The 121,681-nt window shown below is 45.0% G+C and overlaps 4 protein-coding genes across 10 annotated transcripts; all 4 read left to right on the top strand.

Annotated features, from left to right (window-relative positions):
- Window positions 1-2,756: 2,756 nt before the first annotated feature.
- Window positions 2,757-6,734, top strand: Krt36 (keratin 36). The gene is made up of 7 exons (XM_051177022.1): window positions 2,757-3,582; window positions 4,204-4,286; window positions 4,532-4,688; window positions 5,190-5,351; window positions 5,454-5,579; window positions 5,754-5,974; window positions 6,329-6,734. The coding sequence occupies exons 1-7, from the start codon at window positions 3,124-3,126 to the stop codon at window positions 6,522-6,524; spliced, it is 1,404 nt and encodes a 467-aa protein (XP_051032979.1). The 5' UTR covers window positions 2,757-3,123; the 3' UTR covers window positions 6,525-6,734.
- Window positions 6,735-12,226: 5,492 nt separating this feature from the next.
- Krt35 (keratin 35) lies at window positions 12,227-16,280 on the top strand. Its single transcript, XM_051176693.1, has 7 exons — window positions 12,227-12,727; window positions 13,620-13,702; window positions 13,897-14,053; window positions 14,460-14,621; window positions 14,897-15,022; window positions 15,511-15,731; window positions 16,025-16,280. The coding sequence occupies exons 1-7, from the start codon at window positions 12,251-12,253 to the stop codon at window positions 16,170-16,172; spliced, it is 1,374 nt and encodes a 457-aa protein (XP_051032650.1). The 5' UTR covers window positions 12,227-12,250; the 3' UTR covers window positions 16,173-16,280.
- Window positions 16,281-22,149: 5,869 nt separating this feature from the next.
- Krt32 (keratin 32) lies at window positions 22,150-29,146 on the top strand. Its single transcript, XM_051176682.1, is given in 8 exon segments — window positions 22,150-22,275; window positions 22,277-22,709; window positions 23,605-23,687; window positions 23,856-24,012; window positions 25,222-25,383; window positions 25,463-25,588; window positions 26,322-26,542; window positions 28,962-29,146. Coding segments are annotated over 8 exon segments (1,404 nt in total). The 5' UTR covers window positions 22,150-22,183; the 3' UTR covers window positions 29,092-29,146.
- Window positions 29,147-58,139: 28,993 nt separating this feature from the next.
- On the top strand, window positions 58,140-105,010 carry LOC127216194 (keratin, type I cuticular Ha1). 7 transcript variants are annotated; one of them, XM_051176818.1, is made up of 7 exons: window positions 58,140-58,541; window positions 101,551-101,633; window positions 102,134-102,290; window positions 103,721-103,882; window positions 103,974-104,099; window positions 104,230-104,450; window positions 104,639-105,010. In XM_051176818.1, exons 1-7 carry the CDS (start codon window positions 58,194-58,196, stop codon window positions 104,754-104,756), a joined length of 1,215 nt encoding a protein of 404 aa, XP_051032775.1. In that variant the 5' UTR covers window positions 58,140-58,193; the 3' UTR covers window positions 104,757-105,010. The 7 variants fall into 7 exon arrangements, with proteins under 7 accessions (XP_051032775.1, XP_051032745.1, XP_051032784.1 ...); XM_051176788.1 differs by lacking the exons at window positions 101,551-101,633; window positions 102,134-102,290; window positions 103,721-103,882; ... (1 more) ...; window positions 104,230-104,450; window positions 104,639-105,010 and adding exons at window positions 58,740-58,822; window positions 59,148-59,304; window positions 59,959-60,120; ... (1 more) ...; window positions 60,468-60,688; window positions 61,284-61,734 and having other exon boundaries at window positions 58,141-58,541; XM_051176827.1 differs by lacking the exon at window positions 58,140-58,541 and adding an exon at window positions 65,746-66,155.
- The last annotated feature ends 16,671 nt before the right edge of the window (window positions 105,011-121,681 follow it).

Genomic DNA, 121,681 nt, shown 5'->3' with positions numbered 1-121,681 from the left:
CCTCAAAGAGAGCAGACTCCGCCATGATTTTCCTAGAAGATAGGATTGGGGGGTTTAGGGGAAATCTCATCACCCAGCCTCTGTGCTGATAGTTCAGAGGCTGTCAGATGGGGGTGAGATGATCACCCTCCCCTTCCCAGGGGACACAGGAAATGTCTCTAGGCAATTTTGGTCATTATAACTAGGCCAAGAAGTGGCGCCTGCTCTGTGGATGCAAAACTTCATCTCTTTCACTCTCTAACACTAGAGCAAGCTTCATGCAATGTAGGTTCCCAATGAATATTTATTGAGTGAGTGGATGAATAAATGAATGAATGAGCAGGCCCAGTGAGCCTGGGAAAGCCTGGTGTACCATTGTGGCCTCCCACCTGGACCCCTGTGTAAAGGGAGCAGGGAGTTAGGGTGAGTCCCCTTCCACCCAGAAACCCAGGGCAGCTGGCATGACAGGAGGGGGTGATGGACAGGGAGACAGAGAAGAGAATGACATCAGGTGTTAGAGGTGAGAAACTACAGTGCACAGGGTAGCCCTGAACAACTCAGGATGGCTCAGCCCTCAGTGTCTACACTGCTGGGGCTTCTTAACAGGGTATTTTAGATCTTTCAGGAGAGTGTGGAGATAAGCAGCCGCAAGGAAGTCGTCGATGGGACAGCTAGAGCTGTGGGTACAGAGGCTGATATACCCCGGCTCTCTAGACCAGCAAGAGCTGCACGGAGCTGCTCCCAGGCAGCTGTGGAGGTGTCTACCCACCCGGGTGTGTTCACCACAGCCAATCACCCTCCTTGAGTAATCTCAGAGAGAAGCTTATAAAGTGTTTTTAAAAGGTTGAGAACCACAGCTTCAGAAGCACATAAATGCCTCCATAAACGCCAACTTTGCAAAATGACTCTATGGAGGTAGGGCAAGCAGGGTCATCTCCTACGCTTGGGAAAGCTCAGGGTTTGAGGTAGAAGAACCAAGTCTATCTTTGGTCTGTGATTTCCAGGGTCTCCTCTCTTGACTTGCTTAGGCATCTGGTAGTTATTTGGTTTTGTTCTTTTTATTCCTTCTCTGCCTTTGGTCATCGCTGGGATGTGGTCAGTGACCAGGAAGGTCTAAATGGTTCAGGTTCAGGGAAGATGAAGACTACAAGGGAAATCGTCTTCCAGCCATGCTCATGACTGCAAATAGGCAGATTACATGATGACTAGCTCAGGAACTGTCTGAAGGATTGATTATTGGGTATCCCCCCCCATTGTCACCATACTGCTGGGGGGTGGCACAGAGACCTCAGCAACTCCAGCAGAATGCTTATACCCATGAGTCTTGCTGTCTTTGCCACAAATCATCTTTTTTTTTTTTTTTTTTTTTTGACTAACCATCACTTCTGAAGTATTTAGGGGCTTGCAAAGCACATTTGCAGCTGCCTTTGGATTCTCCTTGAATCTGTGTGAAGTAGGTAGAACAGCACAGTGATTTCTACTGTTCCCATCAGGCCACTAAGGATCCTAGAGAGGTGACATGCTCAGTGCCACAGGGTGAAAGATTGACAGAGCCAGTATTTCAACATCGGTCTCTTGTCTCTAAGTTCTAGGTACCCTGAATTGGGGTGTAAGAGCCCTGGTTTCAGAGCTAAGTATTACCACTGGCTCTGATTACTGTGAGTGAGTATTCAAACAATGATTGAGGTTTGCTGGGCATGATACATGACTGTTATGAGGAACAACTGGAAGAGTTAAAATAATGAACACCACAGGCACACTACCACATCTAGTTCTCTTTTAATTTTATTAAATGAAAATCTATAAGCTATATTTTTAAAAGAATTTTGTGTGTATGTGTGTACACAGGTGCATGCAAACTTGGTACTTGTGTGCAGATTAAAGGGAAACTTGTAGTCGGTTCTTTTCTTCTACCATGTGGGTCTGGGAATTGAACTTAGGTCATCAGGCTCGGTTGTGAGTGCCTTTATTCACTAAGCCATCTCACTGACCTATATGCACTCTCTTTTTAAAAATATTTTAGCTTTACAATTATTATCATTATTGTGTGTATGTGCGCATGATATATGTGTGAGAGTGCAGACATGTGCATACTATAGTGTGTGTATGAGAGAGAGAAAGAGAGAGGAGAGGAGAGAGGGGGGAGGGAGAGGACATCCTTTAGAAATCAGGCCTTTCCTTCTACCTTGGGATCCAGTGATCAAAGCCAGGTTGTTAGGCACGTTCTTCACAAGCCCACTGAGCCATCTTGCTGGCCCTTATTTTGTTTTTAAAATTAGCTTACAAGGAATCAGGTTCCTTATAGAATGTGTCTATATAAATAGAGATCTATTAGTTTTGCTTGCCCTTGCTCCTCACTTCCTTCCCCCAACTCTGTGCCCCCTTAACCTGTCTACCCCAGTCTCCCCTTCCTAGATCCACAGCACATGTTCTATGACCTCCCCCTTAAAGTCTTTTTTTATGGGTCCCTTTCTAGATGTCTGGCCTCTACACACACTCCTACATGAATACAGAGATGTAAAAATTGGAGGGTTCATATATGACAGAGAACATGTAGGGCTTGTCTTTCTCAACATGAGTTTCCTCACTCAATAGAATACCTTCCAGTTCCATGCATTTTCCTGCAAATTCTAAATTTTTATTTTTCCTTATGGCCAAATAATATTCCATTATGTATCCTTTACTCCCTTTTTATCGCTCTGGTGGCCCAGGGAATAGATGAACAGCTGGGGGAGTGTGGATGATAGATGGACAGATTGGGTTCATGGGGGAAGACAAGTAGGGAGGACAGAAACCAAATGTCACATGCAAGGCCACTCCCAGTTTATGGGATCTGGGGCAAGGACTCTTTGAAGAGGTAATAAAATTCAGCCTGCTAGGAAATGACGATGGCTGAGGAGTCCTGACTTAGCAAACCCAACCGAACAATGTTTCCCCCCTTTTTACAAGGAAAGACATTCTGATGGATAGCAAAAATGACATTCTAATGAGATACACTTTCTGGGATTGGAAAGGGCTTTCCCAAGAGCTAAAGACCTGGAACACGCCAACACCCCATGGAGAGTGTATATAAGCACTGTAGAGAGGCCTGGAGAGTCCACAACCTGAGCTCCTGCCTACGCTGCAACCTCCTTCACTAGCATCATGGCCACTCAGATCTGCGCCCCGACCTTCTCCACTGGGTCTGCCAAGGGCCTCTGTGGCACCTCAGGCAGCTTTTCTCGGATGTCTTCCATCCACTCCATGGGCTCCTACAGGGCCCCTAGCTTGGTTGGCACTGTGGGGTCCATGCCCTCCTTCAGGACAGGCTTCTCTGGCCTTGGGGGCTGCTTTCCCGGCTCCTATCTGTCCTCTGGGTGCCACTCCTCTGGCTTTGCAGGGAGTGGGGGATGGTTCTGTGAGGGCACCTTCAACGGCAATGAGAAGGCGACCATGCAGGTCCTGAATGACCGACTGGCTAACTACCTGGAGAAGGTGCGGCAGCTGGAGCAGGACAACGCACAGCTGGAGTGCCGCATCCGAGAGTGGTATGAGTGTCAGGTCCCATACATCTGTCCGGACTACCAGTCCTACTTTAAGACCGCCGAGGACTTGCAGCAGAAGGTAATGAACCAGGTCCTCTTCCAGTTGGCCAGGCAATTCCTGGAAGCCTCCTATTCCAAGACTCAGCCACTCTCTGAAGCTTAGGGAACCCTCTGGAAGGAGAGAGCTCCACTCTCTGGGGCTTTGTTCCCTGGAGAACCAGACTTCTCTGCTAGTCTGTATACCAGCTGCTCTTCTTCCCTCATTATCTTAGCTTCATGAGGGATGGATCATGATGTTAGCCCCCACTTGGTGTAGTATTATACCGGATGCCTTCCTTATCCTTCATCCTGGAGATAGGGGTATTGCTATGCCCATATAACAGATAAGGAGGTTGAATTTTGAGAGGCTCAGCAACTTGCCCAAGGTCATACAGTTTGATTGTGGGATCCAGAATCAGAACCCAGTTCTTATATACCAGAACCTCACCCTGATATATCTGTAGCACCACCACTGAGGCTACAGGAGCCAGGACCAATGGGCCAGGGATGTGGTGTCCCTCCTGGGGCCTGCTCTGCCTCCATGTCTGAATATTTGAAGACGATGTCTGTATTTACTGGCATCTATGAGCTGGATTCCCCATGCCACTGTCCTCACATTGATGGGCCTTCCCCAGTTCAGGGAAAACCTCTTGTTTTTCAGATCCTGCTGACCAAATCCGAGAACGCCAGACTTGTCTTACAAATTGACAATGCCAAGCTGGCTGCTGATGACTTCCGCACCAAGTGAGTGGCCCAACCAGGGGAGCTTTGCTCTGTCAGACTCTGTCCCCAGCTTTTGGGAACTCGTGAGGTGGGAGTAAGGCCAGATAAAGCTGTAAATGGAAAGACATGGCAGAGGCCCTGGGCCCCTCCTGGGACAAGGGAAAGGATGGACTACCGTGTTTCTGACTCCAAGTTAGCCATGGCAGTTTAGCCCAGGGCTTCCCTTGCTGCAGATTCCCTTAGCAGTCAGTGTTCTGTGTGTGCAGGTATGAGACGGAGCTGTCCCTGAGGCAGCTGGTAGAGGCAGACATTAACGGCCTGCGCCGGATCCTGGATGAGCTGACCCTGTGTAAGGCTGATCTGGAGGCTCAGGTGGAGTCCCTGAAGGAGGAGCTGCTGTGTCTCAAGAGGAACCACGAAGAGGTGAGGCTGATGCCACCTGATCCGCAAGTTCCCCATCCAGCTGAGGAGTCCCTGCTGGCCCCTGGGGCTTATTGTATGGCAGGAAGTCCATGAAGCACTTTATGTCTTATTTAATCCTTACTGTAACCCCAAGAGGTAGATCCCACTATAAGCTCCATTTTACAGCTGAGAAGATGGTCGTAAAGATGTGATGTCATTTGCCTACAGTCACACAGAGACGGCATCCTCACCCATGGCACTACAACTCCATTTGGATTATGGTGTCTGATAATAATTCCATTTGCTTGGGGTGTCATCCCCCAAATCCTCAGGAGGGACTAGGTATAGATAGACCAATGAGGAGACCTGTGTTCAAAGAGACCAGCTCTCCTAACTCACAGTACCCAAGGAAGGAAGGAGAATTTGAACTCAGGTCACTGAACCTACCAAGCCAGCAACTTTTTTTTTTTTTTTTTTTTTTTTTTTTTAACAGCCTTATGCCATCTTGCTTTGTCACTGCAGGAAGTCAATGCACTCCGTTCCCAGCTTGGAGACCGTCTGAATGTGGAGGTGGATGCTGCTCCTCCAGTGGATCTCAACAAGATACTGGATGGCATGAGATGCCAGTACGAGACCCTGGTGGAGAATAACCGCAGAGACGTGGAGGCTTGGTTCAACACTCAGGTGGGGCTGGTGATCCAGGACGGTGGGCTGTGGGGTCGAGTTGCTGTGTGAAGGGGAGACACGAGGTCTCATTCTGTTCTTCATTCATTCTCTCCTTCGTAGACCGAGGAGCTGAACCAGCAGGTGCTGTCCAGCTCAGAGCAGCTGCAGTGCTGCCAGACAGAGATCATCGAGCTGAGACGCACAGTCAACGCCCTGGAGATCGAGCTGCAGGCCCAGCACAGCATGGTGGGTAGTCTCTGCCCAGCTGACTGGCCACAGTTCATTAAAGGCTCACTGACTTACCAATGTGCTGGCCATCATGCCATCACAGGGCCTAATCACCACTGTGCGTGGATGCTAGGACAGTGGGTATTTAGGGTGGAATTCCTTCTCCTCAATAGCTGCTCTTCCCCACTTTAGCGGAATTCTCTGGAATCTACCCTGGCTGAGACAGAGGCCCGTTATGGCTCCCAGCTGGGTCAGATGCAGTGTCTGATCACCAATGTGGAGTCCCAGCTGGCTGAGATTCGCTGTGACCTGGAGCGGCAGAACCATGAATATCAAGTGTTACTGGATGTCAAGGCCCGGCTTGAGTCAGAGATTGCCACCTACCGTCGTTTGCTGGAGGGCGAGGACTGCAAGTGAGTGACCCTGGGACTCCTAGAGCTGGGCCTAAGAGAAGGGATTGACACACTTTCAGAGATAAGTAGTTGTTATAAAGATGAGCTAAAGCCATTGAAGATTCCTTCTGGTCCAGGACTTTGAAAATGCACAAGGGGACAAGCTAAGCCTAGGCACAAGCCCACCTTTGACCATCTTTTTGGTGGATGTTCCTAGTCTTCCATCCCGCAGCCCCATTCCCCCTTCCTTGGCGTCTCAGAGTCATTGAAATGTTCTGATGTCATTCATTGTCGTTACCACTGTCTGGCATGATCCCCTAAATCTGTCTAATGCTCTAATGCCAAGTGCATAACAGGGAGATTTCGTTTCTTCAGGCTTCCTGCCCACCCTTGTTCCACGGAGTGTAAGCCTGCCGTAAGAGTTCCTTATATCCCCTCTACACCCTGCACCCCTGCTGGACCCTGCACTCCGGCTCCCCAAGTCAGCACCCAGATTCGTACTATCACCGAGGAGATCAGAGATGGAAGAATCGTCTCCTCCAGGGAGCATGTGGTGCCCCGTGCACTGTGACCAGCTACCAGTGAGGCCTAGGCCACAGGAGGACACCTTGTGGCTCTTGGCGGCTAAATGATCTTGCATTTCTCTAAGGCCCTCCTTGCTTAGCAGGTTTTTCTACTAAAATTCATCTATTGTTTCTGGTCTTAACTGTGCTTTTTACGCCATGCAAAACCAGGTTCCCCTGGAAGCATACCCAATAAAATGTTTTCTTGGCATAGCAAACCTGATCCCTGTTGACTCTTGATTCTCCCACGGTTAGTGTCCAGGGGTGTTTGGGCATGGGATGCATTAACGTCAATGAGTGATCAAAAAATATTTAATATTGGAGATGTTTTACGTTCTGGTCAACAGTTACTGACTCTCCCCCTGAACACCTCAATCTTGGTGGGTGCTGGTCAGTGTTCCCAGATTGGCCTTGCTTGCAGGCACCTACCCTAAGATAGCTGAGAAAATAAATGCAAAGGCTCCAGTCTTCTTTAGCATCCCTGGTGGGATTAGTGGTCATCTTTCATTCCTTCCTACATTCTAACCATTGGCTAGCCCCTGTCTCCCTGCTTCCCTACATGGATCAGCTCAACAGAGATGATTCCCAGGGCCAACCAGGGAGCACCAGTTGGACGGTGAAGACAGAGTCCGGCAAATCCATGTTCCTAACGTGGGAATACAGGAACAATAGAGGACCCTAGAGGGACAGATAGGGGCACATTTACATTCTGTATCACAAAGACACATTTGCACTCCATATTGTAAAGGGGTCTGTAGTGTACAGACATTAGGAGCTTAGCATGTATGCAGTAATAATAATAATTCCCACCTGCAGCTCAGATGTCCCAGGAGGAGCACAAGGTTGATGATGGCAGATGCGCACTAGATTTAGAATTTCAGGACGTCCCAGAGCACAGACATCCACAGAATGAAAGAGTACCAAGATGACAGAGGCACAGCCATCGCAAGTCTCAGGAATGCGTCTGATGGCCTGACTAGAGAGGCGAGCTTGAACTCCAGGGGGACTGACAGCTTTTACTCTCTCACCCAGCCCCATGTCTGGCTAAGTTGATAGTGGGAGATGAGACAAAAGGCAGGATTTCTCTTCTCTTCTTTCTCTTCTCTTCTCCTCTCCTCTCCTCTTCTCTCCTCTCCTCTTCTCTCCTCTTCTTTCTCTTCTCTTCTCTCCTCTTCTCTCTTCTTTCTTTCTTTCTTTCTTTCTTTCTTTCTTTCTTTCTTTCTTTCTTTCTTTCTGTCTTTCTTGAGTGATGTAAACCCATCACTTTTTCAGGCCACCATCTCTCCTAATAAAATACAATGTAGATTAGATTCCCATCTCTGTTCATTGGCCTTTGTCATAACAGGCCGCATGAACTCCCATATCCTGGTCACAGGAAGTATAGGGTGTCAGGGACAGTGCCGTGCAGGGGACTGCTGTGTGAAGTGGAGCTCGGGGTGTGTGGATTCTCCCAGCCGAGCTCTTCTAACAGGTGCTTGGAGCTCAATTGAGCTAGGTTTTGGACCCCCTACTGGTCACAGAAGCTGGGTCTATGAGAAGCCCCATGCTGGCCTCTCTGCCTTTTGACTCATTCATTGGTTCAGAACACAGACCCAGAGCTAGCAGTGACATACACCAGACCACACAGCACTGAGGGGCTGAGTCCTGGCCATCACCCAGCTCTTCTGCCTTTGTCTCTGGACTCTTACTTGAGGCCAGGACAGTGCTGCTAATGCTACCATATATTTGGTGACTCAGCCAAACAGGAAGAATCCAGAGGTTCAGCAGAAGCACTCCAGGTAGGTCCTAGGAGAAAACATCCACAGGCAGAGTGGAAGTGTCTTGGCTGGGGCTGCTCTGTTCCTTCCTTAGTGTGTGCCCAGGCATGCACAGGGACTCCTTTAATCGAGGCTACCAATGGACAAACTGGAACACTGTACAACAATCGGAAGTCCTAGGACTCCTCAGTTCTTTTGACTCCTATCCTATTACTCTCTCCATGACATCAGGAGAGAGATGAGATGATACAGGGTACTTTCTTTCAAGGTGGTCAATTTATTGTCTACTTTCTAGGTATACTATCTGGTGTCACTCACAGACACTCATGCTTCAGGGAATGAATTAGAAGGTAATGCATGAGGACCTCCCTACCCCATTCAGCGAATCCTGTGCTCATGCCTACCGGGGCTCAGCCAGAGAGGGGCAGGGACATGGAATTAGCTGCATCCACTGGATAACAGGCATGGCTCCCATGAAGCAATCATCCAGTTGCAGACCTCCTTATCTCCCTCCCAGGATCAGCTCAGGGGTAGCAAGAGCCAGGGCGGGGCAGGATCTTGAGTTGTGATTGTTGAATGTCGGGGGTGATTAGGGAAGGGTTCCAGGAAGATTTGAATTTGGTGGAAACCTTCAAGGATGGGCAGAAGAAGGAGGCAAGAAGGTAGAAGGTATTTTAGGGCATGGCTGAGTATGTCCATACCATGCTTTGTGTACAGCAGAGAGCAGAATGGAACAGAGGACAGAGATCTTGAGCAAGAAATTATCAGGGTGCTCCTAAACAATGTTAGTTCCTGCTGATGCGGAGTTCTAGGCAATTATTTTATTCTAGTTTTTTAAATTCTAAGGGGGAAGAAAAGACACGAAACAGCACAACTTATAGGCTATTCCACAGCACTGAGAACATTACTTATCTGTTTTTTTTTTTTAATCCTATTATCTAAAAACATCTTATCAGGATTTTTCAGCCATACCTTTGAGTTTCCTCACTGGGACTGTCTTTTGTTCTTTGCTAGGGGACCTGGCTTGTTGGGGCAGGTCCTGTCTTGGAATTTCTGCTTCCTTATCCCTGAGAGTGGGACTAGCAGAAGGATGCCTCTCCCTTGTCATTCATTCATTCATTCATTCATTCATTCATTTTCACTCATCCATCCATTCCTTCTCCCCTTTTCTCCTTCTATGCTCTCTTCTCCCCCAAACCCATTATTATCTTTTAATCCAACACAATCCACTCATTCACCCAGTCACTCACATACACCCTCACACACTCGTGCACTCCCTCGTGCACTCGGAGACATCTAGAAGTGCAGCACAATTTTTAACATTGCAGGGGCATTTCAAAAGAAGTCTGATGTTTGTCCCCAGGTCAGTCCCTGGGGAAGATGGTGCTGAAACACAAGACAGAGGATAGCAGTTCGTAGAGGACAAAGGATTCTTTCCCAGTCACCTCTATGGCTTCTAAGTATTGGGCAGGCACAGCAGGACTGGAGAGGGGTGTGAGCTCTAAGGAGAAGGAATGGCTGGGACTGAGCCCCCAGAGGCAGTGGGACAGGTCTGAGGACTGGAGTCACTGGAGGGGCAGGGTTATGGTCTCCTGGCAGAGCCTGTGTGGACCTTGCATCACCCCACCATTGGGATTTCTGTGGGATTTGGCACCCATCTATTTATGCAGGGTGTAGATGGTGGTGGTGGGGTTTAACTTCAGGGACCCGCACATTTTGAACAAGAGCCATTTTTGCCAACTCTGCTATTCCTTGGCTGGCTACTGATAATGCCAGTCTCACATCTCATGAAGCTGTTATTATGAGGGTTGAGTGAGAGGATGTGTAGAAGGACTGAGCACAGGTCTTGGCACATACTGAGTGCTCAGTGGGCGATGGAAGTCCCAACTGCTATTGTCATTAATAGGGTGGTTTGGAGGTGTATTCAAAACTGCTACCAGCACTTGGTCCCTATCCAGGCAGCTCAGGTGGAAAGCCCCACCTAGGAAGTCATGTGACCCCTGAGGTTGAGTAGATATACAGAGTTGCCAGGCCTTCTTGCTGGGCCACATGGCTTCAGAGTTGACCCAATGAGAGCATATCTCCAGAAGACTATGGCTTAGGAGGGGGATGGGTGGGAAACACAAACACTCCAGGAGGCTCAACCAGGTTCTCAGCTCAGCTCCATCTTTGCACTGAGCCATAGCTTTCCAGGGAGGAGAGGCTGAGGCAGCCAATGGGACCCTAGGATTATGCTGGGTGTGTGCCAATCACACCGGGTTCCAGGGTGTGGGAAGGGTGTAGTGACTCATGGGAGTTTTATATCTGAGGGTTCCAAACCTATGCACCTGGCTCATGGGGTAGTGGACTCTGTGCTTGGAGTCTGTCCCAACTCCCTAATGACAGCTACTCGGCATTATCAAGTTCTAGTTCAACAAGACTGCACTTGAGAAGGGGTTGGCTGCTGCCACTAGGAGCCCTGGCCACAAGCAGATACTGTCTGAGCTTCTTCAAGTTCAGTTAATGCTTAAGGTGAACCGGGTACAGGCATTACTATTTGTTCTCACTACAAAAGAAGAAACAGGGAGACGCTGAGAGGTGGAGTCAGGTGATTCATGGTGGGGCTGTTTGAGCCCATAAGTTCCGATGTCATTGCCAAGTCAGGTTGCTTGTTTTGGGACCCCAGAGTGTGAGTCATGTCCTTGTAGACTCTCCTCCAACTCCTTTCTGTTTCCCATAGACTCTATCATATCAAGCAGCCTGGGACATAATCCCAGGTTTTGCCAGCCATAAGCTGGAAGTGCTAAGCAAGTTCCTATTACATCTGAGCTTCCATGTCTTCTGCTACAGGGTGGGGACCATGAGCTCAGGTCTGTAGAGAGCACATGGAGGAAGGTGCTCGACCCCATACCTGGCCACTGCTGGTCTCACCTCATGGTTGCTGACTAATAGGAAGATAGTAGGTGTTCTTAGATGAGTAAGCAGAACCCCTTAGAGTCCTATAGGCTCTCACCTGCAGCATTCCACACCCAATGCCATCGCTCCTTACCTTGTTTTCAGGGCTCACTTGTGTATGCACTGATTGGCCAGGTGTCTTATCAAGCTTTCTAGGCCTCGGGTCAGTCAGCTAGTTTCCAGAGCAGGGATGAGCCTGGGAGGCTCAGGTTTCTTGTACCTGCTGAGGAGATATATGAATCAAAAACTCACCTACCCTTCCATCAGTTCAGACATATTGAAGGAAAGCCTCCATTTCTAATTGGGCTTGGAAAGACATGTCCTCCTAAACATGGTTCTACATGTCACCAGGCTCAGGAACTGACTTCGAGTCATTTTGGCTGGAGTTGAGGCTATGTAACGAGAACAGAGCTACTGGCAATGAAGTAGAGGAGTGTCTGCCAAGGGTCTGTTGGGTTGAGGGCTACTAACTGTCACATTTTGTCCAGGACAAAAAGTTCCCCACGTCATATTAAAACCATAACAGTCCAGAGGAACCTGCAACAGTTGGTCACTATAGACACGTCTTCCAGGCCTATTCAAGAGCCTTTTATGTTCACCCAAACTTTAAGACCTCTGCCTTCTAGACACTTGTAGACTTGCTTTCCCTTCCCCCAGACAGACCATCAAAAGAGGCAAAGCTGAAGAAGGCAAGATGGTGGCTGGACTCCCACGCCTGCTTAACAAGGAGGCTGAGGTCTGGGTTCTGATGACAGGCCCCTTTGAAGAGCTGATGTAGACTGGGTCTTCCCAGGGTGTAGGGCTGTGGGGGTGAGTCTCCACATACCCACTTGTCCAACGGGGCTTCTGTTTTACGAGGCCAGGGTATGTTCACGGGGAGGCTAATGAGAGGTTTTGATAGAAAGTGGAATTAACTTTAATGAGGAGAAAGCACTTTGTAAGGGCCAACCAACGCCCACTGGGGCAGAGGTATAAAGTCAGGCTAGGGCGATGCTTCTCTATGTTGGGGTGTCTACTCTCAAGTATCTGCTTACCAGGCTGCTATGGCCATGGCTTCCAAATGCCTCAAGGCCAGCTTCTCCTCGGGATCCCTCAAGAGCCCAGGTAAAGCCGGAGGGGGCTGCGCTCGAACGTCCACGATGTATTCCAGTAGCTCTTGCAAGCTGCCAAGTCTTTCCCGGGGAGCCCGAAGTTTCTCCGTGTGTTCCGCTGGCCTGGGTAGAAATAATTACAGGATTTCCAGCTGCCTCCCTGCTCTCTGCCTCCCCATGGGAGGCTTTACCACCAGCTACAGCACCAGTGGAGGTTGGTTTGGGGAGGGTATCCTCACTGGCAATGAGAAGGAGACCATGCAGGTCCTGAACGACCGCCTGGCCAGCTACCTGGAGAAGGTGCGCCAGCTGGAGCAGGAGAATGCCAGCCTGGAGAGCCGCATCCGAGAGTGGTGTGAGCAGCAGGTGCCCTATATGTGTCCTGATTACCAGTCTTACTTCCGGACCATGGAGGAGCTCCAGAAGAAGGTGAGTGGTTTGGAGTGGCTTCAGGTCCAGAAGCTAGAACATGTGTGATAGCCTGGATCCCATGGGGGACTTTTGGAGGGAACAAAGCTTGTTCATAGCTGTAGCCTCTTCTCTTCTCCCCCCATGATCTTAGCCCAATCTATCAGATGAGAACACTCAAAGCCAGACTGGTTAAACTTGAATATGGGCTGTATTAACTAACTGGCTGTGTAACATTTGATACTACTGCTCATCTCTCTGAATTTTAATTGTTTTCCCCCTCCACCCCACCCAAGACAGGGGTTCTCTGTGTAGCTTTGGAGCTTGTCCTGGAACTTGCTCTGTAGACCAGGCTGTCCTTGAACTCTGCCTGCCTCTGCCTCATGCCACTACCACCCGGCTTAATGTCCTCGTTTTAAAAAGACAAATCACTTGGATTTGGTGTATTTAGTGAAGCTTTGTTTTCGCATCTGTAAAGCAGAGAAGGCGCCTTTTCTATAAGTACTCATTCCTGAAGGGCTCAGCTGTATTCCCAGAGAGCACTTGTGACCAGAGAACTAGAGCATAGCAGCGACATGCCTTGGGCCCACAGCAAGCCTTGTTGGTGGCGGGGGAAGGGGGGAGGCAGAAGGTAGGAGGAGGCTTCATATCCTCATGCTGCGTACTTCCTGCAGCATGCCTTTGCCTTTGCTACACATCATAGGCACACCACATGTGAAGGGATCTTGAGGGTCTACTGTCTGACACCAGCGCTCATCTCTCACAGAGTCCCATGCTGTTGAGATCCAAGGATGGGAATGTACCTCCTTCTATGGGCAACTCTACCTCCTTCCATGGGCAGCTCTTGCCAGACTCAGGGGGAAGCCCTCACCAACAGAACACCCTTTCTTACATGCCCTTCTTCCTGTCCCAGACTCTTTGCAGCAAGGCAGAGAATGCCAGGCTGGTGGTACAGATTGACAATGCCAAGCTGGCTGCCGATGACTTCAGGACCAAGTGAGTTGTCCTGCCAGTCCCTGGGCTGGGGCTGGTACAGTTGGATACTGGATGGTTGGTCTCAGGGTTTCAGCTGCACCCAGTCACCGAGGCATGAGGGCAGAGTTATATTACAGTACTGGGCCAGTCTGGATGGGGCTTGATTTCGATATAAACAGGGTCACAGGTTTGGGTGCCCTGCTATGTGTCTTCAGGTATGAGACAGAGGTTTCCCTGCGGCAGTTGGTGGAGGCTGACATCAATGGCCTGCGCAGGATCCTGGATGACCTGACTCTGTGCAAGGCTGACCTGGAGGCTCAGGTGGAGTCCCTGAAGGAGGAGCTGCTGTGCCTCAAGAAGAACCATGAGGAGGTGAGCATGGGGGAGGAGGTGAGCATGGAGGAGGAGGCGATCATGGGGCACCAGGTGATCATGGGGGACCAGGCGAGCATAGGGACCATGTGAGGTTAGGGAAGAGGTCAGCTTGTGGAGCAGATGTGAATGGGGGAGGAGGTATCCATGTAGGACCAGGTGAAGATGGGGAAGAGGTGAGCATGGAGGATCAAATGACACTAGGGAGAGGTGAGCAGAAGAGGGTGAGAATGGGAGGAATGGGGAGAGGTAAGTATGAGGGATAGGTGAACATGGCGGGGCAGGAGCAAGGGAGAGATGAGCAAGGGGAAGGAGGCGAATGTAAGGAGAGGAGGTGAGCATGGGAAGAAAGAGGTGAGTATGGCTGAGGCAGCCCCCTAGAAACAGACCCTCATCGGTGTCACAGGAAGTGAACTCACTGCGCTGCCAGCTTGGCGATCGGCTCAATGTAGAGGTGGACGCTGCTCCACCTGTTGATCTCAACCGTGTTCTGGATGAGATGAGGTGCCAGTATGAGACCTTGGTGGAGAATAACCGGAGGGATGCAGAAGACTGGTATGACACCCAGGTAGGTACCTGGGAGCAGTCAGTGCAGCAGAGGTGAAGCCTTCTAGACGTGCCCCTGGAGCTCTGAACGAGAAGCCAGGGATGGAGGGCTGTACCTCTGTTTCCATTCCATCTTATAACGATGCGGTCTCCGCAGCAAGCATGACATGAACGGGTTGGAGTGGGTAATCTGGAAGAACTTCCTTGACTTATACTCTTGGTTCCAAGTGATCTCTGTGGCCTTTGGAATGAGGCTTCCGGGTTCCTGATCAGATGCCGTGTGTGTATATGTTTCAGACGGAGGAACTGAATCAGCAGGTGGTGTCCAGCTCAGAGCAGCTGCAATCCTGCCAGGCAGAGATCATGGAGCTGAGACGCACAGTCAACTCCCTAGAGATCGAGCTGCAGGCCCAGCAGAGCATGGTGAGCACTGGGGTGGGGTAGAACAGCTGCCAACCTGAGCTTGGAGGCACACGACCCTGAGGTTCCACATGTTGGCCATACAAACTGATTCCAAGAGTCCAAATTCTTAACTCAGGGCTTCCCCGTGTAGAGAAGAGCATATGAAGGCCAGACACACATCACAACTGGCCTTGTAGTGAAAGACCAGAGGGTCTGTAGTACTTGACATGCCCAGGGAGCGATTCCTCTATTTACATAAGATCTACCTCCTCTGTAATTATCAGCTGTCCAGAGGTACCGCTAAGAAGGAGATGCTGTCTGGATCAAGGGGTTATAGGAGCAGGACTAGCTCACTTTCAGTGGTGTTTGACTGTGGTTTCTCCTAGCTCTGTGTCTCTCTTAAGCTTCCATTCTTGTGTTCTGAAGTCCCACTGAGACCCAGGTAGACCTTCCTCACTAGTTCTCTGGCCTCTAACCTCATCCTCTTCCCACAACCCTTGCCCTCCCAGAGAGATGCTTTGGATTCCACCCTGGCTGAGACAGAAGCCCGCTATGGCTCGCAGCTGGCACAGATGCAGTGCATGATCGGCAACGTGGAGTCCCAGCTTGGTGAGATCCGGGCTGACCTGGAGCGTCAGAACCAGGAGTACCAGGTGCTGCTGGATGTCCGGGCTCGGCTGGAGTGTGAGATCAACACGTACAGGGGGCTGCTGGAGAGCGAGGACAGCAAGTGAGTATGGCTGCACGCTCTCACCTATCCAAAGTTCAGAGGAGACCACACGGTGCCCAGGAAGAGCATATCCTGATTCAGGAACCTTGGGGCTTAGGGCTGGTCTTGGGACAAACTCTTTTGTATGCTCTAGCTGGTTCGGTTTTCCTCTCTGAGTTCCTGTGTCCCCTTGGGTAAAACAAGGAGACAGGATTTAAAAGGTACCATTCTGCTTGTATAGTCTAGGATCTGTTCAGTGTTATGGAAAACAGCAACTGGAGTATGACAGTAACCTGAATCTCTTTGTCTCCCAGGCTTCCCTGCAACCCGTGTGCCCCTGACTACTCACCCTCCAAGTCATGCCTCCCCTGCCTTCCTGCGGTCTCCTGCAGCACTGGAGCAGCTCGTGCAAACTGCAGCCCCCGCCCTGTCTGTGTTCCCTGCCCAGGGGGCAGGTTCTGAGAGGGACAGTTCCAGAGGGCCAAGGCCATTGCCTTCAGGGTTCTGACATGGTGTCTAGTTAACCCTAACTCTCACAGCCCTAATCTCTCCTTTCATGCTGGGCCCAGGTCCAGGCCCTGAGAGAGCTCCCTGAAAATATATGCTTAAAGTTTCTTAGACCCTGTCAACTAAGGCTGGTTGCCCTACAAGCCATGACTCCCCATCATTTCAATGGGCTCCAGGGTCTCTGTTCTGGGCCTATTCCTTGGTCAGTCTTTCTTTCTGAGAGTGTTTTCATAGGTTCTGAAATTTAATACAGTGTATCTGAGGGTGGGACAATAAAGCCATTTGCTCTGACTCCCAGTGACCAGCTCACATCATTTCTTTGTTGGCTTGTACCCATGTGGGGTTCAGGTTGACTGTTGGGCAGATGCATGGGGGATGTTTGACCAGGCGTGATCCTGGAAATAACAGGGTCCCCACGATCCTCACTCATTAGGGGTGGTGGTTAGAGGACTGCCATGTTTTTATTTTATTATTATTTTTTTTTTTTTGCCTGTGCATGTTTGGGGCAGTCTTATGTGTTCTTCCTCAGGCTTCATCCACTTTTTCCCACTTTGAGACAGGGTCTCTCTTTTCCCTGAAACTTGCCAAATAGGCTGGACTGGCTGACCAGGGAGCTCCAGGGATGTACTTGTCTCTGCTTCCCAAGCATAGGCATTACAAGCATGTGCCACCAAGCCTGGCTCTTTGTTTTCTTAAATGTTTGAGCTGAGGTTGTATTTGCAAGACAAGCATTTTGCTAGCCAAAGGCCTTGCTGTAGACGGCTTGGCTTGGTTTCCCTGATGAAGACCTTTCTGCAAGGTCCCGGGTGGTGATAACTGTTACCTACTTTCCTTCTGGTATAAATAGCAACCCTTGGGGTCATAGAATAGGCCTGGTAAAGGTTAAGTGTGAGAGAGAGCTTTGGGGTCACTTTATTAGCCCGTGTATGCTCCTCACAAAGCAATGGCACGTGCCCTACACCCAGGTTTTTAGGGTTCATTCATATTAACTCCCTTCTCCCCTTGCAGCCCTTTCCTGAAACTTCCAGTTTAGTAAATCTCATAATTCCTAAGTTCACAATTCCATTACACACTGGTAACAGAGGTTGAGCTTGAGCTGGAACTTCTACTTGTAACTAAGAGACTTTTGACCTAGGAGGCCTCTCTCTGCATGCTCTTGTCATCTAGTGAGGGGTGAGGCTCAGATGCAGAAACTCCCAGCATTCCCTACCCCACCCCACCACCTGTCATTTGTGTTCAGAATGTCTTTCCTCAAAAGATCAAGCAAAGCACCAAGTTCTTCCAATCCCAATGGGAAAGGGACAAAGGCGATGGTACACTTTCTAAGACACATAAGCAGGCAGATTGTCTCCAGAGGGACTTGTGCTCCTCAAAGATGACAAAGGTACCTGCTAAGGAACCCAACTGATGTTAAGAGGATGATCATGGTTCCAAGGTGAAGCACAGGATGGTGGGAGGACCTGGGCTGAGATATGTCCCTTCAGGGCATCAGAACAGCTCCCTCTGATCTGGGGCAGAATCTTCCCCTTTAAGCTCCCTGACAGGAGGGCCCAAGCCTTTGGTATCTGCCAGCCTATACTCCTGTCTTCTTGGAACACAATTATTGAATTTGCTGAGGCTCAGGCATCTGCTTCATTCCCTTTATTCAATAAACCCGCATGAGCATCAGTATGTGACAGGTAGGATGCTACCACAGATAGGAGATGGTCTACATGGAAGGGATGTCTTGGTATAGGACAGGGAAGATACCCACTTCTACTTACAAAAATTTTTATCTGTCTGTCTATCTATTCATCCATCCACCTACCCATCTATCTATCTATCTATCTATCTATCTATCTATCATCTATTTGTTTGCCTGTCCATGCATCCATCCAGCCATTCATCCATCCATCCGTCCGTCCGTCTATCTATATGTCTATCATCTATCTGTCTGTCTGTCTGTCTGTCTGTCTGTCTGTCCTATCTGTCTGCCTATCTATATATTTATCATCATCTACTTTAGTGATGGGAGAAGGCTATGCCATTTATGTAAGGAATGCAGAACCAGAAGATGGAGTCAGAGGGGCCTGTGACTCCAGGTCCACTGTGGTATACCAGCCTCACCACTGTGGGAGAGTACTGAAGGGCCATAGTCCCTTTCAGAGTCTCAGTTTTCTCTGAGGAAAGCAGAGCAGGTGACACTTACTATGCTGTAATTTCCCTTTAATAAGCATACAGCTGGCATCTGCAAACTGGCCAACACTGACTTGTTCTTCTAGTTGGATGCTCTGAGGGGGGGGGCATCTACTTTTCTATGCTGGAATTTCATTTTTGAGGCAGCATTTCCAGGCAGCCAAATATATATATATATATGAAGTTATGGGGCTGAAGAGATGGCTCAGCGGTAAAGAATGTTTATTGTTCTTACAGAGGACTGGAGTTTCATTTTATTTCCAAGCATCCATGTCAGGCATCTCAGAATCCTGGAACTCCAGTTCCAGGAGATCCAATGCCCTCTGGCCTCTATGGGCATCTCATCCACAAGCATACTCTCCCATTACACCTATTTTTTTTTTTAAATCTAAATGAACCAAAGACAAACCAAGAAGTTAAATATGTTAGTATCAGTTTTAACACTGACAGCCATGGCCAACAATTTGCTCTTTTAAGTTACATGTGTGTGTTAATATCAGTTTCACCTCTGAGAGTGTGGTCAGCAGGACAATTTGCCTTGAGTACAGGCTCTAGTGAAGTCTGTTTTGTATAAGTCACACTCTTCTCACGGGTGTCCTTAGCATCAAAAGCCCCTTCCAAACCATCCTAACTCTCCCCCAGATGATGCCCTTGCTTTTAAATTACAATCCTGTCTCCACAGAGCCAGATGTTTTCACCTTTGTCTGTACACTGGATTGACCCAGAAAACTTAGTAAATATAAACCACAATGCAACCAAATAAAAAACAGAAAATAACTCTTGGCTGCTTTGGTACCCAGAAATCCTGATTTAGTTGACCCGAGATTTGTCCTCATACTGGGATGTCTGAGAGCTGTTAGGCTGATGGTGATGTAGAGCCTGGGCTGCATATCTGTGCATTTGTTGGCAGACTTTTTGGTACTATAACTCGGGAGCCCAGGGCAGCTTTATCTGCTTTCTAACTACAGATGCAATGTTACCAGCTGCTTCAAGTCCCACTGTATGGCTTCCCTGTCATGATAGGCTATCCCCTCAAAGTGTGAACCAAAATCAACTCTTTCCTAAGTTGCTTTCATCGTGGTATTTCATCACAGCAGAAAGAAGAGCAACAAGAATAGGGACTGTTGTAGAATATTATTTTAAGATGTGTCATGTTTGTTTATATTGTGGAACATTTGTTTAATGATGCAAAGGTATGATACATTCTCTTACATTGCATTTGTTTAAGCCCATGAAGCTGTGTCACTTTGCCTGTCTAAAACACCTGATGTGTTTAATAAAGAGCTGAATGGACAATAGCAAGGCAGGAGAAAGAATGGGTAGGGTTGTCAGGTAGAGAAAATAAATAGAAGGAGAAATCTTGGAAAACAGGAGTTGGAGGAGCAGAGAAGGACAGGAGGACACTGGGGGGTCAGCCACCCAGCTACACAACCAGCACTGCAGTAAGAAAGAAAGAAATACAGAAATAGAGAAAGTGAAAACCCAGAGGCAAAAGGTAGATGGGATAATGTAAGCTAAGAAAAGCTGGCTAGAAACAAGCCAAACTAAGCTCTGGCAATTCATAAGAAAGAATAAGACTCTGTGCCTTTATGTGGGAGCTGGGTGGTGCCCCCCCCCCAAAAAAGTAAAGAGTGTAAAAAAGCAACCAAAAGAAGGGACAAAGTAAGTAAACTAATGTTGAGTACCAGGGGCTGTGCCTGGCACACAAATATCTCCAGTATCTGTGGGTTCTGATGTTGCGGGGCTGCTGAGCTGTCTCATCTCAGGTGGCTGGTGCTGCTCTCTTCCCTCCTTCCATCTGACATCACCAGCTCCTCTAACCTGTCCACTGAGGCAAAGCTACAGGAATTATGGTTGTTCCAGGGGATCAAACTGGAGGATCTTTTTTCTTGGGGGGAGGGGAGGGTCACGAGAGTGGTGCTGGGACCCCTGCTCTCTCTCACATGTGCCAGGCATGCACTGTACCACTGAGCTGTATCCCCATCTCCTGAGAGATCATTTAAATCAGTTTTCATGAGGAAACTGAGATTCAGGGAGACAAGGTGACTTTTAAAGGTCACGACATACATCAGAAGGCAGGATTTCTACTGTGTGGCATTTCCTGTCCTCTAGCCAACACTTTTGCAGGAAGTAATTAGAAAGGTAGGAAAGCGCTTACTTACACCCCAACATTGTACTGAGAATGTGATGGTCAGTCTCCAGTGACAATGTGACGAGTCAGAATCACCTAGGAGACACACCTCCAAGGGTGTTTCTATAGTTCAAGACCCATCTTGAACATGTACAGCATCTGAGGGTCTAGGGTTCTGAACGGAACAAGAAGACAGCCAGCTGAGTATCAGCATTCATTTCTCCCTGTTTTTTTTTTTTTGACTGGATACAATGTGACCAGCTGTCTCAAGCTTCAGCTTCCATATTTTGCTTGCCATGATGAAATGTGATCCCTTGGACTGAGCCTTTCTTCTTTGAGTTGTGTTTTTCAAGTATGTTGTTACAGCAGCAAGAAAAGTAACTAATACAGGAGTAAATACAAAGGAGGTGATAGAAAACGTGTGGTGTGCCAGCCCACGGAGTCCACAGCTGGGACTGAAAAGCATGAGCTCACCATGTTCTTTTAAGGCAGTGGTTCTCTCAACATGTGGGTTGTGACCCCCTTGGAGAGTCAAACGATCACATATCAGTCATCCTGAACATCGGATATTTACATTATGATTCATAACAGTAGCAAAATTACAGTTATGAAGCAGCAATGAAAAATGATTTTATGGTTGGGGTCAACACAGCAGGAGGAACTGTAGTAAAGGGCCACAGTATTAGGAAGGTTGAGAGCCACTGCTTTAAGAGAATGCTCAAGGCTTGTAACTAGGGACAACGTCTCCCTGTTTCTTGGCTTAGCACAGAGCATCCTTCTTCAAAGACCTGATTTACAGGGCTTCCGCTACTGGGGTCCCAAATTGAGCCTTCCTTGTGCACCACTATAGAGAGTAAAAGGAGAGCCAATTCTAGCTTATTCAAAGTCACTTTTAATAGATGATGGCTGAACATTGCATGGTGGCAGTGATCTTCAAGTGGCAGGCCCAGAGAGAGTCAAGACAGAGTGTCTGCCCACTGGAGGTGTTCACGACATTGAACTGCTTTTCCAAGGAGAAGGGCCTCACCTTTCTGTTTCTCATCTGCATTTAACTGAGAAGCCGTCTTAGCTGCTTAGGTGTTTCTGTCTCCATTTCTTCCTCTCCTCCATGACATGCCTTTTCCATAGGAAGAGCTGCACTCTGAAGCCTCTGCTCTCTTTCCTGTCTCTCCAGATTTACACCTCTGTATTGAGGCTGCTTCTGTCACCCACACATTCCCTTGTGAAGAGGCCAGGTCTCTTCCCACGTGGAATGCTTTCATTAAAGGGGCATCTACTTTTCTGCAGCCTTGCAGCCTTCCCTAGGGCAGTTGCAGGTGGGGGCCCAGTGGGCAAGGTCCATGGCAACCCAGGACAAGCTGTGGCAGTACCCGCTGCCACACCCTGGTAATGAGGGCCCAGGTATTAGGACTGGTCCTTTGAAGATGTGTCTTGATGCTCTCCCCCTCTCCCCCCCCCCCAGGTGACCAATGACAAGAACCTAGAGTCCTACTTTAGCCAAATGACAAGTTTGGCCTCTTTTTATGAGGAAAGGAACTCCTTATTGGAAACCAAATTACAAATTAATTATCAGCTTCCTCTGGGACTGAGTGTAAACATCAACACTCCCACTCCTCTGAAGAACCCCTTCACTCCAAGAGTATAAAAAGGCCTGGGCAGGATGGAGGCTGTAGATACCCAGAAAGCTGCTAGGGGGAAGGACCTCCCTAGCATGACATCCAGCTGCTGTGTCACCTTAACAGCCTCTCTCAAGCTCTTCACAACTTTCCTCTGTCTATTCCAGTAACATGGGCAGCAGGCCGGAGCTGTGCTTGGGGTATGTCTGCCAGCCCCTACAGTGCATGCCCTCCATTTGCATGCCTAGCCCCTACCGGCCAGCCAGCTGCCTCTCCAAGACCTACCTGTCCAGCTCCTGCCAACCCAGCAACCGCCGGCCAACCAGTTGCATCTCCAGCTCCATGGGTACCTATGGCCTATTCTGTGAGGGCGCCTTCAATGGTAATGAGAAGGAGACCATGCAGGTCCTGAACGACCGCCTGGCTAATTACCTGGAGAAGGTGCGGCAGCTGGAAAGGGAGAATGCAGAGCTGGAGGGCAAGATCCAAGATGTCTACCAGGTGCAAGTGCTGACCATGTGTCCCGACTACCAATCCTATTTCCAGACCATTGAAGAGCTCCAGCAGAAGGTGAGGGTGGGTTGTGAACAGACTAGCTGGGAGAGGCATCCAGAAAAGCCAGTACTCTCATTAATGTATCCAGCTATGCTAAGGGAGAAGAGACCTCCCCGGGGCATAAGAATATCTCCTAACTTGGACACTTAGAGTCCTTAGTGCAAGAAGAGCACTGTTAACAGGCCTGCCATTGACATACTGCATAGGTTTGGGAGGCCCTTTTCCTTTTCCAGATAATGGTTTCCTCATCTGTAGAATGGGAAGGGTAATGGTCCATATCTAAATGGGGTACTTAAGAGAATTCAGTAGACAACGGAGGTCAAGTGTTTGGCACAGCCTCTGTATCTGTTGAGTTTTCAGTAAATGTCAAGGACTTGTCTGTCAGACAGAATTGGATTCTTTCCTTACAAATTGCTCATGTCATTTGTAATGAGGCATTTGGTGGATCTCAACTAGCTTAAGACAGTCCTCCACAGACAGGCCCATAGACTAACCTAATGTAGATAAGACCTCACTGAAGCTCTCTTCCTAGGTGATGCTAAGTTGTGTTAACAGATGTGGGACAATGCATTTCACTGCAGGTGGCACCATTCCCTAGGCAAGGATTGCTGAACTGTGTAATAGTAGAACAATAAAGCTGGGAACAAGAAAGCCAGCCAGCCAGCCAGCACACACCTATGCATTTATTTCTCTCTGTCCTTGACTTTGGATGTGATGCGACTAGTTGTTGACTTCCCTTCAATGATGGACTGCAACCGGAATCATAAGCCAAATAAACCCTTCTTCTCCTATGCTACTTTTTTCTAGAGTATTTTATCACTGCATCAGAAATGAAACCAGGACATCTTCTTTATGTTCTTTTCCTTCTTTTCATACTGCACTGACCCACATTGTGTGCCTTGGTTGGCAGGTTCTGTGCACCAAGGCAGAGAATGCCAGGATGATTGTACATATTGACAATGCCAAGCTGGCTGCAGATGACTTCAGGACCAAGTGAGTCTGGCAGGGGCCTTGTAGGTAGGGAGTCTTTTCCTCATATACTTTTGGGATAGCTCTCTATTGGTCTCATACAGGGTTGGACAGAGCCATATCCTTCCTTGAGTTCTATATATAATTAGTTCTACCCCTCGGTGGCTGTTGCTGATCCTGACCTTTTTGTAGGTATGAGACAGAACTGGCCCTGAGACAGCTGGTAGAAGCCGACACCAATGGCCTGCGCAGGATCCTGGATGAACTGACCCTGAATAAGGCTGACCTGGAAGCTCAAGTAGAGTCCCTGAAGGAGGAACTTCTGTGCCTCAAGAGGAACCATGAAGAGGTGAGATGAAAAGTAAAGAAAAGCAGTTGTGGGACTGGGATGCGGCATGGGGACAACATGGGGTTTGGAGGTGGGTAGGTGTGGGTTGAAACTGCCAGGTGGACCACATATTGTTCCTGTGACTTTACGTGATTAATGTATGCTTCCTGATACCCATCACTCATGAAATGGGATTAACTACCATGCAGAGTTACTGGGAGGATTTAATGACACTGTGTGGATCCTGGATATGACCTAGGCCTTGGGCATAAAACACCTACCTCAGAAACTCACCTCTTTCTTCTGAAATTCCTGGACAAGGGTGACTGCCAAGTTTCTCTAGCAAGGATTCATTTGTCTTTCTGGTGACGGCCTCATCCCAGAGAGATAGTGGTGCAGCGGGGCCTGGGATGGTTACGCTTTGGGACATACACAGAGACTGTCTCTGTCAGGCTGCCTGCTGGGTGAGATCCTCCTCATCTGAGGGTTGCACTTTGCTGTTTTCCATCTCTGGTCCATCCCTGTCCTTGCCCACCTCTTGGATCTTTTGTCTGTATATCAGATACATAAGCTTAAGTCACAGAAACTTTTCTTTCCCCCTTTCTCACAAATGCTGCAAGGACCATGGTGCTCTGGTCTTCCTTCTCTGGGTTGACGCTCACACCTTTCACTCAGGATTTGAATGAACAAGTGTCTCTACATTCTGGCTAGGCTTCCTCAGGCTTAAATGTAAAATAACAATCAGTCACCATGCATTCACTGAATGCCCTAGGGCACCTGACTCATCCCACTTAAACCAGAGAGTTGGGAACTGCACCAAGAAGTCACTAATGAGGCATTATCGCACACTTGGGCATCCTCAGTGACAACTTTCTCTCGCTGGCAGGCAAGCCTGGGGAGGAGCCTGCTCACATTTAGAACTCGAACCAAGTAAATCAGGCTCTGGGGCCCTCCCTTGATGAATTGGGCTGGTAGCATGATGAGGAAATGGCAAGGGGTATGTGGGTTCCCATCTTAGTCCAAATGGATCAAACCAGTTACCTGTCACTTGCATTCTGCCCATGTGACAGGAAGTGTCACCTGGGATGTTCAACTGCAGCTGGAAGACCCCTGAGACTCTGCAGGGTAGGCTTCCATCCGTGAAGTCCCACTCCCCAATGCTGAGCTACTCGGCATTCCTTGTTATTTTATGTATTTTTCACACTTGCCTGGGGTCTTGTGTCTTCTCAGGAAGTTGGTGTCCTTCGACAACAGCTTGGGGACCGCCTTAACATTGAGGTAGATGCTGCACCCCCTGTGGATCTGACCAGGATGCTGGAGGAAATGAGATGTCAGTATGAGACCATGGTGGAAACCAACCACAGGGATGTGGAGGAATGGTTCAACACACAGGTGGGTGCATCCCTTTAAGGAGGTTGGGCTCCTCAGGGTCCTAAGGACCGTCTTAGCCATCTCCTTTTCATTACTTCAGATGGAAGAGCTTAACAAGCAAGTGGCCACAAGCTCTGAGCAGCTTCAGAGCTACCAATCAGATATCATTGATTTGAGACGAACGGTCAATACCCTGGAGATTGAGCTGCAGGCTCAGCATAGCCTGGTGAGTGCTGCTGGCAGGTGCCTCTTAGCTCTGGATCTGGGAAAGCCCTGTGTATGGGTTGCAGGCCTTTTAGGAGGACAATCAGATTCAGCCACCATGGGGGTATCCCATGATGACTTTTTTGGAGGGAGATTTCTCTCAGGAACCAGGTCAGAGATAAAGGGACATTTTCCATAGTGCATGTCAAACATGATTCCTCCAACATGTCTATTATCTGCTTAGCCCGTCCTTCTAACTCCTTGTTCTCAGTGTCACCTATAGAGATAAAATAGTCCTCACACCTCGGGAAAATCCCAGGAGTCTAGGGTAAATCCTAGGAATCTAGAGAAAATTCCAGGTGTCAGGATTATTGGTCTAGAGTCTAGACCAATGGAACTATAGTCTTTGGCAGCATCCCTTGGGCCTGGGTATTTTTTAAAGGGCTCTCATGTGAAAACCATCAGAAAGACATAATGTCATATTAGAATACTTGATTAACTCAGTTCCAAACTGTGTGGAAGGAACCAGGGACATAGGCACAGACTCAGGACTTGGGTTCAAACTCTGCTCCTACCACACACCTGATGCCTTGCCTGGAGTAGATGACTTGACCTATTTCTATACTTCTGTTTCTACACTGACTTAGAGAGATGGGCCGTTTGCAACACCAAAGACTTGGCACTTCTCATGTCTTTCTGAACCAGGCCATGGAAAGCAGCTGCCTCTTCATAGTTGTGTCTTTCCTTTGCCTTAGAGAGACTCTTTGGAAAGCACACTGGGGGAGACGGAGGGTCGATTCACCTCCCAGCTGTCCCAGATGCAATGCATGATCACCAACGTGGAGTCCCAGTTGGCCAACATTCGCTGTGACCTGGAGAGACAGAACCAGGAGTACAAGGTGCTGCTGGATGTCAAGGCTCGGTTGGAGTGTGAGATCGACACATACAGGGGCCTGCTGGAGAGCGAGGACAGCAAGTGAGTTTGGAGGGAGAGGCTCTGTAGGGTGCCCACCAGGACTGGGTGGGGCCTAAGACGCAAGTCCATCTACCTGTACTCAAAGGACACAAGCTTAGAGTCTGTCAAGATTAAGAAGCCACCAGAAAGCGGGCATGCTCTAAAGGAAGCCAGGTGATGACGTTTAGGCCATCATCTCAAACCTGGCCCAGAGGAGGCCATTCTTCACCTTGATCTGGCAAACTCCTTTAAAGAGCCTACCATGTGTCAGGCATCATGAAGGATACTGAGATAGATGCTGGGAAAGAATTTGTCTTCAGACACCTGTCAGGGCACAGCCAGCCAGACCACTGGAGGTTGCTCTGGGGGTAGGGGAGGAGTTCTGGGGCTGTTGGAGAGACAGGAGGTAGCTTAATGTGATTGACTCTGGTGGACAGCAGGGCAGGAATGCTCAGCTGGAGCTCATCCATGGATAACTAAGAAGGACACACTGAGGCCTTTGTTGTTTGAGGGAATGGTAGAACCTGAGTAATTGCTCATCTCCCCACTGGCTGGTAAACATCTGGAATGCAGAGACTTGGCTCCCTGGACTCAGTTCATGGCAGATGCCTGATACATGGTTTTTTGTCTGAGACAAAGAAAACTTAGATGTCCTATTGGGAAGATTATCCTGAAAGATGCAAGAAGGGCTGAGTGGGAGGGGAACCAGGCAGTTACAGTGTTCAGGAGCAATGGGGAGATCACTGGAGGTATCTTTCCCTACTGTCATGCAAACAGGATCAGCAGGACCTGGTGGCTGTCTGGATATAGGCTGTGTGGTCATCGGGTGTGCTAACAGCTGTTGGAGAAATAACCCCCCCCACTCCCCACCCCTGCCAAATTCCTGTATGTGTGTACACATATGCACATATCTATATATATTTGAATGTGGATGTACATGTGTTATAGCATATATATGTCGTGTGTGTGTGTGTGTGTGTGTGTGTGTGTGTGTGTGTGTGTGTAGGGCAGAGGATGACCTCCGGTTTCCTGTTAGATTGAGACAAGGTCTCTTGCTCACCATGATATACACTAGTCCAGTTGGCCCACAAACTGCTGGAGATGGTCTTGCTTCTGCTTCACCTCTCACCATAGGAACACCAGGACTACAGACATGTGCTACGGTGTCTGATCTTACAAAGGTTCCAGGGATCCAGCTCAGGTCTAAACACTTGTATGATAAACCCTTCACTCGCCGAGACATCTCCCCAGCCCTTGTAGCAATTTCTTGTCCAGCATTTAGTCTTGTTTTTCTAATACTCTTAATCTTATTCCACTGAGGCAAGTGTTGTAAACTAACGTTTGCAAGGACCAGGCTGTTCACATCCACACATGATGTGGGATCTGTGGGGGCTGTGGCAGCCAGGGAGCTTGTGCTGTGCTAAAGGAGGGCATTACTGTCCCCTTATGGCCGTTTTCACCACATAGGATGCAGATCCCAGGCTGCTGGTCTTCCAGCTGCTCAAGGAAAGCTGGGATTTGTGTTTATTCCAAGTGTTGAAAGTTTCCAAACTTAAAATATATTTAACAAATTGAAAAAAAAAAGTGCCAGCTACATTAAATCCATTTAAGAGTGAATGTGACCCTTAAACTACAGGTTGGGTCTCTGAGCTGTTCGGTTGCTGCTCAGTGTCCAGTTTCTGGTTTTGTTCCCCAGCCTGTCAGTCTCGGAGATCATCCTGTTTCCTTCTGCCATGTGACTCATCCCACATCACTTTAGATTTTCCTCTTATTCAACACACTCATATGAAGTGCCTGCTCTATTCCAGGGACACAAAGAGTACACGCCACGACTGTTTGGTAGAGGAGACAAACTACATGACCCCGCTGGGGGATTTAACACCTAGAGAGGGGAGGGTTCAGGGGTGATGCGACAGTTAGTTGAGCTTTTAAAGAAGAGAAGGGGTTGATTAAGTGGGTGGTCATGGGAGAGAGTTGTAGAAGGTGACATGTGTCCCACAGCCTGAGCTAGATAGCTCATGGAGGGACTGGCAGAGGGCTAGAGCTTAGCCATCAGAACTGTGAGGAGAGGTGGGTGTAGGATGCACACATCTGTTAAAGACGATAATGCTTGTGTCTCAGTTAGGCACAAGTGGGAGCCACTGAAAGTCTAAGGTAGGGGCAGGATGTGATTAAATTACTGTCTACTGGAGATCGCTCTGGCCATCCATCTGCCGGGGGTGAGAAGGAGAGGCAAGAGCAGAGTTGTGGGTAGGGAATCAGCTGGAAGGCCACAGAGGCAGCACACACAGGCAAAGATGAGGGTGACTGAAGTAATGAAGGCCAGGTGGAGGAGATGTACAGCGGGGGCCATTAGAGGTGCCTGAGGGTAGAATTGTCAAGGTCTTTTATGAGTTGGGCACCTCCACTAATTCTTCCCCGCTGTGACTTTTTCTCCCAGGCTACCCTGTAACCCTTGCTCCGCTGCCTCCTGCCAGCCGTGTGCACCCTCCCCTGGGGCGCCTCGCTCAGTCTGTGTGCCCCGCACTGTTTGCGTGCCATGCTCGCCCTGCCTTCAGAGCCGCTATTGAAGCTTCCATGCATCCCTCAAAGTGTGGATCCTGGAGGGACCTGAGTTCTGTGACCCCCCCCCGCCATCCCCCGCCCCCCCCATGCCTCTTCATGCCAAGCCTGACCACAATTCTGAGACCATGAAAAGAGTGGGGCCAGCTTAGACAGCCCTGAACAAAGCCAGGAAGTGGACACCGGCCACCTGTTCCGATTCTACAGGAAGTGCCCTCGCCCCCATTGCTTCAATACTGCCTTCTCTATGTCCCTGGGCAGAAGGTTCTCTTTGGTGATGTTTCTGGCTTTCTATGCTTTTTTCTCGGAGTGCATGTGTTTTCAGTTTAACTGCAAATAAAACTTAACTCAATGGCCCTGTAAATTTGTATTTCTTTGCTTCTCACGATGGTGTATTCATGAACCAGCTTTATTCATTTGGGTTCAAGAAGAGAGTGTGTTGTATTCTCATGCCTCTTCTTTTAAAATGATCAGTTATTTTTAAATGAGTGTTTTGCCTGTCTTGCATGTATAGGCACCACATGCATGCCTGGTGCCTGTGGAAGCCAGAGGAGGGTGTTGGATTCTCCCATGGAACTGGAGTCACAGATGGTTATGAGCCACCACTGGGCCACCTTTCCAGGTCTCTCATGGCCCTTCTTGTTTCCACAGACTCAAGGGATAGTCACTAAGAAAGGCTTGCCTGCCATAACTCTGTTCAAACCAGAAAACCACTCCAGAGCCAAGCAACAAAAGAATAAAGAGAGAAGCGAGGTATGGCCATGCCAGAAACCAAGGCAAACAGCTGCAATTGAGAATAATGCCCTAATAAACGGACCTCCTTGCTCCATCTAGCTGGCATGATGTGGCTGTATATCCAATAGGCCTTCAGGGAGTGCTGCTGGGTGTGGGGTCTGCATCAGAGGCTGGCTAATCCAACAATGGTCTCTAGACACTGCTAGTTTTGCCTCATTTAATCTTGCAAAAAAAAAAAAATCTATAGAAAAGGTACCATTATTTCACCCATTTTTAAACGGGGAATCAAGGGTTAAAAGGTTGGCCCAAAGTCGCACATTTATTGAGAGATGCTTGATTAATTCCCATTCGGAGTCTTCAGTGTTTGCAAACTACAGTTGGGTATGGAGGGAAAAAATGCAAGCGCTCCTCACTATCTGGACACTTCTAATTAGAGTGGGGAGCTAAGAACAGAGCATCTGAAGCCCCACTCTGTCAGCAAGGATCAAGCCATCACAGTTAACAGCAACAGTGATTGCCATCTCGCTTCCTTTTTGGCTCTACTGGCAATTGCATGTTATAGGGTGTCATGCATTTAGGCAGGTGTTCCATTGTGGTGATACATGCACCTCCAGTCCTCCCTTTAAAAAACCATTCTTAGCAAAGTCTCACTAAATTGCTCAGGCTTTGAACTTGCCACCCTCTTGAGTAGCTGAGATTATAGGCCTGCACCAGCATCAGTAGGGTTGGTGCTATCTCTTATGGGGCACGTAGTATGCATTTATATGTCCTGATTTGCTGAGGACATCATGAAAATGAACACATGCAGTAGTTCCTGTGACAACCTCATAAGGTGTTGCTGCTGTGTTCATTATAGACACAAAAAGTCAGGGCACAGAGAAGGTTTAGATCCATTGCCCAGGATTACATGCAAGGAAAAAGTTTTGAACCCAAGCCTAGCTGTATGATATCATTGTTTTAAATACCATGTGAATTCCTACCCAGAAGGAATAAACACTGGCAAAGATTGGGAGGAAGTAGGTTGTGGGTACCAAAAGGCTTGTAGCCAGTGAGATTTGAGATGGGCTGGGGAGGTTGAACAGGATCTACAGAGAAGAGGTATGAGTGTGGGGTCTTTAGGGAGGCAATGGTCACATCTGGGAGCCCTAATAGATGGAACAGAAAGCTCCTAGGTGAACAGTTACTAGAACTAGAACTCAAAGGGAGGAAGACATTGGGCTGTGGGCTTGGGTACCCATAGAGAACCTGTCTTCTCTTCCAAAGACAATGGGAGGTCTGCTGCAGGATTTGGGTTCCACAATGACATTACCAGAGTGGTATCTTAGAGCATTTCACCAAAGAGCATAGATAGGATGTCTGAGAGGCAGGGCCACACACCAGCAGTCAAGGAGGAATCAACAGGGTCTTGAGCAAGGTAATCAAAGCAACTCTGGAAAAAAGGAAGGGCTCAGTGTGAGAGACTCTGACTTGGCAATGACCTGGCCATGGCAGGTAAAGGAGGAAAGAGATTTCACTCTCGGAACATACAGCTCTTCCTTAATGAGTCCAGTGAGTTTTTTATTAAGTATTTGTTCTCTGTCCTTGCCAAGAAATCATGAAAAGTAGGCTGGTTCCCATAGCGGCCTGGGGGCTCTCCAGACATGATCCTGCATGTTCGCCTGGCAGACAAGGCCATTAGCCTGACAGCAGAGACACAAACACACTGCTGGGCTGGCTGTAGGTCCCGGTTAGTAAGTAGATGAAGTTTCAGTGCCGGCAGTGCTGAGGGAGAGGGGCGACTCAGAGTTGGATTTCTTCATAACTGCGCACAAATCAAGGATCTTTCCTCTGTAAAACTGTCTTACATTGTCCTTGGTTTGAGACACTTATATAGAATATACCAAAACTTTGATTCTGGAATCCTGACCTGTTTTGTCCAATTTGCTTGCCATACATGCTTATTTAACTTTTAATTAAGTAAAATTAAATAATTTTGGGGAGAAACCAGACCCTCTTTTGCAGTAACCCCATGAGGCTGTGTGTGCCTTGTCCCAAATGCTACTACCAATCAGAACAGTGCAGAAGTTGAATGCTCTCACAACCACACAAAGTGCTTTTACTCTGAGCTGCTCCAGACTGCCAGACCAGAAGGAGCCTTCCAGACAGACCATGGGTCCCAGCCTCTCCCATTTCACAGACAAGCAGTCTAAGACCCAGAGGGAAGGAAAGATATGTTCACAGACACACAACCAGCAGGACAGAATGGAAACCAAGCCATTCTAGGCCACACCCAACATGTCTCCAAGTTCTTTGTGACTTTTTAAAGCACTTGAGGCTTATTATTATTTCAGGTCAATAAATATTGCCCCCTGCCATCCTTTGGTTCCCTAAGAATGGAGATATTCTCTCCAAGATGTTGAAAATTCCCTGGAGGTATAGCTTCCTTAAAAGAAGAAGGAAAACAAAACAAAACACAACAAAAACTAGAAACCACCCCCTTCAGATCCTTGCATCTTTTCGCTCAGGGTGAGCACATCCCTTAGGCTGAGCAGGAAGAATTGTGTAAGGAGTCCTAGGTGGGCTTCGAGTCCCAGGTGACCATTTGGGAACTTCTGCAGGCTCCTTTCCCCATTGTGTATTGTCTAATCCAACCAAGACTTTGTCTTCACACCTGTGTCAGTGTAACTCCCCAAGACTTGTCTGACCACTCAGACGCCTATTAAAGTTTTAAAAATACAAAACCAGGCCCCACAGACCAGGGCCTGGAATATGCTTCCTGCTGTAAACCAGTAGCCAGCACTCTCCATGTCCAACACGTTTGTGACCCTGCCTATCCTGTTTCTCTTACTAAGGGTCAAGAAGCCATGGGCATGGGCTTTGGGAAATATTCATGCCCCACTAGCACCAGGACCTTCTGGCATGTTCCTCACACAGGTTCCTCAAAGGAACTCCGTCCTCATGACAAAACCTTTGAGCTTCATTAACCCTGGTTTATAGGAAACAGGCAGGGGCACAGCAAAGTAATGAAACTCGGTCATACTTGATGTTGGGAGAAATCCCCACAGATGGTTAGGGTCCTCTTGGAGTGGGGTTAGATAAAAAAAGGTGTGGTTTTCCAAAGACTCACTACTCTCCAAAGTCAGTCTTGGCCTGGCCCTTGCATCCACCGTCCTAGAGAAAACTTCCTCTTTTGGGGGTGAGGGCCTGTTGGCACCATTGACCATCTGGCTCAAGGGTGACTCTTTGTGAAAGATCAGAAGTTGGACACAGTGTTTCAGAGATGGTTTGGGGATCCTAAATTATAGAGTAAATTTTTTTTGTCTCTTTTGTATCAGAACATTTTATAATATGATAACACTACACATTCCCATGTTATAACTGGGAAATTACTACTAACAAAACAATTCTGTTGCTGGACATGATGGCATAGACTTATAGCACCAGAACCTGAGAGACAGGCAGGGGGATTATGGGTTGAAAACTAGTCTGTCTCAAAACAACAACAAAACAACAACAACAACGACAATGACAATGACAACAACAACAACAAAATGCTCCTAGGGAGTTTAGTAAATTTTAACATTCCAATGCAGTGATTTCAATTGGCTAACTAGAAAGTTCTTTACATCATTTCCTGTCTGTTTTTTTAAACCATTGGTTAAGATAACTGTATCTTTTCTTAGCCGTAATGAGGAAGCTTGTATACAATAGACATCTTGACACAATGGAGAAGATCAATATTGGCTTGAGCAATACTGGGCTAGAATACCAATATTGCTACTCAAAAGCTGTGTGGATTTGGTAAATCTCCTAGTCTCTTGCATCTCAGCCTTCAGGCTAACCATAACTGTTTTGTAGAGTCATTGAGATATAAATATGATGGCAATACTTATGTTCAATGAGGTGGTTAAAGACAATCTACTTTGGTAGCCAAGTTCCCCCCCCCCCATGACAATGACAGCTGGTTCACCTTTTGGAGCCACTCTGAAACCTAAGCTTCAAGAGCATCAAGAGCAGCCCATGGGAAGCCTTGTATCGCTTCAGAGCATCCAGATGTTTTTCCAGTCTTGTCTCAGTGTCTTGGTGGAGTAGAGACCCCAATGTTCCAGCCTAGGGTTGGGTTCTGGAGTCTGGCTGGGTGATGACCAAGTTTCCAGGCTCTTCCTGGGCCCTCTGCCAACACATCAGATTGAAGGGCTCCGGCATCCTCTGAGAGACCTGAATTTTCACCCTTATTAATTGTGCTGTGTAGAGCAAGGGGCTACAAAAGACAGCAAAGGCTGCTGATGTAGTTCTGGCTAAGGAAATTTTCTGGGAACAGAGCCACAGCCTTCATTCAATTCCTTATTGCCTGTGCCAGCTCTGTGCCTTGATGGTAGAATTGAGTTTCTGCAGTGCCGAGATTGTATGGCGTGCTAGCTGGCTCTTTAACAGGAAACATTGGTTCATTATAGTATTGTGGAAACAGTATGCTGTCAGGAGCCCAGAGAGAAGCCCTGGCTCTGTCACTAACTTTCTCCATGCCCCTGAGGGATTTACAGCTCCTTGTTGGGTTCTGAAGCATGAGTGGACGTAATGGATAATCTTGATTATCAGTTTGATGGGATTCAGAATCACCTAAGAGACACATCCCTGGGGGCATCTGTGAGTGTGTTTCACTAGCAGGTTAATTAAGACCCATCCTGAATGTGGATCAGCCCTATACCATTGGCTCCAGTCTGAGACTGAGCAAAAAGGAGAAAATGAGCTAAACAGCCGCATTCACATTCATTTCTCAGTGTTTCCGCACTATGGAGGCAATGTGACTAGCTAGTCATCGTTCTAGCTGCCGTGCCTTCCCTGTCATGATGGGCTGCACTCTTGCACTGTGAGCCAAAGCACGTCTTTCTCTCCTGAAGTTGTTCTTGTCTGGTGTTTGGTTGCAGTAATGAGGAAAATAACTGCTTCAGTGGCCGAGTTATTCTCTAACCTTACAACCCTTGTTATTGTGCAGACTCTTTAGGGCTTCTTTCCCTGAAGCCCCTCCCTGTGTTTGGGCCAGCAGAGTGTCCTGCTGCATCTGAGGGAATGCCAAAAGACCTGAAAAAGTTATCCAAAGGACACAGCTGAACTTCTCCAATAAGAATCATCTTAAATCGGGCGGTGGTGGCATCGACTTTTAATCCCAGCATTTGAGAGGCAGAAGAAGGAGTTTGAGGCCAGATGGTCTACAGAGCAAATTCCAGCCCAGCCAGGGCTACATAGAGAAACCCTGTCTCAAAATACATACATACAAAGGAAGAAAGAAAGAAAGAAGGAAAGAAAGAAAAGTGAAAAAAAAAAAAGGGCTTTCTTCAAGGAGCTAATATGACGCTTTTAGCAAGAGAGGGCAGTGACAGAAAATTCAAATGCAGTCTCTTTCATGAACTAGGTGGCTATACTGCTGAAGAGTTGCTCTGAATATGCAGTGCTGGGGGTGTGGCTTTCTTACTGAACCTGTTGACCCAATGGGTGAACAAAAGCTTTGAGATGTCATAGCTGGACACTTGGCTCCTGTTATCCACCTGCTAATCACTTTCCCAGGATCATGGTTCTAGAAGTCACAAGAACCCCTCCTTTGTGAAGAATTCTTTGAAGGGTCTCCATTCCAGGCAGCCTTGGGCAAAAGCAGCAACCCCAGAACTCTATGCATTGGTTGTCCAGTCCAGTCTTTGACACCCATTTCAAAGACGGATCCTGATCGATGGAATGACCCTTGTCTCAAACCTGTGGACTCTCTCAGTGAACGCTGACATCCCAGTGCCTGTCCAGAGAAGAACAAAGAGGACTGCTGGTCAGAAAGCTAATTGGCTGCACATCTGCCTCTGCTACAGCGGGTCCAGAGTATGTCAGCCTTGTGCCAGCTGGTGGGGGCCCATAGGCACAGCTGCTCCAGGTGCTGGAGGATGAGTTTTATCTTAGGTGGACAAGAGGCTCAGCAGGGGTCTCTGAGGGGGTGACTCTGTGCTTAGAAAGAACGGCGAGAAGGGGCAAGCTGCTAGAAAATGGCAGAGGCCTCTTGAGGTTGACCAGAAAGAGCAACAGGCCTTCAGTTTGTGCTTGGGCATGGTCTTTAATAGGCAGAGCCTTTTAACCATCAGCTGGCCTTGTCTCTACTCCTAGATAAGGACCTCTGGGAAAGCAGTGTGGGTGGAGGCAGTAAGGGCTACACAGGTCCCCAGCCCAGCGCTTCTGCTTTGCATTGTGTTAAAGTAGATGGATAAGAGAATAGTGGAGGTGGATTAACCGCCTCCACCAGATGCTGCTCCGGCCCGTGGCTCCTTCCCCCTTGTCACAGGTGCCCAGCTGTAGCACTGCAGATGTGGCTCTCTAGAGAGTTCCCCTTGCTCTCCCCAAGTGTTCCTGTTGGTTTTTTTCTCCAGCCAATGACTCATTAGAGGGACTGGGTGAGGGGGGAGCTGGCACACAGGTGCCTGGAACATCTGTGATGTGCTGGGCATGTGGCATTCCCTTGTTGAGTCCTTATCACACTGTAAAGCTCAATTAAAAAGAACTTTCTCTGTGTGTATCTGTTCAATGGAGAGAAAGGACGGACACACACACACACACACACACACACACACACACACACACACACACACAGAGAGAGAGAGAGAGAGAGAGAGAGAGAGAGAGAGAGGCATTGAAGTGAAACTGAATGGAGAGAAACATTTTCACCTGAAATTCAGATCTCAACATACATGTATGTATATGTTTGTGCATGTGTGTCTATTTCTGAGTTTCAGTATGCAACACGTATTCTTGTTTGAGCTGTGCTCACAGGAGTTGAGGTACACAGTCTATTCTGGAGCTTGCCTTTTCAAATGGGGACCCAGGGTGTCTAGCTTTCAGCTATATGCCTAGTGAGTGATAATGCTAAGGGCAGAACTTTGACAGTGTTGCTTCTTTCTTTAACAGCACAAACACCCAATTTGGCCTATTTAGCAATCCAGAATTGGATGCTCTAGGACCAGAGAAGGAAAAAAAAATCCATTCTTCTCTGCCTGGCCACCAAGCCTTGGGAACTGTGCAAATTTCTAGGACTATGTCTAGGGAGCCCCTCTCATGTAATACTGGTCAAGAGTGATAGAGGTTCCCTGTCCTTGCGCAGAGGGTGGTGCTTCAGTGGACACTTAGTGAGAACCAGCAGAAGGGGTTCAAAGCTTATGAGTCGGGTTGAGGTGTCTCCCAGACTGCTTGTGAGATCCTCAGACCTATAACCCTTGGTTCTAGGAGAACTTCGTCTTACCCGAGAACTTCTCTTCCCAGATCCCACTCTTGTCTGAATGCAGGATGTCATGTTCACCCTGCAAGGCTAAGGAGGTCTATTCTTGATGCTAGCTTCCCCAATGTCTGTGCTAAAGAAGAGTTAAGGTGAGATGTACTTCCTCCTTCTCTGAGAATGCCTGTTCTCTGCAGATGATTGACACACCAGATGAGTCTGTCTACGTATCACAGGTGTGGGCCCTACCCACCCAGATCTCAATCATTCATCCAAATCAACACTCTAAATCCTGGCATTCATGTAGAAGATATCCACCCCACAGCAAGTGGGGCAGTTCTTTGCTGAGCCCCAACGTCTGGGCTCTAGTCCAGACTTCTCAAGGGTGTGGGGAAGACCTTGTAAGCAAACACATTACTAATTCTCCCTCGGTGTATTGCTATTTATACCAGCGGGATAAATAGGCACTGTTCAAAGACAAATGAGTAATGGGAAAAAGCCTCTTGCTGTTCATAGGCAAGCATCAAATCCATCAGCAAATCTCACTGTGTGAGATGTGAATTCTCCACCGGTCTCTCCCAAAGCAGACTTTATAATCCTCATTTGCCCCAAGAGGAAAGGAGAGTTTTGTGGCTTAAATAAAACCTCCTAGGAGGCCTGAATCTGTACCTCTAATCTTTACATCATTGCTGTCTCCTCTAGGTTCCTCCTTCCTCACTCTTCTAGGTCAGTGCTTCTCTGCTTCCCCCGGAGTCTGAGCCCACCTGGATTTTACTTGCAAGGATACAGATACCGTTGGCCTTAATGTGATTGGGATCAGTCTTCTAGAAGTTGCCCAGGGTAGTCTCATGTACTCCTAAGCTTGGAATTGGTTTGAATTGTATTTTAGCCGAGATAGGATGCTTTGTTCTTGCTTTCCTGTGTTTGCCTGTGTGCAGGCCTGTTCCCTGTGCTCAGGGAAGTGGCTATTACATCGTATCACTAACTAGAAGTTCCTTGGACACTTGTGCAAACCCATCTGTTCATCTTGACCTCCTATAGTAGGTCCAGTCTGGGGCCTGAGAATGTGTATTTCTACAGTATTGAGAACACTGCCCTGGAGCATGACAAAGCCTGCTTAGAGGAGTGTCCAGACGTGAGTTTGCTTTACCAACATGTAAAACCAAACCTACATCTGTATTGTGTTTCTAGACTGGATTGACTTTGTCTTTGTAATGCTTGAAGGTGGCTTCACATGGATCCATATCTTTCTGGGGTCACTGATAGTGTCGGAAATGATAGGGGATGGCTCAGGAGGGAGGTGTACTCACTGGAAGAGAAGGGCTATTTCCAGTGATGCACAAACTAAGCAGCTGTTTCCACCATTTCCAAACCCTTCCTGATTTCCCTAGATCCACAGTCCATCTTGGATCTGGGGGCTCTAAGACAGAATCTCAGTGACCGGTGAGGTGATGAAGCTGTACAGGCTGTACCGTGGCCACACTCCTTTCTTAACTAAAATGGGATCTCTCTGTGTGTACGAGAGACAAGGGCAGGGAGGAGAAGAGAGGAGAGGAGATATTTGCCTGGGAATTTAGTGAGGACTTTGCTGGAAAATGTGTAAATGTGATAGCTCACAGAGCTCATCTTTCTGTAGATACCATAAGGCTCCAGACTTAAGATATTTAATTGCCATGGGTTTGTAATCAGCAAAGTAAAGCAGAGTTTCCAATATTATTACATTTCCCATCATGAGGATCCTTGAATTATGCCAAAGTCTCTTTTCATTCTTGCTGAACTAGGATTCTGTATTTGTCCACCTTTTTAGAGTCTTAAATGCAAGAATCTTTCCAGCTTTCCCAATCCATCTCCTGAAATCTCTTCTAACTATCTCCCTTCAGAGTGAGGTGAGTTTCACAAAGCCTCTTCCCAATGGATGGATTGCAGGTTAGCCAAAGATGCCACTGGAAGCATCTCTCTCTGAGTCCCTGTAACTGAGTATAGGATTGAAAGCTCATGACTGCCTTGATTTGCATCTGGTTAACAAAACATGATGGGACCTGTTTCCTCCTACTCCTGCCAGCACTGTGTACTGTTATTCCACTTTAACAATCAGATAAAGAGAAAACAATATCTCTTTATTTGTTTAGCTTGTATTTCTTAACTATAAATGTGCATATATCAAAATAAGATGACATCTTATTTAACTTGAGCAGAAAGGGTGTGTTTCCATTCAGCATAGCCTGAAGAGTTGGCTGCCTTGAATTGATTTGCTCAGGCTGGTCTGTTAGGTCTTCATGGTTTCCTTGACCTATGATTTTCTAAGGTAATATAACACCTAGGACAAGGTTCAAGCAGTTGTCTTAAGTGTTTGCATCTTCTGCAATGCATGATGGGTGAAGTCCTCTACAGGACACAATTATCTGTGTTTTTCAGCAGTAGGAGCCATGTAAAAAATGTAAGCTGTAATGTAGCCATCCTGTCCAGGAAGTAGTTTGCAACTCCAAACTTTTCTTTCCTACTGGTTGAGATATAGGCATATGATCAAACACTATGTTTTGTTTTACTTAGATAGAGTCTTAGTAGCCTAGGTTGTCCTTGAACTCACTATGTAGTTCTACTGGCTTTGAACTTGTAGCTATCTTCCTACATCAGCCTCATTATACCTAGTTGCAGCATGGTATTTGAAAATAGCATCCCAAGGTTCTAGGTCCCCACAGTAGTCTTTGATAGACTTCTGCCTGTGGTGCTCGGTGTTGATTGTCCATGTGATAGGATCTGGACTCAACAGGCACACCTGCCAGGGATTATCCTGATTATGTTAGCCTCTGGGCATGCCTGTGTGGGAGAGGCATTAAGATTAGGTTATCTGAGGTAGGATGACCCACCCTCAAAGTGAGTAGCACCATTCCCTGGGTTTAGGTCCTAGACTGAATAAAAAAATGAGAAGGCTACCTGGCCCAGAGATTTCATTGTTCTTTGTTTTCTGACCTCAGACGCACCTGTTTCTCAAGCTCCTGCCTCAGGACTTCTCGATCATGGTGAACTATGTCCTTGAACTGTGAGCTTAAATAAACCCTCTCCCCCTTGAGTTGCCTCATGATTTTTTTTTTTAAACACAAAAACAGGAAAAGTAAGGGAAACACAGCCTCCAGAGACTGGTTTGTCTAAAGTCAGGTCCAGCATAGCATGTAAAGCTTTGTGGACACAGGTCTGAGGAGAGGCTTCAAGCTCCCTTCTCTCATGCTCCACCTTCATCCCTTTTGCCACCAGACTTGGCTCATAGTTGATCACTGGGTTCACAAAGGGACTGTTATTTTCTTGTCATTGCTGTGCTGTGCGGGGATTATCCCGCAGGTCACATCTCACTCCTGGTAGCTGCCATTCGGCCTGCTGGGGATCCTGGATTGAGACATCCGCTGAGTGCTCTGGAGTGGAACACCAAGCTCAGCCATCCTGGCTTGCAGCCTTCACCCTCAGCACTCATGCTGTGCCATGTGCCGCTGCTGGGCAGTAACATCTGCCAGAAGTCTCACTAATTCGTTCCTTTAAAAATTAAGTCTGGGGTTGAGATTTTATGAACTTTCCCCTTCCATGCTAAGAAGCATATTGATATTGTCCTTGTTCAGGTCATGTCCGGGCAGCCATGTTAGCGGAACTTCTAGGAGACAATCCTGTGCCTTTGTCTCTCTTTTGGCTCCTTTTCCCAAAATGATCCTTGAGCTTTACGTACAACTAAAGAATGACGAGAGAGGGAAAAGTAATCTTCCTCAGGGAAGAACATGCCAATTGGTTATCATACCAAATGGTCTGCTCCAAAAACATATACACAAGTAACAGCATAGGGACCAAGCATAATGTATTTATAAATTTAGGAACACACACACACACACACACACACACACACACACACACAGACACAGACACACACAGAATAAGAGACCAAGAATTTTAAAGAAAGCAAGAAGGTACATGGGAAGGGTTGGATGGAAAAAAGGAAAAGGGAAATGATGCAATTTTATTATAATCTAAAAAAAAGAATAAAAAAATTGATGGGAAATGTCATTCTGTAAATATGTTTCTCATATTGGTTAATGAAAAAAATCACTGTTGGCCAATAGGAAAGCAAGATAGGAGGAACTAGGAGACAAGGAGGATTCAGGGGGAGGTAGGAGGAGAGTCAACATGTAGGACCAAGAGAGCAGAGGTTTGGCTCCTCTCTCCGGTAAGATCACGTGGAAACACTTAGATTAATAGAAATGGGTTAATATTTAAGACAGAGCTATCCAATAAGAAACACTAGTAACAGGCCAACAGCTTTATAGCTAATACAGTGTTATTTGGGGCTGATGTGGCTGTGGGACCAGGCTGGAGGGAAAGCTGCTCATAACAAAAAATTACTTGAATAACCTTAAGCCAATTCTCAGGATCTGGTTGTCCCTCTGAGGTGGAGAGGCCTTGCTCTCAAATCAGCTTGACTCAGAGCAGTTCCCAACAAAAGCCAACTCTACTTCCTTAAGAATGAAGTGCGAGGTTCAAACATTCACTCAATTTTTCTGGATTATAATTTTGGTCAAGTATTGGGGACAAATGGATGAATAGGGCAAAGTTTTTTGTTAGAATTTTTTTGGTGAGAACTTTATGATATTGGCCCACTCTGGGGTCACAATGGCCCCCTGGCCCACTTGGGGCATGCAGTGGCCCTGGACCCAGGGTACCGTGGGAACTCCAGACACCTAGGGAACCGCAGTGATCTTGTGGCCCACTCCAGGGGTGCAGAGGCCCAGGACCAGATATCCCAAAGGGATAATCTTAGAATTTGAGTGTTTTGCTATGATCTTCATGGCTGAATTTGGTGGTACCTAGGTTTTCCACTTTATCACTTCCTATTACAGAAACTTGGACAGAATTTTAATTAAAAACTTAAATTTACTTATTTCATGTATATGAATGTTTCCCAAATATACACACAAACACACACATATATATACATATGTATATATATGTATATACACACACACACACATGTATATATGTATATATATGTATACACACACACACACATTCACTACATGTGTGTCCGGTGCCTGTGGAGGTCAGAAGAGAGTGTTGGCTTTCCTGAAACTGAAATTACAGACAGCTGGGAACCATCCTGTGGGAGCTGGGTGTTGAACCTGGGTCCTTGTCAAGAGCAGCAAGTGCTGTTGCTTAGTCACCTCTCCAGTTCCTAGGGTGCAGACCTGTTGTCTGAAGATGAGGTAGCTATGGCCCTGAATGCTGGAGAGCCTCAGCAACATGGAGGGACTGCTATCTGAGGTCTGGGCTCCCTTGTGGAGTGTGATCAATGTGTACTAGAGCTGACTGGAGAGTGTATACTGCACATATATCATTTAGGTGAAACCTGGCCAAACCAGGTACATACCTGACTGTCAGGTGATCCCTCAGAGATAACTGAAGTGCTTGCAGATCTCAGCACTGGGAACACGCCTTCATGTGTATTTTTGCTCAGTGACTCATGCACTCCTATGCTGACAGAATGTTACATAAATGATAGCTATGTCCCCTCGTGATCCCATCCCCAGCCTCCTGGATGCTGAAAGACGCGGATGCGAAGAACAGTGGAGCTGTCAGCATAGCTTTATTCCCTTGATTCGAGTGCTTGGTTGAGAGCACACTTGCCGTTCAACCCTTTGGGTCTCGTCTTGTCTGTCTACCACTGAAGCATCTTCTAATTTCCTTTGCACAGCTCTTTCTTTTCTCTCTCCCTGCAGCCCCCCCCCACCATCCCTGCAGTTACCTGCCTCCTCTGCCTTTCTCTCTGTCTGTGTCCTATCACCTGAAAGCCTCACTTCCACAGTTGTGTTGGGAGATGATGCTGAAGTCAGAGTTCCAATGCAGGGTATTATAGTGGTGGCACTAGGGTCAAGGTACGCTTTCTCCTCTTTGCTTAAGCTTCCTTCAAAAAGACCACACTGCCATGAAGGCATTTCTACTAAAAAGCAAGTAGCAGATACTTTCAAATAGTGGCTTTCTGTTATTCCTCAAGCTTCATTTAAAAAAAAAAATGTGTCAGGAACACAGCTATCTTTCATTAAAGCTCATGTTGCTCCCAGTGTCTCTCCTGGGATTTGGGTTCTAGTCCATTGTTTCAGAGATTTTTAAGATGAAGCTGTGTGCTTGCACTGCATGGAAAACTGCCCTGCATATATCAGTCGCTGTCATTTTGGTGCTTCTATTCATGTGGTGGTCCTCAAGTTGCTGGGTCCTCTTTGATCTTGACATGCCATTGTAACTGGTGTACTGGGGTCTTAAGTCTCTCGATGAATGGTATTTCCTGACTCTGGATGTTCAATTTGTCTGTAGTTCTTTACAGACTGGTGGAAGGAAATGATGCCTGTTGCCAGGCTTGAATTCCTTCAGAACAGCTCAGAACTAACATGTCCCTACCATGCTTTTGGCATCTTTGGCCTCTTGGTATTTCATCCAAGAGCAAACTCACCCACTTAGAGTTCCAGTTCAGTTAAAAGGAGGTTGGTCATGTTGAGAATTGCTTTGGTCAAGTTGCCAAGTTCTATCTCTCATTCAAATTGGCCCTTTTCACAGAGGCATGGGATTCTTAGGCCTGGGTGCCCAGCATGGGTACTGGGGACAATTGTCTTAGTTCTGGCTCCCTCCCCAGATGTACTTTTCTTTAGAGAGACATTGCCACAGATTCTTTGTTGTTCCTGCCTCACAAGTTCTAGCTTTGAGGATCGCAGTTGCCACTAGAGCTGTCTAAGTCTGTATGGCCTCCTAAATAGGGTTCTGGTAAAGACCAACGTGATCCTCAGGGGGCCATGGTTGAGCGACAGGTGGAGAGAGGCAGTCCTGAGGGGCTCTGCTGCTTTCTACACTGTGTCAGCCACTCCAGGTTTTGGCAGACACAGAGTACATCCACAAGAACAAAATTTCAGATCCTAGCTTACCTATGTGCCTGGGTGCCAAGATCAAAGCAAAATTGGTCTTTCTTTGTGGCACCATCATATGGAAGAAAGAGAACATTTGCTAGAGTCTGGCAGAGCTGATTTCAGACCCTGTCCCGGTGATGCTAGCTTAAGTCTCTACAGTGATGACCTCTTGACACCTACTCCTCATTGGTGAAAGGAGAATTATTGCAATATCTTTCCATTAGGTTGAGGGAGTACTCAAACAATGTTCCTGGCAGGTGGAAGGTACCCAGTAGAAATTGCATGTGGAGAACCAGTGGGGGCTGTCTTTCTCCAGCAGGAAAGAAGAGGCAAGGGGTACATTCCCAGGGTCAGCTTGAGGAGCCCTAGCTGTCCATGTTGACTGCTTTGAAACTTAACCATAGCTCTTGATTAAATAAACATGATTGTTACCGGGACCTTTTTTTTTTCCTTCTAATTTTGAGTGGTCCACCTGACACTAAGACATTTTTGTATTGTCACAAGTCAAGAATGTCTTGCAGGGTGGGAGCGTAATGGACCCATCAAATTGCCTCACAAGTAAAAGTAACTGTGTTCATTCCCAGAGATTGGTGTTCCTGTCAATTTTGGCCAGGGAAACTTCTTGGTTGCAGTGGGTAGTGATAACTGCAGAGAGTCACACTTAGTCAAAATGGCGAGTTACCGTGTGCCTTGCTGCCCCTTTCTAGGCTTTGCATGATAACACTTGTTGAGCCTTCCAAAGTGTTGGGTTTTTTGAATATAAATATTGTTACCTACAAAGCCCAGCAAAGCAGAAAGAGTTGCACTGCAGGCCCTAAGAATGGACACTTAAATTACTTAGAAAACGCTGGGGAAGGACCCCACTTCTGCTCCCAGTGAAAAGCCAAGACCACTGACATATCTGGACTAGGAGAATTTATGTGTGTGTGTGTGTGTGTGTGTGTGTGTGTGTGTGTGTGTGTGTTTTCTCCTCCCTACCACCCCCTCTCCCTTTGTGTTTGTATGTCCTGTGATGTTTCTGCCTAAGGCAGTTATATGCAACCCTTCACCTGGCTCAGCTTTCTGCTTTCATCTTTCTGGCCAGAACACAATCATATTTGTTCCCTCTCATGGGCCCTTACAGCAAGCTTCAAGGGCACAGCTTGGTGAATCATCTTTTAATCCTCCTTCTTTCCTCATTTTATTCAGTGCTTCTCAACTATGCCTTCCCATTTTCTAGATATATTAAAAAATACCTCATCTTGCTTAATGCTATTTTAACTTTAAACAGCACAGATGCCAAACTCCCATCAAGGCTAGAACTCAGCCCAGTTAAAATACAGGTTATGCTTGTTTTTAAGAGACACTCCCTCTAACCAAAATATCTCCCCTGCCACCTGCTTCAGAGATTCTAAACATTACCTTCCCTTTGGGGCACAGGCTGTTCTGGTGAGAATCACGGCTGCTATTCAGATGTGAGCCCCTGGGCTGTCTGCCTGTCAGGGGGAGATTGTAGCAGGAGCGAGAGGAAAATTTCTCAGTGGGTCCTGACCTCCTCCAGGCACCACCTGTCTGCCCCCAGGCTTTCCTTCATCTCTGATCCCTGAATGGCACATTTCCCTTCCAACTGGCTTTCCCTTGACCACCTACTTCTCTTCAAGTACACGGCTGTCCTCCAAGTGGTTTTTCTCCCTCCGCTGACCCCTGTACTCAGCTTGCTCAGCTCCAGGACCTCTCTGGTCTCTGCCCTTCCTGTACATCCTCCTGGGAGCACTGCTGGTGGCTTTGACAGGGTCTTGATATGCAGTGGCCTGGCATTTTCTATGTAGATGAGGCTGGACTCAAGCTCACGCTGACTCTCCGCCCTAGAGTGCCAGGACTGCACGTGTGCTCTGCTGCTTGGCGCCCTCTTCAGTCCCTTGTAGTGCCTCCTGCTCTGGCTCTGTCATTTTGGTGTCCTGTCCCTCTCCCGCGCAAGGCTGCTGTCCTTTGGAGTCCTACTTCAGGAGTGCAGATTTGTGGGAGATGCCTTGTCAGGGACCCAAGAGCCTACAAAGTGGAGATTCAGTGTTTCGATCCCGGGAACACCCACTGTGGGTACCAATTGACTGGTCCCAAACTACTCCTTTGATGAACTCTCTCATTTGCTCAGACACCTGTAGGGACTCTGTTCTAGCGTGGCTGTAATTCTGGCTCATCAAGGGAGAGACCCAAAGCAGAAACTTAGTGTCTACTTACTGAATGAACTGAGTGGGTGGCTCTGGATGGCGGATACCTCGCTTAGCTTGGTGTTCAATCCAGGTTCACTCGTTGGTCCCTTCAGGCTGTCTGGGAGATCAAAAAGAGCTTGGGCTTGAGAGCCAGGCAGATCTGTGCCTTCCTTCAAGCTCTGGGAGCACAAGCAAATTATTCAACTACTCTGAGCTTTTATCTTTATTGTGTAATAATAATAATAATAATAATAATAATAATAATAATAATAATATTTTAAACGTGTATGACTTTTTTCCTGAATGTATGTGTGCTTGCCATTTGTGTTCTTGATGCTCTTAAAGTCCAAGAAGATGGTTTCAGCTCCCACAGATGGTTTGTGAACTGCCATGTGGGTTCTAGGAATCAAACTTGGGGTCCCTCTGAAAGAGCAACCAGTGCTCTTAACCACTGACTTGTAGCTCTATATTCTATATAGGGACATTTGTACAACATTGTAGCAGGTGTGTAAGGCATGAACTATATGTACAGAGAGAGCATCTGGTACCAAACTTGGTGCAACTTTGGAGATAGTCAACATTTCTATAGTAGTATATGCCAACTTTGAGTATATAGGTAGGTATGGTGTGTTGGGATATGTGTGACAGCCAGACACACACACACACACACACACACACACACACACACACACACACACACTCAGCGAAATACTGTGCTCATTTTCAGATCTGATTCCCAGGACATAACTGAAGTGAATACTACTGCCTCACTTATTTTCTCTATAAATGTTGCTCTTTATGGCACCTGGCCTCCTCCCCCTCAAGCTTAACAAACAAAACACTCAGGTCTTTTCTGGTCTCTTCCTTCTTCTTCCATCTTAGAAGTTCTCATAAAACAAACATTGGTCATGAGGTGTGAACTAGGAAATAATAAACAGACCTTGTTTATTATCTTGAAGGCAGTGCACACACAAATTTCATTTGTTTATCTTTGTGGATCTTGGGATGGAGCCCTGGTCCTTGTACATATTCAGCAAATTGTCACCCATGAAGCTATATCCCCAGCTCCTGAACTGGTATGTAAAGGTCATAATTCAAGTATTGGATCCTCTTGGTCTAGTCAGATGGCTGCTTGTTTTATTTAAGAGTCACTCCAGAGCTCTATGTTGCCCATAGAGCAGTGGTGTGCCCTCTAACTATGGTCGTCCTGTATCCTGCATCCTGCAGCATCAGTGACAGGGGCCTTGTTGGAGACTCCCAGGCCTGACTTCAAATGTATTGTGTGAGAAACTCTGGCCTGGAAATCTGCAGTGCTGTAAGTCCTGGCTGTCCTGATATAGGTGAAGTTCAAGGGTCACCAGCAGAGAAACTTCAAAAATTGAAGCCACCTACATGGTTAGCACAGCTGAACACAAGTCTCAACAGGACTTGAGAAAAAAATTATACTTCTACTCTTCTTGTACATATTTTTTGTGGCACTCGAACCTCTTTCTTCAGTGATCTGATGATTGGGGTAGGCCTATTGCTGGCTGCAAACTTGCATTCTTGAATACTCATTTTTTTTCTTAGTTTTTTTTTTTAATAAAGAAAACCCTCCCTGCCTCTCTCTGCCTGTACAAGTTGTCCTTATCTTCAAGTTCCAGGTAGTTTCTTTGATGTTTCTTCAATGTCTCCCAAGTACAGTGACTTTATGGGGTCCCAGGGGTAGAACTAGGAAATAGATAGCTAAAGGAAAACCTCCCTGACTTCCCTGCTGACATATCAGCAGCCTCTGGCCCAAACAACTGCCTGGTGAGTTTAGGCACTAATTAAGTATTTGTTGAATGAGTGAATGAAAGGACAAAGGAGACTAACAGGCTGATGAAGCAAGGAGGCAGCCTTGTGTCTGCACTGAGGATTTATAATCCATTCTCATGTGTTGTGAGCGCCTTAAGGCAGGGCATGCTGCTGGTTATTTCTGAATCCCAGTATCTTGGTCAAAACCTTGGAAACTGAGCCATGGGAGCTCAGGAATCTCTAGAGCAGTGGTTCTCAACCTTCCTAATGCTGCAACCTTTTAATAAAGCTTCTCATGTTGTGGTGACTCCCAACCATAAAATTATTTTGTTGTTACTTCATAACTGTAATTTTGCTGTTATGAATTATAATGTAAATAAATATCTGAAATGCTATCCAGTGGTTGAGAACCTCTGGACTAGACACATAGTTGGAGGGACGTTATCAGAGGGACTTGGGTGTCTGAAAGCCTTAGGCTTGAGGACTCTTAGATCCATTCAGCTTGGAAATTCTTGATGTTGTCTTAAGGATGAATCAAGGCTTGGAAGCCAGCTGGCTACTCTTTCCAGGATCTATTGGACAACTAGCCACTAGCTCTTTGTTTTAGGCATACACTCATAAAATATCTAATGCTCTGAGCATTCTTGAAGGCTAGAAAAATGAAAATTTTGTTGTTGAAATGAGAGTTAAAATTACTTTGAGATTCCATCTTACCCCAGTCCGAGTAGATACCACCAAGAAAAATAAATGGCAGCAAATGCTGGTGTGAATGCAGACCTACCTATACAGTGACTATAGAAAACAGTTGCAGATTGTGAGCCAGCTATACCACTCCTGGCTTCTCACCCAAAGGACTTCATATCTGATTAGGGGTACTACGCTTGCACATCCATGTTTACCACTTTCCTTTGCACACCAGTAAGGAGATGGGAACCACAGAGACATCCATCAACCGTTAAATAGTGAAGATGTGTTCCATATACTCAACAGACTCTTATTGAGCTATAAAGGAAAATTAGGGAATTCACAGGAACATGGACGGAACTGGGAAACGTATTTAGCAAGGAATCCTGGGTTCAGGAAGAAAGACACGGCATGCACTCTCTAGTAGGCAGATCCTAGCTTTTAACAGATAAATATTAGTGTCTAGGTGGGGGTAGGTGTGAAGCAGCTAGTTATGAGCCCACAGATGGGGGGTCTTCAAGGGACAGGCATGGGAAGAATAGGGATACATGAGATGTGGAAAGGCAGCAGAATAGTACAGTGGGGGAAATTGTGACCAAAAGGGAGGTAAGAAACTAAAGCAAAGCATGCATCAAATGTTAAGGAAAACCACCGCTACTTTGTAAGCTAATTAAAAACAATAAAAATATGGGCTGGAGAGATGGCTCAATGGATAAAAGCCCTGATTGCTCTTTCAGAGGAGCAGAATTCCATGGAGGCTCACAAAGGGAACCTGACACCCTCTTCTGGCCACTGTGGGCACTACATGCATATGGTGCAGATACATGTATCATATAACATTAAAAAGAAATACTCTCAAGTTTCCCAAATAATGAACAAACTATTTAGGTGCACTTCACAGAAATACAAGGACATTTCAAAAGAGACAAAAGGTCAAAGTTGTTGAATGTTTATCGTGAATAAGCAGGGCGAGGAGGGACTTGATGTAGTGAGAGGGTCAGTTGAAAGGACTGAGATCCCCAGAACAGACATTGTCTTAATTAGGATACAGTCACAGTAGACAGAACCAGAGTTTATTTTTAAATTAACTCAAAAGTTCTTAGAATTTCATATTATATTTGCCTTATTTTCACCCCCTTCCTCCCTGCAACTTCTTCCATGTACCCCAACTCCTCAAGTTTAAAACCTCTTAATTCTTTAGTTTTTGATTCATACACATGCACTTAAAAAAGCATGTATGTATTTAATATTGCCTATGGAGTCTGTTTTGTGTTGCTCATGTGTGCTTTTGTTTAGGGCTAACCACTTGAGATTAGATAATTTATCAGGAGGCTCCATCCTGGAAAAAACCCAATTCTCCTTCTCTCTTGGCTCTCTAGAAGATGTCTGTAGACCACAATGACGGATGCTGCCAGGAAGGGCAGACATTGCTTCTTCACAGAGTTCAGAGAAGGCACTGAGGAACACAGTGAATGGGAGCTGAAATTGAGTGGAGGGCAACGAGATGTCATCTTTCTCCCGAAGTGTGGTTTCTGAGTATCTGCTGGGGCACATGCTCTGAATTCCTCCAGATACTGAGTCTACTGTGAATCTGAGCAGGCTGCTGGAGGGAACATGGTGTCCGAGTGGGACTCTGGTGGAGATCAGTCTAAGAGGGACAATGGTGACTCTACAGGCCAGGGGTGTGAGGCAGAGCAGACAGGACCCCTGGCTCTGTTCTGAATCACTGTGTTTCAGCTTAAGACCATTCTGTCTATTGTTAACACTGGAGCTGAGCTCCATGCCAAATCCCCAGGCTTGTGCAGATAGAGAAGACTTGGCCCATCCCACCCACATGCTGGAGACTGCTCATAGGGGTTGACTTGTTCCCTGGGCCTGGAAATGTCATGGTTTATTGAAGAGGTTGGAGACATAGGTAGATGATTCTTAACCTGTTTCCTCATCTTCTGTGTCAGAACATCTATGTGAGGCAGAGGCCCTTGTGGCCTTGTGCTGACCCAGATGCCAAGTCTCATCAGGCCCACCTAAGGCAGAAACTGGGGTATCAGGTGTTGCCAGCATTAAGGTCCAGCTTCAGGGCAAGTTCAACACATATCAGGGTGAGGACTGCCAGTACACACCCTGACATTGTGTCAATACCAAATATGATAGCAGAGAGCTTTTGGGAGTGACTTCAAAGGAGCCCTGGGTACCACAACAACAACCCTGCAAAGAGAGGGCAGCTGTTGTTCTTCTTAGTGGCTGAGTCAAGACTTAAACTCTAGTCTCTTTGAAGGAGGTCCAAAATCCATCCTTTGGAAGATTTGAAAGGAAAAATTACACAGAAGCTTTCTGGCTCATTCTGGAACCATGGATCTCCAACCAGTGGCATCAGCATCAACAAGGACTGGTTAGCTGTGCACAGTTTTGAGATTTTCCGAAACTTTTTGAACAAGAAGTTGCTTTTATTAAGTCTTTCAGGTGATTCTAATGCATACAAAAGTTTAGGAGCCCCTAGACTAGGAGTATGCTAAGTGTAAGCCTCCGTTTGGCCAGGCGCTTCTTATAGAAAGGTTTGGCCTCGCTTTCCCAATGCACTTCATGGGTGAGGAGTTCATTGTGCCATGGAGACAGTGTCTCGTGTGTACGTAGAAACCCTGAAAATGGGAAATGATGGCAACTGCTAAGTCTCATGTGCCATCAGTTTGGAAAGAACAAGACATACTGGTCCACTCAAGCTCCCCGTGAAGTTGCATCAGTGAGTGAGTGCTTCTGGCAGATGCCTTGGCCTAGAACACACAGATAACTTAATCTGAAGCACCCATGGCTGAGAACAGACAATGTCTCCAGAACTCAGCACCACAGCTGATCAAAGATGAGAAACATCTCTGGAGATATTTTTTAAAAAAAGTTTTACAACCACCAAGGAGGGCATCCGGGCACTTGGGCGTGAGGTGATAGTCCATTTGCTGGCTCCTCCCACCTTCTGACTCCTGCTTTCTAGTTCTTAATCACCAGTGAAACCACAGGCACTTGAGCAGGCTCTGCTCCCCACCCTCTGATTTGTAAACTTTACAAATTACAGTAGCTGGCCGTGAAGCATACAAAGGGCAGCTGCTGGTGGTTTAATCCAGCTCCCATTGTGGTATGGCTCTCCCGTGTAGAAGAGGCTATATAGTCTCACGCTCTAAAGGCAGAGAGGAGGAGATTAAGTTAGAATGTGGCTGCTCTACCTCTTGTTATTCTCATGCTAAGACTCCTGCCCTGTGGGCAAATGTCCATGTGGACATTGATTCGATTGTGAGAACTTGTGACTTTTACCATGGGGTGCTGAGGGAAGGCCAGAGGCTGTCACACCCTCCTCTTCCCTGTAACTCTGTTCTTTCCTTTAAGTGGTGGAGTGTGGCCCAGGGTAACTGAAGCCTGAGGCTCTGACCAACAACAGTCTCAATGAGAAAGTGTGGTTTTGATTAATCTTACTGCAGCAAGCATCTGGCCCAACCTCTTTACTCCTCCTTTGTGCTTAAACCGTTTCTTTCATCCAACAAGTTCAAAGATGTCTAACAAAATAAACCATCCTATTCTTGTATTAAGACATCGTAGGAAAGCATTGCTCTGCCCATATAAGGAAGAGAGAGGGAGGGTGAGTCACTCAGTGGTTGAAGGATTCTTCTGGTAGCATGAGGTGAGTCAGTGGGACCTCAGGGGCATTGACCTGTGTTTATTAAGTTCATATCCAACGACTTGACTGGCTCTTATAATGAGATGATTCGGTGTGAGGAGGCTGTATGGGAAATGCTTTGGTGTCTTGGGAAGAAATGCTGGGCCCAGGGATTATTATACTTGGGGTGTGTGTGTGTGTGTGTGTGTCTGTGTGTGTGTGTGTGTGTGTGTGTGTGTGTGTGAGAGAGAGAGAGAGAGAGAGAGAGAGAGAGAGAGAGAGAGAGAGAGAGAGAGAGAAGACATTTCCTGGAATGTAACATCCATCATCACCAGCACTGAAATCATGGTGATGATGATGAATTCTCCTCCTCCTCATCAGAGGATACATGTATTGAACACTTATTATGAACTAAAACCTGATCTAAGTTGTAGATACGTCTACATACATAAACCCACTTAATCCTCACAGTAATCCCACAAAATCAGTATTATTTTCCACTTTGAAGATGAGGTGCCAAGGCTTCAAGAGGATAAATAGCACATTGAAAGTCCCATAGATACTGAATGAAGAATACAAGATTCAGGCTTAGGTCAGTCTGCCTCCTGCAACTGCACTCTAACCACTGTGTTTCAGAAGCTGAGTCTCAGATTTTGTCAGTAGGATTGTCAGAACCATGATTATGCCATTGTTTTGGTTTCTTCCCTTAAAGAAGTAGTTCTCAACCTTCCTAACACTGTGACCCTTTAATACAGTTCCTCACGTTGAGGAGCCCCAATCATAAAATTTTTTGGTTGCTATTTCTTAACTCCAATTTTGCAACTATTATTAATTGTAATATAAACATCTGTGTTTTCTGATGGTCTTAGGTGACCCCTATGGCAGGATCATTTGACCCAAAGGGAGTCAAGACCCTCAGATTGAGAACCATTGCCTTAGAGGAAAGGAGGATGCTGCTGTTACAGGAATCATTCCGAGTCGAGGAGGTGGGAGGAATGAAAACTCCATAGTATCTCCAAGTATCTTGAAACTTAAGCACAGTTTTGATGACTAGGGTTTGATGAAGAAGCTTAATCCATGTGTCAAACCTTCCATGCCATAACCCCAAATCACAGCACATATTGAGGAAGAAGGAACATGGTCTGAAACCCTCATCCATGCCCACTGCGTTTACCATTCACAAAGAATATCGCCATTCACAAAGGATATCGCCATTCACAAAGAATACCACTTATTGCGTTTGAATTCCAAACAATCTTAAGGGAGGTTGAGTAGGCATCATTTTCCTTGTTGTTCAATGGGGACTGCTCAGGCCCAAAAAGGCAAATCGTCTCCTCCCAGGTTCATAGATGAGGGGGTAAAATCAGGCACTCAAGCCTAGGTTCACTTCTGGCCCATTGCTCTTTCTCTGCACGCAGCCATTGAGAGCTTTGGTGAAGTTAGGTGCAGCTGAACCTTCACACCCTGATTGTTCTTAAATACTAGGATAGACTTCAGGGGAAAGACATTCACTCCAGAACCCAGGATCCCCCAAAAGATCACATTACTAGGGTCCCTCACGTCCTACATCTTCTCCACACAGACTCAACATTCCAGGCCAATCGTCTGGCGTTGGCCAGAACAATTGGCTTTCTTCAGCCAAGGACTATCCTTTATGTTGATTATTATACTAAAAAAACACATGCCTCTCTTTCCCTTAGTTCTTCGACATCCTCTATGTTGGTTGCTTCCAAGGTCCTCCACACTTATGCGATCTTTGGTCTAAAGAGGGCAGTGTGGCATGTGCCCATCAGTAGGTTTGAGTGCTGCCTCCCACTACACTCTGACTCTTATCCCCCTTTATTATTCCTTTTTAAATGGACAAAATTCACATGATATCTTCTTTTCCTCCACTGTCCCACACCCCTGGAACCATTTCTTACATTGCACATGTCAAAAGCCCTTTTCCTTTCTTAAAAACACACCCTTGGGGAGGCCATGGGGCTGATGCACGGCCATCAACTCCCTCTTCCTTGTGGACCCCAAATCAACAAGATCCAACTAGAAAAATAATTTCCAGAAAAAGATTCTTAAGGGCATTAGAATTCTAATAAGCTTAATTCCTTCAATTCCTGCCTACAAATTGCCTGAAAAGCAGAATACAAATGAACCTTTGAAAAATTGGCAGCTAGGGCTTGGAGATGGTGAGATGGGCCGTTGTGCAAGCATGAGGACCCAAGTTTAAATCCCTGTGAACTTGCCTAAAAAGCTGGGTTTGGTCACATATGTTTGTAATGGCAGAAGCAGTGACCAGGAGGATCCACCCTGGGGTTGAGAACTATGAACTGTGATTGAAATGGTCCAACTGGAATATGAGGCAAGTGACAGGTTGAGGGAGAAGTGGTGGTGTGTAAAGGAAGGATATTTTATCGCCGAGTCCAAGTACACGCACGGCATTATGCAAGTCTGAGAGCTCCAAGAGGGGCAAGAACACATCATAGTTCATATCCACCATGACCCTGCCCTTGGGACTATGTTAGACACATAGTGGACAGTCAGCAAATGTTGCTGCTCTTAACATCATAGATGTAATCTTAAAGTTATATTAAATACGAGTTTATTTCCAAATGTCACCTGACACCATTAAAATACCTCATCTCTTTACTTCTGTCCATTTCTTGTTTACTTTCATGGTCCAGATTGTGACTGATTGGTATGAATTATCCATAAGCATAGCTGGGAATCCCTTACCAGCTATGATGCTTTGGCTTTAATTTGATTCTGTTCTCAGCATAGAAAAGGCTCCTAGTGGATGTATTTTGAATTAAATTGAACCGGACAAAGAAAGACATGTTTGAGGGTCCATGGAGAGCTCAGTTTCTCTTAGAAGGATTAAAACATGCAAACAAATATTCCAATTAGTAAATCAGGAAAGAAAGCACTTAAATCTATTGCTAGCCCAAGTGAGATCCTGGGGACCCTTAAGCCTGAGATCTTATTTTCCTTATTAGTTAAGGGGCAAATCTACTGAAGCTGGTTGATATTTTGAAAACACTGAAAGGGAGGCTAGAATGGCAAGAGATGCCCGTCTTGTGCTTACTCACCAGCTTGTCTGCCTGAGGTCTCCATCCTGAATTGTTCTACACAACCTTCTGCAGGGCAGTTGGCAGGGAAGCCACATACATCCAGGAATAGGTAACCTGTCCAGGTAATCTGTCCTTCCTTCATCTTCAATGTGACTGATGTTTGTTCAACACCCACAGCCAGTGCATGTGTGACTGTCCCCATTCCTTGCCCCCTTTCATACTCCAATATCCCATATTGGTAAGGAACAAATGGCGTTGCTGCTCTTGGAGTTTACACTGCCTGAATGCAAACAACTGTGCATTTCCGCTACAAACAAATCTGGATGGTGGATATGATGCTTTGCTTTAGACACTGTGGGTCAAGATTATCTTTCAGAGGCCTCAGAAAACATGGTCCCGTGTCTGCAGGCCTTGCAGGGCCTGTCTCCATTACCCCTCGCAGGATGCTCAGCAGGGCAGGCTGTTTTTCTGGAATCAGTTTTGTACATCCTGGTTACTTCTCAGCTTTGCACTCTTGCAGGTTAGCCCATTTGAAAGTGGGTTAGCTCTGTCTAATTCATGTGGCTCTGCACAGTTCTGGAATTCCCATCCACATTTCCTCCTTGTTGTTTTCTTCTGAACATTCTTGTTTTTCTTATTGGGCAGTCTCCTCCTTGTATCCATCTGGTTCCATTTCTTTGATTGCTCTGTATTGGTGGGATTCTATTATTGTCCTCCTGGATGACCAAATCCACAAATCTTCTCCTGTATAAACACCTGAACATTGTTCTTGGTAGAGGCCTCTAGGGGGCTACACTGGGCAGCCCACAGTTTAAATCAAAGGGATTGGAGGATGCTGCAGGCATTCCATGGGTGCTCAGGCAAGGCTTCCTTTAATGGGGAAGAAGGCAGGTTGAGGAAGCAGCTCTTTTCTGGAAGCTTTGGAGCAGGTGGATAAGCATGGGGAAGTCAGAGGCTTCTTTTGGTCTTTACCCATGGGTTCCCATCTTTGGATGAAGTCACCTTGCCAATCATCCCATGCCCAGATGGAAAGTGACAGAAGCTCTCTGCCGACTGCCTGGTGTCCTTCTGATGCAAAGTCTGGGTGGTACCCGTCTCTAGACCCGCCTATTTCTCTCACTTTAATAGTCTTGGGGGGGGGAACAAAGAAAATTTGATTATATTACAAGTCCAAGTCTGCTTTGTAGTGCTCTGGGCCTTTAAAAATCTGAACGTTTTTTATAATAAGCAGGGCCTAATGGTCTTGGAGAGTGCAGACAATGGGCCTTTTATCGGAGACTCCAGCCACATGAAGACTATCATGAAAGCTCACAGGGAGCAGGACTCCAATAATTTGTCAGTCAAGCAGAAGCTCTGGCTGCCAGCCAAAGCCACAGGAGCTTTGGATGATGCTCTGGAGATGTAAAGAGTATCTGGCAGTGCCTATAATTATATAACTTTTATACATTCACAATTTCATCTTCAGATCTTCTGGTCCTGTCCACTATCACCCATTTCTAGCTTGCCTCCATTCCTCCACCCCAACCCTAACCCCAGGCCAAATCCTGTGCTTATAGGGTACCTCAGTATTATCCTTCATAGCATCTAAGCTCTTGGATTCAGTGACATAATTTAGCCTTCCTTTCATACTTTTTGAACCCTTTGTCCTTAGAACATCTGTATGCAAATCAGTAGGACTGGAGCTTGGATGCCCAGAAAAGAACATTGCATATACATACATTGAACTTAGAGAATAGGGCAGAATGTTAGAAAGTTTAACTGAAAATTTAAAAGTGATTTTTAATGTTAAAGCTGACATGGATATGTTACATGCAATAGAGCCAATTGACTCAAGTTTAAGATAATGTGATTTCTTGCCCAGGGAGACCCCTTTAGGCTACCTCTTTACCTTGTCAGGGTATGGATCTAGGTAGGACACTGCATATAGTAGGCAAATGCTCTACCTACTACAGAGCTATATTCCTAACCCATTTGGATTATCTCTTGACTGTCTTAAATGAACCCATTCATTCTGTTTTGATTGATGTCCCATGTAAAAGTTTGGTGAATACTTCCTTTTTCCTTCCACGTTTCTTTTCCTAGACAGTTTAAATGAATTTACACTGACCCCATCAGCTAATATTTTTTGGAAATCTTTCAGAACTGTCTCTTCTTCCAGAAACTGCTCTGTCCTCAAGGTGATTATTCAAGTCTCTACCGCTCTCTTCAGTGATAACAGAGGCCATTACATACATGGTCCTGTAACTCACAGACAGTTCTCCAACTTTCATAGCCAAGGCTCAGATCAGCTCAAATCACCACCACAGTCATCCATCCTTGGCCTGGGTTACAGCAACATTTAGAGAGTTGTCTCTCACCACAAGGAGCAAGAGCTGATGACTGTAACTGAATGTAATGTCTTCAAGCAATCTCTCTCTCTCTCTCTCTCTCTCTCTCTCTCTCTCTCTCTCTCTCTCGGGCAGATTCACTAGGAGACACAGTTGACTATAGGTGCTCAGGATCTTGTAACATAAAAGAATGTCACTGGATGGAACAACACCCAACTGACCAGGGCTGGACCATGTGGTTCCTTTGAAGCTCTACCACAGAACTCTGATTTCATGGGTGTAATGGCTGAAGAAGAGTCCTGACTTAGCAAGAAGCTCAAGTAAAGAATTTTATGGGATCAGGGACTCTTCCGAGGGAGGCAAATGACAGAGTGAAGGACAGGGCGTTTGAAAACTAGTGAAGTACAAAGAAAAAAAGATTTTACATACTGTGTCCACACCCTCTGTAGAAGGGTTATAAATGCTCACCAGAGGAAGGACACCCAGAGCTCCGAGGCTTGGAGAGTCCACTCTGTGTCTTCAGCCAGGCACCTCACTCCCTCCAGCACCATGCCATACAACTGCTGCCTGCCCACCATGAGCTGCCGCACCAGCTGCTCCTCCCGGCCATGTATACCCAACAGTTGCCATGGCTGCACCCTGCCTGGGGCCTGCAACATCCCTGCCAATGTGGGCAACTGCAATTGGTTCTGTGAGGGCTCCTTCAATGGCAACGAGAAGGAGACCATGCAGTTCCTGAATGACCGCCTGGCCAGCTACCTGGAGAAGGTGAGGCAGCTGGAGAGAGAGAATGCAGAGCTGGAGGCTCGGATCCAGGAGAGGAACCAGCAGCAGGACCCTCTGGTGTGCCCCGCCTACCAGTCCTACTTCAGGACCATCGAGGAGCTGCAGCAGAAGGTGAGGGGCCACATTGACATGTCTAAGTGATGGTAACTTGCTATGGCTCTCAGCCTGAGGTGGAGAAGAAGTGTTTCTTGTTTCCATCCCATAATGATCCTTGTTTTCCCATTTTCCCTGCTATCCATTTTTAAAGAAACTAATGGTTTTGTATTTAGTTTTGATGCTCACTAATTCATATGGTCTCTCCTTCCTCAGATTCTATGCAGCAAATCTGAGAATGCCAGGCTGGTGGTACAGATAGATAATGCCAAGCTGGCTGCAGATGACTTCAGGACCAAGTGAGTCATTTGACAGACATACTAGCATCCTTTTAGTTTGCTTAACCTCCAGCTAAAGAAAGGGATTTCCATAGCTTTCCTAGCAGCAGACAATCTGTTAGTTTTAAATGATTCTGCAAATGATGTTTTAGGCAGAATAAAGCAAAAGGAATCACAAAAATGGAAAAGGACAATGTTGAGTTTTGATGGAGCATCCAGAACTCTCTGTCCCCTGGGAGTGTTCATTGCAGGAAGTAAGAAGGCAAAGCAAATGTCTTCTGGCAAGGATTATTGTTCGGAGTCTTGAAGATCTACCAGTTGCTCCTCTGACCTTGTCCATTTTCAGGTATGAGACTGAGCTGTCTCTGCGGCAGCTGGTGGAGTCAGACATCAATGGCCTGCGCAGGATCCTGGATGAGCTGACCCTCTGCAAATCTGACCTGGAGGCTCAGGTGGAGTCACTGAAGGAGGAGCTGCTGTGCCTCAAGAGGAACCACGAGGAGGTGAGATTAGATGAAGGACCTAACTCAGCCTCAGGCTTTGGGGTTGGGAGAAGCAGAACTAAGGTTATAAACATGAATCTCAGGATGTTTTTATGAATCTGCTTTAGAGCCACCAAGACCCAATGAGAGAAAACTATAGATGAACTTGTCCATGTTCTCAGATAGGACATACCTCAAGTTAAAAACACAAGTATTATTTCCCAGACATCTCCATTTGCTGGCAACTGCCCACTGAGCCGTAGAGTTCCAGTCTTGTTATATTGGCGATCTGATTTTTGTCTTGCTAAAGAGAATAAGTCTTGGTGAAGAATGAGTGGGTACTCCTGGGAAGTGCCAAGACATGATTTTGCTTCTTTTTTGGTAGCAAGAATTATTTGATGTACAATCTGAAACAGCTCAGCTATATTTCTGCATTTGAGGGTGTCACAGTTTCCAGTTGGGGAAACTTGTTTGTCAGCCTGCTCTTCAGCAGCCCAGTAAACCCTGGGGGTAATGGTGAGGAAGGAGTTGAGCCCACAGAGATTATTTGCCTTGAGTTGATATAATAGCTCCTAAGGTTCTTCTTAGGAGGAAATAGACTTAGGAGGGCTTCAACAGGCAGGGTAATCTCTGAGACTCATTGAGAACAGTAACTATGAATTTATATATTTGCAGGAAGTCAACACCCTGCGCTGCCAGCTTGGAGACCGCCTCAACGTGGAAGTGGACGCCGCTCCCACTGTGGACCTGAACCGTGTACTCAACGAGACCAGGTGTCAGTACGAGGCCCTGGTGGAAACCAACCGCAGAGAAGTGGAGGAATGGTTCACCACACAGGTGGGCATCTGAGCTCATGCTCACCTGGGCACTGAGGCCCCCAGGACCCTAAGGCAGGGTCTGATCCTGTCTCTGCCCTTGCTTCCTGCAGACTGAGGAGCTGAACAAGCAGGTGGTGTCCAGCTCAGAGCAGCTGCAATCCTGCCAGGCAGAGATCATCGAGCTGAGACGCACAGTCAACGCCCTGGAGATCGAGCTGCAGGCCCAGCACAACCTGGTGTGTAGTGTCCAGACCCGGGACCACTCCCTCCATCTCTTTCTCTTCAAGCCCGTGACTCCTTTGGGAGGTCATGCAGGAACCTTTAGAGGGAGCAGCTCTGTGACAGCCTGTGTCTTCTCCCCCACAGAGAAACTCTCTGGAAAACACACTGACAGAGAGCGAGGCTCGCTACAGCTCCCAGCTGTCCCAGGTTCAGTGCCTGATCACCAACGTGGAGTCCCAGCTTGGTGAGATCCGGGCTGACCTGGAGCGTCAGAACCAGGAGTACCAGGTGCTGCTGGACATCCGTGCCCGGCTGGAGTGTGAGATCAACACGTACAGAGGCCTGCTGGAGAGCGAGGACTGCAAGTGAGTACAGAGAAGGATGGATTTGATGAGACTTCAGAAGGGAGTATAGGACTCAGTTGGATCCCTCAGAGACTGTCTGCCTAGGGAAAGAAAATCATGCCTTTCCACTTGACATGCTCAAACAGAACTGACAACACCATCACCATCATGAAAATATCAAGTGGCTTGCTGGCACAGTTGTTTGTGTGCAAATTGAGATTGTACAGCTATATTTGTATTCTACTGTGCTAATATGTAGGGTTATATGAGCCGTCTTTACAATACTTCATTGTATAGACAGCGTAAGATAGCCACTATCTTATCTGCTTGTGTAACTATTCTATGTAAGGACGCTAGGGCATGGCAAAGGCAGTAATCCACTCAAGGTGTGTATAGCTTTGGGGTATCTGTGTAGTATTTGTGGCTCTCTGTATTTTAGTGATTTAAAGGTTTTGTAGTAGAGGGGGACTTGCCATTCTTTGTTCTAGATCAGGACAAGTCCTGACAGGACTTCTACTCTTGGGGACTCACTGATAATGTGGTCCTATGTAGTTATTCTTGGGAACTCTCTGATATGTGGCCTCACCTCACCTTTTTGTTCTATTTTTTTTTCTAGGCTACCCTGCAATCCCTGTGCCACAAGCAATGCGTGTGGCAAGCCCATCGGGCCCTGTGTCTCCAATCCCTGCACCCCGTGCCCACCCCCTGCCCCTTGCACACCTTGTGTCCCACGTCCCCGCTGTGGGCCATGCAACTCCTTTGTACGCTAGAACCTGGGGGATGCCAAAGGGACAAGGACACAGTGTTCCAGAGCTCCAACCTGTTCTCGTTCATTCCACAAAGCAGGCATAAAAACGCAAAACGAATAACCAGCACAGTGTTAGGATGATGGCCCCAGAAACTGTGCCTTCAATTGTGCCTTCAACTCCTGCACCCTTCTCCAGACCATTCCCTGCCTGCCTTTCCCTTCAGAAGGACTTGACTTTTCCTTGGCTTGCCCAGAGGACTCTGAAGTGCCATCGGCCCTCCCTTGTGATCTCACAATAAACATTTTCCTGTCTAAAGCAGATGCCTTTCTTATTGGTTCTCATTTGTTGCCATCTACTCACCACTTGAAGACTCTATAAAAAGCCACTTGAAAGTCAGGCTGTGTAATGGCTTGAGTCTTGATGGGCAGATGGCTAGCCTGACACCCTGAATCCATGGGTGAGGTAGAACAGCCATCAGGAGTGAGGGCGAGGCTGCTACAGTGCTGGGTTGCTGTCTCCCTTTCATCGTTGCTATATTTCTCTCCATGACGTGGATTCTCCCAGAGCTTTGATATATAAGCCCGAACTAGGAGGGATGATCTAGAGATTGCTAGGAGGTTCTAGAAAAGTCATCTTTTCCTCAGTAAGATCCTTGGATCAGATGCCCTATGATTCTGGGTTATTGTGGTCCAGGCAACCTGGCTTTCCTTGCCATGCCCAGGATGTCTTCCTCTTTTATGCATGCATCATTAGCCTGAGCGTTCAGTCACTGATTGACAAGATACATCAGTACTTCATGGGGTATTTATCTTTTCTCATGTCATTTCTTACTGTGTAGATGCTGGGTGATGTAGCAGGGAGAGACATTTACAGGCAACTCCCAACCACAAGTTACTCACAATTTGTAAAGAGGCATAAAGTTAGGCCTTCAAAGAGTGCTATCACCCGAAGACACAGAACCCTGGCACCTGAACAACCCAGTTGCCTGGAAACAAATATCTGACCATTGGAAGAGACAAGCTGTGGGTGTATGGGACAGCAATATTTCTCACAAAAAGGGCAGCTTCCTTTAACTGTAAGGAATATCCACAGAAATGATGAATGTTGACTTCATAAAAACCCAGAGGATGCTTGGGATGTTTTGAACCACAATCATGTGAACTGATATGATCAAGACAATGTATCTTTGGCACAGTATATGCACCATTTGAAATTCTCTCCAGAAGAGTACAGGGTTCCAATTATTCATATTCTTGCCGATGCTTCCTATTTTCTGTTTGTTTGAAGCAATAGTCATCAGAATGTGTGTGAAGTGGCACCTTATTGTGCTTTCCATTTGCATGTGCTTGATGACTAAGAACACTGACCAACTTTTTAAATGGCCATTTGCGTATCTTCTTTGGAGAATTGTCAGTTGAAGTCTTTTATCCATTTTAAAGATGTTTTCTCTCTTTTTTTGTTATAGGAGTTCATAGTAAATTCTGAACCTTATTTCCCACCAGATACATGATCGGTAGATATTTTCCCTCAGTTTGTGAACTTCTTGGCTTATTCACTGCCCTTGTGCCTTCTGGGGCTTGGACTCTGAGCTCAGGGCCTTACACATGTCACCAAGTTATATTTTCAGACCATATTTATTTCTTTTTATTTTGACAGAGTTCTTTCTCTATTTTTAAATTTATTTAATGTGTGAGGGCATTTTGTCTGCATATATGTAAGTACCATCATGTGTGTATCATGTCAACAGAGGCCAGAAGAAGATATTGGATTCCCTGGAACTGGAATTACAGAGGACTCCGAGCCACCACATGGGTAACAGGGACTTGACCTGGGTTCCCTGAAAGAGCAGTGAGCACTCTTAATGGCTGAGGCATCTCCCCAGCTCCTTGATTGAGTTTCTGATGCACAGGAGTTTTATTTTGGAGGAAGTTTATTCAGATTTTCTCTTGGTTGCCTGAACTTTGGATTTCAAATCCTGATTCACGAAGATGTTCTATTATAGGTTTTATAGTTTTAGTTCTGATGTTTGAGACTTTGATCCTTTCAGGAATTAAAAAAAATAAATTTATTTACACACTTTGTGTGTATGTGTGTGTAAGAGAGTGGTCCTGTGCCAAGCACATATGTAGAAGTTAGAGGACAATCTATAGGAGTCCATTTCTCCTTCCATCTATGAGTTCCTGGGATTGAACTCATTGCCAGCTTGGCAGTGAGTGTCTTTGTCCATGAGTCTCCTCATGAGTCCCCTTTGGATTTTCTGTGGTTGGTGTGTAGAAATGCTTCCTAAACTATTGATATTAGCACAGCACAGCACTGATTTGAAAACAGTTTTGGACTTCTAACTTATGGGATTTTAAGGAATAAATTTGATTTGTTTTAAGTCTTTAACTCTGTGGTAATTCACGACAGCAGCAACAAGAAACCAATATAGCTTTTAACTATTGAGAGTCTACCCCGATTTAGGCAAAACAGTAGAATGTTATCACAATGAATGTTTATAAACAGTGTTAGAATTAAACCAATTTTCATTTGATTATATATATATATATATATATATATATATATATATATATAATAAAGTTTGAAGAATGGAATGTCTACTTCCAGGTCAATGTCATTCTTCAAAGTTGTCCCCTGTGCACAAGCTCCTTACATGGGTACATTCCAAACTAATTTTTTGTCAAGCTGTTCTAAAGACAATAATGAATCATAATTGATATAATTATAGTTTGTTTGCTTTTAATTATCTAACTTATTCCCAGCTCCTCTTTGGATAGCTTCACAACAGTCAAGCTGATTCCAAAGCAGAAAGGTTTGTTGTTCACAAACTGAGTATTGAAGAAGTGCAGGCTTCCCCAAACAGAAAGCTCTGTGCATGACTTAAGTAGAGATAGCATCTGCAATGGAGAGGTTCTGTGATTATGAACAAAACTTATAGGATCCATGAGTCATGATGTGTTTTTTGGACACATCTTAATATTGCAAATAAATGTGCTCTACATTTTTCCAAAATCTTCCAAATGGCTTTGAAAAAACCTTTCCCTGGTGTTTCATTGCCATCAACAGACACATGGCAAAACAGCAGTTCTCAGTCTTGGGGTGCTTTGAGAGTGCAGTCTTCTCTTAAACACATTGATTTAATCAGCTCAAGAAGCAAAAGTCAGCTTGGCCCTTGTAGAATCTCAGCAGGTGAGGCATTTTCATTGGTTCTCATGAAGCCCACTCACCAGTACCTGGTTGCTGGTCAGAACCATTGGCTTGGCATTCTTGGACAGGACTTGTGACTTTTCTGAGCTTTAGTTTCCCCAGAGGTAGTGAAGGGACAACCAGCTCATCTCCACCTACTTTACAGACTTGCCAAGAAAAGCATGGAATGTTGTGTTCATGGAAACAGTGTCAAATGGGCATTTTCATTGAAAATTATTAAAAAGTTTGATTATTATTGACCCAACACATGAATTGGCTTCTTAAGGATATATAAGTACAACTCTCTCTCTCTCTCTCTCTCTCTCTCTCTCTCTCTCTCTCTCTCTCTGTATTTCCCTCAATGTCAGACAGAGAAACCACCCAATGGCTTCACCTCTCAGAGGTTCAACTGAGGTCCAACCATCTACCAAGAGTACATCTCTATGCTCTATACAGACTGTGGTGTACAACTGGCCAAGTCCTCTTTGAGAACAATCCTCATCCTTTCATCCATCCATCCATCCACCCACCCACCCACCCACCCACCCACCCATCCACCCATCATTTTGCATTTTCATTTCCCAATCCCCATCATGCAACTGATTCTAGTCTGTCTATCTGCATATTTTCCAAGGCATAGCCAGTATCTGAGCATCAGCCTCCTTGCAGCTAGTTCAGGCCAAGTTTCTTTATCAGGATGATTTCCCTGAATGCTGGAATGTGCATAGATTTGAGAGGAAAGGCCAACGGAAGGATGCTTATCCACAGTGCTTTTGCTGTGGTTATATCAGCAGAACCTCCCGGGAAAGGACTGTGATTGCCAAGCAACCCCACCTCATGTCCCTGGCTATCCTCCCCTCTGAGTAATGGTGTGAGCCTCTCAGGACGGTGATGAATCGGCCTCCTTTGAAGCCATCTGACGAAACTCTGATTTCATCAACCACTTGTACCCAGGATGAGGTTGTTTCTGTGACACAAGCTAAATGGAATAATTTTATAGGATGAGGGGGGACTCTTTGAAAGCAATCTAAGTAGCATATTTTGAAGAAAAATCAGCCGAAGCATTAGGGAAGGAAATTATGCTATTTTCCAAGCCCCCACCCACTATTAAGGGTATAAAAGGACTGTGAAGGAAGAAGAAACTCAAACCTCACCCTCATCTACCTTCAGCAGCTCACTGCCCTCCCATCACCTCTCCCAACACCATGTCCTGTGAATCTTGCCTGCCTGCCTTGAGCTGCCGCACCAGCTGCTCCTCCCGGCCATGTATACCCAACAGTTGCCATGGCTGCACCCTGCCTGGGGCCTGCAACATCCCTGCCAATGTGGGCAACTGCAATTGGTTCTGTGAGGGCTCCTTCAATGGCAACGAGAAGGAGACCATGCAGTTCCTGAATGATCGCCTGGCCAGCTACCTGGAGAAGGTGAGGCAGCTGGAGAGAGAGAATGCAGAGCTGGAGGCTCGGATCCAGGAGAGGAACCAGCAGCAGGACCCTCTGGTGTGCCCCGCCTACCAGTCCTACTTCAGGACCATCGAGGAGCTGCAGCAGAAGGTGAGAGGGAGGACTATCTAAGAACCCAGCAGCAGCTGCCTTTCTTTGAATGGGGAGACATGCTCAAGTTCAAGTGGATCTCACATTAGAACTATTGTTTCAGATTCTGTGTGCTAAGTCTGAGAATGCCAGGCTGGCCGTGCAGATCGACAATGCCAAGCTGGCCTCTGATGACTTCAGGACCAAGTATGTTGAACCTTTTGAGTGGGGTGACTTCCAGACCCTGGTGGTTATTGCCTGACTTGTTCATGGCTCTGTGGGTCTCCTGTTGCCTGGAAGGGCACGTGTAAGGGATGAGAAAGACAGACCTTCTCTTTTCATGTCTTCTTCTAAATCTGGCTATGGAAAATAAGCTTCAAACAGGCATTCAGACTCTAGCCCTTCAGTTGATATGGGTTGACTATCCTTTTTCAGAAGTGCTTGGGACCAGAAGTGGTTTTATGTGTGTGTGTGGGGGGAGGGGTTGGTTTCCTTTCTGAGTTGTGGAATATTCGAATACCCCTATTGAGCTGCCTCAGGGACCGGACCTGAGTCGGAACACAAAGCTCATTTGTTAAGGTGTTTATACACCTCCAAGACAGCCGGAATGTTGTTTTATACACTATCTTTAGTGCGTCTGCATGTGGACTTTGCTCTGTCAATGGGAGTCAGGTGGGGCAGTTTTCTCTGTGGTGCTCTGTCCCTCAAAGACTTTCAGAGTGGTAAGAACTTCAGGTTTTGGATTTTCTAGTAAGTGATGTTTAACCTGTATCTAGGAAGTTTCTAGAAAGTTCTTAAAACAAAACAAAACAAATAACTCCCAAATCCAGAGATGGGAATGGATCGCTTTGGTGTTCTATCAAGAACAGAGTGAGAACTCCACCTTAGGGGTATCTTTGGGCCCTTTGTGATGTTAAGCGAGTTAAGACCTCCCCCAGTTGATCCACACCTAGCAGGGTGGAACCAGAGGAGGAAAGGCAAACTACTGTATACATTCATGGAGCTTGTGGTCCAATCCCATCCTAACAAGATCCTCCCACTCTGTGTGTTCAGGTACCAGACTGAGCTGTCCCTGAGGCAGCTGGTAGAGTCAGATATCAACAGCCTGCGCAGGATCCTGGACGAGCTGACCCTGTGCAAGTCTGACCTGGAGGCTCAGGTGGAGTCCCTGAGGGAGGAGCTGCTGTGTCTCAAGAAGAACCATGAGGAGGTATGAAGAAGTATTGAAAAAAGCAGGCTTCAGAACCTAAGAGTAAAGCCATTAGCATTAGGAGAGTGTCCCTGGAGCAGGAGGACTATCTGTCAGGTTCCTTGGTGTGGGACCATCCTAGGAGGATGGTGCTGTATCTTTATTAAGGAGTACAGTGAGCTGTGGATGCTTAAGTACAGAGGTGAGTGTGGGCAGGTGCTAGAGATATGGAGTATAGAGGTCCATCCACGGAACTCTGACCTCTGCAGGTTTTTCTGCCTGCCACCTGGTCTTGTCCTGCCACCACGCCAGCCCCAATTAACACACAGGGATTCTGTATTTGATATAATTCTGTTGGCCAGTTACTTGTTTCTTATCGGCTAGCTCTGTCTTAAGTATTAACCCATTTCTGCTGATCTATGTTTTTCTCTTACTGGGGAGACGGCCGGCATTCTGCTTTCTCCAGACTCTCCATCTTGACTCTCCTTTCTACTTCCTCTTTCCTCCTTGTCTCCTAGTCCCTTCTATCTTCCTTTCCTATTGGCCGACAGTGCTTCATTCATTAACCAGTATGTGAAACAAATATACATAATGGCATCTCCCATCACAGGTTACTACTTTTAGATCCTGGAACTGATGGTGGAGATGGAGGGTAAATAAACAAAACAAAAAAATAACCCATGGCTCCTCTTTTTAAGAACTCACAGTCTAGTAAAGAGGGACAACTATGGAGCCCTAGTGATATAATGTAAGGCTGAGTGAAATATTGTCTGTAGTGTGGTGTGTGTATAGTAGGAGGAAGCCAGTCTTACAGAGAGGAGCTGGGGAGCACTTCTCAGGGACAAGATGGGGATATTTAAATGCTGTCATTTGAGGGTCTAGGCTGAGTAAAGACATTTTTAAGTAAGGCTAAACGTGTAGCACCTAAAGGAGTGTGGCAGGAGACAGGAGGATTTGCCTGTGCAAAGGACTCAGTCTCACAAGGTTGTGAAGATGCTTCAGCTTTTACTGAGGAAGACAGTCATGCGGTTCCTGCTGAAGCTTTATTGCAATATCTGCATCTTTGGAATGACCAGGATATTGATTTAGCTCTCCTTTGTAGGCAGGAACAGAGCAGGTCTCTCTTCATAGGGTCATTCTTTCTCCTTCCCCCACCAGGAAGTCAACACCCTGCGCTGCCAGCTTGGAGACCGCCTCAACGTGGAAGTGGACGCCGCTCCCACTGTGGACCTGAACCGTGTGCTCAATGAGACCAGGTGTCAGTACGAGGCCCTGGTGGAAACCAACCGCAGAGAAGTGGAGGAATGGTTCACCACACAGGTGGGCATCTGAGCTCATGCTCACCTGGGCACTGAGGCCCCCAGGACCCTAAGGCAGGGTCTGATCCTGTCTCTGCCCTTGCTTCCTGCAGACTGAGGAGCTGAACAAGCAGGTGGTGTCCAGCTCAGAGCAGCTGCAATCCTGCCAGGCAGAGATCATCGAGCTGAGACGCACAGTCAACGCCCTGGAGATCGAGCTGCAGGCCCAGCACAACCTGGTGTGTAGTGTTCAGACCCGGGACCACTCCCTCCATCTCTTTCTCTTCAAGCCCGTGACTCCTTTGGGAGGTCATGCAGGAACCTTTAGAGGGAGCAGTTCTGTGACAGCCTGTGTCTTCTCCCCCACAGAGAAACTCTCTGGAAAACACACTGACAGAGAGCGAGGCTCGCTATGGCTCCCAGCTGTCCCAGGTTCAGTGCCTGATCACCAATGTGGAGTCCCAGCTTGGTGAGATCCGGGCTGACCTGGAGCGTCAGAACCAGGAGTACCAGGTGCTGCTGGACATCCGTTCCCGGCTGGAGTGTGAGATCAACACTTACAGAGGCCTGCTTGAGAGCGAGGACTGCAAGTGAGTACAGAATAGATTTCTGGATTGTATGTGTGGTAGACATATCAGATAGAAGAAACTCACATGGTGACCATGTTTCAAACTACGCAAATAGTGCACTGAATGACTACAGTGGACACACTGATTTGTATTAGCCAAGTAAATGTGGGTGAGCAAAGGTGAAGGGAATAGTTCCTGCCTTTGACAGCTATCAGTAGAGAGGAGAGGTGCAGTTAGGAAGTTGCCAGTCACAGCTGTACATGCTGGGTAAGGCAGCTCTCGCTATGATTCGTGAGAGTGCAAGAGTGTGAGACAACAAAATTTTTTAAAAGCACAAGGTTTTGGGTCTGCCCAAGGTATTGTGGGTAAGGGAGAAGGGCTTGATAGGAGTCACAATTCTAATTCCAACCACTGATAGATAATTCACAGGTTGTTCCTGTAAGTACAAGATACTGTGTCTGACGTAGAGTTCTCTGCCTTCTCCTATCCATCCCATTGTTTACTTTTGTGTTTCCCCAGCCTCCCTTGCAACCCATGTGCCACTACCAATGCTAGTGGTAGCTGCTGTGGACCTTGTGGCGGCTGTCAAAAGCGTTGCTCTTAACTGAACAACTTGGATTCCCTTTGAAGATGTCAATGAAGCCATTTAGTTAAAACCCAGGAACGGTCTCTAAGCTCCCTCCTTGGCCAAGTCTTGGAAGATGGCCAGTTAATGGATGGCCATTAAGAAACAGCATCAAGACTACTGTGATTGCTAGAAAGTGACATGCTTTCCAGAACCAACAAGTGAAGACAGCCGTCATCAACCCTCTGACAAGTTCCTTCAGTTGAAACTTGAGTCTCTTTGCTGCTGAAGGTGTCAGACCTCTGCATTCTGAGCTCTGGGGATGATCATAGAGGGTGTTTCCTGTACATGCCTCCATTTCCTGTCTTCCTTTCTTCTCAGGTATTCTATGGAATGCAAGGAGGCAGCTTCGGGTACTTCCTAATAAACTTTATTTCTCTGGCATAGTAAACGTGTTTCCCATTCATATTCATACTTTGTAAAATATTCATGAGTGTCCCATAAAATACCTCTCACTAGCTGGGTGATTAAATGGGCCAAATGACTGACCTATGCTCACAGGGGAACCTTGAGGGGCAGGGAGAGGTGTTCTCTGGATGGGTGGACTCTTGACAAGGGCGGGCTGTACAAAGAACTTGGCCATAAACACTAAGCCCACTTTGCTGCAGCTTCAGGGCTCTTGGCAATTCTAAGAATCCCCTAGCCCACAAATTTCTCCAATTGTCACCCTCATCAGGCTTTTTCCCCTCTCCTCCTAAACTACCTCACCACTGGCAGTCTTCCTCACTTCTCTGGAGCCCCTGCCTTACCTACACAGATAGGGAACGACCCTTCAGTGATTTCAATAGCCTGTCTCTCCTTCCAACACAGCTCTGCCCACCTAGGTTCTGGCACATGTCTTGACCCCATTTATATCCCTGTTCCCCGACAATTGGCACCCCCATATGACTCCAGAATTGAATCTCAGTCTTGTTAGAACACAAACTCTCTAGCTGTTCCCAAACCCATAAACCCAGGCAGACCTCCCCAAAGCTTACTCTCTAGGACAGAAAGGAAAGAAGCCACGAGGAGCTGTGCCCCTAAAGCACCTCCCTCTAGCAGCTACAAGATAAACTTATTGTCTCTTTCAGGATCTGGCTCCGCACACACCGGGAGTTTTATGTCACTGACCATTGAACTATCCACGATCTCTAAAAAATTTACTTAGGGGTTTTTGTTTAGGGGTTTTCTTTGGAGGCTCTTTTTCCTTCAGGTTCCCTCCCCCCATCATGTTGTTCATGGAGGATGTCTCTCTTTTGCCTTTCCTGGAAGCTGTCTCTCTTGAGGAAGCTCGTGAAGCTTTTCTCTGGACTTTCGGGGGAAGTCTCTCTCTCCTGATAAAGTTCACGCTGAAGGGTGATTGGTTTAACTTCTTTTCTATTGAAGCTGTTGATTTCTATCCTTCTCTTTGAAGTCTCAGGTTCCATGATTTCGGTTATTCATAAGGCAGTTTCATTTCCTGTTGGTCCACCCCATCCAGCCTAGGTTGTCTGAGATGTAACTTGGTGAGCAGCTTTGTCTTGGCATTAGTTGGTTTATTTTTTTCTTTGGTTTTTTTAAACTTTCTTTTTATTGAGTCTTTGTGTCTTTCACATCATACATATCAATCCCTGTCCCTTCATATCTGCCCTCTGCCCTTGCAACCTAGCCCCAAAATAAAATAAAATTTAAGAGAAAAAAGAGAAAAAGAAAGGAAAAATCAGTCTCATTATGGAAGCTGTAGTGTGACACTGTGAGTCATGAATAAAACCCTTTTGTCCATATATCTTGACCTGCAAGTGTTCATTTCCAAGATTCATTGGTTTGGTTTCTGCTATACTATCAATGCTGGGCCCTCACTGGGATTCCTCTTGGATAATCCTGTCGTCATCTTGTGTTGCGATAATCCTGCAGCTTTGGGTCTACAGGACTGGCCCCTTCACATGCTCCAGAAGATCACAGATGGCATGGATATTGGGATGGGTTGACTCCTAACCCTGGTTTTGGGCCTGGGTAGTTGTAGGACTTGTTAGCCCGCCAGCTCTCCCCTGTCCTCACCACCAGGGTGAGCTCTCCAGTATTGCCATGGCCAGCTCACCCCTTGCAGCAGATGAGCAAGGGGGTGGGGGCAGTTCTCCTGCTTTCATACCCTCGGGATCACTCTCCCACACCTACACCATCAGGGTCCCACTCTACTGTGTTGCTCAGGTGAGGTGTGGGGTCCATTCTCCTGGGTGCTGCAGTTGGTGATGGGAAGAGACAGTTCTCCCATTCTTGTGACCTCAGGGCCTGCTTTCCCACATGCCACAGGTGGTGAGGGGAGGCATTTCTCTCCCACCCGCACCATCATATGGCAGATGAGGGATGGGGCTGGATCTCCCATGCTTACGCTCTCAGGTCTAGTTCACCAGCATCCCTGTAAGTAGGGTCAGCTCTACTGTGCTGCCCAGATGAGGTGCAGGGCCTACTTTGCCAAGTGCTGCCCCTGGTAAGGGGGAGAGTCAGCTCTTTTGTCTGTCACAAATGGCAGGTGGCAAGGAGTAAGGGCTGCATCTTTCCCCGACACCTGCCTCCATGTAACAGATGAGTAGTGGGGGTAGCTCTTCCATGCTCACAATATCAAGGCTGGCTCACCCATACTGCGTTGCCCAGGTGAAGTGCAGGGTCTACTCTCCTGAGTGCTGTAGGTGGTGTAGGGCATGGGAGCTCTCCAGCTCTTAGATTTTAGGGCCAGCTCTCTCACCTGCCTCAGGCATAGAGTGGTGGTGGTGGTGGTGGGGGAGAAGGGCGTCTTTCCCCTGTGCATGTGACCATGCGGCAGGTGGGGTTGGGGCCAGATCTCTCAAGCTCATGTTCTTGGGCTATTTCACCCCACCCCTATCAACAAGGTCAGCACTGCTGTGCTACCCAGGTGTTGCTCAGGACCCAATTTTCTGAGTGTTGCAGCTGGTAAAGGGGAAGGTCAGCTCTCTCACCAGCTGGAGGCGGTAGCGGGAGGGCATCTTCCCCTTGCCCCCATCATCCCTTACTTGTTCTGCCCAAGAAATTGCCTTTTTAAAAATTCAGAATGTTGTTTATTTGCCCAAAGTTAAATGAAAAGATTTGAATTTCCTAAGAGTGTGTATCTGAAAGACTTAGATAAAATTTTACTAGAGAAGAGTTATATTAAAAGAAAATGAATAAAAACAACAAAAGTCATCACTCATTTATTTCTCAGATTATTACACTTATGTCAATGTGTGAGTAATTAAACCAGTAAATAATATTATTACCCACTATATTTATATCTGACCTTGCTCTAAGACAACATATTTTAAATGTAATCAATCTTTTATTCTTTATTTCTTCTCTCTTGAAGACAATTTTGTTCTCTAAACCTTTCTCTCAAATCTACAATATTTAAAAGTTTATTTTTCTTTTATGTGTATGAGTATTTGGTCTTCATGTATGTCTGTGTACACATGTATGTCTACTGATGGCCACAGAAGCCAGACAAAGATTTTAGATCCCCTGTAACTGAAGCTAAAGAAAGTTGTGAGCTATTATGCTGGTGCTAGGAACAGAACTCAGCCCATATTTAAAAGAAGCAAGTGCTCTAATCTACAAAACCATCTCTCCAGTTCCAATAATTTCTTTTAAAAATTTACATCTTAAAAGAGATATACCTGGGACCCCCATCGCCGGGCCTCTGCCAGAGACCCACCTATCCAAGTGGGTCCACCCTTAGTCCCCACCTGCCTGATCTTTGACCCCCATCACTGGGCTCCTGCCTGAGGAGAGACCTCCTAGAGAATTTGGACCACCTAGAGCTACAGACATCAAACTCTTGACCCACCTAAGCCTACTGGGGGAGTAGCAGAGAGAGAGAGAGAGAGAGAGAGAGAGAGAGAGAGAGAGAGAGAGACCACACCTGCACTCACTGGAAGAAGTGATGGGGAGACGGCAATACAAGAAAACACCTAACAATAGAAAGACAAGCATGACCACCAGAATCTAGGGACTCTACACCAATGAGACCTGAACACACCAGATGAAGCAGAAGAGACAGACTTAAATAATATCTTCATAAAAATGATGGAGGCCTGCAAAGAAGATGTAAGAAAATCCCTTAAAGAAATGGAAGAAAAAACAAACAAAAAATTGGAAGAAATGAACAAATCTCTTAAAGAAAGTAAGGAAAGCCAAGATGAAACAAAAAACAGGTGAAGGAAACAGTTCAAGACTTGAAAACTGAAATAGAGACAATAGAGAAAACACAAACTGGAGGTATGCTGGAAATAGAAAAACTGGGCAAATGATCAGGAACTACAGATACAAGCATAACCAACAGAATATAAGAGATGGAAGAGAGAATATCAGACACTGAAGATAAACTAGAGGAAAAAGATTCCTCCACCAAAGAAAATCTTAAATCAAACAAATCCTTAACACAAAATATTCAGGAAATGTGGGACACCATGAAAAGGCCAAACCTAAGAATAATGGGCATAGAGGAAGGTGAAGAAGCCCAGCTCAAAGGTGCAGAAAACATATTCAACAAAATCATTGAAGAAAACTTTCCCAATCTGAACGACATGCCCATGAAAGTACAAGAAGCATACCGAACACCAAATAGACTGGACCAAAGAAAAAAGACTCCTTGACACCTAATAGTCAAAACACCTAACATACAGAATAAAGAAAGAATATTAAGAGCAGAGAAGGAAAAAGGCCAGGTAACATATAAAGCCAGACCTATCAAAATTACACCTGACTTCTCCACGGACACTCTCAAGGCCAGAAGGTCCTGGATAGATGCTCTACAAGTTCTAAGAGTCCATGGATGCCAGCCAAGGCTACTATATCCAGCAAAACTCTCAATCACTATAGATGGAGAAAACAAGATATTTAAAGACAAAGCCAGATCACAATACATATTTACAAATCCAGCCCTACAGAAAGTTCTGGAAGGGAAACTCCAACACAAGGAAGTTAACTCACAAAGACATAGACAATAGATAGTCTCACTTCACCAGAACACAAGGGTCAAGCAGGGCAAATATATTCACAATACCACCACTACCAAATCTAAAACAAACAAGCATTAACAATCAATGGTCCTTACTTTCCCTCGACATTAATGGTCTTAACTTGCCTATAAAAAGACAAAGACTAACAGAATGGATATGAAGACAGAATCCATCCTTCTGCTGCATGCAAGAAACACATCTAAGCTTCAAACACAGACATTACCTCAGGGTAAAGGGTTGGGAAAAGATCTTCCAATCAAATGGGCCCAAGAAGTAAGCAGGTGTAGCTATTCTAATATCTAACAAGTTAGGCTCAAACCAAAATCAATCAAAAGAGATGAAGACTGTCATTTTGCATTCGTCACAGGAGAAATCCATCAGCACAAAGTCTCAATTCTGAACATCTATGCCCCAAATAGAAAGACACTCACATTCATAAAAGAAATGCTATTAAAACTCAAAGCTCACATAAAACCTCACACACTCATAGTGGGAGACTTCAACACCTCACTCTCTCCGCTAGACAGGCCCACCAGACAGAAACTTAACAAAGAAACAAAAGAACTAACAGAAGTTATGTCTCAATTGGGTTTAACAGACATCTATAGAACATTCCATCCAAACACAAAAGAATATACCTACTTCTCTGCTCCACATACTAAAATCGGCCACATACTCGGCAACATAACACACCTCAACAGATAGGAAAAAAAAAAAAAAAAAAAAAAAAAAAAAAGGAATAGTTCCCTGTATCTTATCAGACTACCATGCTTTAAAGTTGGAATTCAAAAACAACACAAATCACAGAAACCCTACTACAAACTCATGGAAACTGAACAATGCACAATTGCATCATACCTGGGTCAAAGAAGAAATAAAGAAAGAAATTAAGGACTTTCTAAAATTCAATGAGAATGAGGACACAACATACCTGAACTTATGGGACACCTTGAAAGCAGTGTTTCAAGGGAAGTTCATTGCACTAAGTGTCCATATGAAGAAAACAGAGGATAGTCACATTAGAGAATTAACAGCACAACTGAAAGCCTTAGAACAAAAAGAAGCAAACTCACCCCGGAGAAGAAGACGACAGGAAATAGTCAATTTGAGGGCTGAAATCAATAAAGTAGAAACCAAGAAAACAATACAAAAAAATCAATGCAACAAAGTTTTTTTTTGAAAATCAACAAGATAGACAAACCTTTATCCAAACTAACCAAAAAGCAGAGAGAGAGAGAGAGAGAGAGAGAGAGAGAGAGAGAGAGAGAGAGAGAGAGACATGCAAATTAACGAAACCAGAAACAAGAAGGGGGACATAATAACAGACACAGAGAAAATCCAGATAATTTTCAGGTCATACTTTGTAAACCTGTACTCCACAAAATTTAAAAATTCAAAGGAAATGAACAAATTTATGGATAACTATCACTTACCAAAATTAAATCAAGCACAGATAAGCAACTTAAATAGACCTATAATCCCTAATGAAATAGAGGCAGTCATCAAATGCCTCCCAACCAAAAAAAAAAAAAAAAACAAAGCCCAAAGCCAGATGACTTCAGTGCAGAATTATTCTATCAGAAATTCAAAGAAGAGCTAATAACAACACTCCTCAAATTGTTCCACACAATTGAAGCAGAAGACTCATTACCAAACTCTTTATGAGGCCACAATTACCTTCGTACCCAAGCCACACAAAGATACAACTAAGAAAGAGAACTATAGACCAATATCCTTCATGAACATTGATGCAAAAATACTCAATAAAATACTGGCAAATCGAATCCAAGAACAAATCATCCACCATGACCAAGTAAGCTTCATCCCTGGGTTGCAGGGATGGTTCAACATATGGAAATCTATCAATGTGATCCACCATATAAACAAACTGAAAAAGAAAAACCACATGATCATCTTACCAGATGCTGAAAAAGCCTTTGACAAAATTCAACACCCTTTCATGATAAAGGTCTTGGAGAGATCAGTGATAACAGAACATACCTAAACATAATAAGAGCAATATACAGCAAACCAACAGCCAACATCAAACTGAATAGAGAGAAGCTTAAGGTGGTTCCTCTAAAATCAGAAATAAGACAAGGCTGCCCTTTCTCTCCATATCTCTTCAATATTGTACTTGAAGTTCTAGCTAAAGCTATAAGACAACAAAAGGAGATCAAGGGGATACAGATTGAAAAGGAAGAAGTCAAACCTTCTCTATTTGCAGATGATATGAAAGTTTACATAAGCAATCCCCAAAACTCTACCAGGGAACTCCTACAGCTTATAAACACCTTCAGCAAACTAGCAGGATACAAGATAAACTAAAAAAAAATCAGTAGCCCTACTATATACAGATGACAAAGAGGCTGAGAAAGAAATCAGAGGAACATCACCCTTTACAATAGCCACAAACAATATAAAGTATCTTGGGGTAACACTTACCAAACAAGTGAAAGACTTACATAGCAAGACCTCTGTATCTTTAAAGAAAGAAATTAAAGAAACCAGAAAATGGACTCCCATGCTCTTGGATAGGTAGGATAAACATAGTAAAAATGGCAATCTTACCAAAAGCAATCTACAGATTCAGTGCAATCCCCATCAAAATCCCAGCACAATTCTTCACTGACTTTGGAAGGATAATAATCAACTTTATATGGAAAAACAAAAGACCTAGGATAGCCAAAACAACCCTGTACAATAAAGGAACTTCAGGAGTGATGGGAGAGGTCATTCTGTATATCTGTTTCTCATACTGGTTAATGAATAAAGCACTGCTGGCCAATAGGAAAGGAAGATAGGAGGGACTAGGAGACAAGGAGGAAAGAGGAAGTAGTAAGGAGGAGTCAACATGGAGAGTCTGGAGAAAGCAGATCCACCAGCTGCCTCTCTCCGGTAAGATAAGACCACGTGGAAATACATAGAAATGGGTTAATAATTAAGACAGAGCTAGCTGGTAAGAGACTAGTACCCGGCCAACGGCATTATATCTAATACAGAGTCTCTGTGTGTTAATTGGGGCTGGCGTGGCAGCGGGACAAAACCAAGTGGCGGGAGGAAAAACCTTACTCCTTACACAGGAGGCATCACCATTCCCGACTTCAAGCTCTACTGAAAAAAGCCTGGTATTGGCACAAAAATAGACAGGTAGACCAATGGAATCGAATCGAAATCCTGATATTAACCCACATACCTATGAACACATGATTTTTGACAAAACAGCTAAAAGTATACAATGGGAGGAGGAAAGCATCTTCAACAAATGGTGCTGGCACAACAGGATGATAATTGTAGAACACTGCAGATAGACCCATGCCTATCGCCATGCACAAAACTCAAGTCCAAATGGATCAAGGACCTCAACATAAATCCAGCCACACCTCTTAGAAGAGAAAGTGGGAGGTACCCTTGAATAAATTGGTACAGGAGACTGCTTCCTAAACATAACTCCAGTAGCACGGACACTGAGATCGACAATTAATAAATGGGACCTCCTCAAACTGAGATGATTCTGTAAGGCAAAGGACACAGTGGACAAGACCAAACAGCAGCCCATAGAGTGTGAAAAGATCTTCACCAATCCTACATCTGACAGAGGGCTGATCTCCAAAATATACAAAGAACTCAAGAAACTAGTCATCAAAACACCAAATTACCCTATTTAAAAATGGGGTACAGAACTGAAGAGATAATCCTCAACAGAGGAAATAAAAAATGCTGAAAGACACTTAAGAAAGTGCTCAACATGATTAGCTATCAGGGAAATGCAAATCAAAATAACTTTGAGATACCATTTTACTTCTGCCAGAATGGCTAAAATTAGAATCACCAATGACAGCTTATGCTGGAGAGGATGTGGAGAAAGGCGAACACTCCTATACTGCTGGTGGAAGTGCAAACTCGTACAGCCATTTTGGAGATCAGTATGGAAGTTCCTCAAGAAAATGGGAATCAGTCTACCACAGGACCTGGCAATCCCACTCTTAGGCATATACTCAAATGTTCCACATCCATGCAACAATGACATATGTTCAACAATGTTTGTGGCAGCATTATTTGTAATAGCAAGAACATGGAAGCAACCTAGATGTCCCTCAACTGAAGAATGAATAAAGAAGATGTGGAACATTTACACAGTGGAATACTACTCTGTGGGAAAAAACAATGGAATCTTGAAATTCACAGGCAAATGGATGGAACTTGAAGAAACCATCCTGAATGAGGCAACTCAGTAACAAAAAGAGGAACATGATATGTACTCACTCATACATGGATTTTAGACCTTGAGGATCACCATCCTATATTTCACACCTCTAGAGAAATGAAGATACAAGGAAGATTCTAAGAGATTCATACAAAGTCCCTCATAGAAGGGAGTGGGGAGGCAGTGAGTGGGGAGGGGGCTAGGAGAAAGAATAGGGAGGAGAGGAAAGCATGTGGGATTAGGAAGATTGAGTGTCAGGGGAGGAATAGATGAGAGAGAGAGAGGGAGAGAGAGAGGGGTACCATAAAAGTGGGAGCCATTATAGGTTTCAAGAGAAAACTGACTCTAGAGAAATGTCCTACAAGTCTGACGCCAAGTAATAATTTGAGCAGCATGCCCTTCCCTGATAATGAAATTGATGACTAAATTATTCACCGTCGTAGAGCCATCATCTAGTAGCTGATGGAAACAGAAGCAGACAGACACCCACAGCTAAACAATGAGCCAAACTAGAATCCAAATGCAGAGAGGGAGGACAAGACCAGGCTACAGAAACCACAGAGAAAGCTGACCTGAACAAGGAGGAGCTAATGGGTCTCCAGACTGATAGCTGGGAATCCTGCATTGGACTGACTGAGACCCCCTGAACATGGGTCTCAGTTAGAAGACCTTGGCAGTCTAAGGGACCTCTGACAGTGGAACCAGATGTATCCCTGGTGCACAAAAGGACTTTGTGAGTATGTTCCCCATGGAGGGATACTCCCTTACCCTAGAGGTAGGAGGGAGGACCTAGTCCCTACTCCAAATGACTTGACAGATTTAGATGACCCCTTTAGGAAGGCATCACCCTACATGTGGTGTGGGGGTAGGTGGGATAGGAAGGTGGTGGTGGTAGGCATGGGAGGGTGGAATAGAGGGAGGAAAGGAGGGACAGAGAGGGAACCAGGATCGGTATGTAAAATAAGAATAATAAATATAAAATATACCAAGTTATTAAAAAAAAAGATTTACCTGAGAAACACTTAAATGTGTGATAGAGTTCATAGGGTAGCCACATAAATAGCCAATGGTTACATGAATATTTTGGTAGTAATACGAGTCATACCAACATCTGTTACTTGGATATAGTAGCGATGATCTGGTGAACTGTATACATAAAAGTATGTCAAATAATGAGGTGAGGTGTATAAAAAGATACCACTATGGTTGTTAATTTGTATGCCCAGCTTTGATGGGAGATGGCATTATGTATATGTTTATCATACTGGTTAATGAATAAAACACTGTTGGCCAATAGGAAAGGAAGATAGAAGGGACTAGGAGACAAGGAGGAAAGAGAAAGTAGTAAGGAGGAGCCAACATGGAGAGACTGGAGAAAGCAGATCCACCAGCTGCCTCTCCCTGGTAAGATAAGACCACGTGGAAATACATAGAAATGGGTTAATAATTAAGACAGAACTAGCTGATAAGAAACAAGTAACTGGCCAACAGAATTATATCAAATACAGAGTCTCTGTATATCATTTGGGGCTGGCATGGCGGTGGGACCAGATTGGTGGTGGGTGGAAAAACCCTACTCCTTACACAGCTTTAAAATTGAAATCATTGTATTTCACAAACATGATTTTTTTTAAAGACAGGTTTCACTTTGTTGCTTTGGCTGCCTGGTTGATATGTGGAACAGTCTGGCCTCTCTAGTACCAGCCTATAGGCATGCATCACCACATTCATCATCTCTCATGAACTCTTTGCATTCTATGGCCCACAATCCTAAGAAAGACAGTCTTCATCAAGACTTTCTCAATAAACAACAAGTCTCCTGTCTCCATCCACTTGCCTCCTCTTTGAAGTTTTAAATCTGTCAACCCTATAAGGCACAGTCACAGTTATTATGCACTTAGTTAATGCTCTCTGACTGACACAAATACAATCAGTTATCTATTGTTGTGTGCCAAATACTAAAATGCTGGGAAAGAAGAAACATTAATAAACAAAGCCCATTCCTGTCTCATAGCATTATTTACAGCCCAGAGTGAATAAGACAGAGACAGTCATCACTGGTAAAGAGCAAGGTGGTTCAAGGAAGATATAAATGAAGAGTTACAAATTTTAAAAGCATGAGAGAATGGGAAGAGAAGACCCAGATGACAAGCCAACCCCATCAGTGCTTTGTGAGCCCAGCCTTTAACAGGTAAGCCTTCTCTCCATCCCTTGATCAGCACTTTGCACATTTGTTCATTTCATATAATATATGCCTGTCTTGTTGACAGCAGGCTCTTCAACTGCAGTAGAATCATCTCCCAGTTCTAATCATAGTCAAACAAATGGATACTGTGAGGGAATTGAATAAGGAAGAGTAACATTAATCAGAATTAATGATAAGGTTATTGAAACTTTATATACATCTCATAGTTCTGACTTCAATCAACTATTACTATATGATATTAGCATAATTCTGATGACACTTGTTTGGACAGATGTGTGTACAGGAACAAGAAGAGGGAAAATTTTTCCCCCAAGGATAACATTTGTTGGGTAAGGAAATGAGGGATGGGAGATGAATATTTGTAATCTGATAGTTCACGTTCTAACTTAGAACATAAGAGAAATGTGGTAGTAGAATGGAACTGCAGGATAGTTTGGTAGGTTGTATCTGAAAGTGTTTTGAGTGGTCATCTCTGAGACTTTTGTGTGTGGAAACTTTTCAGATGATACATCTGTCAGCTATGTAGCCTGGCTTGTAATAGGACCTGGAAGCTTTTAGAGTTAGGTAGAATAGAATGAAGACCTTCCAGAAAGCTGCTGAGAGAAAGCACAAATTGAGATGGGTGGGTAGAGGAGAGGATGAGTGGAATTTGGAGGCCTCCTCTAGTATGTGAAAGCTGATTAGAGATAAAGAACAATGAAGAAAAGATAGGAAGAAATTATGCTGGTTGAGCAATGCATTAGTCAGGATTCTCTAGATAAGCCAGCCAACAGGATATCTACAGAAATTGAATTACTAGGACGTCTGTCTATCATCTATCTATCCATAAACCTATGTATAAATCTAACTTCTATTTAAGACACAGATGTATTTAAAATTATTGTACAGGATTGGCTCATATCATTAAGGAGATTGAGAAATGTTGCCACCTTGAAGTTGATAGCCCAGGAAAGGCAATTGGGTAGCTCCATTCTAAGTCCAAAGGCCTGAAAACCAAGAGAGCCAATGGAATAGGTCCTCATCAAGGTTTGAAGGTGTAAATATCTGAGACTAGGATTACACTGTATCCTAGGTCAAGACAGAAGCGTGAACCCAACATTCTTCCACACCTATTGTCATTCTTTGAGCCTTCAGCAATTTAGACGATGCCCATCTACAACCTATAAAAATGATCTTCAACATAATTATTTTTCCAGAAACACTCCATAAATCCATTCAGAGGTAGACTTAATCATCTGGCATCCCTTACCAAAGTAAAATTAACACATAAAATTAATCAAATTACAAACTCCATGGGTATAAACTCTTTTTCTGGTGTCCATGGTGGTCAGAAGAAGGCACTGAATCCCCTGGAACTTCAGTTATGGATGATTGTGAGTTGTCATGTGTATGCTGGGAAAAAATTCTGGATCCTCTTCAGGAGCAAAAAGTGCTCTTAACCATGAAGCCAACTTTCCAGACCCCTGAATCTGAAGTTTTTGAGCCTTCTGAAATAAAACAATGATGGTTTAGTGAGCTTGAAAATGACTGGATTTGGTAAAGAGCTATTTAAATAAGGGTGGTAGCTAGAAGTGTAGGAGTTAATGTAACAGGTTTTTCTCTGCCCCACTAACCAGCTCCCACATAATGATATGGAGACTTATTAATTATGAAAGTTTGGCCTATAGCTTAGGCTTGTTCTTAATTAGTGCTTAAGACTTAAATTAACCCATTTATATTGATCGACATCCTATCACATGGTGTTACATTTCTTTTATTTTGTGCCTCCTCTTTCCTCTCTGTGTCTTCTGGCTTGGCCTCTCCCTCTTTTTTTCTTCCCAGCATCCTCTCTGTCTCTGGAAATCCTGCCTAACCTCTTCCTGTCTAGCTATTGGCCATTCAGCTCTTTATTAAACCAATCAGAAGGCACGTTGGCAAAGATATATCTTCACAGTGTGAACAAATATTCTGCAACAAGTTAAGACCACTGAAGGGAAGATGGTAGAGTACAAAAGCACCTTGGGGACCACCGACAGAAATGATAGAGCTGACAGCATGCTTCAAAATTCTCCACATGATGTTCACAGCTTGTTTTTCCAGGTTTCTGAGGACACCTGGACACGGCAATTGGAAAGGAAAATGGAGGAGCAGCTGCAGTGACACAGAAGGCAAAAGAAGTCAAGTGCTTCACTGAGGGGGTGGCCAACATAATATAGATTGAAGAGAGGAGGATCAGATTGGATATAAAAATGGGGAGGTCACTGGTGACTATGAAGAGGCATGGCCTGTGGGATGCCGGTGAAGAAGCTGGAGCCTCATAGCTCCTTCATGTTCACCTCAAATTATCAACTTGATAGTGAATGCAATGTTTATCACACAGTCACACTAAGCACTAACCTACTTTATCTTTTGTGCTTTGAGAAACTGTGCTAGCATTTGCTCTTTCGCTTGATCTGCAGAGTACTCTACACATCAGCTTTTTAATCCCTTCTCCACATGGTTCCTTAATCTAGCCATCCCAGATAGAATAAAATCATTGTCAGGGTTGATGAGATGGCTCAGCCAGTGAAGTGATCACCATGCAAGCCTGATGAGTTGATATCCATGCAAAGGTAGAAGGAGAGAAATGGCTCCTGAGAGTTGTCTGGCCTCCACACACGTGTGTGTGTGTGTGTGTGTGTGTGTTTGTGTGTGTGTGTGTGTCTACACTCTTGTACACACACATAATAACAATAAAAATGTAAAGTCATTGAGTTATATTGTTTTGGACTGTTTCACATTCTCCTGTTCTAGAGTTAAAACCATAACATGGGTGACCTATGAACTTACTGACTTAAATTGGACCTCTCTTTGATATGGGAAATCTCCTTGCTCGCCCAGTGTTACCATTCATGACCTCTCATTGCTATTTGTATACACTAATGAGTAATAAATAAGTCAGTGGGGAGCCCAGTATATCTTTTTATGTTTCCAAAAGAAGATATCTTACATGTGACATGTCCTGATGAGGATTTCAAACCATAAATTCTCACCATCATGGACATGCCTTTGGGAAAGAAGGGAGGTTTCCTCATGGCTTTAAAGACAGGAAGGGTGGCTCCTGCAGAAGACTTGCCTTGACTTCACTCCATGGTTAAATACTACTGCTGAGTTAGTGTGTGATCTCTGACATGGAAATAGCCTTGGCTTCTATAATGAATAGTGTCCTTAAACCTCAAATGCCTTTGGCTCGCATCTTGAAACCAGAAGCCTCAGCCACAGCGTCTGACACAATGATACAGGTAACTATAAAACCTTTGTCATTGTTGGGATTTCATCTGCCCATCATGTTTATTGAAGGGTCATTGGCCAGAGACAATATCATCACTTATATAAAGTTGAGAACACACCGTGTATAGTAAATGGAATAAATGAGAAGCGCTTACTTCTAAGAAATCCTAGGAAACAAACTGAAACTTGTTTCTTTTCTTAACAGATCTATGTTCTTTTAGCCATTCATTATTCAATAGCCATGTCACTATGCAGCAAATGCAGTCACCTCCACTCAGGACCTGTGTCTTTCTCTAAGTCTACCATGCATTTTTGACTATAGCAATCTTTTTCATGTATTATTCCACTCCTGCTGAGGCAGAAACTATAGAAGTAGTCATACAATCTTCATGAACGCATTTTCTAGTCTACAACAGACCGTTCCTTTCTTAGCTTTTTAAAAATAGTATTGTCTGGGATTTTTCTCTGTTGAGGCTGGTGATATAGAAAAAGAGAGGAATACAATACAATTAAAAAAAAAAAACCTAATGGTTTCACATATTTTCTGGGTTGTGTGACCTCATTTAGTCGGGCTTTGACCAGCTTGGTACTGATTCTAGATCAACACATCTGATCCATGTGTTAGGGTAGAACCATTTACAAAGTAGAGTTGGGTGGGAGGGCAGAGACTGTGAACACAAGGAAGGGACAGCCATAAAAGAACACTCATTTTCTTTTTCCTTTCTTTCTTTCTTTCTTTCTTTCTTTCTTTCTTTCTTCCTTCCTTCCTTCCTTCCTTCCTTCCTTCCTTCCTTCCTTCCTTCCTTCCTTCCTTTCTTTTAACCATTTTTAAAAATTTATTTATTTTTTTATTTTACTTGTCGATCCCAGTTCCCTCTCCCTCCCTTCCTCCCTCTCTCTCACTTACCCTCTCTGCCCCCTCACATGCACCCTGACTACCCTCCCCTCCCCTCCTCCCACCCCAATTCCACATGTAGGGCAATTCCGTCCAGGTGGGGTCATGTAAATCTGTCAAGTCATTTGAAGTAGAGACTAGGACTTCTCTCCTGTCTCTAGGTTAAGGCAGTATTATCCACCACCATGAAGCCCTCATCTAGTACCTGTTGGAAACAGAAGCAAACACCCATACCTAAACACTGAGTCGAACTAGAATCCAGATGCAGAGGGAGAGGACAAGACCAGGTTGCAGAAACACATAGAGATAGCTGACCTGAACAAGGAGGAGCTAACAGGCCCCTGGACTGATAACTGGGAATCCAGCATGGGACTGACTCAGGCCCCCCTGAATACGGGTCTCAGCCAGAAGGACTGAACAGTATATGGGACCTCAGACAGTGTAACCAGGAAGTATTCCTGGTGCACAAAAGGACCTTGCGGACATCCCCCATGGAGGGATACTGCCTTAACCTTAAAACTTGATTTTTGTCTAAAAGCATTCTTGGAGCTAGCTCTTCCTTGGAAATGACTCTCAGAATCACCCAAGAAAATACACATTATTGTTTTATAGTTACAATTTGTTTCTGACCCATTAAAGAAATAACTCAGCATGGATATTTACCTTACTCAATAGGTTTAGTTCCTAATAACATCTGGCTGGCTCCAAAAATAGATACAGCCTTAAAATATGTAGATTTGGCTTCCATGAGAATAATGAAAAGAGTAGGTCACACTTGAAGGAAGAAGGATTGGGGTGATAACTATGTGATAGGAATTAGCTCAGAGTTTCCAAGAAGAAGAATTATAAGACTGCCTTTTTGTGGGGTCATGATCAGGATGGAGAAACCCACAGAAACAGCTGACCTGAACAAGGGGGAACTCATGGACCCCAGACTAATAGCTGGGAAACCAGCATAGGACTGACCCAGACCCCCTGAACTTGGGTGTCAGTTAGGAGACTTGGGCAGTCTATGGGGCCTCTGGTAGTCAATCAGTATTTATCCCTAGTGTACAAATGGACTTTCCAAAAGAGGGATACTCTCTCAGCCTAGACACATGGGGGAGGGCCTAGGCCCTGCTCCAAATGATATGACATCCACCATCTGGTGCAAAGGGGACATTCAAGCAAGCAAGAGCCAATTATAGCCACACTGTGTGCAAGTAAATACCGTAATACTTCATGCTCAATAGCTATCCCCCCAAACGTTAGTTTTCTAAGTATTCCTATGAGGACGCAACAGCACACATGGACCCTAGGAGACTCCTGCAGCCCCATAGGATGAGGCCAGTGTTGTCTTGGATGGTATTGAAGCACTGAGCCGGGTCCCATTTTTTGATGTTAGTTTTTGAGATTCTCCACTAACCAGTTTGGTTTCCAAAGAGATGCTTGGATGGTTTTCCCCACAGACTCACTGAGATGAGCTGAATAAGGCACAAACTTTTCCTAAGCTTAGGAGAAAGAGATGAGCCCTAAATCCGAGGGCCAGAAGTCACTGTAACTTAATGCCCAGTAAATACGTGCTGTTGTTGGCTAAGTTGGTTACTTTGAAGCCAAACCATGAAGCTCTTTTTGAACTAACCAGCATGATTGGTGAAGAGTCCTGACATAGCAGGAAGCCAAAGTAAAACATTTTATGAGCTAAAGGACTCATGCGAAGTGGCTAATCAACAAATGGAAAATTGGTAATGAGAGCAAGAGCGGGGTAAATGTTTTACGTGGTCACCACACCTACTGCTGACAGGATATAAAGCTCTGGAAAGGACCAGGCCTTATACCAGAGACAGAACATCAGGTGTAGAAGCCGACTGTCATAGTTCTGCTCCCCCCAGCACCATGCCATACAACTGCTGCCTGCCCACCATGAGCTGCCGCACCAGCTGCTCCTCCCGGCCCTGTATACCCAACAGTTGCCATGGCTGCACCCTGCCTGGGGCCTGCAACATCCCTGCCAATGTGGGCAACTGCAACTGGTTCTGTGAGGGCTCCTTCAATGGCAACGAGAAGGAGACCATGCAGTTCCTGAATGACCGCCTGGCCAGCTATATGGAGAAGGTGAGGCAGCTGGAGAGAGAGAATGCAGAGCTGGAGGCTCAGATCCAGGAGAGGAACCAGCAGCAGGACCCTCTGGTGTGCCCCGCCTACCAGTCCTACTTCAGGACCATCGAGGAGCTGCAGCAGAAGGTGAGGGGTTGGGCGTCACAGTGTCAGTTGAACGAACTCTTTATTCAAATTGAATGTATTGAAGTCTGGATGGAGCTAAGGCTGTTTACAACTAATGTTGGAAGTGATGTAGAATTCACTGGCCTAAGGTGAGACATCTGTGAAAATCCATTTTGGATTCACCATAATGGAAGAATGCAGAATCAGCCTGAGGTTCCTAACATTACTTCTCACCCCACCCCAGAATAGCTCATTCTTCAAGGGTTATTATAAAGTCATTTTCTTGCTTTCAGATAGATTGTAAATTTTAAAAAAATGCTGTGTACCTGAATTAGTTCTTTGACTTTCTATATGAATCCCCAAGCTTTTTAGACTTGTAGCAACTATTGTAAAAGCCAGCTTTTGTAAACTAGGAAAGCTATCAGCTCTAAAATCCTTACTCTCTCTCTCTCTCTCTCACACACACACACACATACACACAGGCATGTGTGCACGCATGCATGCACACATGCATCACACGCCATTCACTAGAATAGGTATGTAGGCAAATGGTATACAGGACCACGAAGACAGGAGTAAAGTCCACATAAAAGTGTGATTTGGAAGGATTATCAAAAGAGCTAGTATCAGAGTGGAATTTAAATGACAAGCAGGGTGTGTGTGTGTGTGTGTGTGTGTGTGTGTGTGTGTGTGTGTGTGTATTGGTGTGTGTAGGACAAAGGGCAACCAGGGGGGTCATTCCTAAGTTCTGGGAACTGAACTCAGGTTCTCATTTTGCAAAGCAATCATTTTACTAATTAAACTGTCTCCTGGACTCCAACACATAGGAATTTATATCTGACTGTGAAAGCCCTTAGTTCTTGGAGGGAATTGTCTGCCTGCTGTCCCAACAAAGTGAATTACAGGAAGGAGTAGAATGATTTGAGCATCATTATTTATTTACTCACAGTTGATGAGCATTAGGCAGCGTGCTAGGGTAGGGGTCAGAGGTAAAATCTGAGGTGAATTTCATTCCAGCAGGAGGTCTCCTTAACAGGGTAGAGAGACGTGGGGAAGAGTGGCCACAGCACTGGGTGTAAGACAAGCTATGGGAAAAGTGCAAAGTACGTGGAAGAAGCGGCCACTTGGAGGAACTGGGAGAGGAAGGGATGTGGGTTCTACACAGTGCTCACTAGGGAGATCTTTCACCTAAAGCAGGTGCATGGTGCCAGCAGAGTGGACAAGTGTCAGCAGGGTTCCAGTGGAGGTGGTGTGAGTGGGTAACTGCCTTGTTCTGCTTATCTGCATGTCTCCGATTTTAGTGTTCATGGAATGCCCTCATCCTAAGCATACAGGGATCCCTGGTTCCCCGACCTGAGGTTTGATCACCCAGTACACTCAGTTCCTACAGAAAAGCTAGAAGAAGCTCCAGGAGAGTAGACGTCATGACTGCACTCACCAGGTGTGGGTGAACAAGCAATGGCATTCAAATCACATTCTTCCTTTCCGGTATTCACGTTACATTCTAGCTCAGCATTTCCGGTTTCCGCATGATGGTTCGCTGAACGAATCATGCTTGTATACCTGATGTGAAGATCTGAAAGGACATGGAGTAACTGGAAAGAAATAATGTAACTCATGTCACAATTGATTCTCTGTAGATTCTGTGTGGCAAGTCTGAGAATGGCAGGCTGGTGGTGCAGATTGACAATGCCAAGCTCGCAGCCGACGACTTCAGGACCAAGTAAGATATCTGTAGTGACCAGAACAGCCTAGGGAGAGGTTTGAGTGCAAGACACAGCTTCTAAGAACCATTGTGACTTGATTTAGAGTAAGGTTAAAAGCCAAGGTCTCTTTACTGAGAGCTGAGGGTCTATGTTTTAAGTTTAGCTTGAAGAAGTGTTTTATCAATGCATCCAAAAGGGGTTATTAAGCCATAAAAAAGAAGGCAGAAGCTAATTTTTCAGCAAATTAGTATCTTCAGGTAAGATTATAATCATAACAATCTTTTGAATCTTCTATGAACCTTATATAGGTCCCATAAAAGACCTATAGGATTTATAACATGATGCCATATTTCTTCATCTTCAGCCCCAAACAATGAAGTGTTAGTTTTGTCTTCATGATACAAACAAGGTTCAGAGAGATGGAAGAATCCACCTCCAACCATTTAATGACAAGGCTGGATCTAAGTGACTCTGAATTTCTGGATCTTCAGGGTAGCGGAAAGGGAGACAGGTTGCAGTAGACTTAGGAAGTAAGACAACGCAAAAAGATAGAGACTGTAGAATTCCCTGATAGGCAACTTGTGACTGGATTCTTAGAACAAATATAGTAAATGATGGAGGAAAGCACACACAGTGTGGGTCCTGGAAGGAGACAGGTCACCTCACTCACCACAGTGATACTTCCCTTTTAGAACATTTAAAATGGAATGACCTCAAAGTGGATGAGTTTGATAGGGTTATCCAAGCAGAAGCTCCTCCTCCTTGATGTCTTCTGACTTTTGACTACGTGTGCAGGTACCAGACTGAGCTGTCCCTGCGGCAGCTGGTAGAGTCAGACATCAATGGCCTGCGCAGAATCCTGGATGAGCTGACCTTGTGCAAGTCTGACCTGGAGGCTCAGGTGGAGTCCCTGAAGCAGGAGCTGCTGTGTCTCAAGCAGAACCATGAAGAGGTAAGAAAAGTCCCAGCCATTGACATCTCAGTGCTGAGGGTCCCTCTGAGCATGGGAAGGTAGGTCTTGGTTTGCTAGGTTAATGCAACAGGTTTGCTAGTTGTTCAAAGGATAGCTGAGAGGTGATTGGGCAACAAGGCCCAGGCTGATCTCTTTTACAGGAAGACCTGTGGTTGGCTGATCTGTTTTCCCATGGGGCCAGATGTGTGCCCCACGACTCACATGAGTCTGCTATTTTCTGAGTAGCTATGAAATCAATGACCATGTTTAGAAAGAGATGGAGAAGGCTTTTGTCCTTTGTGAAAGTTAGGCAAATGGATTCTACCCTAGTGGACAGCTGGATGGGTAGGTGGATGGATGGATGGGTGGGAAAATAGGAGAAATGAAGAAACGTAATAATGGCTGCTTCAAACTTCACAGTTGAATGAGCTCTGAGGAAATAAGCTGCATGTCTCAAACATCAGATCTTTCCAAGGGGGAAACAAGTTCTAACAGGCATGATATGACCATAGGAGACACTGAATGGACAACATTCTCCATATTTAAGTAGAACAATTATAAATTACTTGTCACTTGGGGCTTATCACACAATAAATACAAAATCAGAAGAAAATGGAAGAATCTTGGAGTTCCAAGATATATTAGTAATGACTCTTCCAAGAATCTTCATGTAGAGATGAGGGAGGGACCCAGACACTCCCCAAAGGCTGCTGATATCAACTGAACTCAGGTTTTCTAATGTCAATGCAATGCCTTCTTCCACCACACTTCTTGATACTCATAATATTTACACTTAATTCTCCTTTCCTCTAAAGAGTGTTTATGATAAACTTGCTCCTGGCAGACATCCATCTTTTTAAAGACATTTTCATTCATTGTAGGAAAGGTACATCCTGAGTGTGCTTCCTTTTTGACAAGGGGTTTGGTTTTTTTGACAGCCCTAGCTGTCCTGGAACTAGCTTTGGAGACCAGGGTGGCTATGAACTCACAGAAATTCAACTGCCTCTGCCTCCTGAGTACTGGGATGGAAGGCCTGTGCCACCACTGCCCTACCCGAGTGTGCTTCTTAAAGTACGCAGCACTCCTTAGTTCTGTGGCCCATCCTTTGCCTCTTCCCCCACCAGGAAGTCAACACCCTGCGCTGCCAGCTTGGAGACCGCCTCAACGTGGAAGTGGACGCCGCTCCCACTGTGGACCTGAACCGTGTGCTCAATGAGACCAGGTGTCAGTACGAGGCCCTGGTGGAAACCAACCGCAGAGAAGTGGAGGAATGGTTCACCACACAGGTGGGCATCTGAGCTCATGCTCACCTGGGCACTGAGGCCCCCCAGGACCCTAAGGCAGGGTCTGATCCTGTCTCTGCCCTTGCTTCCTGCAGACTGAGGAGCTGAACAAGCAGGTGGTGTCCAGCTCAGAGCAGCTGCAATCCTGCCAGGCAGAGATCATCGAGCTGAGACGCACAGTCAACGCCCTGGAGATCGAGCTGCAGGCCCAGCACAACCTGGTGTGTAGTGTCCAGACCCGGGACCACTCCCTCCATCTCTTTCTCTTCAAGCCCGTGACTCCTTTGGGAGGTCATGCAGGAACCTTTAGAGGGAGCAGCTCTGTGACAGCCTGTGTCTTCTCCCCCACAGAGAAACTCTCTGGAAAACACACTGACAGAGAGCGAGGCTCGCTACAGCTCCCAGCTGTCCCAGGTTCAGTGCCTGATCACCAACGTGGAGTCCCAGCTTGGTGAGATCCGGGCTGACCTGGAGCGTCAGAACCAGGAGTACCAGGTGCTGCTGGACATCCGTGCCCGGCTGGAGTGTGAGATCAACACGTACAGAGGCCTGCTGGAGAGCGAGGACTGCAAGTGAGTAGCTAGAGAGTGTAGCCACCGTTGTGAGGCACATACACAATACCTTAAAAATAATAAAGGGACTTTGAGGATGAAGGTCATATACAAGTCCATCTCTAGAGACCGGTGTGAGGTACTAAATATATTTTGTGTCCTGAAAGATAGTCATAAGGCTTGTGATTATTTGGCTGATGGGTAAAATTCTTTATATCTTCATAAATGGTTTCTGACATGGAAATAGAAAACTCAAGTGATCATCACTTTGATTAAACCAAAATTTTAGGTTCACTGTTTCTTTGAATCCTTGTTAGAGTCATGTGAGGGTAGAAATTCTATTCAATATAATCATCTTGCGTTTGAGCATCTCCAAGGAAGATGACTTAATAGTAAGTAGAGCAGGCCAAATGGCAGCTCAGGCAGATTATTTAGAAACAGCTCTTTTGCAAAGTTCCTATCTGTGAGGTGGCTATGACCAATCACAGTTTCTAGGTTTGAAACAGAAGCTTAGAGTTTGAAGTGACTTCCCTATGTTCCCAGGGTTCTGCAGAAGGCTGAATGCACTGTTTCTGCACTCTGCAGAGGAGTGATCTGAACAAGGCTTGCTCACTGAAAATCAGGGAATGGGCTCCTTGCTTTTAGCCAACCCTGCTTTTTGAAAACTTCCATTCCTCATGCTGACTCTAATGATCTTGTGTCCCAGGCTTCCCTGCAACCCCTGTGCCACCACCAATGCCTGTGACAAGCCCATTGGACCATGTGTCACAAATCCATGTGTTACACGCTCCCGATGTGGACCCTGCAATACCTTTGGCTGCTAAACACCCTAAGGTCAGCAGGAGGATTGCACGAAGACAGGAAGACCATCGAAGGATCGGATCAGCTCAGTCTTTCTGACCCCACACCCAGCACCACACAAATCATAGTCTTGAAGGAGAGCAAAGGTCTGGTGCTATGGTTTGGCTCTGGGTCTAGGCCTGGTGGACCATTTCATCCAGGGCCTCTTCATGACCATCCACTTGTGTACTTGTGTTCTGGTGGTTGACAGATCTGAGCTGTGAAGGGACCACACAAGGTATTTTGTGGTTCTCTCTGTTTCTTCCACCTTTCTTGTAGTTCCCCCAAACCTAATAAATTTTCCTCTTGCAAACAGATGTGAATTTCCCTTGTTACCATTCTTTTCAGAGTGTTTGTTCTCTGTGTGATTTTATGAAGCCACTTGAGAGCAGAAGGGGACTTGATGGTTTAACCCTGCCCTGTCCTATCATTCATTAGATACCATGAGTGCCAGCATCTATGCAGGCTGGCATTAAACCAGTAGATCAGTTGGGCAAAAGACCTCATGTGAAATTGATAAACACATCTATTATGGGCTGATACTTTCAGAGTTCTTGTTATTTGGTTTACTAATTCACTACAAGATGAAGACAGGAGCTTGCACCTAATGAACTACTAATAGGTACTAGGAACTCATACAGTGGACCTAAGAAACGGGAATTCCTCAGGAGGGAATCTCGTGCCCGGAAAAGGGAGAGCAGAAAGCCTGAGGGGAAGCTTTTCTTCCCAGGAAGAGATTTCCAATTTGTCAGAGAGCCCTGCAGGTGAGTGGAGTCAAAACAATGATGGAGAAATTATAGGCAGGCTCATGCTTTGATCCAGACTGCCTAGATATGCATAACTCAGGCTGTCTACTTAAACTTGGGCTTCAGAACCGAAGAAGTACTTAGGGTGCATTACTAGATCTTCTTGTCTCTCTTTCCAGTGTGGTCACATTGGATGAATCCCCCCCCCCCTTTGCTATCAATATGGCTGATTTAATTTAATTGCATTTACTGAAGATGGGTGGTTGAAACCTGCTGTCTGGTAACAATACAAATAGAATCATAAAGTATGTGATATTCTGTGATTGTCTTCTTTTGCATAATCTAGTGTCTTTAGATACACCCAATCTCCAAAATATTAGGGTACTATTATCTTAAATCTATGTGTTCACTTTGAGTGTGAACATGTGTTTTTTTTTCTTTCCTGCCTCCCTCCCTCTCTTCCTTATTTCTATGTACAATGTATGTTTGTGTGTGCTTGTGGTACAAGTGTGAACTACAAACCCTCCTGCTTCTGGATTGGCTTGACTGTTGTAAAGCTATTCAAAGGGAACCTGGATGTCCGCACATGCACTTGTGGAACCCAGAGGCCAATGCTGGCTGTTTTTCTCCTTTGCTTTCCATTTTATTTTTTAAGATGAGGTCTTTTGTTGAATCTAGGGCTTACTGATTTGGGTAGACTGGCCAGTGGAACTCTGGAACCCTTCTCTTTATATTTCCCAGTGTGGGGATTGCAGGCACGGAGTCACCCTCCAGCTGTTTTATGTGGGCACTGGGGATCTGAATATGGACTCTCAGTTAGAAAGCTCTCTACCATGTGAGTCATCTCCTCATTCCCCTTTTGTTATTTTGGGACAGTCTTATTCCACAGCCTAGTCTGGCTTGGCATTCACTGTGTAGTTTAGGATAGCCTTAAACTCATGGCCATCCTCTTGCCTCAAACTTCACATATGAGTCATCACACCTTACCTTGGCATATATTTTCAATTATTTTGGGCATAGACACACAAGAATGAGGTTGCTGGGTTATGCTATAACTGTATGCTTTCAAAAACTGAGCAACTGCTAGACCCATTTTGTACCAGGTGACATTCCCACCAACTAAATATGAGAGCTCCATCTGCATAATTCTCAGGAACATCTGTGTTTTTCCATGTTGTAAAACAATAGCAAATGCACAGGTCATCCCAGTGCACATGAAGTAGCATTCATTGTGGTTTTGATTTGCATTTCCTTGATGACTCATAGAGTCGTACTTCTTTTCAAGTGTGTGTAAGCTGTTTATAGATGGTTGGGGAAATGTTTACTCAGATCCATTGCCTGAGTTTTAAAGGCCAGCTCACTTGCCTTTTAAGTTGTAGGTGAGCTTTTAATGCTCTGGACATGGAGTTCCTATCCAGCAGATGATTTATGAATGTTGTTTTCTCCTGTCAGAAGTTTGCTTCTCACTTTCTTGATGAAAATAAAATATGTTTTTGCTGTAGAAGAGTTTTAAAGTTTGAAGTCCAATCTGATTGATTTTACTTTAAAATTTTAAATTATTTTAAAGTGTGTGTGTGTGTGTGTGTGTGTGTGTGTGTGTGTATGCTTGCATGTGTGTGTGCATGAAAGTAAGGTGTTCATGGAAAGCTAGAAGAGGTTGCCAGATCGTCTAGAGCTGGAATTGGCTGTGAGCCTCCCAAAGTAGGAGTTGGGAACTGAACCTGGGTTCTCTGGAAGAGCAGGAAGTGCTCTTAACTACTGAGCTGTCTCCTCAGCCTCCTAATTTTTTTTCCCAGTGAGGGGGCAGAGAGTGTTCCACTTCACTGTCTCCTTTTTACCCAGCATAGGGCCCCCCTTGCATGCAATTGTATCACTCACATTTAAGGGAGGTCTTCAGACCACATTTAACTTAATCTAGAGAATTCTTCACAGACATGCTCGGAGATTTGTTTCTATGCTGATTTTAAATCCCATCAAGATGACAAGATTAACTTTCACACCATCTTAGCTGTTGAATCTATGGGGATATCTTATCCACCACCTTGAGGTGTTAGAGAGAGAGGGACCAGACCATTCACTGGCCATCCTACATGGATCCTTCCAATGTATAGGGAACTGGTGGTGGGTTGTGAAAGGGCCAGGTTGTGAAAAATAAGATTGCTGATGTATGTTGTTTGCTGAGCTCTCAGGCCTATCATGCTTAGAGAAAGCAGAACTGTGAGGAATGGGTACAGCTCTTGTTCAGACACTAGAATCTCCTGATGTTCTTAAGACATTTCTATGAGCATTTTAATCCCATGCATTTCAGTGTTGTTGTAAGCCTTCTTTATAAATCTCTAGAGACATTGGTTTTCTTTACCAATTTTGAACGGCTTAACAGATGTCTTCCAGAAGAACGACTATCCTTGAGTTCTTTATCACTTCTGGACTCCTTTAAGCTGATCTTGGATCTTCATAGCTCATTTACTCTTCAATGTTTTCTGTTTTTGAACCTGTCTGTGCTATAAACTGACATCTTCCTTACCTATGATTTCTAGTTCACTTATACTCTTTCCATCTTTGTCTGATCTATCTATTCACTCTATCAACTGGATTTTTAAAATTAGTGTTAACCTTTTTGAAAATTAGAACATTTTATTATTAATTTTAAATTAGGCTTGGCTTTAATAAATATATGAATATATATGTATGTGTATGTATGCATGTGGGTGCACAGGCCATTGTGCACATGTGGAAGTCAGAGGACAACTTAAAGGAGTCAGTTTTCTCCTTCCATCACATGGGGCCCAGGGATGGAAGGACAGGTGGACAGGCTTGGCAGCAAACCTCTACCTTCACCTGCTGAGCCACCTAAATGGCCTCAATAGATGCAATTTTAACAGAGATAGCATGTTTTATTTGGGTATTACAAATAATGTAATAGTTGGATACATAAAATAATAACCAAACACATAAAAACAAGAAAGGGGAATGGTGGTGTGGAAATGTATATTCTTTACCTTAACAGAAGGCTGCATGGAGTCTTCCTCCAAAAATCCAACAAAATGGACATCAGTCTCCAGACATCTCTCAAGCTAGTTAGAGATCCATTTAATTTTATAAAGATGAGTTTGCCATCTGGTGAAAAAAGAAAACTCAAACTAAACCCCAGCATATAGACTCCTGAAATGCTATGCAGGTCTGCAGAGCAAATCTTAATAAAATTATGTTTATAGAACACAACCGACAAATAATTGATGTGTTTTTACCCACTGGGCATCTTACTGGCCCACCAGCTATGATTTTTAAGGTAATACACATTCAAATTTTGTTATGGCTACTTTTGTGTACCTTTTTGGTGGAGGGACTTAAGTTGTGGAGTAGGGTCTTATTGTTTAACCAATTACCTTTCTAAGTTACTCTAAGTCAACTAGACATAGTTCTACATCTGATAGGATATTGTAGCATCTAAATTTATGGGGTATAATTATATTGCCAACTTAGATAGAACGTTTTAAATTAAAGAGACACCAAGGAAGTCTAGTATTGCTAGAGTCTGTCATTGTATACATGTACATACTTAATTCATCAACAGGACATAACCACGGAAAACAGATAAACCGAGGATAAGCCACAGCCTTTGTTGTCCCCCCCCACTGCATTTGATTTCCAGTTCCAGGTTATGTCAGCTCAGACTGTGATGCTATCCTTCATTTCTGTAGCATGTTCATGGGCCCGGGAAGGCAGTGAGATTAATAGGTTAGGGTTCTAATGATAGGATCATGAACAATTGCTTCTTTATTCTGCGGCTCAGTTTCCCCACTATCAAAATGAGGACAACATGGACAAGAAGATCATAAGACCCTGGCATCTTCTTGTTCTAAGATCTCCATTCTCTCTTTGGCATCCAGGGTCTATATGAGAAGGTAGAAAGAAGTCAGAAAAATTTGAGGGGCGGCTGTAGCTGGATGGCTTGGGTCTGTTGGGGGAGCATCTCCCTCTGAACTCTGAGTGTCAAATAACTCTCTTCTTAACAGAGTAGAAGTGGTGTCCTATGCAGTTTACACTGACATGCTTCTTGGATGATTGTTCCTAAATCACAACCTCTTATGAATCATTGTGTTCAAACAAGCTCAGCATCTCTGAACTGTTTCAAGTGCAATTATCTTCCAAGGTGCAAATACTGTATAAAATATAACCCCTGAGACCGAAGCACACATGCTTTATAATCAAGTGTACAATGGAATGTGGTGGAAGTTTGCGAAGGAACAGACAGACAGACAGCTTCACTCTGTGTGTTTGAAAACTCAGTTCAGTGGAGATGTTACTCTAGGAACACAGGTATTATACACAGTAGGCATAGCTGTGTGACACTAGGAGGGTCTTGAGAACTTTTTGATTGACTCAGCACCCTCTCTGTGGTTCTGATTGTGTGGCAGGATCTTGAGGATGCATTTGGCAGGTCTTACAAGATGCAGTCTCTCTCTCTCTTTGTCCCCCCTCTACCTCTCTCTTTCTCTGGGGGGGGGGGGCAGAGGTTGATAGTGAGTATCTCCCTCAATTGTTCTACAGGTCAGTTTTTGACAAGAGTCTTTCACTGAACCCTGAGCTTACTGACTGGCTAGACTAGCTGTCTAGAAAGCTTCAGAGATCATCTGCGTTCTTCTTCCTAGTGTTGTGATTACAGCCCTGTGCTTGGCTTCTGTGCCTTCTGCGCCTGGCTTCAAAGTGGGTGCAGGGGATCTGAACTCATATCTTTATGCTTGTGTGGTGTTACTGGTGTCCATTTCGTCAACCTGCATAGCCTCTTCTTTGATATGAATTCTTCCCTGTTCATCTGTGATGCTGTAAACTCATTCCCTTCATTGACTCTCACCCTTTCTCCATTTCTCTGGAATTTCCAAAGTTTGGCCCCCAGCTATTGCTTCTCTCTCTCTATTCTTTACTCTTTCCTGTTGCTCATGTCTGTAACTCACACCTGCACCCTGATCATGTCCGTATCTGTCATTATCATCCCTGTCAGCAACTCTATCCTTTGACTCCTCTTACCCCCTTATTGCTGCTTGCCTGAACTGCTATATTAATCTCCTTGACAGCTATAATAACATCCTTGCTGGTCTGTCTGCTTCTAGCCTTTTCTTTCTAAAACTGCTAAACATTTATTGAAATGGTGCCTCAAAATCTTCATCATGCCACAAAGATCTGATACCAGGATGGTCCAAACCCCTTAGTTCTTCCACAGAAGACTGGTAGCATATGACTGTAGCATCCATAGACAACTTTATTTTCTATCATTTCCCTTTACTGACACTAGACTTGCTCGAGGTCCATGGCCATGCTAGATTTCCCTGCTGTGCAAGCAACAAATCCCACCCAGATGTCCCACTTTCTCTGTTTCTTAAATACCACACTGTGCTCCACCCCAGCACAGATCCATGTCTGTGAACCTCCCATCTGGAAGACCTTTGTTCTACCCAATATGCAAACCTCTCATATGTTACTCATCATCACTTCCTGCCTTGGCGTATCACTTCCTATTTATATCTTCGTCTATTTGACCTCCACTTGCTCCCATGTCCATTGTGTAGCAAGGTCTTAGAACTGGGGTTGATCCTTGTACTTTTTTTTTCAGCAGCTCAGACAGAGAGATAGAGATGAACACACACGTCAGGCCAACATATGTTCAAAGTAAAGCAAAAGGAGACTTCAGAGAGGAGGTAAGACCTTACCATAGAAGTAAGGAAGATAAGTGGGCTCTTTGTGTAGCAGCAGTGTGAAATGATGAAATTAAAAAAAAAAAGGAACTGAACAGATGTTAGACTCATAGCTGCACGCCTTCACCCCCTATCTTCTATACTTTGGTTTGCCACGTGTAAAATGGGAATGCTATCATTTGCCTTGAAGACCTGTGCTGAGGAAGATTTGTGAGAAATGCCAACACTGGGAACTGGGCAGCTTCCAACAAGCCTGAGTTGGACTGCCAATATGACTTGCCCACCCTCCACTCCTCAGTGCCTAGTACCCTGCCTGGGTTAAGCTTGTGACCCTAGGTCTACCTGTGATTTCCTTGGCAGGTGTATCTAGAAGCAGGGTCACAAGAAGCCAGGCTGTTTTCGCACCTGGTCCTCTCTTTGAGAACTGTGAATCTGACATTTGGACATTGAACCTAGGGAGAGTTCTGTTTCTCTGTTTCAGCAAACAGAGCCAGAGGCTCACCGAGGTGTCGGGGCCCTCATGGAGTGGCAGCACTGTCCCTTGACCTGCCACACCTTACTAATGAAGGCCGTGAATCCTGTTCTTTGAAGTTATACCACGAAGCTCTTACCTCATGGTGCACAGCATGGCAGAGGAGTTCTGACTGAGGGCGAAGCCCGAGTAAAGTCTTTTATGAGGTGAGGGAGTCTTCTGAGGAAGCATAACAAATGCATGGGGAAGCCTTTGACCATCACTAAATGACCAAAGCCCAAAAAAAAAAAAAAAAAAAAAAAAAAAAAAAAAAAAAAAGACTTTCTTATATGTCCACACCCTCTTTGGAGTGAGTATAAATGCTCACCAGAGGAAGGACACCCAGAGCTCCGAGGCTTGGAGAGTCCACTCTGTGTCTTCAGCCAGGCACCTCACTCCCCCCAGCACCATGCCATACAACTGCTGCCTGCCCACCATGAGCTGCCGCACCAGCTGCTCCTCCCGGCCATGTATACCCAACAGTTGCCATGGCTGCACCCTGCCTGGGGCCTGCAACATCCCTGCCAATGTGGGCAACTGCAATTGGTTCTGTGAGGGCTCCTTCAATGGCAACGAGAAGGAGACCATGCAGTTCCTGAATGACCGCCTGGCCAGCTACCTGGAGAAGGTGAGGCAGCTGGAGAGAGAGAATGCAGAGCTGGAGGCTCGGATCCAGGAGAGGAACCAGCAGCAGGACCCTCTGGTGTGCCCCGCCTACCAGTCCTACTTCAGGACCATCGAGGAGCTGCAGCAGAAGGTGAGGGGATGGGCATTCAGCATCCTTAGCTGGAAGTTGTCAAGAGAATATTTGAGACACAGAAATGACATGTGTTCTTCTTATGGTGGAAAAGTTTGATACCTATACTTCCAATTTCTCAAATATTTTTTTTCTTGAGGCCTCATCCATTTTCAGATTGGAAATGGTTAGTTTTGAATCTTGACATAAATTGGGTTAGGTGGAGGTGCAGGAGTTTAGATAACTCCCCACTATTATTAAGAATGGCCCCTGGATGTCTCTGAGCTTTGAAAGTATTCCCTTGAGGTAAGAGAAAAGAACTGAGCCAAGGAAAGAAGGTACAAGTAGGAAGGACCATTTTTTCCTCCCTTAATTGGGTGTGTGGATGCTCTGACCTCTGGCTGCCCTCCTCTTCTGGACACATTATCACCCTGATCCCATTGTCTTGACCTGAATGTCCATGGGGTTTCCTTGGTAAACAGTGTTCAGTGGTGAACTAGAGTATTTGGCTAAATCTAGAAAGACTAGACACTAGGTAGAAATGGTACTAAGCCATCCAGGATGGCTAGGAGAATGGAACAACCTCCCTTGCCTAGGCCCCTGTACCTGCTGCTTTATGTATTTTTCTTTCCCATTTGATGTAAAGTTTCTCAATGGTGAGATCCTTTTCAGCTCTTAGATCTGTGCCAAGCACATAGCAGTTCTTTTAAACAGTATGAATAGTTTTTATTAGATTTTAAATATTGCTTATTAGGGGAGAAATAAGACTGTTTGCTGATGTTTCATGATGTAATTGCATGTCTGTCTTCAGATTTAGTCCCTCATATAATTTTTGAGCATCTTTGGTACACAGGTAGCTTTTCATAAATACAGAATATACTGTGTGTGTGTTTTTTAAATTCCGATGTTCTCATATAAACAAATTAATAGGATTTCTGTTGATGAAAAGAACCAAGCCCCTGATCATCATATAACATTTTGTGATTTCTAGATCTTGTGTGGCAAGTCTGAGAATGCCAGGCTGGTAGTACAAATTGACAATGCCAAGCTGGCCTCTGATGACTTCAGGACCAAGTGAGTGGGAGTACCAGAGGGGTGTTGTTGCTTGTGTCTTCATTTCCATTTTCTCCTTCCCTTTAGTTCATTGTCCACACAGGAAAATATTGATCAAGATTTCCCCTAGGTATTTTTTCAAGATCTGTACTCCCTCCCCTCCCCTCTTCCCATTTGTAGAGTGGCATTTCTACCCCAATCCTCAACTCCATCAGAGTGCACATCTGTGGATAGCATGGTCTCCCGCTGTGCACAGAACTCACTTAGCAGAGTGTGGGAAGTGTATTCATCCTGGAAGCCTCAGAATTTACAAGCTCTTATCGCCTTAGAGTCATTGGCTTTGGGAAAGTATTTACCCTACATTTCCCTTTGGGATCTACTGCTGGGTCTTGACAACTTAAGTAGAGGGAGATGGTTGTAAAAACTAGTATCCTCAATTCCTAGTTATCCAACAAACCAAACCAGAGACAAGGCCAGGCATACTGCTACCCAGTCTATCTTTGATTCTCCTGTGATTGCAGGTATGAGACGGAGCTGTCTCTGCGGCAGCTGGTAGAGTCAGATATCAACGGCCTGCGCCGGATCTTGGACGAGCTGACCCTCTGCAAGTCTGATCTGGAGGCTCAGGTGGAGTCTCTGAAGGAGGAGCTGCTGTGTCTCAAGCAGAACCATGAGCAGGTGAGGTTTCCCAAAGTGAAGTACACAGTTGGGCTGGCCACGACATGTTTCTAACTGCCACAGGCTGTGGGAGAGGCTGTGGGTTGAGCCTCAATTAGCCCAGAAAGCTCTTCTCCAAACAGAAAAGGATTTGTAGAGAATGAGTAATCTAAAAAAAAATCCTGATAGGAGATTAGGATTTTCTGTTAGAGGCAGGAACAAGAGTAAAGGAGTTGCTATCTCAGTCAGGAATGAGGAAAGGTCAAAGCCAAGGCAGCTGCTGTATCCTCTGTCACTCCCGGATGAGAGCTTAAGTGGAAGCCATTAAGGTTCTCTGTTTTGTAGTTTAGGGCCACCCAACAAGAGGGCTGAGCTAGACTCGGACAACAACTCTTTATTCCCATTCAAAATTCTTTCTGCTTGGAAGAAACATGGAGTAAGGGTCTCCCCAGTTCACATGAGTTACTGGCACACAAAAAACAGATATGTACAGACCGTAAATCCCAGAACCCTGTATGAGGTAACAGCTAACACCAAAAGAAGCAAGAAATTACTGCACATCAATTTGTGATAAGCACTTAAGAGCCTCCAAAAAACCTCTCTCTCTCTCTCTTTCTCTCCCTCCCTCCTTCTCTCTCTCTCAATGAACAGATTGAAGATTCTAGAATAGTGGTTCTCAACCTATGGGTCATGACCCCTTGGGGGGAGAGTCAAACGATGATTTCCCAGAGGTAGCCTAAGGCCTTTTGTATAACATATTAATATTATGATTCCTAATAGTAGTAAAATTACAGTTATGAAGTAGCAACAAAAAGTAATTTTATGGGGGTCACCACAGCATGAGGAACTGTATTAAAGGGTCACAGCATTAAGAAGGTTGAGATGCTGTTCTAGCATCGTCTATAAGGTTATGGATGTGGTAAAGATGAGATATGATTTAAGTCCCTCTGATGGCAATGTAAGCCCAGGACCAAGTTTTATTTGCTCCATGAAGAGATCAGTACTAAAATGTAGTAAATTGTCCTCTTCCTTCAGCAAAATCCACACTGTCAGAACCAACATACCACCAGTTAAGGCTCTATTATCCAAGGATAACAGGGTTTGAAACAAATATTCTTTATTTTCTTTGCAGTCAGACTTTGTCTATGGTTAAGGATTAAACACTTAAGGCTATGGTGAGATATTCTAGCAAGACTTGGTGAACTGACTATGTCTCAGTTCTGATGTGTAACTACCACATCCCTCTAAATAAGAAGTGTTATGTTGAACACGAAGGACAGGGAAAAAAAAAAAAAAAAAAAAGAGCCACTCACTGACCATAGTGAAAACCATGCTGGGAAGGAAGGGAACGGAGATTGAAGAATGATTAAAAAAGCAGTCCAACTGCATCCTTTCAAGGAGATCTTCAAGACCCTTTGTGTTATTATGAATTTCTCTCCTTCCCCCACCAGGAAGTCAACACCCTGCGCTGCCAGCTTGGAGATCGCCTCAACGTGGAAGTGGACGCCGCTCCCACTGTGGACCTGAACCGTGTACTCAATGAGACCAGGTGTCAGTACGAGGCCCTGGTGGAAACCAACCGCAGAGAAGTGGAGGAATGGTTCACCACACAGGTGGGCATCTGAGCTCATGCTCACCTGGGCACTGAGGCCCCCAGGACCCTAAGGCAGGGTCTGATCCTGTCTCTGCCCTTGCTTCCTGCAGACTGAGGAGCTGAACAAGCAGGTGGTGTCCAGCTCAGAGCAGCTGCAATCCTGCCAGGCAGAGATCATCGAGCTGAGACGCACAGTCAACGCCCTGGAGATCGAGCTGCAGGCCCAGCACAACCTGGTGTGTAGTGTTCAGACCCGGGACCACTCCCTCCATCTCTTTCTCTTCAAGCCCGTGACTCCTTTGGGAGTTTATGCAGGAACCTTTAGAGAGAGCAGCTCTGTGACAGCCTGTGTCTTCTCCCCCACAGAGAAACTCTCTGGAAAACACACTGACAGAGAGTGAGGCTCGCTATGGCTCCCAGCTGTCCCAGGTTCAGTGCCTGATCACCAACGTGGAGTCCCAGCTTGGTGAGATCCGGGCCGACCTGGAGCGTCAGAACCAGGAGTACCAGGTGCTGCTGGACATCCGTGCCCGGCTGGAGTGTGAGATCAACACGTACAGAGGCCTGCTGGAGAGCGAGGACTGCAAGTGAGTATGGGCTGAATGACTCTTCCTTGAGTTTAGTTGTGTTCTTGGTTGAAGTTAATATATCCCTTCAAACTTCTACTTGGACACATTCAAAGAAATATCTGGAGACTAGTCTGACTGTTTCTAGTGTCTTCTCATGTGGTTAGCTCACTCTGTCCTAACTTGATCCAATGATTTCCTGTCTCCAGGCTCCCTTGCAATCCCTGTGCCACAACCAACGCATGTGACAAGCCCATTGGGCCCTGCGTCTCTAACCCCTGTGTCACAAGATCTCGGTGTGGGCCTTGCAACACTTTTGTGCGTTAGACATATTGTTGCCAGAGGGGACAAAGATACCAGTCACACCTTAACTCCAGCTCATCCCAAGACCTCAAAAAATGTGACCACACTGGACAAAGACAGACTGATGCCCAGGTCAACTGTTGATTGCAGAGCATTTCCTGGCTTGGTCCTCAATCACAGGAGATGCAAAGTCTGTCTTTTGAGGAACCTACAATAGGATTGAGGACTCTCTACAAGACTGTGTTTGCATACCCAATGTTATGCTTTAACAAAACTCATCTGAATGTGATTTGAAAATAATTCCATTGAGTGTGTGTCGGGGAGCTGGTTGGCATGTTTGTGAAACAGAACATAAGTAGACTTGATCTTTTTGGCCACACTTTTTGTCTTTGTAGATGCAATGCAAATCCTTTGTCCTCCCAATAAACTCTTATTCTGGCATGAAAATCCTAGTTGTCTGTTTTATTCAGCATTAAACAGTGGTTTTCCATTAGATGAAAAGTCCATTCACCCTTATGTGTAACCTGTGATTTCCTTCAAGGAAAAAAACCCTTTTGGATGTCACCCATTCGCCAGAATCAGCACCAAGCGAATAGAAAAAGGAGATGGATCCAGATCTAGGTGGTGTTAGTGACTAGTCCAGGTTGGTTTTGCTGGTAGATAACATTTGTGTTGAGACCTAAAAATAGAGAGGGGACATCCAAAGGGAAAGAACATTCCAGGAAGAGGCACCAGCAAGTCAAGAGAGAGACTGTGAAGTTGCACCTTTGGAGCATGAGGGGACCAGTGTGCCAGCAGTGATGAGCAGCAGTGGGACCAAGGAAGAAGTGGTTGGGGTAGGCAGGGCTCACTGATTCTGGGGAGGAACTGACTCTATCTATCTATCTATCTATCTATCTATCTATCTATCTATCTATCTATCTATCATCTATCTATCCATGTATTTCATCTATCTATCATCTATCTATCTATATATCTATCTGTCTGTCTATCTATCTATCTATCATCATCTATCTATCCATGTATGTCATCTATCTATCTATCTATCCATCTATCTATCATCTATGTATCTATCATCTACCTTTCTTTCTTTCTTTTGTCCTTTCTTTCTTTCTTTCTTTCTTTCTTTCTTTTTGTCTGTCTACCTATCTTTGAGTGTTGTGTGTGTAGTGTATGCATTTGTGTGAACATGTGCATAATTATGTGGAAGCCAGAAACTGACACTGGACACCTTCATCTGTCACTGTCTACTTTGTTTGAGACAGGGTCTATTACTGATAGGTCACCAGTTGACTAGACAAATGGGCCAGCAAGTCTCACAGATCTCCTGCCACTGCCCCGCCCCCAGTCCTGGGCTTACAGGCATGTACCACTGTGTATCTGGCTCTAACTTAGTCTCAGCAAGCACTTTGCAGACTAAGCTGTCTTCTCAACCAACCTCTGATTTATTTCAAGTAAGAGAAAAGCCCCAGTAGTGTTAAAAAGGATGGGTTAACTGGCAACACCATTAAAGGCCTGTTTTGGTGGTTGAGTGGGAAATAGGTTTCCAGAACATTCAGATGGAAAACTTTGTGGTAATCACTGATATTGAACAACTACTCACATTCCCACCAGTAAACAGAAATGTGAACTGCACAAACTATGAGAAGATAGGATCATGATGTGGCATGTCCCTGGTCATTATGTAATTCACATTAACACCTTGATAAAGCCATGTGCCAGGCATATGGGTGAGGCCCACCTGGTTCCTATCTGAGCCCACAGCAGGTGTATGGGTGGAGGTACCAACTTCTCTCATTTTTTTTCAAAATATAAGGATAAATATCCATCTGAAATGTAAAGACTAAAGAGGCTTACAGGGCCCTCACAGGCACATGTATAAGAATTTTGGTCTTGTGCCTCTCAGTGGTTGGAGCATATAACATGGACACAAACGGCTCCAAGTGAAGGCCCAGTAAGGTTGTTGGTGGCCTCCATGTGCTGCTACTAAAAGTTTGGGGTGTGGCGAAGTGGAATGCAAATGTTTGAAACTTGAAAATCTGCTTAAAGGATGTAAGCCAAGCTCTTGTGAATTTGGGGTTTGAGAATGATGTTTTAGTTTTTGTTGTTTTTAATCTAAGTTGTTCTATTTACCAATAAAGACTCAGGAATCAGACATAACACATAGGCATGTGTACCTCCCATGTGTCCACATGTGAACACACATGCATGCACAAACACATGAAAAAAAGAAAAAGGAAAGAGTGTGATAAATGAACAACAGAGGCAAGGGAGAAGAGATGTGTGTGGCCTGTGGCTAAAAAAACAAGTAGAGAGGAGGCCAGAGGTCCCTCGGGACTGGCTCCGGAGGGTTGTGTGGCAAGCAGTAGACCATCCGTACTCAGAGGGCAACCCTTCTGAGAAAGGCATACTATGGGGGCGAGGGAGGAGATAAAGATGAAAGCTTCAAGGCTGCTTTTGGACACAGTCCATGTCCAATTAGCTCTAACCTTGAGGCAGTGAAATGCAGAGACACAGATGGTGGGCTGGTGGGAAGGGCAATATGCCTTGGTTTCGAGGTGGGTTGAGGAAGTATTCAGAATCCTGGCGAAAAGATGTGGTGCCGTCCCACATTAGGACCCAAAAAAAAGGACTTTAGAAGAGAGAATGGGGCAGGGATGTAGTTCAGGGTGGAGAATGTTTGCTTAACGTGCATAAAGCCAGAGGTTCAACCCAAGCGTTGCAAATGATTGGCTTGGTGGTGTACATTGTAATTCCAGCACTGAGAAAAGTGGAGGCAGGAGGGTGAGATGTTCAGTATCCCTTTTGGCTATGGACTTTGAGGCCAGCTGTGGCTATATGAGACCTGGTTTCAAAGAATGAAGCCAAATAAAAGCTAAAAACAAACAAACAAAAAAAAAAAAAAAAAAGGAAGGAAGTTTGTAGCTGTTTGATTCCTGTGCACTCAGATACTCACATCAGTTTAGTTCTGCTCTGAGGCCGATGCTGGAAGAAAGAGAAAAGAAAAGGAAAAAACAGGAGGAGGAGGGGGAGAAAGCACAGGAAGGGACAAGGAGAAGACAGCAAAAGGTAGGGGTGTAACAGGGAAAGGCGGAGGAGGAGGAGAGGAGGCAGGAAGTGCAAAAGCAGGAAGAACAAAGAAAAGAAAGAAAAAGTAGTCTTTTGTCTTGGAAGATTTGTCAATTGCCATTTTACTTTATCAGTGTTTGCAGCCCTGTCCACCATCGCCATCTTCATCTTGCCTTTCAAGGCCTACGCTGAGCTGTACCCACAGCCTGTGAGTATCTTTTTCTGATGAGCGAGGGACAAGCCCTCCTCCTTGTCACCTTGGCACTGTGTTCTCTGAAGGTGGAATGGCTCCCCGTGTTAACAACCACACCACTGACAGAATTAGACACGGAACTCGATTTTGAAAGAACTCCGATGACAAGGACAGAGTTGCAGAGATCTTTTGAGTAAAGCTCGCCTCAAGAAGAATGAAGAACTGACGTGATGTGGACCACAGACAACTGGATTTGGGCCACGACTTTGTTTTGTTTATACTTTTTCTTCCAGTTCATCAAATGCTAAGGGAAGAGGCAGGAAGTTGTGTGGCTCAGGGTTCCACCCAGGACCGAGCTTTGTGCTTGTTCTTATTGATCCTCTTTCTAGAAGTCGTGGTTTCAGATCCTCAAGGGGCATTTGAATCAAAGTTAAATGGATGCAACAATAAAAGGTGCGCAATAAAGACAAGTTTAGGTTCTAACAGAGAGAACCGGAGTGCGACCAAAGAAATGTTCTTTTTCCTTTAGTGATCTTTAGGCTAAATTAACTGATAATAAGCAACTTTATGTTAATTATGTGCCCAATTAAACAAATACATTGAAAATATTTGCTCATGGGTCTACCTAGATGTAAAGAAAAAATCTTGAATTTGTATATTCATTTATAAAACCATAAAACTACAATGCTTCTGTATGCATGCATGTATGCATGCATCTATCTGCCTGCCTGCTAATCTATCTATCTATCTATCTATCTATCTATCTATCTATCTATCTATCTATCTATCTACCTACCTACCTATCTATCATCTAGGTATATATCATGAGCCATCTCTCTATTCCCCTCAATGTTAGTTTTTGATTTTTAAATCTAGTTGGAGAAACTCAGGCTGGCAGTAGCTTCAGTACCATCTGTCCTTCCACACACTGGTTTCGCAGTGTGAGGAGAAACACGTGTCGGCTCCTGCAGCTTTGGTCTGGAAATTAAACCTTGTCGCTGCTATTCTCATTATTAGCTGAAGAAGGTTACTTGGTCACACCTAATTCCAAAGCAAGCTGAACAGGCACCCATTCCTGTCACATTTTGGAAAGCCTGAGAGACAGACAGGAGTATTTGGTGACTAGCGGTAAGGACCACCGTATTGCTTTCCTCGGGGCTTTATTTGTGGGGCTTGTTGGCGGTGTCTCTTTGAAAGGATTACCATTCATTTTTGCCAGCTTATTCAGATACCACCCTGGAGGTCCAGGGAGTTTTGCAGACCATTCAGGCAAAGGTTCAAACAGCTTTCCCCACAGTTCTTTGGTGTATTAGTTGACAGGCTGAGTCCAGGCTGTCATTCTACAAGGCTGGGGGCCTTTGTTGACCTAGCTTCTTAATCACAGAGCTGTCTCTGCCTAGGGTGAACCCAGGACTTCATGTGTAGTTTCTACCTCCCTGAAAGGTCATACAAATTGAAACTCAAGTTTTCCAAGTTCAGAAATTGCTCTGGGGGAGAGGCAGACTCCAAGTTGAGTTCAGCCTTCTGAGCACTTCATCCCCCCCCCCCAATAATTGTCAGGTACACATACTATCTTGCCTGTTCTTTGATGCTTTAAAAAAATATTTAGACTTAAAAAAGAGCATATTTAGTTGTTTGTATCCTGTGGGTTATTTCAAGTCTCCTATCCCGTCATATAAGCTGAAATAACTTTTGCATTTGCCACCGCTCCATGTGGTCATTTCAACATAAATGTATTAACTTCCAAACAAAGATAAAAATTCACTTTCTCCATCACTGGCTGCATTTCAAGTGTCGTGTGTGTGTGTGTGTGTGTGTGTGTGTGTGTGTGTGTGTGTGTGTGTGTGTCTTTGCATCAACCTAAACATTACTTAAGAATAGTCTGATGTCAAAATCTTCCTTAAGGCAAAGAGAAATTTTCTGTAATCAAGGCAAGTATGAAAAGAAAGGAGGATGCCCTTGGGAGCAGATATGGGTTTCAGGCCAACTTTTCACCCTCTAGTTAAAGAATTTGACCTCCAAGAGCCTTAGTTTACTTACATACAAAGTGAGATAGCCTGAGGTGGCACTGTGATTAAATGCTGTGCCTAGCATAAAGGATTTACAAAAAGAAACAAAGAATAAAACCCAAGAAAGAGCACCACCACCACCACCACCACCATCACATCTCTACCATCTCCACCTCCACCATCATCACCATCTCCACCACCATCACCACCACCATCTCCACACACCACTGCAACTAAACAACACTAATTGTAGGTCTTAACAACAACAACAACAACAACAACAACAACAACAACACACACACACACACACACACACACACAGACAAATCCTACCTATAAATTGCTCAGTGTAGCTCTTGGGCTAAGGAAGGAGGATGCCTCCTTTTTTGAACTAGTCTGTTAGGAACATGATTTAATTAATACACTTCTCACATTAAACCAGATGTGTGGGTGGTTTTGGTCTTTTGTTTTTTTTTCCCATTACCTGGCCTCAGGACTTATCTTGTGTCTCTAAACAAAACAAACAGCAAACCTCATTGATGCTGAGTATGTAATGTCAATAGTTGAACGCTAGAGGCCGCCAGAACAGAGGGCATCCCCCTTTTTAACTAAAATTTTAATGATGAATTTCATCCTTTGACAATCTCATACATGTGTATGTAATATGATAACTCTCACATAGTCCTTTGTCACCTTCCCATCCAGGTTAATCCTTCCCATCAGGTTTTCAGACTCATGACTTTGCTCTTGTTTTGTGACCTGCTTTATTTAACCAGAACAGCTGAAGGCAATAACTCTCCTCCCTTAATCTGCAAGTAGCCAATGCTCAGAAAAGATAGATGGACCCCTTGAGCCCCATCTTCCTTCCATACCTGACTGTTGACAATCTCATTCTTTTTTTTTGTTTTAATGTTTTTTTGTTTTATTTTATTATATGTGTATGGTTGTTGTGCCTGAATGTATGTCTGTGTACCACCCCCAGGTTGTGGTGCCCACAGAGGTCAGACAAGGGTGTCGGATCCCCTGGAACTGGAGTTACTGATGGTTGTGAACCTCCAAGTGGATGATGACAATGGAAGCTGGATCCTTTGCAAGGGCAACACATGCTATAAACCACGGAGCGATCTCTCTAGCCCCGAATCTCATTCTTTGCAGACCCAGGGTGGACACACAATCTGCTGCAATGTTGTGAATGCAGTTGCTGTAGGCTCTATGCTGTCCAGAGCATGTCTTTTCCTTGTCTTCTGGCTACCGTGTTTCCACACCCCCTCTCTAACAACGTTCCTTGAGCATGAGAAAGGAAGGTGCAGACATCTTTTTGAAGGCTGAGCACCCATCTGTCATGTATCCTCAGCATCTTGTGCAGCTATGAGGCCCTATATTCACCACTGTTCACCGGAAAGAGGGGATTCTCTGATTAAAGCCAACAGTGGTCATGCTTACTTTAAAAAAATTTTTTAAACTAGAATGACTCATTTTATTTAATTTCTTTGACTAGGAAAACCAAGGTGATTTTGATGGTGCAGTGTCTGCACACACCAGGATAAATTCATGATATGTAACATGATTAAGTATAAAAGTGCAACTGTACACACAAAAACCAACTAAAGTGGCACATGTCTGATTTGGAGATGGAGAACAGCTTTCAAAAGATGACAGGACAAGAAAGGAAAGATAGAGATGTCCACAAGCAAGAAAGCTCTCCATATTAGGATCCCACAGACACAATTAAGAGACGCTCTGGGGCAAATTTGGAAACATCTGTGACTGACATAATGAAAAAGGAAGCATACTTCCCATAAAATAAGTTCCTATAAATTAATTAGGAAAAATAAGTAGTTTAGTAGAAAAATTAGCAGAAGTAGGTAGTATATGTATGATTTCATGTATGGGAAATAATCAGTCATAAAATAAATGTACTAATAATGAAGCATGTTCAATAAATATGATGGGATTTCATGATTGGCCCATTAGACATACAATGAGTTTTTTTTTTAAAAAAAGGAAGATTTATTTTTGTTTTATGTGTATGGATAGGCATGCATGTCTGTGTATCATGTGCATACCCAATGTCTACAGAGGCCAAAAGGCAGAGTTGAATCCCATGGAATTGAAGTGTTATAAGCACTTTCCTGCCAGTCCGGTCCCACAGCTTTGCCAGTCTCAAAATAACACACAGAGACTCTATTAGTTATAAAGCTGTTGGCCAATGGCTAGAACTTCTTATTGGCTAGCTCTGTCTTAAATATTAACTCATTTCTATCAATCTAAGTGTTTCCATGTGGTCTTACCAGAGAGAAAGAGTCCGGACCTCTTATTCCTCTCACAGCCTGCATCTTGACTCCTCTCTACTACATCTCCCAGAATCCTCCTTGTCTCCTAGTCCCACCTGTCTTGCTTTCTTATAGGCCAACAGTGATTTATTCATTAACCAATAAGAGAAACATATTTACAGAATGACATCTCCCATTGTCTCCTCTTTTCTGTCTAAAAGAAAAAGAAGGGCTTTAACGTTAACAGTAAGAACTATAGTTAACAATATTTAGTCCATTAACATTATCAGGAATTAAAGAAAATGTTCTATCATCTATCCTATCTTTGTGAGTCTAGAGTCTTATATGTAACTTATCTTTAATCCTAACTAAAGAAAACTATAACCATAACTATCTGTCTTCAACTCCTTCAAAGACCATATAAGGATAATATATAAACTCTAGAAATGACAGAGACAACTTGCCTGGTCAGTCACCTGAAGTTCTTCTGTAATGTTCCATCTTTAGCCTATAGGCCATAGTGTGTCTGGAAGACTCCTCAGCAAAGCAGGAAACTTTAAACTGTCCACCTGTATTGGCAGTTTGTCAGTCACTTTTCTTTGTGCCCTGCAGACTGTCTGGCAGACTCTTCTATTAAGCAGGCACCCTGTAGCAATGTCCATCTTGTATCAGTAGTCACTTTTCTGTGGGTCCTGCATGTCTACTTTATAAGTCTAGACAAGAGCAGTATCTTGCACAAATGGCTAGTCTTGCCATATTGGAAGCAAACTCCATAAAGAGTTTCTTCAATGTCTGTCTTCTTTTGTAACACAGCTGGTGTTGCCAGGAGCAGTTATGTCTCACTGTTAAGAAAAATCCCTAAACCATTTTAAATGCCATTTTCTGTAGGTCTTTGAAAGGTTTGAAGATTGCCTATCCACTTGAAAAATACCTCTATATGTCTATAAAAACCTAACAAACCTAACTATAAGTTTTGACTATTGTAGGTAACTGTCTATAATTTGTACTTAATTATAATTACATTTTAAATGAGCTATATAAACACATAAACAAGAGGAGAAATATACTTATCACAAAATTGATCTTAAAATTGTATCAATAAATGAAAATCCATTTTAATAAAACTATTCATTTCTACATCCTATTCCCCTTTTTACCTTTAAAAAGAGATTGGTTGTGGTCATTAATCATTTATAACCAACCCCATTTAAATGAAAACAAACATTTACAGACATTATTTGGGAATTTGGGTGTTGTTCTTTCCAGACTGCTTCCTGCTGGTTGGGGACCCTATAATACCATGTAAATCCTAAGAAGATGTAGAAATCTTGGCTGTAGTCTGCAAGGTTGTCTTATTTCAGCTGTTTTGAATGTTGAACCACATGGGACATTGTTTCAGTGGGTCTTGCTTGATCAAACCATGATAGTCTGCAAAGAATCCATAGCACTTTATTTTCTGTGCTGGGGTAAAATTCTTTACCCCAGTAACCTGTCCTTAGACTTAAATTTTGAAGTCAAAGAAATTTTGCAATATATAAATTGGATTAATTCAGCAGCATTGATAAATAAGTGCATTTTAGCAGTTGTTGTTCCTTCCTTAGCAATTGAGCAGTTCAAAGACAACACAATAGCATACAGTATCCAGACTGTTTGTGTGCTTTCTATCTTTACGTGGCTTTATTATTACTCTATTTATTTTACTTCAATTGTTTCATTTATTGAGACATGGTTTCTCTGTGTAACTTTTGCCTGTCCTGGAATTTACTCTGTGTACCAGGTTTGATGGGAGATGTCATTCTGTAAATATGTTTCTCGTATTGGTTAATGAATAAAGCACTGTTGGCCAATAGGAAAGCAAGATAGGCAGAACTAGGAGACAAGGAGGATTCGAAGAGGTAGGAGGAGATTCAGCATCCTCTCTCTGGTAGGATAGACCACGTGGAAATACTTAGATTAATAGAAATAGGTTAATATTTAAGACAGAGCCAGCTAATAAGAAATGGTAATAACAGCTTTATGTCTAATACAGGGTCTCTGTGTGTTATTTGGGACTGGCGTGGCTGTGGGACCAGGCCAGTGGGAAAAATACTCCTAACACAGGTTTTCTTTGAAATCACAGAGATTTGCTTGCCTCTGCCTCCTGAGTGCTGAGATTAAAGGCATGCACCACCACTGTCCAGTCATGTTTAAAATTTTTTTTAACCAAATATTCTTTTTACTTTATTTCCCAAGCCTATGTATATTTTTAAACACCTCTAAAAACCTTTTAGGTTTTACTTTACCTGAATCTGTCTTTACTATATATCTCTACTTTTTTTCTAGCCACATGTCTTTTTTCTGCTAAACAACATTTAAAGCGGTGGCTGTTCTAGCCACTGGCTTTCCAATATGGCAGGGGTATGTTTACCACCAGCACTGAGAGCTGTGCTCACTGCCTTGAACTATGCTGCCATCAAGCAGCATGCTGCTGGCTTGGAGATGTGTGTGGTCACTGCCACTGCCAGCTGCTTATACACACCATTTTTGTTTGGTAGTGGGGCCTCTTAAAAGAGCCCTGTGGTTTTTTTTTGCCACTTATGCTGAGTTAGGAAACCTCCCTCAAAGGAGCAGTGTGAGTCTCTGCTTGTCTCCAGTAAAACAGAGCCCACCAGAGGAAAATGCTGCTACCAAGAAGACTTGCTTGTCTCTGTTCTTTTGTTTCTAAAATCCCCTTTAAAGCTTTTGTCAAGTTTTAAGTGGAAGTTATTAGTACCCCTGTTGCAGGCATCATTTTGTTACATACACTTTCCCATCAGCCACATTAGCCCCAAAATAACATGCTGAGACACTGTATTAATTATAAAGCTGTTGGCCAATGGCTAGAGCTTCTTATTGGCTAGCTCTGTCTTAAATATTAACACATTTCTAACAACCTAAGTGTTTCCACATTGTCTTATCTTACCAGAGGGAGGGTCCAGACTTCTTCTGTCATGTCCTACATCTTTACACCTCTCTACTACATCTCCCAGAATCCTCCTTGTCTCCCGGTCCCACCTGTCTTGCTTTCCTATAAGCCAACAGCACTTTATTCATTAACCAATAAGAGAAATGTATTTACAGAATGACATCTCCCATCATTGAAGTTATATAAAGTTGTGAGCTACCATGTGGGTGCTGGTAAATAAACTTTGGTTCCAGAACAGCCAGTGCTCTTAATCGCTGAGACATCTCTCTAGTGCCAAGATTCCAAGACGTTAGGAAATGTTATGTATGCTGGCCCTAGAGGATCAGGCCTGCGATCCTTTGGGAAGTGGAGAGAGAGGAGTTCAAGGCCTCTGCCACTAAGCTTGGAGGATTGAGTTCCATGCCCAGGACCCACATGGTGGGAGAAGAGAATCAACTCTTGAAGCTTGTTTTATGACCTACATGCAACACACACACACACACACACACACACACACACACACACACTAAATATGTAGATATTTTAAAATAATAAAGTAATATGGCAACCTGGGAAAATAATTATTTAAGTACAGTGTCAAATTTTTTTCCCCATTCTGTAGCCTGCTGCTTTAGATGATGGTGAAAGAAAACAATGTGTAGTCCAAGCTGGACTTGAACTTATGATCCTCTTGCTTTGGCAAATCTTTTTAGCATGCACCACCAAATGCAGAGACCCATAACTGGACACTGTGCAGAAAATGACCTTGAAACACTGTCTTAAATGGGATGTCTCCATCAAATCTACCCTCTCAGGGCTCAGAGCACTTTGAGAAAGAGGAGGTGGAATGATTCTAAGAGCCAGTGGGGTATGGAAGACACAAAAGAAACAAGGTCTTCCCCCACACAACAGGATTGGCAAGCAAATGAACTCACCGAGACTTGGCAGCATGCACAGGGCTTGCACAGTGGAACCAGATGGGGTTCCACTGCTGAGAGAGTAAGTAGACACAAACCCCATCCTTAACTCAGAAGGTATCTCCAATTGATAACAGTTTGTGAAGAAAAATTTATTTCAGTAGAGTCTCAGTGGGTATACAAACTATATCTAAGGGCTCATCCTGCGCCCAGCAGTAGATGGGCAACATGAAATAAACTCAATGGTATTTTTGGAGTTTTTTCTTATAGATCTTTTGCTTGTGTATTATGGTTTCCAGTTTTGTTTTTTATGGGTTTTTTTTTTTTGTGTGTGTGTGTGTGTATGTAAGTATGTCTCAGAGTCTTGTATGTGTTTCCTGTGCTTTCAGGGGGCTCCTTTTTTCCTGTTTGCTTGTTTGTTTTGCTCTATTCCTGTTTATTTTATTTTATCTAATTATTATTGTCATATTTTATCTTATATTATTACTTTATATTTATTTATCTTATATTATTATTTTAGACGTCTGCTTGTATTGTAGTGAGAGGAAAAAAAAGAAAGGATGTGGATTTTGGTGGCTGGGGAAGTGGGGGAGGGAAAACCATAATAAGAATGTATTGTATGGAAAAAGATCTATTTAAAAAAAATAAATAGAGAAAAGGCTACATTCTATAGTGAAAACGCAAAATTCAGTGTGAAGCTCCACAGCTTCTGAATGCCTGTGTTAACTGTGTAGAACTCCATTGAGAGGTAAAGACACTGGATTTGGCTAATTTTCATATGTGATCTTTATTTTACTTGTAAGTTTTCACATATAATAAGGCTTATATGATTTTAACAGTTCCATGGACACAGCTAAGTACAAATGAAATTTGCGTTTTCTGGCATGCAAACTATTCCCATCCAAGACAAGACCAACAATGCCCACAGGAAGATGGTCAATGGCGTGACATGAAAAAATAATTAACCAGAGAGGGAGCTCACCTGGCATTTAAACATACAATAGGAACGCAAATTAAACGTGCTATCTTTCCTGTATCAGATGGGCAAGGTCACATTCCTTGACAGCTATTGTGTAGGTGAAGCATGAAGAGAATGAAGAGAATGGAGCACAGTGCTGAAGGGAGTATAATTTGGTACCTTTATGAAGGGTGATGTGGCAACATCCCTGAAAATTACAAACGCAAGAACTCATCGACCCAGCAATTTCTCTTCTAAGAGTTTATGGCCGGGAAATACCAAGATAAGTGTAAACTGTTTTTAAACTACAGTTATTTTTCACAACATGGCTATTAGTAGGAAAATATCTGGAATGGTAGGAGTGACCTAAATGTCTGTCATTCATTAGGGGACTAGTTAATGCAGATTACTGCTTTAGTATAATTCTAAGAAGAACTTCTTTAGGTATGTACAGTAGATGGAGTGCTCTGGAAGTCATCATAGGGGTGGGGAACAAGCACTAAGGACGGTACATGTAGGTATCTAAAGGGAAGTAGAGGTAGGTTTTCCTTGGGGTTCATGCTACTGCTAAAATGGAGTCAGTTTTCTACCTTGGCCAGGCAGGTACGATGCAGAGCCTGGACTGGAGCCCAGCAGCCTGGGACCCATCTCCGTCCGGTGGCTGGCTTCCCCCCTCTTCCCCGGTGGCTGGAAAAGAGAACACAGGAGTTAAGAACTCAGTTCTGTCTAGCCTTGACCTTGACTTGGAAAGAGAAGCAACCAGAGGATCTGGAAGGGGTCAGCAGACCTTGCAGTCGCCAGCACCTGGGTCTATCCAAGGAGAGCAATGACAGGGATGATGGGGAGACTTAGAAAACCACAGCTCTAGAGAGGACATCTAGGCACAGAGCAAAAGCAGGAAAAGGAGGAAGGGAGCCTCTGTCAGTCATCCTAAGAGAGAATGGCAAGGCCACGCCTGCCTCCTGACCTGCCCTCTCCCCAGAGAAGCAGGTTCCCTGTGAGGCTAGAGAACATGACCAGCTCCCCCTGCTCCAGGCTCCTCACCATAGCTACACAGCTATGCCCTCAACCCCTCCACTGTACAGCAGCCAGTGGCACAGGGTCTCTGCCCTGAAAGGCAGATTCTTTTCCAGCATCTCCCACCCTAATGGCGCAGCTCACATACATACACTTGCCTCCTGGAAGAGGCTCCAGCACACTAAGTTGTGCCCTATGTTTGCTGAGCTTCCATTCCCTTAGCAGGCCTCTGGGCTCCTGGTTTGGGAACACTCTTCCTCTCTAGAGCTTGAAGATCTTAAAGAACGTCTCATTTGGAGACATTCTCCCCTCTCAGCGGACAGGGACAGGGACAGGGACATTTTTCCAGTCAGCCCGTGCCTCTGTCACCAGGCGGGACTCCCTCCACTTGGCCTTCTGTATTTTCTGCATTAGGGCATCTGTCTTTGGGGTGCAGGAGGGGAGGGGAGAATTGAACCCTCCTAGCCCTCTTCATAGGGGCTCAACTCCTCCTGCCCTCACCTGGGAATGATGGAGGCACAGGTTCACCTTATCTAGATGAGGTTTCGGGGGCTCTGGTTCCCAACTACCTAAGGTTTATAGGGAATACTCACTTGATTCTATCCACTTCCATTTTAGACCTCCTTCCCCTTTTCTCTAAGGGGTGGCTATTGCTCAGGTTTCATTCTTGGACACCTGCCATTACCACTGCTACCTAGGACAAAGCTCATCCTTATCATTCCCTTTGCTGCCCACAGTCCCTTTCCCAAGACACACACACACACGCACACACGCGCGCGCACACACACACACACACACACACACACACACACACACGTATCTGTGGAGGGATGGGTAATTGAGTGCATGGCTTGGCTGCCCACTACCTTAGTCCTAGAAAATGTGGACCCTCACCTCCAGATTGCCATAGCAACTGAGGGGTGTGTGCTCCACACTGACTATAGAGAGAGTGTACAGGTTACCTTTTTTTTCCATTCTGTTGCAGAGGGTTACCATTATAAGTCCCAGCTGCGGTGCTCTATCAGGTTTTCTATTTGAAATTACTTGAATTAAAGAATCATTGTTCTGGGGAAATATCTATATGTATTTTATGAACACACACACACACACACACACACACACATACTTTATCTTATGTTTGTAATAGCAGGTGCTTATCTAACTGCGCATGACTGGCCATTATTCCCCATGTTGTATTCACCAAAGAAGACCACTTGGACGTGGTTCAAATCAGTAGAAAGTCTCTAAGGACTTTCTAAGAACTATGGACTTTTCTTTTGTTTGAGCAAAAGCTGCTGCCTATGTGCCGGGTCCCAGGGCCTGAATGATACTTCTACCATGGTGTCAGTTGTGCTGAGGTCTTGGGCCCTGCAACATGTATGCTTCATCTCATCACAGCAGCTCTGAGACTGGTGCTATTATTGCCACACTTTCTAGTTTACAGGTTTGAAAATGGGAGCACAAATGGGTCAAGTAAATTGTGGGGGGTGGCTGAGAGGCAAGAACACTGAATGATGGGCCGAGGAAGACAGAGAAGACTCTTCATTGAATTCTTTCCTATTTTTAAATCCCGGATAGTATGCTTTTGCTACTCTAGCAAGTCCAGAAAAAAAGTGAATATTTTCAGGATGTGTGTATAAAGGGTTCCACCTAACGTTAAGTTACATCAATGTTTTGCAGCCAATTTGATAGTGCAACCCACCTTAGAAACTTTTAAGTATATGACCTCATAAATGCTCACATTCTGACTCAATATAAGGCAGGGATGAATTTGGAGATCTGTCTTATATAACTCCTGAGTTAACTGAATGTTTAATTTCAATTTAAAAATAAAAGTGGGAATGAGGCAGATCAGTGGTTCTCAACCTGTGGGTCGGGACCCCTTAGGAGGCAGAATGGCTTGTTCACAGGGGTCTCATATCAGATATTCTACATATCAGAGATTTACATCATGATTCAAAACAGTAGCAAAACTATAGTTATGAAGTAGCAACAAAAATAATTTTATGATTGGGGGACACCCCTATGTGAGGAACTGCAAATAAAGGGTTGGAGAGCTGCTGCTGTAGAACATCTGCCAGGATGTGGTGTTAGCGTGGAACATCCCAGTGTCATCTTAAGGAACCATAGGCTTTTGGGAAGTCATCACTCAAGGTAATTCTGATGTGAAACTAGCCTAGAAACTATGGCTCAGCAATGGTTCAGGGGTGCCACGTGCCCCAGGTCCCCTATCGGGTGTAACACTGGGATCCACATTAGATCCAAGTTGAGAATTTCTCATTCTTGTTCCTCTTTTGCACTGCCCTGAGTCTGCCTAGCCTTCCTTAGAGATGGCCTCTCTTGCAGCTCATCTCCAAAGGTAAAAGTAAAGGAAAAGGGAGGGGCTGTATTATTTGGGCCTATCCCCTCGTGCTCTTGAGTGTGGAGCCCCATGGCATCAGGGTTGCCATCATCATCCCTAGGTCAAGGTGCCAGGGTTCAAAGCGGAGACAGGAAGGTTCACACATTTTAGAACGTGTACTCTGAGCCTAATCTGTGAATTCTCATCTCTTCCTTGAAACATTTGATTCCCTGAGATGCTCTAATGCCACCCCCTGGCAGATGCTCTACATCATTCCCACTTTCCCTGTCTTTTTCTTGAAGCTACACAGTCAATTAAGTTAGGAGTTTAATTCAGTAAGGAAAACTATGAGAAATAATAAAACCAGGGAAGACTTTAACTGAGGTTGGCTGCCTAGAAACCACATATCCACACAAAATCTATAGCTGTGTCGACGGCAGTTGAGTCTGTCCAGTTATTTAACAATCCCATTTTTATTTTTATAGGTTTATGTATCTTATGTGTTTGGTCTGCATGTATGTACTGGGTGTCTACAGAGGTCAGAAAAGGGCATTGAATCCTCTGGAACTGGAGGCTGTGAGCTGCCATGTGGGTGCTGGGAACTAAAGCTGAGTTCTTTCAGAGCAAATAGTGTTATTTATTTATTTTGCATCCCAGCCTCAGTTTCTCCTCCTTCTTCTCCTCCCATCTCTTCCCATTCCAATCCCTCAAGCTCCTCCTCCAATTCTATTCAGGAAAAGGCAGATCTCCCATGAATATCAACAAGATATGGCATATCAAGGTACAGTGAGACTAAGAACCTCCCCTTGAATTAAGGCTGAGCAAAGTGACCCAGTATGAGGAATAGGGTCCCCAATGCCAGTAAAAGCATCAGAGACAATCCCCATCCCTTCTGTTAGGAGGACCAAGCTACACAACTGTAACATACATGCAGAGTGCTTAGGGCAGCCCCATGCAGGCTCCCTGGTTGCCAGTTCAGTCTCTGTGAGCCCCTTTGAGCCCAGGTTAGTTGATTCTGTGGAATTTTCTCCTGATGTCATTGACTCCTCTGGCTTCTACTCCTTTCTCCTCTTCTTCTGCATAATTCTCTGAGCTAATGTTTGCCTGTGGGTCTTTGTCTGTTTCTATCAGTTGCTGGATGAAGCCTCTCTGATCACAATTAGACTAGGTACCAATCTATGCATATGGCAGAATACCATTAGGCATCATTACATTGACATGGTTTTCCTCTGATGATGTTTGGTTCTAT

The sequence above is a fragment of the Phodopus roborovskii genome, unplaced genomic scaffold, assembly GCF_943737965.1.
Source record: "Phodopus roborovskii unplaced genomic scaffold, PHOROB, whole genome shotgun sequence".
Lineage (NCBI taxonomy): Eukaryota > Metazoa > Chordata > Mammalia > Rodentia > Cricetidae > Phodopus > Phodopus roborovskii.
This window is presented reverse-complemented; position numbering and strand designations above follow the sequence as displayed.

What these genes read in the sequence shown, in the direction of transcription:
- Krt36 (XM_051177022.1), top strand. Translation starts at nt 3,124, where the DNA reads ATGGCCACTCAGATCTGCGCCCCGACCTTCTCCACTGGGTCTGCCAAG. An exon ending in TCAAGAGGAACCACGAAGAG is followed by an intron (nt 4,689 to 5,189) that starts GTGAGGCTGATG and finishes TTGTCACTGCAG; the next exon opens with GAAGTCAATGCACTCCGTTC. An exon ending in AGGCTTGGTTCAACACTCAG is followed by an intron (nt 5,352 to 5,453) that starts GTGGGGCTGGTG and finishes TCTCCTTCGTAG; the next exon opens with ACCGAGGAGCTGAACCAGCA.
- Krt35 (XM_051176693.1), top strand. Translation starts at nt 12,251, where the DNA reads ATGGCCATGGCTTCCAAATGCCTCAAGGCCAGCTTCTCCTCGGGATCC. An exon ending in TGGAGGAGCTCCAGAAGAAG is followed by an intron (nt 12,728 to 13,619) that starts GTGAGTGGTTTG and finishes TTCCTGTCCCAG; the next exon opens with ACTCTTTGCAGCAAGGCAGA. An exon ending in GCCGATGACTTCAGGACCAA is followed by an intron (nt 13,703 to 13,896) that starts GTGAGTTGTCCT and finishes ATGTGTCTTCAG; the next exon opens with GTATGAGACAGAGGTTTCCC.
- LOC127216194 (XM_051176788.1), top strand. Translation starts at nt 58,194, where the DNA reads ATGCCATACAACTGCTGCCTGCCCACCATGAGCTGCCGCACCAGCTGC. An exon ending in TCGAGGAGCTGCAGCAGAAG is followed by an intron (nt 58,542 to 58,739) that starts GTGAGGGGCCAC and finishes CTCCTTCCTCAG; the next exon opens with ATTCTATGCAGCAAATCTGA. An exon ending in AGGAATGGTTCACCACACAG is followed by an intron (nt 60,121 to 60,211) that starts GTGGGCATCTGA and finishes TGCTTCCTGCAG; the next exon opens with ACTGAGGAGCTGAACAAGCA.